This window comes from Hevea brasiliensis, chromosome 17 (assembly GCF_030052815.1).
Source record: "Hevea brasiliensis isolate MT/VB/25A 57/8 chromosome 17, ASM3005281v1, whole genome shotgun sequence".
NCBI classification, from domain to species: domain Eukaryota; kingdom Viridiplantae; phylum Streptophyta; class Magnoliopsida; order Malpighiales; family Euphorbiaceae; genus Hevea; species Hevea brasiliensis.
The window spans coordinates 7396545-7513400 of NC_079509.1; the positions used below are offsets into that span (position 1 = coordinate 7396545).

Consider the following 116856-nt stretch of genomic DNA (forward strand, 5'->3'; position numbering starts at 1 on the left):
TCTTACAAATAGCACAGGAGCGCCCCAGGGTGAAGTGCTCGGGCGTATGAAACCCTTGTCCAAAAGCTCCTGTAGTTGCTCCTTCAGCTCTTTCAATTCTGCTGGTGCCATCCTGTAAGGTGGCATTGATATGGGGTTTGTACCCGGCACAATATCAATGCAGAACTCTATTTCCCTTTCCGGTGGCAATCCTGGAAGCTCTTCAGGGAAGACATCCATGAATTCTCTGACAACAGGAACATTTTCCTTGCTGACGCCTTCTACAGATGTATCTCTCACCAATGCCAAATACCCTTGGCATCCACGCCTCAACATTTTTCTAGCACTAATTGCTGACACCAAGTTATATGGAGCCACGCTCCTGTCACCATCAAAGCTAAACTCTTCCACACCGGGTATGTGGAAATACACCTTTTTGTTCCTGCAGTCTAAGGTGGCATAATGAGTTGCCAACCAGTCCATTCCCAAAATTACATCAAAATCAATCACTGGTAGAGGAACCAAGTCTGCTGGGAGGATCTTTCCATCCACTACTACTGGGCTACCCGGAAAAATCATATCTACATCTATGTTGTCACTAAGTGGGGTAGCTACCGACAAAGGACATTCTAAGGTTGTAGGGTTTCTACCCAACCTCATGGAAAACACAGGGGAGACAAATGAGTGCGTAGCACCCGGATCTATCAAAACATGAGCCTCATAGGAACAGACCAGAAGAATACCTGCTACAACTGCATTTGAAGCTTGAGCATCCTGGTGGGTCAGGGTGAAAACCCGAGCTTGACCCCTACCCTGAGTGGCAGAACCCTGATACTGACTTCTATCTCCTGATCTACTTCCAAATCCACGTCCCCCTTGTCCTCAGCCTTGTTGGCCACTAAACTGACTGCCTGCTATGCTAGAAGCACCCGGATACAATTGGCGAGGAACATTTGCAACAGAACCCTGTGACCCCATCTGTGGATCACTGAACACGGGGCATTCCCTAGCAAAGTGACCTGGTTGGCCACACCTGAAGCATACTCCTGAACCCATCAAACAAGGTCCTGAATGTCCTCTTCCACACTGTGCACAAGGTGCCAAGGAGGATCCTGAACCAGACCCATAACTGCTATACCCCGAACTGTGACCACTGCTAGATCCGTACCCTGGTCTGAATCCTCGGGATTTGTGTCTAAAACCACTCTTCTTGTTCCTACTTCTTCCTCTGAAATTACTCTGGCCACCACTATCTGGAGCACCCATATGGGGAGCACCTAAAGATCCCTCTGCTCTGTTTTTCTTTGCTCTTCCGCTGTCATCTGCAGCATAGCTAATCTCTATCTGTCTGGCTCGATCAACTACCACATCAAACGACTGATCAGACATCATGGCCAGGTTTGCATACCTCCTGTCAAGCCCCTTTAGGAGCCTCTTCACCTTCATAGTTTCTGTAGCAACTGCTGTAGGGGCATACCTGCTCAACTCAAGAAATTCTGTAGCATATTCATCTACAGACCTGCCATTCTATCTTAAGGCCTCAAAGGCCCACTGCTTTTGATCTCTGAAGCTTTCTGGCACAAACCGATTGATGAACAGTTCCACAAACTGAGTCCACGATAAACCCTCCATCCGAGGTAACACGTAGTCCTTCATCCATTGTCTAGGCATAGGCCCCATGACATGCTGTATACACTCTATTAGTCTTCTATTAGTCAACTGCAATTCTGTTCCTGCTTGTCTGCAGGAATCCAAAAACCGATATGCATCGTCTGACACATCATAAGTACCAGGCACCAATTTCTTGAAATTGATGATCTGTTTGTAAGGTTCCACTCTTGGTGCGGTGGACTACTGCTGCTGTGGAGGGTGGACCATATACTGCGCCATCATATCAATGGTCCTCTGCAAACCAGCTAGAGTAGCTGCCATGGGGTCCATGGGACCCTTTGCCATAAAAGACTGATCCTGAACTGTTGGCAGCTTCTCTTCTACTTGAGCAGCTCTAGGCCTCCTACCCCGCCTCCTCGGGGCAGGCGCCTCATCTTGTGCTGACACCTCGTCAGGCACATCTGGTTCTCAGTGCGATGGCAGCCTCTCACCTTCTACGCATTTTCTGAAATTCAAAGACATTAGCCCACAAAATTCAAAATTACTCATTACACAGCTCTATAGACTCATATTTACACACAATATATGAAGCAGTAACTAGAAGCAAAGATGACAATGCAAGACGAATGTGGACCCTATTTTCCGCATGTGACTCCTATTAGACTCTTTCCAATATTTTAGACAAGCATTCCCTAAGAATCTGGAGCCTAAGCTCTGATACCACAATTGTCACGACCCAACCTATGGGCCGGACCGGCACTAGGACCTGGGCCAGCCTAAAGCCCCCGAGGCCCGTAGTAAGCCTAACTATTCATTAATCCAACTCTAAGGCCCATTTGGGCCCAATATCAAGAAATCAACAGGACGGAGTCCGGCCATAAAGTGGACCTTTCAACGGGGAGTTTTTGGCTCACCCGACCTGTAAACAAAATATATCATCAATTGGGGAGCTCAGCTCACCCTCCACATACTCATCAGCATAAAAATAAATGGGAGCTCAGCTCCCTCATCCAATCCATCAAACAGGCATATCATTATATGTTTACAGGTCCAACATGATAATAATATTACAGACCGAAATCAAATAAATACTTCTAACACATGCGGAAATTCTAGGAGTAAATAAAATTACACAAACATTGATAAATAACCTGCGAGGAAAGGAAGCAGGTTAACCTCAAAAATATCCTCCTGTGGCCTGGAGAAATATTGAACAGGAGTGAGCGTTCGACTCAGAGAGTAAAATATCAATTTTAACCATAATCTCTATAACTATCTAAAACTAATGCACCCTGTAGAGTGAAATGCAACATCAACAATATTTTCACATCATAACATCAAAAAGGTAATTTGGAGCACTCACACACCCAGTAGTATCAATCATAATATATGGGAGCTGATCCCCCTATACAGCTCTCTTAAATCCAACCTGGTGCCAGCGAAGAACTCAAGCTGGACTTTCGCTTAATAAACCAAATCGGGGGTCCCAGCGAAGAACTCAAGCCGTGAATACCCCCCGAAGGATCGGGTCCCAGCGAAGAACTCAAGCCGTGACTACCCGTCCTATCCATAGTCCACACCACATCACACGCACGCCAACGCACGCACACTGCTCCAAATTACCACAACAACATCCATGGCACTTTAACAGTTATCAATGCAACATAAATCGTGCCTAGAGTTTAACTACATAAATATATGCATATAAGTGATGCATGGGCATGCTTGAACATATAATAATAGTGAAATTACAATTAAATTTAATATTTTACTCACAGACTTGACAACGGTCACTGTGGCGGCTGGGCGGAGGAAGAAGGCTGTCCCGGCTCACCTGACAATTACATTACAATTTTTAATATAAATGACTCAATGCAATCAAGAAAAGACCAAATACGTCCTAAGTCGTGTCGAAAATCCGGCAGAGTCTCCCCTATACCTAGGACCTACCCAACCTGTAAAAGGGCTCAAAACACACTTCTATATTCACAATCCATATATCCACAACTCAATCGCATCACACAGCCCCTCCTGGGCCCATCAAATCAATCATTCATCACAATATGTAAAATTTCAATTTAGTCCTTATAATTGATCATTTTTGTAAAAATTGCCCAAACAAGCTCTAAAAATTTTAAAACTTTGCCCCGCGGTCCTTAGCAATATTACTAGGCTATTGCAAAAAGAATCATAATTTTCTGAGCTACCACGAATATTTTATGGATTTTTAACCCTATTTAAGCACTAGAAAATTACGAAAAAGCAAGGTTCGGGTTTACCTTTGTCGATTCTGACTTTGGGAACACACTCGGGACGTCTGACAATGGGGGGGTAGCCAAAACCTCGGTCTAATTCGGAGACTTTTCCGGTAACGGGTTTGTCTGTGTCACACCCTACCCCTCTGTAAGGCATAACATGATCCCGTAGTATACCTAATGAATTACCAACTCCATCTACTGATAACCCATTAAATATACTACAAGGGATTTTAAAAAACTTTTCTTACTTCTTTTACAGTGGTGAGCACTATTTACAGGTGTTAAAAACTTTTTTGATATGAAGTGATAGAACTAACACATTTGAATTATTTGGAATTTCTGTAAAAATTTTGGCAGAATGCCATCTGTATTTTGGATAAAACCGTTCTTCAGAAAACCTGTAAAAAGCACTTCAATTATTTTATGAATCTCAACTCCAACATTTTTCTCAATACAACATATTTCTCAACTCAAATCCACAGTGATTTTTCAAAAGCTGAGATATGGGAAATATAATACAAATTTTTACAAGTCAAAATAACTCATAATTATTTTACAACCTCAAGTTACAATTTGAATTTACAACTGCTCAAACCAAAACAATATGTACATACAGTGGTCATACATTACAGTACAAAATGCAAAAAGCGGTATACTCGTTATACCCGAAAAATCTCTCACTGGAGGTACTAGCAGCCTAGTCTGCTGCCCTATCTGTCTGTCTACCTGCATGACAATAAAAAGCTATCGCTGAGACAATGTCTCAGTGGTGCACAACATTTACCAAATACAACTTTAAATCACAACTCATAAACCATATAAATAGTGGATACGTAAAACCATAGTTAAATTCAAGACAATGAATGTCATAAGGAATTTAAACTCCAATTCACAATTTATCAAAATTCATAATAACACAATTTAGTCAAATAGTTTAAGAATACCGTATTGCCAATTCATACACAATTTGATCAAATAACTGAATAATATCATTTTGTAAATCAATAACACAATTCGATCAAATAACTGAATAATATCGTTTTGCAAATCAATAACATAATTCGATCAAGTAACTGAATAATATCGTTTTGCAAATCAATAACATAATTCGATCAAGTAACTGAATAATACAATGTTGCCAATCAATAACACAATTTAGGTCATGACACAAATTTTTCCATATATGCCGTGTTGTACACCACGACAAGACATACTCACCCCAATAATCGAAATCAATGAGGGAGGAAGCTAGCTATCTAATGAGTACTCATCCACACTCACCTCAGACTGATAAGTCAAAGAGGGAGGAACATAATCATACTCACCCCAGACTAATAAGTCAAAGAGGGAGGAATAATCACACTCACCCCATTAATGGAGGAGGAACATAGTATCGGTGTCATGCCAATTGTGAGTCAAAACAATTCCAAACATTTTATTCAAATGATCCGTAAGAATCCAATAAATTTCCAAAGTTATAATTTCATTCACAAAATGGCAACACAATTCGTAATTCACTTCAATTTCCACAAAAACCATTTACAGTGCTTTTCAATCAATAAGTATCCATCAATATCATTCAAACAATTTTTCACAGTTTCAAACCATTCACAATGTTTTTCAATCAATAAGTGTCCACCAAACACATTTCCACAATTTAAAACAATAATATACAAGTAGTCATAATTTATTTCAATTGAAAATAATTCAAAAGAAATAGTTGTTGTGCACAAACACAATTTAAAACAATAATATACAAATAGTCAATATTTATTTCAATTGAAAATTCAAGAGAAATAGTTGTTGTGCACAAACCTCGATATTTGTCTCTGGTTTTGACTCGGTAGTATTTCTTTCCCTTTTCTTTGAGTCCTTGTTAATCAAAAACACAATTTGAAGTGTTTCAGTGCTAATTTAATTTGCCTCTAACGATGGTGTTTAGTAAATAATGCCTCGAACTCAATTATTCACTTAATCACCTAATATACCACCCTCGTTGCGCTTTTAGGTAAATTAGGTTTTAGTGTCGTTAATATGTCACATTCGATAGGGTTTTAGGTTTGGTACGTTTTGCCAAACTCGTTTCCTTGTTTAGTGCATTTTAATGCAACTTCTTTGGATTTCGGGATCTGGTTTGACCTAGCCGGACGGCCTAGTTCCCTCGGTTTTGGGCTTCGGTCAAAACTACAAACTTGTAGATCTATGTCTTATTGCACGCGGGCAAAATTTTTAGGTCAATCCGAGTTAAGTAGACCAAGTTATGGTCATTACACTATTGCTGGTCAAATGGTATCAATTTAGGTCAATTTTTGGTCAATTTGGTCAACTCTGGTTCGGCCAGTTTTGGACCCGAACTTGTGCAAGCTTTTGACTTGCTTATGGTCATTTCTGGGCTTTGGTATCTTCATAAGACTTGTAGGTATGGGTCTTAACTATTCATGGTTAAAATTTCAGGTCAATTGGACCTGTTTTGAGTGAGTTATGGCCTAAACACTCACTGCTGCCCAAATGGTCAGTTTTAGGTCTCAAGTGTACCTAATCCGAATTGGTCATTTTCACATCACCTTGCAAGCAGAATTTTGGTATGTTCTCTCAATGAAAGTTGGCACATTTTGTGCCTAGTTTCACCTCCAATTGGTCTCATACCAATTGAGGTTACACATTTAAAGTTATAGGTCTATTTGCACACTGTCCTCTATGTGTCTTTCAAACCCCAATTCAAACACACATTTAACTTGCTCTACCTTAAATCCCCATACCCAATTCTGATGTTATACCATTCCATATTCATTTATCACTTCTTACTATGGTCAATTTGGACAGAATACAAACATTCTCAATACATCAATTACAACCCTAAACCACAAAGTCCAAATTTAGCAATATATGTACATAATTACACCTAATCATTACATATAATTTCCACTACTAATTTACATACACATTCATCAATTCTTCTATGTCAACATTCTGCCAATACTTCCATCAATACATACAATTATTCAAGGGTCCCCAAGCTGACGAAAACCTTCTTCAACATCAAAGTGCCCTACAATTTACCAATTCCCATCCAAGTGCATAAATCACCATATATATGTGAAATAATCCTCTAGGATATTAAATCACCATGATCAACATTATTTCTCATCAATTATATGCATAAATATCTCATCAAAAACGTGACTCCATGGCTGTCCAAAATGAAAACAACAATAACTCTTCAAACTCAAAATTTTCCTTCACAAAACCAACACCCATAACATGCACACAAAACTTAACAAAGCTATCTTCAAAATTATGGACTTACCTTATGCTTGGAGCTTGTTAAACCTTGCTTAAACTTCTCAAATTTAGTATCAAACTCTTCCTTGTGATGAGTAGACAAAGTTTCATGAAGGAACCCAAGTGAATGGAGTTGAAATGGAGGGATGGATCAAGCTTGCATGAAAATGTCCATGGAGTTTCCTCTCCCTTCATTCACGGCAACTTTGGTACAATGGAGAAGATGAAGTTTCTGCCTTGGATAATGGATGTACACCTGCCCCACTATGTCTTTAGTTTATTCCTTTAGTGGCCCACTCACATTATTTAACCATATTATAAGTTTAATGTTTTATTTACACCATTTCCACTCCATTTTTGGCTATTTATTTTAGGTACCACTAAACAAATTTTTCATTTCATTTTCTAAGTGTAATATTATTTATTTTTAATGGAAATTTAGGTCAAAAGACAATTCGGGATGTCAAATGACCATAATACCCCTGTTCGGGTGGCATTCCCGATTTTTCGGTAACACCGAGTTTTGTCCGTTTTTCGATTTCTCACTTTTCTTTGTACTAATTATTTAATTTTTCTTTGATCTTTCTAATGATATTTATTCTTCAATAAGGTTCTATTTAAGTCCAAAAAATGTTTTCCAGGGTTCCATGATCCGAGAGCTAGTCAACGGTCCACTCGTGACTTCCGGTCTGATCACCATCGCTAGGTTTCGGCTCACTTATTCGGTTACATTTCTTTGCTATGATTTTCCTTTGTTTTTCTTGTATTTTCTTTTTTGTATTTCATTATTTATGTCTCCTCTCTCATAACAAGGTGTGGTTCTAGGCATCCTAGCTGTCCTGGACAAAGACTGGTCACCAAAGCAATGACGCACTCTAGAACTTAGGGTGTTACAATTCTCCCCCTTAAATAAATTTCGTCCACGAAATTTTTACCCGATAACCATCTTACAATAGTCATACGTTTATTTCTCCTTTCTATATGATCGTAAGACTTTTAACAATCTAATACAATGTTTAATTTGTTTGGATAACACCAATCTCCTCTTACTATTATCTTTGTCTAATATTTTGGTTCACGTTGCTCCTTGAATGACCCTTGAGGTCATGTTAGAATCATTCATCAGTCATTGGTCCTCGACCATTCTAGTCCATAGTCTTCCTCACATTTGTAATATTTCTTTGTTACACATGAATCAAGCATTCAATTCTCTACTTTCATAACTCTTTTTATCTCACAATATTCTATAACTTACTTCCTTTTGTCTGAACTATAACCTTCGATATTTTAACTTTTGAGTTTTAGATCCCTAAGTAGGATTTTCAAACTTATTTCTAACAATTAAATTGTCATGGCATAACTATACCAAAGCAGGATGCCGTTGGCAACTATTCTTATCTAGGTGTACTATCGGGTAGTACGTAGCTCTACACAATAATCTCAAGTCGATCAGTGTCTGCGACTTCGTATAAACATCAAGAACATTGCATAGTTACTACGATACATCCCAATAGATCAAACTTTGTTATCTTTTATTCTTTTTGAATTCAACGATATTCGAATCTTATTCGATTACAATATCCATTAGCAATTTCTAACATAACCTCCTTGCCCTCATCTAGAGCAATTCCATTCTTGCATCTTACATTTACGTCCTCTTGCCTTACATTAAGTAGGCTCGCCAATTAGCTTATAATTTTATGGTGTGTCACAAATACTTTTCGATAAACTCTTCCAAAACTAATTTCACTTGTTATCACAATCCTTATCCTAAAGGACTAGTCACTAATGCATCAAAATTTATTTCGACCTCTGTACAATAATACAAGGAGATTTCCTCCGTTAGTGCATATTTATAATGTAATGTCTTGTATGTATCAAACATTTGAGCGATTGTAATTCTGACATAAAGATTTCAAATTCACAGTTCGAAATTCACTTTAAAACCATTGCTCTGATACCACTAAAACATGTCACACCCTACCCCTCTGTAAGGCATAACATGATCCCGTAGTATACCTAATGAATTACCAACTCCATCTACTGATAACCCATTAAATATACTACAAGGGATTTTAAAAAACTTTTCTTACTTCTTTTACGATGGTGAGCACTATTTACAGTGTTAAAAACTTTTTGATATGAAGTGATAGAACTAACACATTTGAATTATTTGGAATTTACGTAAAAATTTTGGCGAGAATGCCATCGTATTTTGGATAAAACCGTTCTTGAAAAACCTGTAAAAAGCACTTCAATTATTTTATGAATCTCAACTCCAACATTTTTCTCAATACAACATATTTCTCAACTCAAATCCACAGTGATTTTTCAAAAGCTGAGATATGGGAAATATAATACAAATTTTTACAAGTCAAAATAACTCATAATTATTTTACAACCTCAAGTTACAATTTGAATTTACAACTGCTCAAACCAAAACAATATGTACATACAGTGGTCATACATTCTGATTACAAAATGCAAAAAGCGGTATACTCGTTATACAGAAAAATCTCTCACTGGAGGTACTAGCGGCCTAGTCATCGCCTATCTCTGTCTACTGCGGCAATAAAAAGCTATCGCTGAGACAATGTCTCAGTGGTGCACAACATTTACCAAATACAACTTTAAATCACAACTCATAAACCATATAAATAGTGGATACGTAAAACCATAGTTAAATTCAAGACAATGAATGTCATAAGGAATTTAAACTCCAATTCACAATTTATCAAAATTCATAATAACACAATTTAGTCAAATAGTTTAAGAATACCGTATTGCCAATTCATACACAATTTGATCAAATAACTGAATAATATCATTTTGTAAATCAATAACACAATTCGATCAAATAACTGAATAATATCGTTTTGCAAATCAATAACATAATTCGATCAAGTAACTGAATAATATCGTTTTGCAAATCAATAACATAATTCGATCAAGTAACTGAATAATACAATGTTGCCAATCAATAACACAATTTAGGTCATGACACAAATTTTTCCATATATGCCGTGTTGTACACCACGACAAGACATACTCACCCCAATAATCGAAATCAATGAGGGAGGAAGCTAGCTATCTAATGAGTACTCATCCACACTCACCTCAGACTGATAAGTCAAAGAGGGAGGAACATAATCATACTCACCCCAGACTGATAAGTCAAAGAGGGAGGAATAATCACACTCACCCCATTAATGGAGGAGGAACATAGTATCAGTGTCATGCCAATTGTGAGTCAAAACAATTCCAAACATTTTATTCAAATGATCCGTAAGAATCCAATAAATTTCCAAAGTTATAATTTCATTCACAAAATGGCAACACAATTCGTAATTCACTTCAATTTCCACAAAAACCATTTACAGTGCTTTTCAATCAATAAGTATCCATCAATATCATTCAAACAATTTTTCACAGTTTCAAACCATTCACAATGTTTTTCAATCAATAAGTGTCCACCAAACACATTTCCACAATTTAAAACAATAATATACAAGTAGTCATAATTTATTTCAATTGAAAATAATTCAAAAGAAATAGTTGTTGTGCACAAACACAATTTAAAACAATAATATACAAATAGTCAATATTTATTTCAATTGAAAATTCAAGAGAAATAGTTGTTGTGCACAAACCTCGATATTTGTCTCTGGTTTTGACTCGTATTTCTTTCCCTTTTCTTTGAGTCCTTGTTAATCGAAAAACACAATTTGAAGTGTTTCAGTGCTAATTTAATTTGCCTCTAACGATGGTGTTTAGTAAATAATGCACTGAACTCAATTATTTACTTAATCACCTAATATACCGACCCTCGTTGCGTTTTAGGTAAATTAGGTTTTAGTGTCGTTAATATGTCACATTCGATAGGGTTTTAGGTTTGGTACGTTTTGCCAAACTCGTTTCCTTGTTTAGTGCATTTTAATGCAACTTCTTTGATTTCGGGATACTGGTTTGACCTAGCCGGACGGCCTAGTTCCTCGGTTTTGGGCTTGGTCAAAACTACAAACTTGTAGATCTATGTCTTATTGCACGGGGCAAAATTTTAGGTCAATCCGAGTTAAGTAGACCAAGTTATGGTCATTACACTATTGCTGGTCAAATGGTATCAATTTAGGTCAATTTTTGGTCAATTTGGTCAACTCTGGTTCGGCCAGTTTTGGACCCGAACTTGTGCAAGTTTTTTGACTTGCTTATGGTCATTTCTGGGCTTTGGTATCTTCATAAGACTTGTAGGTATGGGTCTTAACTATTCATGGTTAAAATTTCAGGTCAATTAGACCTGTTTTGAGTGAGTTATGGCCTAAACACTCACTGCTGCCCAAATGGTCAGTTTTTAGGTCTCAAGTGTACCTAATCCGAATTGGTCATTTTTCACATCACCTTGCAAGCAGAATTTTGGTATGTTCTCTCAATGAAAGTTGGCACATTTTGTGCCTAGTTTCACCTCAATTGGTCTCATACCAATTGAGGTTACACATTTAAAGTTATAGGTCTATTTGCACACTGTCCTCTATGTGTCTTTCAAACCCCAATTCAAACACACATTTAACTTGCTCTACCTTAAATCCCCATACCCAATTCTGATGTTATACCATTCCATATTCATTTATCACTTCTTACTATGGTCAATTTGGACAGAATACAAACATTCTCAATACATCAATTACAACCCTAAACCACAAAGTCCAAATTTAGCAATATATGTACATAATTACACCTAATCATTACATATAATTTCCACTACTAATTTACATACACATTCATCAATTCTTCTATGTCAACATTCTGCCAATACTTCCATCAATACATACAATTATTCAAGGGTCCCCAAGCTGCGAAAACCTTCTTCAACATCAAAGTGCCCTACAATTTACCAATTCCCATCCAAGTGCATAAATCACCATATATATGTGAAATAATCCTCTAGGATATTAAATCACCATGATCAACATTATTTCTCATCAATTATATGCATAAATATCTCATCAAAAACGTGACTCCATGGCTGTCCAAAATGAAAACAACAATAACTCTTCAAACTCAAAATTTTCCTTCACAAAACCAACACCCATAACATGCACACAAAACTTAACAAAGCTATCTTCAAAATTATAGACTTACCTTATGCTTGGAGCTTGTTAAACCTTGCTTAAACTTCTCAAATTTAGTATCAAACTCTTCCTTGTGATGAGTAGACAAAGTTTCATGAAGGAACCCAAGTGAATGGAGTTGAAATGGAGGGATGGATCAAGCTTGCATGAAAATGTCCATGGAGTTTCCTCTCCCTTCATTCACGGCAACTTTGGTACAATGGAGAAGATGAAGTTTCTGCCTTGGATAATGGATGTACACCTGCCCCACTATGTCTTTAGTTTATTCCTTTAGTGGCCCACTCACATTATTTAACCATATTATAAGTTTAATGTTTTATTTACACCATTTCCACTCCATTTTTGGCTATTTATTTTAGGTACCACTAAACAAATTTTTCATTTCATTTTCTAAGTGTAATATTATTTATTTTTAATGGAAATTTAGGTCAAAAGACAATTCGGGATGTCAAATGACCATAATACCCCTGTTCGGGTGGCATTCCCGATTTTTCGGTAACACCGAGTTTTGTCCGTTTTTCGATTTCTCACTTTTCTTTGTACTAATTATTTAATTTTTCTTTGATCTTTCTAATGATATTTATTCTTCAATAAGGTTCTATTTAAGTCCAAAAAATGTTTTCCAGGGTTCCCATGATCCAGGAGCTAGTCAACGGTCCACTCGTGACTTCGGTCTGATCACCCATCGCTAGGTTTCGGCTCACTTATTGTTACATTTCTTTGCTATGATTTTCCTTTGTTTTTCTTGTATTTTCTTTTTTGTATTTCATTATTTATGTCTCCTCTCTCATAACAAGGTGTGGTTCTAGGCATCCTAGCTGTCCTGACAAAGTCACCAGCAATGAGAATGCACTCACAGAACTTAGGGTGTTCTGATCGGCCCGAAATTTGCGGCAGATCAATCGCCGAATTTCCGCGAATTGAGGATACCTACACGAAGCCCACAACATGGGGGTTAGTACATAAATTTTTCAGAATTTTCTAAGCTCATTTAATGCTCGGAAAAACACTGCGAAGTTCTGTGGGACCCACCGAAAAACGGTGTCGAAAAAATTCGAAATTTATGTCGCCGCGAAGCTCTCTACGAGTGGAATGCTCTGGTACTCTCGGTTTTCTCGTGGAATTCACGGTTTGCGAGAAATCTAGCCCGAAAGTCAAAATGGGCTAAAATTTCCCGGGTAAAAATTGGACAAACCGCTCGATGGATTTCGGCGTTCTTGGTGTCTATGGAAAGCTCTCGACGAGTAGATAATTTTAGACATAAGACCCGGTCCAATTGGTGGCCGGATCGACCGGATTTTGGCCGGGAAGTCCAGGCGTAGCGTGCGCGCTGCACGTCCTTTCCGAGGCCGTTTTTCGGCGTTCCAGGCTGCGGCCGGCCGTGGGGGAGGGCTGAAGTGGGGCGCCGGCGAGGTGGGGAGGCAGGGGAGGCGACGGCGCGGCAAGGGGAGGAGGGAGGAGAGAGAAAAGAGAGAGAGAAGGGGAGGAGGTCGGACGCGCGCGGGAGGAAGAAAAAGGGGGGGGAGCCGGTCTGATTCGACCGGTCCGATCCGGTCCGGTTCGATTTGGCCGGTTTGATTTGAAATATAAAATTTTGAATTTTTACTCTGCCTCGGGACCGAAAACGAGGTCCAAAAATTCTGAAAAAATTCCAGAAAACTCAGAAAAATTCGTAGACTCCAAATATATTTTTAGTTTTGCCACGTGGTCTTTAAATAAATTTTTTAAAAATCATCAAAGTTTATATTTTCGAAAAATTGAACCCGATTTTTAAAATCCGAATAATCTCAAAAAAATTCCTAAAATTTAAATAAAATTAAAATACCAATAATTATCATAAAATAATAAATTTTGAAATTTTGGGGTGTTACATCCCACTTCCATTCTGGGATAGGGAGCTCTTGCAGCTTCCCTGACGGTCTCTAGTATTCAAACTTCACCTTCTGACAAGTCAAGTACTTGGACACGAAGTCTGCTATGTCTCTCTTCATGCCATTCCACCAATAGCTATCCTTCACATCACGGTACTTCTTGGTGGAGCCTAGGTGGACATTGTACAGTGTATAGTGTGCCTCTTGCATGATTTCACTTCTGAGATTATCCACATCGGGCATACATATCCTAGAACCTTGCATAAGGGCGCCATCATTGGCAAATCCAAACTCACCACCTTCACCTTGCTGTACTCTTTCTATGATCTTCATTAATTATTGGTCTCTATGCTGGGAAACTCTAACTCTGTCTCTGTCTCGCAAGTCTGGTCTCACTGAAAAATGAGCCAATAATACCCCCTCATTTAAAAGGTCTAGGATTAAACCTTGATCCATCAACTCATGTATTTCCTGAATCAACGGTCTTTTCTCTACTGAAATGTGCGCCAAACTGCCAGAAGATTTTCTGCTCAAAGCATCTGCTACTACATTGGCCTTCCCAGGGTGGTATTGGATGGTGCAATCATAGTCTTTCAGAAGCTCCATCCATCTCCTCTGTCTCAAGTTTAAGTCCCTCTGTTGGAAGATATACTTCAAACTCTTGTGGTCGGTGTATATCTCGCACACTTCACCATACAGGTAGTGTCTTCAGATTTTTAGTGCGAAGACTACAGCCGCCATTTCCAAATCATGGGTGGGGTAGTTCTGCTCATGCCTCTTCAGCTGTCTTGAAGCATAAGCCACTACTTTCCCATTCTGCATCAAAACACACCCTAGGCCAACTCTGGAGGCGTCACAGTACACTGTGTATCCTTCACCACTCATAGGTAGTGTCAACACAGGGGCGGTGGTTAGACACTCCTTAAGCTTCTGGAAGCTCTTCTCATAGTCATCTGTCCAAATAAATGGAACATTCTTCCGAGTTAACTTAGTTAGGGGAGCCGCTATCCTGGAAAAATCTTACACAAAACGCCTATAGTAGCCAGCTAGACCCAGAAAACTTCGCACCTCAGTGACTGTTGTAGGCCTAAGCTAATCGATTCTGACTTCAATTTTCTTGGGATCCACTTGAATGCCGTCACTAGAAACCACGTGTCCCAAGAATGAGATGCTTTCTAGCCAAAATTCACATTTTGAAAATTTGGCATATAGCTGGTGCTCCCTCAAAGTCTGCAACACCATTCTCAAGTGCCACACGTGTTCTTCCTCAGTCCGAGAGTATACCAAAATGTCATCTATGAATACGATGACAAAACGGTCCAAAAATGGCTTGAACACCCTGTTCATCAAGTCCATGAAGGCTGCTGGTGCATTAGTGAGTCCAAAAGACATCACCAAGAACTCATAATGACCATATCTTGTCCTGAATGCCGTTTTGGACACGTCCTCATTCCTGATTCTCAACTGATGGTAGCCTGATCGCAGGTCTATCTTGGAAAAGAATCTAGCCCCTTGGAGCTGATCAAACAAATCATCGATCCGAGGAAGTGGATACTTGTTCTTCACAGTCACCTTGTTCAGCTGTCTGTAGTCAATACACAACCTCAATGACCCATCTTTCTTTCTCACGAATAGAACAGAAGTGCCCCAAGGTGAAGTGCTCGGATGTATAAAACCCTTGTCCAAAAGCTCCTGTAGTTGCTCCTTTAGCTCTTTCAATTCTGCTGATGCCATCCTGTAAGGTGGCATTGATATGGGGTTTGTACCTAGAACAACATCAATGCAGAACTCTATTCCCCTTTCTGGTGGCAACCCTGGAAGCTCTTCAGGGAAGACATCCATGAATTCTCTGACAATAGGAACATTTTCCATGTTGACACCTTCTACAAATGTATCTCTCACCAATGCCAAATACCCTTGGCATCCACGCCTCAATATTTTTCTAGCACTAATTGCTGACACCAATTTATATGAAGCCACGCTCCTGTCACCATCAAAGCTAAACTCTTCCACACTAGGTATGTGAAAATACACCTTTTTGTTCCTGCAGTCTAAAGTGGCATAATGAGTTGCCAACCAATCCATCCCCAAGATTATATCGAAATCCATTACTGGTAGAGGAAGCAAGTCTGCTGGGAGGATCTTTCCATCCACTACTACTGGGCTACCCGAAAAAACCATATCTACATCTATGTTGTCACTAAGTGGGGTAATTACCGACAAAGGGCATACTAAAGTTGTAGGGTTTCTACCCAATCTCATGGCAAACACAGGGGAGACAAATGAGTGCGTAGCACTCGGATCTATTAAAACACGAGCCTCATAGGAACAGACCAGAAGAATACCTGCCACAACTGCATTTGAAGCCTGAGCATCCTGATGGGTCAGGGTGAAAACCCGAGCTTGACCCCTACCCTGAGTGGCAGAACCCTGATATTGACTTCTACATCCTGATCTACCTCCAAATCCACGTCCCCCTTGTCCTCGGCCCTGTTGGCCACTGAACTAACTGCCTGCCATCTTTGCCGAAGCACCGGATCTGGCGCGAGGAACATTTGCATGAGAACCACTGTGACCCCATCCGTGGCTCATCAACACGGGGCATTCCCTAGCAAAGTGACTGATTAGCCACACTGAAGCATACTCTGGACCCATCATACAAGGTCTGAATGTCCTCTTCCACCTTTGTGCACAAGGTGCCAAGGAGGATCTGAACAGGACCTAGGCGTGACCCTTCTTTGGATCCGTACCACAGTGCGAACCCTCGGGGTTTGTGTCTAAAACCACTCTTTTTGTTCCTATTTCTTCCTCTGTAAGTAGTTTGGCCACCACTATCCGTAGTACCCATGTGGGGAACACCTGAAGAACCCTCTGCTCTGTTTTTCTTTGCTCTTCCCCTGTCATCCACAGTATAGCTAATCTCTATCTGTCTGGCTCGATCAACTACCACATCAAAAGACTGATCTGACATCATGGCCAGGTTTGCATACCTCTTGTCAAGCCCCTTTAGGAATCTCTTCACCTTCATAGTTTCGTAGCTCTGCTGAGGGGCATACCGCTCGATTCGAAGTGCAGTAGCATATTCATCTGGACACGCCATTACGTCTTAAGGCCTCAAAGGCCCACTGCTTTTGGTCCCTGAAGCTTTCTGGCACAAACCAATTGATGAGCAGTTCCACAAACTGAGTCCACGACAAACCCTCCATCTGAGGTAATATGTAGTCATTCATCCATTGTCTAGGCATAGGCCCCATGACATGCTGCATACACTCTATTAGTCTTCTGTCAGTCAATTGCAATTACATTCTGCACATGCTGCGAGAATCCAAAAACTGATATGCATCATCTGACACATCATAAGTACCAGGCACCAACTTTTTGAAATTTATGATCTGTTTGTAAGGTTTTCCTCTTGGTGCGGTGGACTGCTGCTGCCGTGGAGGGTGGACCATATACTGTGCCATCATATCGATGGTTCTCTGCAACCCAGCTAGAGTAGCTGCCATGGGGTCCATGGGACCCTGTGCCATGAAAGACTGATCCTGAACTGTTGGCAGCTGCTCTTCTACTTGAGCAGCTCTAGGCCTCCTACCCCACCTCCTCGGGGCAGGCGCCTCATCCTGTGCTGACACCTCGTCAGCACATCCAGTTACAGTGCGATGCGGCTCTCACCTTCTACGCATTTTCCTGAAATTCAGCAGCATTAGCCCACAAAATTCAAAATTACTCATTACACAGCTCTATAGTCCCATATTTACACACAATATATGAAGCAGAAACTAAAAGCAAAGATGACAATGCAAGACGAATGTGGACCCTATTTTTCCGCATGTGACTCCTAGTAGACTCTTCCCAACACTTAGACAATTTTTCCCTATGAATCTGGAGCCTAAGCTCTGATACCACATTTGTCACGACCCAACCTATGGGCCGGACCGGCACTAGGACCTGGGCCAGCCTAAAGCCCCCGAGGCCCGTAGTAAGCATAACTATTCATTAACCCAACTCTAAGGCCCATTTGGGCCCAATTTCAAGAATTCAACCGGACAGAGTCCGGCCACAAAATGGACCTTTCAACGGGGAGTTTTTGACTCACCCGACCTGTAAACAAAATAAATACTCAATTTGGCAGCTCAGCTCACCCTCCACATACTCATATCAACATAAAAATAAATGGGAGCTCAGCTCCCTCATCCAGTCCATCAAACATGCATGTGATAATAATTTTACAGGTCCAAAATAACAATTTATATTACAGGCCCAAATCAATTAAATATTTCTAACACATGCGAAAATTCTAGAAATTTATAGAATTACACAAACATGAATAAATAACTTGCGAGGGAGAAAGCAGGTTAACCTAAAAAATATCCTCCTGTGGCCTGAAAAAAATATTGAACAGGAGTGAGCGTTCGACTCAGAGAGTAAAATATCAATTTTAACCATAATCTCTATAACTATCTGAAACTAATGCACCCTGTAGAGTGAAATGCAACATCAGCAATAAATTCACATCATAACAGCAAAAAGGTAATTTGAAGCACTCACATGCCCAGTAATATCAATCATAATATATGGGGTGATCCCTATCTGACTCTCTTAAATCCAACACAGTGCAGTGAAGAACTCAAGCCGGACTTTCGCTTAATAAACCAAATCGGGGTCCCAGCGAAGAACTCAAGCCTTGACTACCCCCGAAGGATCGGGTCCCAGCGAAGATCGCAAGCCGTGACTACCCGTCCTATCCATAGTACACACCACATCACACGCACGCCAACGCACACACACTGCTCCAAATTACCACAACAATATCCATGGCACTTTAACAGTTATGAATGTAACATAAAACGTGCCTAGAGTTTAACTACATAGATACATACATATAAGTGATGCATGGGCATGCTTAAACATATAATAATAGTGAAATTACAATTAAAATTAATATTTTACTCACAAACTTGACAGCGGTCACTGTGGCGGCTGGGCGGAGGAAGAAAGCTGTCCCGGCTCACCTGACAATTACATTACAATTATTTAACACAATTGACTCAATACAAATCATGAAAAGACCAAATACGTCCTAAGTCGTGCCGAAAATCTGGTAGAGTCTCCCCTATACCTAGGACCTACTCAACCTACAAAAGGGCTCAAAACACACTTCTATATTCGCAACTCATATATCCACAATTCAATCACATCACACAACCCCTCCTGGGCCCATCAAATCAGTCATCCATCACAATATGTAAAATTTCAATTTAGTCCTTATAATTGATCATTTTTACAAAAACTACCCAAACAAGCTCTAAAAATTCTAAAACTTTGCCCCGCGGTCCTTAGTAATATTACTAGGCTATTGCAAAAAGAATCATAATTTTTTGAGCTACCAAGAATATTTTATGGATTTTTAATCCTATTTAAGCACTAGAAAATTACGAAAAAGCAAGGTTCGGGTTTACCTTTGCCGATTCCGACTTCGGGAACACGCTCGGGATGTCTGACAAAGGTGGGGTAGCCAAAACCTCGATCCAGTTCGGAGACTTTTCCGGTAGCGAGTCTGTCTAGTCGGAAATTCACAAACCTGGACAACTGTCGAATTTCCGCGAATTGAGGATACCTACACGAAGCCCACAACACGGGGGTTAGTATAAAATTTTTACGGAATTTTCTAAGCTCATTTAATGCTCGAAAAAATATTGTGAAATTTCGTGAGATCCACCGAAAAATGGTGTCGAAAAATTTTGAAATTTATATCCCCGCGAAGCTCTAGACGAGTGGAGCGCTCTGGTACTCTCGGTTTTCTCGTGGGGTTTACAGTTTGTGAGAAATCTAGCCCAAAAGTCAAAATGGGCTAAAATTTCCCGGGCAAAAATTGGACAAACCGCTTAATGGATTTCGGTGTTCTTAGTATCTATGGAAAGATCTCGACGAGTAGATGGATTTAGACACAAGACCCGGTCCGATTGGTGGCCGGATAGGCCGAATTTCGGCCGGAAAGACGAAGCGCATCGCGTCTTTTTGGGTGCCGTTTTCCGGCGTTCTAGGCGGCGGCCGGTGGGCTGGGACGGCTGGGGATGGGCGCCGGCGAGCTGGGGTGGCAGGGGAGGCGGCGGCGCGGCAAGGGGAGGAGGGAGGAGAGAGAAAACGGTAGAGAAGGGGAGGGAGGTCGAGACGCGCGTGGGGAGGAGGAAGAAAAAGAAGAAGACTGGTCCGATTCGACCGGTCCGATCCGGTCCGGTTTGATTCGGCTGGTTCGATTTATGATACAAAATTTTAAATTTTTACTCTGCCTTGGGACCGAAAATGAGGTCCAAAAATTCCGAAAAAATTTCTAGAAAACTCAGAAAAATTTGTAGACTCCAAATATATTTTTAGTTTTGCCACGTGGTCTTTAAATAAATTTTTAAAAATAATCAAAGTTTATATTTTCTGAAAATCGAATCCGATTTTAAAATCTGAAAAAATATCAAATAATGTCTTAAAATTTAAATAAAATTAAAATATCAATAATACGCATAAAATAATAAAATTTAAAATTTTAGGGTGTTACATCTAAATTTTAAATTTTGAAATTTAATTATTCATAAATTTAAAAATATAATATAAAATTCATTAAATTTTAATATTTTAACACTAAAATTATTTTAATTTTCAATAGTCAATTTATTTAATTTAAAGTAGCGGTGATATTAATAATTCTCTCTCTTTTTTTGTGATAATGATAAAATTATATATGATTCTCTTCACGTATTGAACGAATATCAGCTGTATGGGATAATAAAATATTAAATACGTAGCAATTGATTAAAAAGACTTTACATTCGAAAACAAAAACAATTGTTAACATTATTATTATTTTAAATTATCCAAATCAATGTATTACTTAAAAATCAACAATTAAGATTATAAGAATTTTATTATACAAAACTTTAAAATCTAGTGAATTTTATGTTACATTTTTTAGTTTTAAAAATATATTTATTATAACTCTAAAATAAAATAATTATTAAAATTTATCTACAAATTTTTGAAAAAACAATCTAAATTTTAAAAATTTTAAAATGTTATTTTTATCATAAAATCATATGAAAGACCATTAGCTACTCAAAAGATTTATATGTTTTATCAGTATTATTTTTAAACAGAGAGATACAATATTATTTATGTTAATATTATCATTTAAAAGAATTTAAATAATTAATATTTTTGTTTACTAAAATATCAGCGAATGACACTAAAAATGTTGAGTGTAGATGAGCAAGCCACGCTCCTCTTCTCTTTTCTTTGCCGTCGGATCAAAATCAAATGGTGAAAAGTGCTACTAAAAAAAAAATATGTGCAAGTTCTCCAGCATCCGAATTGACTTCCATGTGTGCTACGGTAGCCGCAAAAACCAAAACGAGGTCTCTGGCTCTGTACGAGTCCACGCGTCACGTAAGCTTTAACTGTAACGTTCATTTTAGTTACGTTGCATGCAAAAAGACACCTCATGCTCATTTGACCATGATCCAAAAAAAGAGGTTTAAATTAAAAATTAATATTGTGTGGAATTAGACTGTCATTATTAACGATTATTTCGTATATGATTAGTTTGCTGGTCAACTTATATTTTTATAATTATATGATTAGTTAGTTATAATTTTAATAATAATTTATTTATATCCTTAGTTTATGTGTATTTTATTTATAAAAAAAATAATTGGATGAAAAAAAAAAATTGAGTATCTCTATGTAATCTTAATTGAGGGTTGTAAGTAAGTTGAGAGTGTTCAGAGCTGATATTTCAAATTTCATTTTAAATGCGGAGTGTGTATGTATATAGATTTATAAGAATGAAAATTTAAAATTATATGATTTTAATGGTGATTTATTCCTGTTATTGGCTCGTGTGTATTTTATCTATAGATAAAAAAAAATTTATATTTTCATAATTATATTATATTTTGAAGACTTATTAATAAAATAAATTTAAATATTTAGCATATTATTATTTTATTCAAAATTTTTAATTTTAGGTAGTTTAATTGTAATTTTAAAAATTAAAAAATTTTTATCTAAAATTCATAATTTTATTTTAAAATTTTAACTTCTACCACTATTGTTGAAGAAATTTCTAAAACCCAAAATTGAAGAAAGTGTATTTAAAACTTCTAATGTACGATTGTTGTGGTATATTTTTTGGTGATAAAAGTCAAAATTCACAAATTATATAATGGGTTTGGTATAAATTTTTTTCAAGTTATGGTTAAACATCTAAAATAAAAAAATTTTAAATAAAATGAATAATTAATAAATATAAAAATTTGGATTTATTTTGTAAATTAAGTTATTTTTAAATTATATGATAAATTTATAATAATAAATATATATATGAAAATTTCAAATTTAAATCTCTTATTTTTTAGTATAATTAACTTTAATTATAACTCAAAACGATATTCTATCGTTAAATATAATTCATCAGTAAGTTTAAATTTGTGAAATTTACCTTCTTTATAATAAAAATGATTAAAACATATAACTTAATATTTATTGTTCAAATTATTTAATAAGACTCCTCTTAAAAAAAATATAAAAGTGAGAAAAAAAAATCCCATATCTATCTTCTTTTTACAATAATATAAAAATATAATATTATCTGAAATAATTATATAATGAATTACAAATGCCAAGTTGAAATATCATAATAGCAAAGGGAATTTTCAGAGAAAAAAGAAAAACACTAATATCAAAAGCATATGGAAATTAACCACCTATCATTATCATATAAAATTTATTAATTATTATATTTGAGATATAGTGCATACATTATTTGTATTTCAAAAAATGATTACTCATAGCCTTGATATGCTTTGGGATTGTAATTACCAAAAAAAAAATGAAAAAATTGGATTAGACTAGCCTAAGTTGGTTGAGATTATTGAAGATGGATATCAAATCAATGATTTATTTGATATATTTATTATTAAAAAAATCGTTAAAAATCAATAAAAAATTAATTGTTAAAAATATTTTTATGAATATATAAATTTAAACTTAAATTTAATATATCTTTTGTTAGATTAATCAGAAATTCAAAATATCCCTCCATTCTGATCTAAATGTGTAAAGTAAATCCATAATTACCTTTTTTCTACTCTGAACCAGCATTTAGATGAAAGGAAGGAAAATGTGAAAGAGCAAAAATCGACTTGACACACACCCCAATCAAGATCTTGGTGGTAAATCAAACTTATCATTTTAACGTTCCTTTCCATTAATTACATGACTTCTGTCTGTAACAAATATTCGTGAATGCATAGACTTTGTTCCCCACATCAGCAGCGAAAATGAAGACATATAACATATATTAGCAATTATCGGCTCCATAAATCAAACACTTAACTAATACACATTCACTGCTATATTAAACAAATGCTCATAATTGCATTTCCACACGAACTCAAGTTTAAATTGTAATTCCACGTGCTAATGCTTATTGCTTGCATAATAACTATGCCTAACTGGCCGTTCATCCTCTCCCATCTCACCCAATTGACCAGAGGTCAAAACTCGGATAATTTCGGAACCAAAGCCTACTTGGCTACTTCACCACCGTGTCCGTGGCGCATTCTAGGAAGAATTAAGCTGCTCAGCTAATTTGTACCGCCAACTAGAGCAAATTGCTATCTTACGCCCATACGCACACCATGTTTTATGTTAGCCGCCCATTGGGGCATCGAACTTTCGTGCACCAACCGGACAGAGCAACTTTGTTATACAAATAATAAAAAAATGTTTTTATGGTAAAAAAATTAGAGAGGAAAATATAAAACATAATGCAATATATAAAACCTGAAGTTCAAGTACATTGAAGAATAGAGAGAAGGAAGAGAGAGAGAGAGAGAAAGCAAACAAAACAAAAAAACGAAACCAGAGTCATGGTTTCAACAAGAAGAAGTGGATCTTTCTCTGGAAACAATAATCTCAAGAGATCTTCGTCGTCGGAGGACAAGCCTCCTTCGCCAAAGCGTCCAAAGGTGAAAGAACAGGGGGAAAAATCTCAACTCAATTTTTCATTGTTTTTTTTTTTTTTGGTTTGTTTCAAAATGTTTGATTTCTGGAATCTTTGTGTTAAATTTTGTGATTTGTTCGAATCTCAGGGTGAAAATGGTGGGACTGCAGAGAAACCGATGCCGGCGGCGGAGAATTCAAAGGAATTCTGTCCCCCTGCCGCCGCGAATCCTGCAGAATGTGGGACTGGTGATGTTCCTATTGCTGGAGACGCTGCTGGAGAGGCTGTGAGTTCAGGGAAGGGTGAGGTGGCTCCGGCGGTGGCTGTGGTCACGCCGATCGCCGAGGGTAGGTGATTTGAAGTTGTCAAGAGTTCCGATATTCGTTTGTCTCTTCAATGTATGAGTTCTTTTGTGATTTTTTATCTCATTTGATGTATTCGTATTTGAAGGTTCTACACCGCTTGTAGTGGATAAGCCGAGGAGTTCTTTTTCGTCTTGGAGCTTGTATAAGCAGAATACAGCTTTTGAGACATCAACTCCGTGGTGTAAACTTTTGTCAGAGTCTGCACAGGTTCTCATCAGTAATTAGATTGTTAAATTCTGTAATTGACCTAAAGATTAATTAAATTGTTAATTTGAACAATTAAGTTGAAGTGAGTACTTGTTTGGATGACGAGTGAAAACGGTTTTCTTTTTTACGTTATACTTTTTATGATTTGACTAGAGTTATTTCATGTTAACATTTTCATAATTCTGCATGATTGATATGCAGAATCCGAATGTACTCATTTATCCATACAGTTACACTATTGGTTCAAACAAGAATTGCAATTTCCCGCTGAAGGATCAGAGTGGAATTCTGTGCAAGATCAAACACACGCAGGTATTAACTTCAAGATCTCATGATTATATTTTGTAGGATGAGGATCATGATTTCATCTTATAGGGCAAAGATAAATACTTCATGGGTAAATCACACACATGTCAGGTTGTTACGAACCATAAGGACTCCTCACTCCTCACTTATCAGATGCATTTTGGTGCAGTTGTTTATTTTATTAGTTCTTCTGGAGGTGAACTCCTCAATATGTACATGCAGTTTGAGTACTCACTGTTTGTGGACATGATCAGCGCGAGGGAAGTGCTGTAGCTGTTCTAGAAAGTACGGGAACCAAGGGATCAGTGCAAGTAAATGGTGTAGCAGTCAAGAAGAACACTGGTCGTACGCTCCACTCAGGAGATGAGGTGGTTTTTGGTTTTATGGGGAGCCATGCCTATGTATCCTTTCTTCTAGTTGGAGATAATTCATTTATCTGGTTTTCTTTTTCTGATGGATTTTTTTTTATTCCCCTAATGTTTTTTCCTTTTCCTTTTTTGTTTTCAATTCTGTATGATGACCATTTTTTTTCACCTTCTGTCAATTTCCTTAATCTCAGTGAACTTAGATTTTTCAGCAAGTCATAACTGATGTTGCTGTTAAGGGAGCAGAGGTCCAGAGCAGTATAGGAAAACTTTTGCAACTTGAAAGGAGGTCAGGAGATCCTTCAGCTGTTGCTGGGGCATCAATATTGGCATCTCTTTCAAGCCTGAGGCAAGATATACCGCGTTATAAGTCTCCAGATCAGAATACTGGTAAAATCCACCAAGGGACTGAGATGCCTGCCCATTCTGTTGTCCATGATGGTACAGAAGTAGAGCTTGACGGCTTGGAAATCAATTCAACTCCAAATGCAGGGAGTGATAAAGCTGCAGATATTGGAGCAGTTGGCAAGGATCTTCCGCATGATTGCAACCAGGACTCTGGCACAGAGGCAGGCAATGTAAAACTTTCTGGGGTGAATGATTTGATAAGGCCTTTCTTCAGGATGTTAGCTCAATCAACTAGTTGTAAACAAAAATTGAGCAAAAGTATCTGTAAACAGGTATTGGAAGAAAGGGACGATTGGGCAAGGGATTCGCAGCTGGCATCAACCTCTGGTGTGTCGTTGCGGTGTGCAGTATTCAAAGAAGACATTCATGCTGGAATTCTTGATGGGGAAAAAATAAAAGTTTCATTTGATGATTTTCCTTATTATTTAAGGTATGGTTTTGCTTTAACCATGTTTAATGTTCATTTTTGTATTATTGATGAATTTTTTTCCAGCATTGATTTGGAATGATTCTTTTCTTAGCTAGATATCCAGTTAAGGCTTCACATGATGACTTCTTCATTTTTCTTGTTGTTTCTATGTTTTATACATTTTAGGACTTTTTAGTGGCATAATGAAAGCAATATTCTAGGGAAATCTCTTTAGCTGCTGGAGAAGATTATTTTTTAGGACAAACTGTTTCTTTGGCCATCTTAACTGGGATTCTCTGAATGTTAAAATCAAGAGTTGAAAAATGAAAAAGATGCAGATTTCTTTCGGCTGGGCATGGTGTTTTGATTTGAGATTTCCTTCTACTCAGGGTCTAAAAAGTAATTTGCATTTTTTTTATTATTTTGGATATAGAAAATCCATGACTGCCGTTTTAACATGCAGTTTCATCTTTGGATTCTACATGGCATGATTGTTTATGTTCGGAGTATAGTGATTTATTAACTTCGATATTTTTTCTCTTCACTTGCAGTGAGAACACAAAAAATGTACTGATTGCAGCTTCATTTATACACCTGAGGCACAAAGAACATGTGAAGTATACTGCAGAACTGACCACCGTTAATCCACGGATTTTGCTTTCTGGTCCTGCAGGTGTTTTGATATTTTACTTCATCTCTGATTTTGTTTTTTTTTTCCCCATATGGATTAATTTCTGTGTGAGCTTAAATGCAAACTTGAAGTTCTTATCTGTCAATTTTGTTTGCAGGTTCCGAGATATATCAGGAGATGTTGGCAAAGGCCCTTGCTAACTACTTTGGTGCTAAATTACTCATATTTGATAGCCATTCTTTTCTGGGTGTAAGCTAAAAACTTCCTGGATTGACTGACAGCATTCTGTCATCTGTATGATGTAAACACTAATACTTAGTTGAATCTCCAATTATAAATATGTAGGGTCTGTCTTCAAAGGAAGCTGAGTTTTTGAAGGACGGATTTAATGCAGAAAAATCCTGTATCTGTGCTAAACAAAGTCCTATAGTCACAGACTCATCAAAAAGGGTGAATCCATCAGGTGCTGAAGCAGATACAACCAGCTTTTCAAATGCACCTTCTTCCTTTGGTCAGGAATCTCAGCCAAAGATGGATGTTGATGCTTTACCGCCTTCTTCTGGGGCATCTAGGAATCTTTTATTTAAACTAGGTAGGATTGGCCTTCCATATTCGGTCTTCCTATTTTGTTTTACCTTTTAGTTCTATTCAGTTCTCGTGGATTCTAATTTAGCAAGATAACTGCAAAATATGTTCTTCCAGGTGATAGAGTAAGATATATTTCTGGTGGCTTATATCCATCAGCATCTTCATCAAGGTACAAGTAGTGTCCACAATTCACTTTTTAAACTTCTAGTGTTTGTTTATGTGGTGTTAACTTGAGTGCTGTGATCTTTAGGTGGGTCAGTAACTTCTTTTTGATTAATTTATAATGAGTGCTGAAGCTCTGTATTTCTCATAAATCGTAAACTAAAAGCAGAAATAATTATTTGGCTTACATTATCTGGAATGGGCGTCATATTAACATAAACATGTCAGTTGCAGAATTCCACTTCATCTTGAAGGTAATATGCTTTTTTGAGAGTTTTTTTTTACCCCCTTCTTCTATTTTAATCAAATAGGAAGTTCATATGTCACTCACTTGCTAGTTGCGACTGAATTAAATATGTTCATGGTGATAGAAAGTGATGGGAAGAGGGGGATTTGCCTCTGCCTGGATAAACAAAAAGTGGACTATATTTATTTGTGAATACTTGAAATAATAGCCAGCAAAATGAGAGATGTATTTGAATATTATTTTGGATATGAGAAGCATCAAGCAGGGCTTCTAGTGTTGAAGTATTATTCACTTATCTAATTACTTATATTTTATGGTTTGCCAAATGTAGCCCACTGACAAAATTGAGAAGATAAATGATGATGAATTTATATGATTTTGTTTTTCAAGTCATTGAGTTTTAGTTATAAAGCTGGACTTCAAAACCTGCCAAATTGTGCTGATGCAAATGCTAATGTGAAACAAAACATAGAAAACATATTCCGGAGATATTTAGAGCCTACTGCTATTTCTTGAGCTGTCGCCTCATAAGGGGTGCACTTGAAAAATTTTCCATTTGCCTTCATCTTTGTCATTTTGGCCCCTTTGGCACTGCATATACTTACTCTGTTAATTCTTTGTTAATTTAATGTGTAGGGGTCCACCTAATGGAATTCGTGGAAAGGTTGTACTAGTTTTTGAGGATAATCCTTTATCAAAAATTGGGGTAAGGTTTGATAAACCTGTATCTGACGGGGTTGATCTTGGAGGTCTTTGTGAGGGAGGTCATGGATACTTTTGCAACGGTAATTTTGTACAGGGCTATGAGCATTTTCATATGCTTTGACCTGATCAGAAATTCCTTTACTTTTTCGCCCAAACTTTTCTTTTCTCCAACTGACTGAAGATATCTCTCACTTTCTTTATCTAGTTACTGATCTTCGTTTGGATAATGTGGAAGATTTAGACAAGTTACTAATCAATACATTGTTTGAGGTAGTGATACTCAAGTGTTGATAATCTGATTTATTCTGATTTGGCTTTGTGTTGTTTTTCCATTTCGCTGGCTGCTTATAAACCTCTCATTACATGTTTTATCAGGCTGTACACAATGAGAGCAGAAATTCGCCTTTCATTTTGTTCGTGAAAGATGCAGAGAAATCAATTGCAGGAAATCCAGATACATGTTCTACATTTAAAAGCAGGCTTGAAAAGCTTCCTGATAACGTGGTAGCAATTGCTTCACACACACAAACTGACAATCGCAAGGAAAAGGTAATTTTTTGTTCACAGATTAACCATGGGGGTGTTCTAAATATCTTTTAAGTTTTATTTACTGATGTACTTCTATGCTGAAGCACAAAAGCTTCAAATTTGAGGCATCTTTCTATTATTCTTCCTCACAGTTCAACTTTGAGAAAAATTGCAACAGATTGGAAAATTTGATGTGAATATGCATGTCCAAATTATTGTGTATGCATGTAACAGGAAGGCTTCTGTTAAATGTTGGGAGTTGCAAAACTGAAAATAATTTAAAGAAAAATTATTTAAATATGTGAACTAAAGATTCAGTGTGCTTTATTATTCATCCATGTAGCTTTAAGTATTCAAAAGGGAATTGCAGTGCTTTAAGTATTCAAAAGGGAATTGCAGTGCTTTGATGGGTGACTTCTGTAGGGAAAAATCGAGGTGTTCTAAAACAATTACCTTGTGGCACTATTGTTCAGAATCCCTTCTAATATACTTGCACATTGCCTAAGCATGAAATTTGAAGTCAAATGTGATATATCTTGAAAGTGGTATGTGGATTGACCAATTCACTGCATAAGTAGCATTAATAAAAAATGTGGTTCCTTCTTCCATTATCACTAAATTGTGGTGATACCTACATTTTGTGGTTATTTATAATTTCCAATTGAGCTTCCCCTTATGGTAGCGCAATGTTATATGTATATATGCTTGCACTGTCCTTTTTTTTTGGTGGGTTTTTGTTGTGGTGGGGCGGGGAGGAAATTCAAAAGAAAATAATAAAAGATTTGCCTACAAATTGAGGCCCCCTTCTCTCTCCCTCACTCTCTCTCTCTCTCTCTCTCTCTATATATATATATATATATATATAATATTGATTTTTTTTTTGTTTTTTGGGGGGTGGGGCGGCGGCGGGGGGGTGTTAGTGTTGCCCTAGACATTAAATTGAAAAGAAAACAATAAAAGAGTTATTTACCTTGCAAATTTTTTTCAGTGCAAATCTTAGATGCCTGCAAATCTATTCTGCGCTTTAAATTTCCTTTTATCTTCATTATAAAAATTTATGGTCTCACTACCTTAACAGAAACAATAAAAGAGTTATTTTCCCTTATTTTGCAAATAATTTTTGCAGTGCAAGTTAGATACAAATTGAGCCTCTATTCTACCCTTTAAATTTTCTTTTGGCTTCATTATAAAAGTATGCAGTCTCATTTTCAAACTTTTGTGATTAGTTTAACTAAATATTGTTTTCTTCTTGCAGTTGCATCCTGGAGGTCTTCTTTTCACAAAATTTGGTAGCAATCAAACTGCTCTTCTTGACTTGGCTTTTCCGGTAGTGATTCTCTCTCCCCCTTCTATTTATTTTTTTTGGTTTCCAGTTATTATAGACTTCTCTCTCTCTTTCTCTCTCTCTCTCTCTCCTCTGCAAAAATTGTTTTTGTAATCTCCTATTCATAGGAGATTTGCCTTAAAGTTTCTCTTTCTTTTCTCTTTACTTCTGATGGCACGTGGTAAAAAGATGGAAGTGGTGGTTCGCAAGTATTTCTTTATGTAAATCATTATTGTGATTTCATTTTTATCTTTAGGCCCAAATGCTCATTACTGTATATGTGTTAAATGTTAATGTACTGTATTCTTTACAGCAATTAGTTAAGCTAAATTATTTTATGTTTTTAGTAAAAGAATGAAAAAGGATTACTTCACCTACACAGATTTTTTCTCTTCTAGGAACTTGTTTTGCATTGCAGTTCTATAAATGTGAAAGTGTGTGTTACTAGAACACATTAAATTTTTGGCATTGACAAAAATTATGATGCAATGCAAATCAACTACACTTTTGTGCTTTTCTCAGCCATCCTAGAGCTCCTTTCAACTTTTAAATGGGGTTTTGAGGGCCTGTTAATTCCAATGTGCTTTAGGTTTTTCAGATGTGTTACAAAAGACAATGTATAAAAAAACTCTTCCCCCCCCCCAACCCCCAAACCACCCCAACCCAAAAAAAAAAAAAAAAAAAAACCATATGTGTGATCTGCACAGCGCTCACTTGTATGTATGTGTGTGTGTGTGTGTGTGTGTATACATCTGCATGTGCACATGGGTGCAATGCATACTGGTAACTGGCTGGTAATCAAGAATTAAGAAGTTATCACGTCACTGATGCATGTTCTAAACTTCTAATGTGTGATCTGTTGCAAATGGGTTTTCTCAGGATAGCTTTGGAAGGCTTCATGACAGAGGGAAAGAAGTGCCAAAGGCAACAAAAGTTCTGACTAAACTTTTCCCTAATAAAGTAGTTATTCACATGCCACAGGTCTGTATGATGGATACTGTACTATCAACTATTATATTGGTGCACAATGTACTATGGAAGTTTATAAATCATTGCAGGACGAGGTTCTTCTAGCATCTTGGAAGCATCAATTGGATCGAGATGTTGAAACCCTCAAAATGAAGGGGAATTTGAATCACCTGCGTGCTGTGAGAAATATTTCCTACACTATAAATTTTTCTTTGGCTTTGTTTTATTGGTTGTTATGGCTTATTTTATCTTTAATACATATAAGAAAGGCTGTTTTGTAATGTAATCCTTAGTTAACTGTCCATGTCTTATCAATTTGCCTCTGCTACTGAAACATTATGGTGACTGACTCACATTACTGGTCCTTAAAATAAAATCATCTTCAATGATGCATGGATGTTCAGCATGGACAATAAATGCATTAGAAATTTGCTCGTTCCAACTATCTTGGAAAGGGTAGATGGTCGCCTACCAACTACCAAGTCTGTGAACTTCATCATATTAATCAATTCTTTGCTGTTTCACATAAAATTAGTAGTTGTTGAGCTTGAGCAATACTAGAATAATTTTAATAGATGAAGTTATGATGTTTATGCTACTTTATGTTCTAGAATTGGTCTCTTCTGCTTAAAGTTGGTCTCACATCAGTCATCCTGAAAACCCATTGAATTTTGGGTTTATAGGTAGTTGAAATCCTTGTTGGTTGAACATTGAAGGCTTCTAGTTCTGTTGCAGAACTAGAATTTCAAGATTGTCGGGTCCAAGAGTAAGCTTGACAATGAAAAAAAAAAAACCTAAGATTTCAAGGGGTCAACAGTGAACTTCAAAATTTTAAGGGCCATATGAAAATTCTGGATTTAGGGTGGGACTATAAACCTATGTGTAAAATGTATGAGTAGAAATTGAAAATTTGGTGAGTTCGACACTGACATAGTTCTGTTTCCTGAAATAGAAAATAGGCCTTGATTGTGGAGGAATAGAAAAGGAAAAAAAAAATTAGGCTGTTAGCTGTCCTTGAAACATAAAATGAATAACATATTGTTCCTTTCTAAATCATTCTATTAGCTATTTATGGTGCATTTTAAATAAGGGTTAATAGGTTTTGAGGTTCATGCTGTGGTCAAAATTATGATTGATGTGTGGTTAAAATGTAGCATTCCTTGATGCAGTTGTTATTGTTTGTCCTCATATGACAGGTTCTGGGTCGGAGTGGGATGGAATGTGAAGGACTTGAGACATTATGCATTAAGGACCAGACACTGACAAATGAAAGTATGTTTTACTTCTACATATTTTGATGTTACACATTTCTGATGTTTGCTTCTACATATTTTGATGTTTTGCATTTCTGATCAACTTCTTTGTAAAAACTCATGTTTTGGCATGTGTTTCAGGTGCAGAGAAGGTGATTGGTTGGGCTCTAAGCCATCATCTAATGCAGAATCCTGAAGCTGAAGCTACAAGACTTGTTTTATCCAGTGAGAGGTAATTGATAGCTTAGCTTGTAGTTCTTTTTGGTGTTGTCATCTGAATCATTAGTTATCATATGGATTACACAGTTGTAATGCCATTGTGCGATTCTGGCAGCATCCAGTATGGGATTGGGATCCTGCAGGCCATCCAGAATGAATCTAAAAGTCTGAAGAAGTCTCTCAAGGTGATTTTCATGCATTCTTGCATGTCTCTTGAAAAGTTCATTTATGTGCACAAGTTCTTTAAAACAGTTAACCAACTTTTCTGGTATCCTCCTTTGAAGGGTATCATGTATACTTGATCTTCTAAGTGATTCTTTTGGCTACAATCAGGATGTTATAACAGAAAATGAGTTTGAGAAAAGGCTTTTGGCTGATGTTATTCCACCTAGTGACATTGGGGTTACGTTTGATGATATTGGAGCTCTTGAGAATGTCAAGGATACTTTGAAAGAGTTGGTGATGCTTCCTTTACAGAGGCCTGAGCTTTTCTGCAAGGGGCAATTAACCAAGGTTTCCACATTTCTTTTCATCCAGTAAAATAAGCTATTTCATTTGAAAGGATGAAGTCATTACTGCTAATACACTTGGTGAAAGAATTTGGTTGGGGGATGTAAAGACGGTTTATTTAACTATCAATCTTCTTTGTGCAGCCTTGCAAGGGTATACTTTTATTTGGACCTCCTGGAACTGGAAAGACTATGCTTGCAAAGGCTGTGGCAACAGAAGCTGGTGCAAATTTTATCAACATTTCAATGTCAAGCATCACATCTAAAGTTAAGATCGTTTTACATCTGATTTGATTTTTACATACTGGATTAATTTCCTGAAATTGAATTTGTTTTCTTCTCACTTGCAACAGTGGTTTGGTGAGGGTGAGAAGTATGTGAAAGCTGTCTTCTCCCTGGCCAGCAAAATTGTCCCTAGTGTTGTCTTTGTTGATGAGGCAAGATTCCTATAATCCTTTTATTAAGAATCACTTATTATAAGTTTTATGATCGAGCATCGACTCTCCAATCCACTGCAACCTTTTCTTTTTCCTTTTGATCTGTGTATAGGTTGACAGCATGTTGGGCAGGAGGGAAAATCCAGGGGAACATGAAGCCATGAGGAAGATGAAAAATGAGTTTATGGTAAATTGGGATGGGCTACGCACCAAAGATACAGAAAGAGTTCTTGTACTTGCAGCAACAAATAGGCCCTTTGATCTTGATGAGGCTGTCATTAGAAGGCTGCCACGAAGGTAGTTTTCTTTATTGATCATGGTCTAATATCTGAAGCTAATTTTGTGTCCCATATAATAATGCCTTTTTTTAATGCATGTTCTTCTAGATTGATGGTAAATCTGCCTGATGCTCCAAATAGAGCAAAGATACTGAAAGTTGTTTTGGCAAAGGAAGATTTGTCCCCTGATGTTGATTTTGATGCAATTGCAAGTATGACTGATGGATATTCTGGAAGTGACCTTAAGGTTTCTGTTGTCATTATTTTCTTTGATAAGTGGACATGCAATGGAATATTTTTATTTTCCCTTTTATTTGAGTTTCTAGATCAAAGTTAATGAGCAAATGCCCTTGCATATGTACTTTTTATGTTGCAGAACCTATGTGTAACTGCTGCGCATCACCCAATTAAAGAGATACTGGAAAAAGAAAAGAAGGTGCATGTTGTAATTTTTTTTCTTTGCTGTTAAAGAGCCCTTTTTTTAAAAAAAAAAGAAGAAGTGGCAACAATTACTTAAACATTGATAAGGTTATTGAAATTATGTTATGAATGTCGAATGTTGGTTTTTGTACTAACAGTCTCACCATTGTTTCTGGCAAGAGCGTTTGTCTTTAAATTATTTATGACATTCAACTTTTGTCTTGTCCTTTCAGCATACCTGGTTTCTTTCCACACCCCCCCCCCCCCCCCTCCCCCCCTCCTCTCCTTCCTTTTTCTTCTTTTTCAACCCCCAATCTTTTAGTTTTACTGGCTTTTAATGTGATGCCCACAGCCCACCAATAATTTGACCTTCTACGTATGTTCAAGTTGTGATGGTAGTTGAGTACAGCTCAGATACAATATTAGGACTGGATATCATGCTAGGATGTAAGGTTAAATGCTATCAGCCTATTGAAAATATGTCTTAGGTGTATGCAAGTACTTGGTTTTTGAGCTATTTTTCAGACGAGATTTTCTTTTTCTTCTCCATGGGCCCTTTCCTCCTCCAATGGCTCAAGGGAGGCTCGATTAGCAAGTTGTTCAGAGGTTGACACATAATGAACAACTGGATTATTTTCTATCATCTAATATGATATATTATGTTCAATTAATGACAGGAATGTGCTACAGCTCTAGCAGAAGGTAAACCTGCTCCAGCTTTAAGTGGCAGTGCTGATATCCGGCCTCTTAACATGGATGATTTCAAATATGCTCATGAACGGGTAAAGTGATGAACTTGGCATCTCCCCCGTCCTGACTTATTTAATCTTGTTATCTGTTTATCTTGTGTGTATACATTTATTTATTTTTAATTTTTTCTTATTTAAATAGGTATGTGCAAGTGTTTCATCCGAGTCTGTTAACATGACTGAGTTGTTACAATGGAATGAACTCTATGGCGAAGGCGGCTCTAGAAGAAAGAAGGCACTTAGCTATTTTATGTAAATTTTTTCCCTTTGTACAGAAGCTTCTTATTTCTGTTGATTCTCCCGTTCTCGTAAGGCCTGTTCCCAAGTAATTGCTGCTCTCACCCTGGGCTTGTTGGGGAGCCATTTTGTCTGTAAAATGAGGTATAGGTTTTCTAAGTTATATTTTATTATGCCGAGTTTGGGGATGGTTGGTATAAATGGCAGAAAGCTATTGTAATGTTCCCTATCTCCTTTCTGCTGCCATGAAGAGCGTTGTCCATCCTTTTGAATTTAAGTTATTAACATCTGAAATAGAAAAGAGAAGAGAAAAACTGATGACCCTGTGAATATATTATTTGCTTATTACTGTTATTCTTTATGGTGTTTCGTGATAATCAAACAATAAGCCAAGTATTAGGATATTATTGTCACTCCTCCCTTCTGTGAATGTGGCAAACCTGTAGTGTGCCCTGAAGAGGGAAGCATTGAAAAATGTAATGATTAACAAATGCCTTTTGTGATGATGTTCTTCTGTTGAAATAATGAATGAAGTTCCTGCTTTTGAGCTTTTCCTTCTTTGCATCCTAAATTTGGTATTGTTTCTTATTTTTGAGTCCCCCTGTGTTTGTCTGCTATGAGCCATCTTTTGAATTGTTATTTACTAATCGTTGTGGGGCTTCCACAGTTTTCGGTGGATAAACCAATTGTATGAACAATTTGGTGATTGCATGGGTAGTTTGTCAAATGATTTGATTTATGTAGAAGCAACTAAAAGTGTTTGTTTCATTTTGGTTTAATGCGTGGCTTTTGGTTGTTGTGCCTACTGCTCGGTGCTTTTTGATGGAAGTCTTTTAGTTTTAGCAAATGGAGATGGAAATTGCAGTTTAGGTGGGGATGGATTGGTCCAACTACTCATCGTAGAGTTCTACTGTTAAATATCCTTTTATACTAAATACGTGTTGCGTCTAGTTATTCAAATATAAAAGGGCGTAATTGATTTCTAGAAGTGTGTAAGAGCTCCATTGAGCACTGGTAAAAAGCAAGGGGTTAATTTTGTAGCTTTTGGCCTTTTATGTGTACTGCAGTTGTGGTTGAAAATATTTGTTTTACAAAACAAAAGCAAAATAATATTTACAAAAAATAAAATAAAATTTTAATATTGTTTCATTTTTTGCGATTAATATATCTCATAAAAACATATCTTCAAGAATCAATCAGTTATAAACTATTCACTCAAGGCAGATAATTCTCTCCAAATCGGGATAATGTCTTTTCTCTGAATCTTTATGTTTACGCATCTGCTAGTAAAAAGGGCAACTTTTGTCAAAATTACTCTTTTTCCATTGTACAAACAATATGTATACAATGAGCATATTACACCAACACGCTTTCTCTCTCCTTCACCAAAAATTATATCAAAAATATTGTTCCCTTTCCATGTATATATTTTAATAGCATAAAAGATAAGAACTTAACCCTACTGATTAATACTAAACAATCTTAAAAGATTTCTAATACAATTGAACTAAATTTCGTTTGGAATGTACAAACCAAAACCCAAAAAAATCAACTCTCTATTTGAAACTTCACCACATTGCTAGCATCTCCAAAGCCATTTATTTAATAAATCGCCAATATTGAAAATGATAATGACTTCAAGATTATCGCCCATTATAATACTGACTATTTCGAGATGCACCAAAGTTGCAAGTACAAAATATTGCTTATAGTAAAAAAAAAAAAAAAATAATAATAAAGAATACTTTAATAACCAAGTATCCTAAACAAACAAAAATGAATTTCAAAGCAAACTCAAAACTTTTAATCAAATAATTTGAATTTGTTATATTGGGAAAAAAAAAATTACATCTACAAGGTGCCTGTAGGCAATGTTCACTCACAAATTAATCACACTTTGCTTATCTGGAGGAGCGACACATTGCCACAAGGAACGATATGCTGGAATGTTGGCTGCCCCAATACCGAGGGCAATGAGGTTGCGTCCATGCTCCTGGGGAAATAGTATAGAGGTTAAAGATTAATTCAATGAACCAAGGTCATTTAGTTCCCACTTATAAGGCATGCAGCACGTGAAAGAGAGAAATGTAGCTTAGCTGGATATCAAGGAACAACTGCATGCATATCTTGTCAGTATCAGAAACACTCTGGTCTGAGACATCTAAGCTCGCTCCAGCTCGTCGTTGAGCACCCTGCCGTATTCTCTGGAGTGAAGATTCTGTTTTCCTAGCCCGGGTATGACAAAATAAGTACACCAAAATAAAGAATTTCAAGATAAAAAAATTCTGTGAAGTTAAAAGAATTTCATTTTGGATACAAACCACGCTGACAAGTTCAGCAGCTAATTCATAATAATGACCAGTTATTTCAGCTGCAGCACAAAGCAGTAATTCGTTCCTAGTTTCCTTGGTCAAATAAGTCATAGCTCGCTCCCCATCCAGAAAAGCCAGCAAGCATAAATAGTTCACCACAACATCTATAATACAACTATTGCACAAGAATTTCAGGAAGTCTAAATGCCATGATACTACACAGGTTATATCTGATGAAGCCAGAATAATAAACACAGTCCAGGCAGCAGTTATAAAACTATAGAGTGATGTGAATGCAAAAATACCAACATTAAGGTCTTGTTTAGTTCAAATGGCCTATTTCCTGAAAGTTCAAGTAACTTAATTAGGTTAAGGTAAGTAAGTTACTTGTTGGAAAGCGAAAAAAATGAGAGCCTTAACTTCCCAGGAAGTCCAAAATTATGGCCAACCAAACAAGTAAAATTCTAGCACTTCCTGGGAACTTGAAGATCCTGAACAAAGTTACTCCCAACTAAAAGACCAAATACTTTAGATAAAGGAGTCTATCATCATCAAGGTGAGTGAAAGTGAAGTGTTTAGACACCTTGCAAGATTAGATCCATAAATATCGCTACAAGGTAACTAACCTTCACCTCATTTCGTAAACAAGTTGCACATATAGTCATATAATGCCTAGCTACAGTATTGACTAGTGTGAACACATGTCAAGGAGCTAATTTACAAGGTGAGAAAATATATACCTTTAAAGGACGCAACACCCCTGACACATAGGGTGAGTGTCTGAGAGGAAGAGGCTTATTAGTCATCCTGTAAGTTGCAGTTATTCCCTTCACTTGTCTCAAGTCCTACATCATTTTCAAGTCAAAGCACTTGTGTGAATGAACTTCTATTCAAATGCTAGCGATTGAAAAAGATTGAAAGGCAGATAAAAACTAAGAATCCTAATCCTACAAATCATGAATTCAATCACTTTTGACAGAGCTTACCTCAACAGCCTTATCAACTAGCAACTCTATGATTGCGTTGATAGCAAGAGGTGCTAAATCATTTAATGACTTTCCACCTTGTAAAATGCTTTGTTTTACCAGATCAAGAATGTCAGGAGAACATGAAGATAGGCACTGAAGTACATGATCGAGGTAGCCACCACAAACCTCAGTGGCCAGGTAAGTTATGTCGTGAATAATCTGCAAATATTAAAGAAAAGATCCTATATGAACTTGCTAGTTAAGCATGACTATCCATGCACATGGCATATTGGCATTGATAAGGTCCAGTCAACAGTGCAAGTATGGTAGAATCATTACAAGATACATACATAAACAAAATCATCAGGCACAGCTGAAACAGCCCATTCATATCCAGAATGAGAGGCTGCATTACTGGTCTTCCAGCCAGCCAGTCCAGATGATAACCAATTTGAATATCTGTTGGGCATTCATTAATGGGCAATAGAGCACCAAGATCTTAGACATCCATTGATGTAAATTGATCATTGATACATAAAATGAAAACACTGTTATAAATTACTCATTTTACATTAAAAGTTTAAAACTGACCTTGCGAGAAGCTGTAAAGATAAGCGAAGGAACTTATCAGAGCATGAGAGGATATGAACATCTTCTCTCCAACAAGACCTCAAGCTCTCTAAAAGAGTGGCACTTTGCTTTAATGATAGGTCTTGCAAATTTCCATGACCAGAATGTGAATTCTGAACTAGGACAAGACTGGTTGCTGCAAGTGCAGAATCAAGAGCCCCTGCTATTTCCTGAAATCTGAGTTAAATGGACATATAAGAGCAAAAATTTTTATAATAAATAAAAAGCAACCATCTAAAGATTTGGATACATACCTTAAAGAGAAATAAACCCCTATATTCCACTGTTTCATGAACTCGGCATATACAACTTCTCCTCGAAATTTAGCAACTGAAGATCTGGATGGACAATAGCCTTGCATGACAATTGGATGTTATAACTATAATGAACAACATATACTCTCATAGTCATAACATTATATTCATTTTCTTAATGCATTAATAGCTACAAAATCAGCCATGCAAAATTATCAATCCTGAAGGTGCAATGTAATTGGTTTGGAGAGTTGGAGGGAGAGAAACAGAGACATAGACATCCCATAATACCTTCAAGCTGAGCCAAGAAATCTAAACTTGACTTGTAATTCATCAGAAATTCAGTTGGTCTTCCAGGGGAAAAAGCACCTGGCTTTCCCTTTTGAATTGCTGAGAGAACCTCCTTCAAAATTGAATTGGCTAAGAAGTCAAATACATGCAGACCCGAATTCTCTGAACCACAAAAACAGAAAAGAAAAAGAAAACGAGTACAGAAACAACTTAGTGCCACTTGAACATGGTAAGAACAAGGTTAGTATGTGTACAGACTTGCCTTTCCAGATAGAGACAATCAAAGGTAGTTTATTAATATTCGATTGATTATTTATAAGGTAAGAAGAACTAACTAGAAATACAAAGACACAAATAAGAGGAGGAAAGTTCGACATGAGTAACAAGTAATTAAGAAACCATGAAAGGGATATGTTATAAGACAGTAGTCCAACTCCAGATCCAAAATAAACGAATTTTTTAGTAACCCAAATAATTAAGAAATGGCTTTATTTAATGTAACAAGTTGTAATACCTGCAGAAGAAATTTCCAAAAGGAATTTGCAGTCTTTCTGAATGCATTGTTTAATTTGGTGATAATCATTTTCAAGTCCATCTCCAGACACCCCAGCAACCATTCCCGATGGTCCATGTGGAAAAATTTTGCATATTAGTGGAGCTACAATAGTTGTGCGAAAAATTTCTTCTGCACTCTTGGTATTATCAATAGCAGCATATGCACGTAAACAATCGTAAATTGCATTTTCATCTCAGTGTTCCAGCCCGTCTACAAAACAACGTCCCAAACTTGCATCCAACAAAAGGCTTGCACTTTGAATTCTCTTCTCCATGTTCACGATGAAAGAAAGGTTCTGTACTGGCATAACAGAGAAAAGAGATGAACACAAATGTATCATTACTGCAGAAAGCAATTTTGAGCTCATAACTTATTACATTCTGTATGACTGTACATAATCATATATAACAGTCTTCCCCATAATTTATATGAAAGTACTCTAAACATAGATATAAAGAGAAAGCAAAAAAGACCTGTGTATGAGCCATATAGAACTTTAGCCGATTCATCTCACTGGCAATTCTCTCCAGAAGCATGCTTTGAGTCTCTCTGAGATTTGTTCCACTCTCAACAGGTTGTAAGGAAGTGCCATTGCTCATAGCATTCTTTATAGTTGAACTCAAATCTCCATTTGACCAGTCAGCTGGCACACTTGGTAGCTCCTTTATAAGTTTCTCAACCTGCACTCATATATATATATATATATATAAAACCAATATTCTTATAGCAACACAATTTCATTTACAGCAACACAATTACATTTACGACAACAAAAAGGAAAAGGGAACAAGAGTTTAGTTCTATGTGTTATATTGAATCAAACTTGATCAATTCCATGGAACTAAAAATTATGCTGTCTACTTCATTGAATTGATTTTGATAGCTTGCCATCAATGAATATGAAGTTGAAACTGAAGTCGCAATCTATTAAAATTCCCACTGCTGAATTCAAAATATAGTATGCCACTTACTATCAACCACACAAAACACACACATGAATAGAGTCTTCAGCCACACAGTTAAGGGGAAAAACAATCAGAAATTTGACTATAGCACAAAAATCCCTAACAAGATTTCAAGTCTTATGCTACACATTGTACATGAAGCTAAAACCAGATCCATTGCTCCTACATTTCCACACCCTAACCTAAGATCTGAGCATCATCTCCTTTATTGGACTTCTACAGAAACCAAACACAAGAATTGAACTCGCCAGCCAATTCACAGCACAGAAATCTGTTTGTTATTCCAACATTGTGCACCTAAGCCAGTAATAAGCTCATAATAGTATAAACACCAAAATTAAGCCACCAATTCAACTTCCACAGACATGTAAATTTTGGTATACGATGCCAAAGCTACATGATTCTAAAGATCTAGTAGATTTGCGCATACAAAACGCACAATGCACATTTCATAAAAACTATAAGTTTCAAAACCAGGTTACGAAATCCAATTCTGATTCAAACGCACACCTTAGAGACAACGTGAAACGTATCCAACAACAGCTCCAAAACCTCTCTCGCCGCGGCCGCCTCCGATCTCTGCTGCAATCCATTCCTCAAAGCCACAAGTGACCCCTCCAAGCTTCCTCTAAATCCCTCGATCTTCTCCCGGAGCTCCAGTAGCGGGGCCCGCATGCGCACCACAGCAGCGTCCACATCGACAAGCTTGGTACTGAGATTGACGAAATCGGCATAATCCCGGTTTATGAGGTCAATGAGCTCGTGGCTGAGTGAGGCAAGGTGGGCCTGGAGCTCCGTGCGGAGAGTGTCGAAGGGAACGAAGGTGCGTAGCTCCGAGATGTAGGACTCAGTGTCCAAGGTTGGGGAGAGGAAGAGGTTAGGTTTGAACCAGAGAGGGTGGGTATCGAGTGAGTCCAAGAAGAGGTCATTAGCGGCCCTCGGCGGTGGAGTTGACATCGAATCCACCATTTGGACTTCGGTTGGTTTGTTTTGCGTTAGTTTACTGGGAAAACGTTGGAAGGAAACATCAGACCATTTGTATTGGTGGGATCTGTAACTGCAGTGAAACGACGTGTCGTTCTGACGTGACGCCGCTGCAAAGCTCGAAAATTTGGATTTTCTATTCTTTGTTTGTTAAAATCAAAATATGCATTGCTTAAAAAAAAAAAAAAAAACATTGTTTTAAAAGAAAAAAAAAATCAAAATATCCATTACTTTATCAATAATTACCCTTAAAAAGCAATCCAAATTTTAAGAAAAGAAAAATAAAATACCTAAAAAAATTTAAATTTAATAGGGAAGAAAATTATAGAGTGTGTGTAAATATAAGTTATATGAAATAAAAATAAAAATTTCATTAAAATTCATCAAGGTTTCAAAGGCCATTTATTTTCATCACTAATTTACGCGTGTGTTTTATTTCTGAAAAAAAAAAATTGTCCCATTTTACTTTTCCTCGTGTCTTTATGGAGCTCACTGCTCGCTCCTATATTTTCTTGTCATTCGAACCCCTAGGATTCTTGCTTAACAAATGGCAAGCGTAAGTGCCGAAGCAAACTCATGGTACGTACAGGTCTTTTACTGTTTCTTTTTTTTTTTTAATGACAGGCGGGCATAGAGGCCATAGGTAAATGTAAACCTGACGAAGTGTGAGATTTTTGGCTTCCGGTGAGACTAGAGAAGCTTTCGAAAAAGCATAGCCTGCTCTGGAGCTGCTACTGATTATATGGCACATAATCATAAGCGCCCTGTAAGCAGATATACATCAAACTTGGGAAGGAAACATCTCAATGCACATGCATTCCTTCCAGCTAGATAGATCCAAATAGAAAGATCAATTAGTTTGTTTATTTCTGTTTCCAACACAAACTCAAGGGTAGAGATGCATGCTGATTGACAAATTTGAAAGTTACAGAAATGTTCATTAGGTATGTCAAACCTAACTTGTTCTCAGGTGTAGGCAACAAGCAAGCAAGATTACAATCAAAACCTTCACCTGGTTCCTTTAATCCTTAATTAAGTGGATTCCCTTTCTTCTTTCCCTGGAGCTACGTCTTGGACTCAAACTTGGAAAGCAGCAGTGACTAGCAGTAGCTGCATTTTCATTTTTAAGACTGCGATTATGGTCCTGAGCTATTTTATCATCAAACTTTAATTCTTCTCTGGGGAGACTTGAAGTTTCCTTATTTGGAGATAAATGGAGGATTGCTTGCTTTGATTTTGATCTCTCATCTTCTATTCCTGGAGTAGTAGTGTCACTAGGAATATCTTTCAAATGGATGGAAGCAATTTCTTCACTCCAGCATTCGTCCTGAAGGAACTCAAATAATTTTGTGCGATTGTCTACTTGATCACTCCAGAAGGGATCTTGAAAGAGCTCAGCAAGTTTCTTTTTCTCTTCTATCTGTTTGGAATCACCTTCATCGTTTAATAGAGGACACCCACTGAAGCTGTCTCGGCGGCTTGAAGCATTACTACAAGATCTGCTGAAATCTGAAAGAAAATATCAGAAATGAAAGGCCCTTTAGCTGCATAAAAATGGGAGAGAACAGAAATTTTTGGTGATCTCACCTCCTTTGACGCTGAAGAAATCATCCTCGGTGTCTGAACCTGACCAGACTTTGCCATCTTCAGCAGTCATCCCCTGGCCAACTACAAAATCCAAGCATGATTTATGCATATAAACAGGTTTTACTAAATGATTGATGCAAATATGTAGCTGATGAGTGATGAGCTTTAAGAAATCGTACCAGAGTCATTGATATTTGTCTTAGAATCCATACTGTTTTGGGCAACTAAATTTTCTGAAGAAGACAGCAGAACCTTGCCCTCCTGTCTCCTAATTGGAGTTCTATTGACCGAAGCACAATCTCAATGCTTCAAAAATATTTTCTCGAGTAGTAGAACTCAAGACTAAGGAGGGACAGAAGAAGAAGAGAAATGAGCCTTGGCTAGCTTTGAAATTCTATGCTGATGAGCTGGGAAAGAAGAATATACCTGAAAAACAACAAACACAAGGAAACGGGAACAGAATGAGGGGTTCGGGGGGGAAATGCATTGGTTTTGCTGTATTACAGTTTCCATTTAATAGAGTGGTATGTCTGCTACTATTTGTCCTCAACGTATGCAGCTTTCCATTGATACAAAAATCAATGGTTTCTTGTTTTCCAATCATTTGTTAATATAATTAAACAGCAAAATTGAGTGAATTTCAAAAAAAATTGGAATCTACTGGGATAAAACGATTGTATTTTGCAAACAATCATTCTAACGACCCATTAAAGCAATTCAATATTAATTAATTAACATATTACAATATAAGAAAAGAAAGAAAGATTTCACTGCATCATGACCCTAAATTCTTCGAAGCTAAAATCATCTCCATTAAGATCTAACTGACTTATCATCACTTTACATTCATCCATAGACTTCGACTTACCAAGCCTTTTAAGCATTTTTTTTCTCAAGTTTTTGTTAGTGATAAACCCACAATTATCTACATCATACATTGCAAAAGCTTCATCTCCTCCGGCTTCCATTAGCCTTACAAGATCCTCCTATTCCAACAACTCATCTCCATCCGAGCCCAATAACCCAACTGCCATTTCTGCCTCTCTCATATCTCACCATAAACTTAAAAAATTATTCATTTTCTCTTGATCAAATTTCATAAAATCTCTTGTAAAACCAAATCTCCATCTTGGGGAGAATTAGATGGGGAAAATATGGCACCAATCTGTTTTACCCGAGGCAGTAAACGCAGTCGTTTCGATATGAACGATGGAGAAAAAGAAAAACCAATACAATCAAACTGAGCCTTCTTGGTATCCAAGACTTCAATCTTATTCTCTCACAGGCTCTTGATAACTTTGATCAAACTCTCATCAGCTCTCCATAGATTCTTGGTTTTACCGGATAATTAGTTGTTAACCAATAACCATAATTTAACATATTTTAAAAAAAATATCATTTTGCTGAAGAATATTTTTATTTAAATTTTATTACTCATAATTTGATTATTTACGTTATTTGTCCAACCTTTAAAATTTAAAAATTTCTAATTATTGTGCAATGATTTTTTTTCCCGAAATAGTAAAATAGTCCATAGAAAATGGATTTATACATCACATAGTATATATCAGAAATTTAGAAAGAATCATTCTTGGTGCTTAAATTCTTAATTCTATTTGACCAGCAGCCACATTTATTGCTGCATCACAACAAAATTTTTTTAATGCAACAAATAATAAGAAAAAAAGAACATACAAAATAACATCCTCTACACCAAAACATTCCAGTCACAATAATCAAATGATATCCATATATCAGATGACCATTTTACATGTGCCAATTTCATTTCTTGTTCATCACTGAATGTGTATCTAATTAAATAATTCAGTGGTGGCCCTACAGCTTCAAAATTAGCCATATTTCTTGTTTACGTACGAACCCTTATGCAGTGGCTGCGCCAATTGTGTACCAGACCCCAGTCATCCCTGTGGACAAGCAATGCTGTTGAAGGCTCTTCCAAACACTTGATGCAACCCTCTTCATGTGCTGATTGATTGTGTCACCCGAGTCATCATTTCGCTGACGTTGCCTCGAAGCCAGAGAAAATTTTATCCATGTCTTCAAAATAGGGCCATCCTTCCCGGCTTTTGTTGTCACTCGTGCTTTCCTGTTCATACTAGAGGTGATTGTCACAAAGCAACATGATAAAAAAGGTACAAATAGAGTCTTCAAATATCTCATCATACTGAACAGCCAGAGTTGGGAACAAATATACACACACATGTACACATTCAAACAATATTTTCACTTTGAAAAAAATTGAGGAAATTTAAAATGAAACCAAAATTCCAAAAATAAAAAAAAATAAAAAAAAAAAGAGGAGGAAGAACGAACCTCATATTTCTGAACTAGGGATGCCCACAAAGATTTGCATTGCCCAGGACTTCGATCAACTCCTTCAGCTATCAAGTTATTAGATAGCTCTTCCCAGAGAGCCATTCGCCCCTTTACAACATTAAATCTATCATGTAAATCCCCACGCATTTTTATCAGCTTTTTCACCTCCTCGGTTTTCCATTTGTTCCTTTTCACCTTCTTGGAAGGCTTTGATCGAGAACTTTGCATTGCCAAAGAGTCATCATCACTGCTCATATTACCATCTTCCTTGAGCTCATTTACATGTTCATGTTGTTGAACTGAATCGTCAGTGGGTGAAGATGATGAAATGAATGATTTCCAGAAATCATCTTCATCCTCAGAGCCAGAGGGAACTCCATCAGCCAAGTTGGAAGTTGTAGTAGTGGTCTCTTCATTGGGTGGTAGTCTCCCAACTTCAATATCATCAACTGTGTGATTACCATGCAGGAAAAAAGAGCACAATGTGTAAATGGTGCTTAATTCACATGCTTAAGTGAAGAAGGAAAAAAATTAAAAATAAAAATGAAAATCACTAGCAATGACATACTAGATTAAAGCATGGGTAATAACAACAATCTATATGCATGCTGAAATTATGCTTTCCAGAAAAAGCTTACTTTATACAATGGGTGGGAAGACAGAGCAAAATGCATTCAAATATGAGAAGAATTTCTCAATAAGACAAGTCATGAACCCAAACAAATATACAGATGCACACATTCTCCCAAATTCACAGGAGTATGGGCACCCACCAATATAAATATATATATATATATAGCAAGAGAGAGAGAGAGAGAGAGAACCTTCCATATTTTGTTGTGACGTGTAATCTAAATGCATATAGCCATTGCTTTCTGCTTGCATCTTGTTTGAGCGATTTCTTTTTGGATATCCATCAACCACTTTTTTCAATGCTGATATCCCAACACCAACATGAGAGCTACCAGATAGCCTTGTTTTGATCTCATCAGAGAGAACTCCATCTGGGTTTTCCATGGCAACGGCAATGACTTCAGGCCTTTTACCACTATACTTCCTTACCATCTTCCTCAAAACCTCAGATACCGTCTTTTCCATGTGAGATAAAGGGCAATTCACAGGACAGCTCGAAAGTGCAGCATGGGCAGCTTTATGGAGAGCATCTAAAAGCTTCCCTTTATCCAGCCACAAGCAGCGTGTCGTGATTCTTATTTTTCCTTTTATGGTATTTTCAATGAGACTCTCTGCATTTTGTGGCCGTAAAATTTCCATGCTATAACAGTGAAAAGTCAACATTAATACAATAACAAAGATAAGTGGGCTCATCTGTGGATCTAAATGTTCTACCTGACCACTATAATGCCGTCTGTTGCAATTCTTAGTCTCTCATCGATGCAAAGTTCGGTGGATGTGCCAAATGCTTTATCTCCATCACTATACATCAACTGCAATATAGACAAGACTGTAGTTAATAGAATATTTCTAAATTGGATTCTTGTAAATTGAAATCTTCAAGTATAAACAACCTGCAAGTTTTCTTTCCCAAGGGAAATAAAACCATTAGATATAACTCTTCTGTTCCTTAAGTGGGAAACTCCAAGCATCTCTCCATTTTTAATAACCTGAAAAATCATAAGTAATTTTTACCGATATCATAATTTGTAATTTCAAAGAATTTCAAATTATAACACCAAAACAAACTCACGTATAGTGTCATGCGCATAATAAACCACTTGTATGCATATCTAGTGTCATACATCAATACAATTAGATTGAGCAGTCTTCCCCTATTGTGGTGGAATCTTCAGCAAAAGGAAGGAGAAAGATGACCTGCTAAAGCCATTTAACTAAATACCCTGCCTAATGTGCACTATTCCCTCTGACGAGATTTCATGGGGAGAGACTATTGGGATTTGGCCCATTCTGGTATGCATGGAAGATTCCAGATCAATGTGATATTAGAAAAAAGAGTGTCAGCAATGCATATTCCAAAGTTGCAATCATAGCAGGTATTCTGCACATGTCAAATAACAGTCCCAGGTAATAGGCCTTGAATTGGATGCTCAATCAGTTGCTAGTATATATTCAACCAAGAGAGCAATACACACACTAAAGCTACCATATATGAGCAGATCATGACGAGTGTTGAAACTTGAAATGGCATGGACTGTAATTTAGTTAAAAAAACTACAAATATATCATATCATATCAAATTAAGATAATCGCTATCAACATGTCAATGAACCATGACTATGGGAAGTTGACTCACTGTAGTATGTCGAATGCCAGTTGATTTCCCAAGCGATTCATGCTCTTTCAAGAACAAGAGTTCTCCATGTATGGGAAGAAAATGTTGCGGCTTCACAATTCTAAGTATCTCCTCCTGAATAAATTAGATTAATATTTAGATAATTCTCATCAAACTACATAACCTTTGCCCAGTGATAGTCAATAAAATGATTTCGAAACCACCAAAGAGAGAAATATCAAGATGCAAATGGAGTTTATGAGTTAGTATGTGTGAAAAAGACATCAACAGACATGAAATCAGTGTAGTTTATTCACCAGATTTCTAAACAAGTGACTAATGTTGTGGCAATGACTTCTATGCAGTTCTCAACAAAATAAAGGCCAAATCTAGCAACACTCAGAAATAACCATGTCTAGTTATTAAAGCCAGGATCAAATTAAGATGTAATATGATGCCAAAAATTTTATATGAAATCTTGAGAAGAAGCATAAAAGAGCTTACCAGTTCTCCACGATATCCATGGCCAGATGTGTGCAACAGTTCATTCTTACCCATTACTATAGTTGACCCAATCTCTGATATACGGTTCAGCATTTTCATCACCCTAGATTCATTGCCAGGGATGACCTGAATGTGAAATATAAAACCACTAAAGATAACTAATTTCAAAGAATATCAGCAACAAACACTAAATATTTACCAAAATAACAACCATATTCCAAATGTCTGACTAAAAACTTGCAGAAGCAAGGAAATAGAAGAAACAAATGTTTCAACAAATCAGACAGCAATTGTCACCAAAAAAGTTGAAGGAACATAAATATTTAAGCCTAAAATGAAAAGTTTGACAAATTCAAACTGTTAAAATTCATTACAAAAATGGCCAACTAAGTGCATTTTTTTTTAATCCCAATAATGAAATTGAGGAGTAAGAACAAATATTGATCAATATCTTTGACCGTATTCCCATTTCACAGCTCTCTTGTAAGATTTTCATTGAACATCATACATTAAATTTGGCACTTCTAACACTTACAGCATAGTACGTACAATGTCGTAAGTGTACCATCAAGCAAAAACCTCGACCATAAGATTGAGCACACCTTGGTTTATTCCATATAAAGCAAGTGACCCAACAAAGTAGAAAACTATAAATCACATCCAGCAAGAAGGAAAACATGAAAGAGAGTATATGCTTAAATCAGTAGACGCTCCATTGAATGTATAAATTAATTTGTCAACACATGTCAAGTTATAATAAAATATAAAAAGAATGAATCCATTAGGAAAATTCTTTTATCAAAAATACAAAATAGATATCATGTTACCTTAGCTGAATACAGAATTACATCATCCTTGCTCAGTTTGAAGGAATGACTGCTGCCATATGATGCAAGATTCAACGCAGCACGTGGCTCTGCCTGACACAAAAGCATGCACAGTCATATGGCTGGTTAAATGGCACAATGATGAATAAAATCAGCTTACTTGAGATCCAGTTGTGACAATCAGCAGATCCTTTGGAGCATAGGCATCAATATCTTCGACTTTAACCTATATAATGTAAAGCAGAAGAGATCATGAGAACAAGATGAAAGGTAATGTAAACATAGCATTCTGGTGAACCATGATGGTTATTCACTGCCTCAGAAATAAACACCATACAAATAGTATATACAAGGAATGCTAAATGTCTGAGCCAAATGAACTTAAGGATCACTTTTTTATTTATTGAATATTGATCAAAAGCCTATGAAATATATCAATCTTTAGTAGACAGATCCAAAACAATAAGATTTTAAAAGAAACATTTCATGAGTCAATTATTAATTAATGCTGTATAGCACAATGCGTAGCACAATCAGCTAAATACTAGACACAATTAACAATAAACCAAGGAAATGAAGAGAAGAAATAAACCAAAAGCTTAAAATCTAAACAAGTAATAGAGAAACAGGCAATAAGGCAAGAAAATTCTGAAGTGTTAATACCAGAGTGGATGGATCAATTGGTGCCTTTCCATCCTTCCATGCTGCATCCAAATAAGTCCTTAAGGACATGCCGACAAACGCCTAACAAAATGATCACAATATCACAATTGCCACGGCATGTATTCTATATTCTTAAACCAAAGTGTGTTATGTTCTCAAAAATGGGGTTACAAATACACTAGAGAAAAGAACAAACCAGAGTGTACATACCAATTTTCTACCAGTCAAATCAGCAGCAGCTTTCACACTTCCAAGGCGGTGTATATTTGATGCAAATTGAGTAGTAATGACCCTTCCTTTAGCAGCTGAAATACGTCTTGTCAGTGCATCTGCCACCACACTTTCGCTAATTGTCCTTCCAGGTGACAGTACATTTGTTGAGTCACTCATCATCTGAACAGGGGTGTACATTAATTACATTTCACATTGCCTGTTCTTTACGAACAACTTTAATAAAAGAAATAAATTTATAATGCATCTATAATAAATAATGCTGATCAAAGAAGCATAAAAGCTATTTAAAATTAAAAATTAACAAATAAAGGGGAAAGAGAGTTTAAGAAGTAGGCACGTGAATAATCTCTCAAATGAATAACCAAAGAAAATAAAGTCACAGCATCAGATGCCAGACTTCAACTCAAAATTTCAAAAAATATATATATACATATATTCAAAATACGTAAAATGGTTTTCAATATCAAAAGAAATGACACTGTGTGCTTTGGCATTTTTTTCTCCACTGCAATGTTTTATTAGACTGTCAAGAATAGTCAGTTTTTCCCATGGTCATTATCTGTTATCAAGAAACAGATGTCACTATGTCAGTCAGTCAAGTAGACTATATATGAGACTGCTTTCATCCAATCTTTCAGCACAAAAACAGAGATCATATAAACCATGTGAATATGACAAGCTGATCACATGGTAAATAAATCCAGAAGGCTTACTAGTGTTACTCCTTCTTTTGAAAGTTCCTCTAATGCTTCACGATCAAAAACTTTCCCATCCAATGGTGATTCATCAATCTGCAAGTGCATACCTTCTTAAGTGGCTTTTGAAGTGAAATAGAAAAGAAGATGCATCAATCCATAAGCTTACCTTCCAGTCCCCAGTATGAAGAATTGTACCATCATCACAGCGAAGTACCAGTCCACAACAATCAGGAATAGAATGAGTCACCCTGATTGGCTCTACTTCAAAAGGCCCAGCTATGAATTTCTTCCTTGTTCTAAACACCTTAAGTCTAGAATAAACAAAAATCCCATTCTCCTTCAAACGCTTTTTGATCAACTGTTGAAAAAAATTAATAAGTATATAAAAAATCATCTTCAACCACATCAAAGAGAAGACCTTCCATTCAAGTGTTCATAAATTCAGAACAGTACTTGAACTTGCTTTGCTTACTTGGCTTTTTTTCTATTAAAAGAATACTTGGGTTAATATCAATATAATTGAAAAGTCAAATCAATATATGAGTTAGTTTCTTAGCACCTATTAGAAAAATCATAAAAGGAGCTAGACATGCTAGTTTGTGGATTGAGGAAGATTGCATAACAATGTATCACATATCTGTACATATTATTATATATGCTCAAGTTGACAAAATTAAGCGTCATAAGCATGCATGTAAAAGTAGCACCCATGTACCTCCATTGTAAAAGATGATGCATATATTGGAGTACGGGAATCCAGAGCTGGGATAACCTGCTTGGACAGTAAGAGGATCATTGTGAGTGTTGAATAAATAAATAAACAAAGAGCAAAATGCTTGAAATCAGATGAGAAGAAGTATTTAAAATAACCAAGCGTGATTGAGCTCAGATGAGAAGAAATATTTGAAATAATCATGCATGATTGAGCTCAATGATGTGGCCTAGAAGACTGAAAACTTCCAGAAAAATGATAAATCAACTAAAAACCTAACTATCAAATTTAAAAGCCAAGATAAATCTTGATTTGTGATTTCCCAGTTTCATCTCTCATCCTTGAACCAATTCTTCTCAATCACCAGTGTTTTAACAACACTTAGTGAGCCAGGGTTCCTCACCCAAAAAGGGAGGAGAGGAGCCCGGTTGGGGGGGGGGGGTGGGGGGGGAGAGAGAGGGGTGGTGGTTGGGAAGGATGTGGGGGAACCTCCACTTAGTCCAATTGTCAAATACCATTTCAAGAGAAATAAGTGCACGTTTGGTATGACGTAGTTTAATGTAATGTAATGAAATGAATTTTGTTTATTTTTCTGTTGAATTTTTGTTCGATTACATTCCATTATGCTCAATTACATCCTACCAAACACGCATTAACTGCGAAGGTGTGACATGGAAGCCATAGGGAACGTGCTCTGCATTAACTGCAAAAGTGTGACGTGGAAGCCATAGGGAACGTGCTCCACAATGAAGATAAGCAAATCCATCTACTAATGCAGCAATGCCACAACAAGCCAATAGCAAATTATCAATGCACCAAGCCAATCCCTTAAGAAGGCTGCAAATATGTGTTGAATACAATTATGTGCCCATGAAAACAGCCATCAGCAGGGACTGAACTTAATAACCCAACTAAAGTCTTGAACTTAATGTTCTCCATCAAAAATAAGATTAATTTTGAAGAATCAAATACTAGCCCCAAAAAACTATTTATATTTTGACAATTGCTGCTCCTTTCCAATCATGTTGATTTTCAACTACTTATACACCTTGGCCATCCCAAGTTGATGGCCCAAGCTGCCCCCAGCCATCAGCCAAGGTACTAGTACAGCTTCTTCTCTACCAAATAATAATTGTTGGCTCAACTTGCCAAATAATAATTGTTGGCTCAACTTGCCTCTCAAATTATCAATAACAGAATTTATGACTTATGAGACCACACCATGACAGAAACTAAAGAACAGGTGTTAACAACAGAAACAATAATTGAGTTAACAGACTTCATAGACAAGTATTTCATTTTGCAGTATCAAGTCAAAATGCAATTCGCAAGAAGTAGAAGGAAACTTTACCCAAGGCAACGCACCAATGTGATCTTCGTGTCCATGAGTTATAACAACAGCTTCAATTTTGTGGCTCCATCTTTTTATAAATGTCGTATCAGGTATAATTTTTTGGACTCCAAGCTCATCATAGCTGAAAAACAGGTTGTACAAATATTACAATGTCAGCAAATCAGATGACAGTAGTTTCAGCAACATGGCTATTAATCATGCATACAAAAGAAACAGCAATTTCCAGTGCTTTCACATAAGTGAATACCTCAAGGTGTGATTTGTGGAAGTATGAGTATTCACTAACACATTCTATTACACATATTTGATCCCCTATATAATTCATGCAAAAGCTAGAAAATTGTTAAATTATTGATGAAGGAAATGAAGCAGTAATGAAATGATTATCTACTTGGCAGATATGCATGCATTAAACATCAATATCAAAGAAACAAAAGATGAGTTAAAAACTTACTCAGGAAACATAACACCAGCATCAATTAGTATGTAGCGATCGTGATTCCCAACAAGCATGCAATTCATCCCAATCTCACCTAGGCCACCAATAGGAACAATACGGATTGGTGGGCCATTAGACCCTTCATAAAATTGTTCCATCTTACGTTGAACAGAATCCTCCATACTTTTCCCAGCCCCTTCCAATCTTCCTGATCTTTTACGTGGTGCTTTGGAACCATGACTGCCTAGAATGAGCCAAGATAGCACAACAATCATGAAAACTAAATTCCTAGTAGGAACTATTTTTATGATACTGGAAAGGCCAAAATGAAAAACTAAAAAAAAAAAAAAAAGAAAAGAGCAGATATTTGAAAAACAACAATGAGGCAAGAAACTCAAAGATGAGGATACAAGTCAGCAGAAAATCAATATCTTACCCAGTTAAAATGAGTTATTAATGCACCAAAATAATTGAAAATTTCAACACTTAAAACATAATGGTGTTAAGGGGTGCCTACGGCCTGTAGATTCTAATATAAAAATTCACTGGTGAACAAAAAGAAAAGATATATCAGAACATTCTGACTTGGGAGGTTTCTGACCTACAACTATACAGATTCAAGCTCAAGTCAACTTGTAGACAAGCTCATACATTAAGTTTAGATTGGTACACCTCTTTGTCCTCTCAACCTTCTTAAATGATTAAAAAACCCTATATATTTACGTTAATAGCTTCTAATGGGATTATGTTAGGCTATGCTCAGTTTCTATCTTAAACTTCCCATTGTTTGACACACACTAGAGCTAAACCTCCCCCAATATAACCCAACACAATAGGTTACGTTCCTTTCCTTTTCATTTTAGAAAGAACATATAGGATCAAAACAACCAATAAAATTAAGAATGCAACCAATTTTTTAGGACAGCTCCACCTATAACAGTTGAAGAGCCCGAATAAACAAGACCTTCCAATCCAAATCTTCCAAACATGAGACTTTCTAATATCTAGGTATTAACTATAAGCTCTATAGCATACTAAACAAGCTTGACAGAATAAACCACATGCTTAAAACCCCATAAATCTCTTTTCTAAGAAACCCATTACACGAAAGCCAGCACTCCACTTCTCCACTGACCTAAAAAAAACTGTTAGTCTTACTTCAAGTCAAGTTTTCCACTTTGTTCACGTACTAAAACAACATAAACTCTGGAGCTCCAAAATTTCACTTTCTTTTCTCAGACTATTCCTTCATTTTATTTTACACCAATCTTAAGGATGCAAATAAAAGAACAACTAAATGTAACAATTAAAGTCATATGCTCTGAAGCTTTAGTACTGCACGCACCTATTGATGTAGGAGAACCGTCAGAGCACGAAATGGAATACTTCCTCGGGCTCGGGCGGCGCCAAAGGCTATACGGGCACAGCGAGATAGTACTAAAGGCGGCCATATTTTGCAAGTCTTTGTGTCTACAAGCAGCAAAGCATGTAGACCCAAAGTATAAGGAATAGGATAGCCCCAAAACCCCTAACTGCATATGTTTAGAGTTGCAGAGATTAGAAACTGGGAATTGGATTTAGGAAGAAGGTTTAGGTTTAGGATTTACAAGAATGAGTGAGCTTCTTGGAGCGGGAAATCGAGCGAGTTAGTAAAGCCAAGGGCTTTTCACTATAAGGTTGAGAAATAAAATATCTTTCTTATCATTTCTCAGGACTATATCTCCGTGCTTCAGGAGGGTAATGATAGGAAGCTCGCACGTGCGTGCTCAAATTTCCACACGCGTGCTCCAAATTTTTTCACATTGACATTATTCTCCTGATAATTTTATGTTAAAATATTGTTTCACATATATCTACCCATATAAAACAGGCAACTAAGTTTTTCTTGCTATTCTTATATGGATTTTTTTTTCTTCAGTGTTGCCGGATAATATTTATTATATAGAGATTGTTATGTTTTATAATTATATAGTAATATTATTTTTTATGTTAAATAATTAATTATATTTTTTATTTAATTTTATTTTTATTTTTTTAAGTATTTTTATTATCAGTGTTACTTTAATTTTTATGAATAAATGATTAAAAATATTAAAAATATTTAATTAATATTTATTTAATTATTAAAATATTATAATTTTCTTATTTAATTTTTTTAAAATTTTTAATATTTTATTTAATTATAAAAATTTTAAAATTATACATTTTAAAATTAATAAAATAATTAAAAATTATATTATAAAAAGTAATCATATCGAGCACCCTTTACATATTTAATAAAGTTTGATTTATATTAGGGCTAAATTATTTTTTGGATTATAGATTGAGTTAAAGGCATTTTAGCCTTTTTTTTTTTACTAAATTTAATAAAAAAATTAATGATAATTTTAATAATAGAAATTAACTTATAAGTTTATTAAAATGTCAATGCTGAATTACTTGACATTAAAATTACGTGAATTAAGCAGTAAGTTTAATCAAATTTTAAAATTAAATTGTCTCTAAAATAAAATCTCAAAAATTAAATTATTTTCATATTAAAAATAAAATTAAGAGCATTTTAGTTATTTTAATTAGAATTAATGATAACTTAACTAAAATTTTAATTGTATGGACTTATTTATAGGTTTATTAAAATATCATAAACTAAATTATTTGATTTTAAAGTTATAGGGGATTAAGTTTTAAGTAAATCTTATAGATTAAATTATAGTTTATCCATAAATGATTAATATTAATCTTCTATTATTGTTTAGAAAAATTTTTAAATTATATATATATAATTTATTTAATTTTGTTGAATTTTCTCTATTTTTTATTAATTAGGTATTCAATTACCTTAAATTATAATTAAGTCATTAATTATTTAATTATGTATATATAAATTATAAATTATTTAATGATTATTTTATAATACTATAATAAGCCATCATTATTATTAAATAAATTATAATATATTAATATTAAAATATTTTTAAAATAATATTAATATTACTAAATAAAGATAATATTTCAATTATTATATTTCTTTAATATATTTATCATATATCAAATTATTTTATATTTTTAATCAATATTTATATTATATTATGAAATTTTTATTAAAAAATTTGAGATAAAATGTTTAGTTGGCAAAAAAATATTAAAAAAAAATTGATAATAAATTTAAAATATTATTTTATTTTTATACATTAAATTTAAAATTTATAGATTAAAAATATTTTTATATATTAAAATTATTTTAAGCTACATGGGATTCTTTAGTTTTTTTTTGGGTTGAGGTTGGGTGATAAAAAAGTATTTTTATTAAAAAATATTATTTTAGATATAATTAAAAAATAATTTAAAACAAATTATGTAATTACTTTAAATTTTATTATTAATTAAATTTATTTTTAAATCATTTTTAATTTAAAAATATATTTTTGTCAACAATCTTAAAAGTTAGAATAACACAAGAAATTCACAACTTTGATCTCACGTAATTAGTTTACCAATAAGAGCTGATTAACAAACATGAAAAATTATTAATTGGACAAAACATCAGTCATGAAAATTACTGCTGTAAATTTCAGGGCAAGCAAGCCTAAGCTGAAGCATCCATGATATGGAAATAGCCACTGGTCTCATATAAATTAGCAAGTTACAGTTAAATTTACAACATCAAGAGCAGGAAACTTCCACAGTGAGTTACAGTAATCAAGTTTCATTGGCATGTCCATGAAACCATGGCAGTCCTTGTTGAAGGCATTGTTTTGCATCGCGTTGTGGAACAATGGGTCCAAGAAAGATCCTCCACAAGTCAAGTATTATTGTTACCAACATTGCAGCACCCAGAGCATCGACAGCCACTCTTGGTAAGTCCCACAGGTCACCAGGTTTCTCATCGATCCTGTGTGCATCAGTGAATCCCAAAAGAAAGAGTCAGACTACCTCTTTACTCCAATCATTCCATTTTCCTTTTTTCAACTTGATGTTTTCTTATCATTGTGTTTTTTAAAGAAAGAAAAAAAAAATATCATGAACCATCCTTTTTAACACCAATAAATACAGTACAAAGGGACCATGTAACATCACTAACTGCACGAACACAACATTACAAATTTTACCATGAGCTGAAGCAGATTAAGCTGAGAATATCATTCCATAATTTCCACAAATTAACACATGTATGTAGTGTCAATAGTTATCATGCATATCCTACAATGCAACTGATATTAGCATACCGAAAGGCATTACAAGCTACAGAAATGACCAGATATTCAAAATTTCTTAGTAGGTTTACTTCTTACCTCAGAAACATTGGGAAGCTTACAATGAAGTAGATGGCATAAAACAAGGAACCAACTTTGTACATGGAAGCCCGGTCCACAAATTCATAGTAAGGAAACTGCACACATTCAAAACATAACGTTTGTCAATGCCTTAGATTGCGTTTGTTTTGTGGAAAATATTTTTCGCATTTTCCAGTGTTTAGAAAAATGAATCAATGGAAAAAAAATTTTTTTTCTCAAAAGGAAAATTAAGTCATGTTTAAGAAAATAACTTCTTCTTTTGAAAAGAATAAGCCATTTCATGGACTTTGACAATTTTATTAAAATGTAAAAACACTCATACAGGCATGGCATAAACACATATTATTCGTTAAACATAGCAACTAAACAATGGAAAACATTTTATTATAACACAATTGTCATGAAAAACATTTTCCACATATAATTTATTTTCCGTGATACAAATGATGCCTTAATTCACATGTTAGCAACAAGTTGCACAGTTAAGACTTCAAGAGTGGTAGTAATTTTACAGAAAACCAGAATTGTTATGAATTACACCAACTACAAAGACTGTGCATAGCATCGTATAAAATGAAATCTAAAAAAAATCCACACATCTAGTTAAGGATGGAAACCACCCCCTATCACCCAAAAGAGAAAAAAAAAAAGGAACATAACAAAATGAGGACAATGAGCACTAGGGTTAGCTTTCTATAAGCTCATGCCACAAATCAAGGAGCTTCATGACTATTAAGAGATAAAACTAAAGCCCCGGCGATATAAAACAGAGCATATTCTCTATTGGCCAATCTATATATTAGCCTGAAATGTGCTTCTTTTATGGTTAGATAAAAAAAAGTTCTAAATAATAACGTAGACTAAGAACCAAGTTAGCACATACATTAGAAATGGCTATAGTCTCCAGGTATGCTATAAAATATGCAAGAGCCAAAATCCATGCTGCCTCAGTAACCCACTGAAGTTTATCTGGTAAGTCAGCAATAGCATGCCGTAGTCTGCGAAGTGTCATATTTGAGGCGACATGGTAAAACAGGAAGCAAACATGTGTAAGAAGGAAAGTTGTGTGGGGTACCTATACAAAATAGTAGAACAAAATGAGCACACAGGATACAATGTAGATTAACAGTAGAGTTTCTTGCTTTATAGCTTACATCATTCATCTTCCATGATGGAAATGTATAAGAAGCTCCCAAAACTGTAAAGAAATAGTGTGTCCAAAAGTAATTTCCAACATAGCTGAAAATGATTATCCACAGGCTGGCCTGCCACAAGAATAAGTTCACAATTAAGGCAAATAGCCTTTCAATTTATTTATTTATTTATTTATTTTTGTCAATTCTCATATTTGGAATGAAAAAATTCATAGGAAAATTATGTTATAAGCAGCTAAGCCCAAGTATTAATTTTTATTTTTAAAGTTCACATTCACTAACCACTTGTTTGAAAACTAGACTTTTAGAGTAGTTCAATTCAATTGATTTCTTTTTTGTCAATTCTTGTATTTGGAATGAAAGAATTCAATTCTTTTTAATTTAAAAAAAAAATCATTTTAAAAGAAATAGAAAATCAAGCATTATTGTGTGAGAATTCAATTTTTTTTTTTCCTTGCAGATGATTTATTTCAAAGGAAGCCTAAAGGATAGTGAAATAGTTAAAAGATGAGAACTAACTTTGCTAAAATAGGCACAATTAAGGAAAATAAATATGTACCTACAAAGATCCCAGGAATCCCATCAACCATTTAAGCATTTCCCCTTACCAAAATTTTATGCAATTGTTAATGCCAGTACTCAACTACTCATTTGTGCTCTAAAACCTGTATCTTTACACAGTTATACATTTTGGCCTTTATGGTCACAAAGAATTAACCAGGTTAACTAAAGCAAAGAGTAGAGTTTGAATTCACACTACTATATAATCAACCCTGAAAAAATTCGTAGCATAATGGAAGAAAAATAGGATAAAAAATTAGTAACTGCCACAAACATCCTGGATGAAAAAGAAACATAGGATAATTAAAGAACTTCAATAGAAATTGACGAGAGCTAGGCATGCTTACAAGGTCATTTATAAGAAAAAGGTAATACTCACAATTCACAAATAATGAAAATGAAGGCACAATATGACTGAATAGTTAATAAATGGAAACCAAAATGATGCAAAATCAAAAATGAAGTTCCATAACTGCAAATGTAGAAATTAGAATGTTATACGGAAGAAAACGCTTGCCTTGACCCAATAACGGTCCTTCCACCTCAAGCCACTATCAGCCTGCAAAAACACTGAACGAGTAAGCAAAGAAAATAAAAATCTAAAAAGAAAATAAAAAAAGGAACTTTTTAGAATTGGATTGCAGAACTGTTCCCAAAGAAAAAGAAAACTAAATTATAAATTTACCTTTCCAACAAATATCATTGGTATCAAGAAAGAAGGAACTGCCGAAACCATAGCGAGAAGCAAATACTCCAATTCCGTAAAGCTCTGCCAGCAACAACAAAGATACTTTCAGAATGAAGGTTACGCAAGCCACTTCTTTTAGCGCGTGATCTATCGCGTTTGCGTGAGAATGTTAGCATGTAAGAGTGAGATGAAAAGTCCATTAGCAGCATAATTACTCTTTTTTTGTGAATTCCTTTTGCATAAATCCAGCTCAAATTAAACAGCAATGAAACCTGCATTGCTCTCTCAAATCAACTTTTCTAATAATTTTCTATGAACAAACATAGCTTACCTCGTAGAGTTTGTAGGGGACCACAATGCCCAGACAGAGAGTAAGCCAGAAAGGAGTATAGCAAAGAAAGAAAAGCTCGCCCCATCTCTTACTAGGGTTAGGAGACAGCCACATACTGGAACTATGGCAAGCCGATTTCGTACCTGTGGCATCATCACCACCAATTTCTTATCAGAAAGTGACAGAAATACGAAGTGCGAGAAATACGATCATGAGAAACCCTTTTCAGAGAAAACCAAAGCAAACAAAGAAACATAGGATTTACCGCCCATTGTTGGGATATTGATGCAAAGCGGAAATCTTTGGGATCTGGATAGCGAGTGCGTGGAGCTAAAGGAGAATCTGGGTATTATGCGGCTTCAGTACTTGTTAGTGAGATAGTGCACAGTCAGGGATGGAATCTACGATGAGACGGAAGAGTACTGTGTTCAAGTGTTCACTGATGAGTGACGGGTGACGACTGAGGAGCGATAACAATGCCGGATTGCCGGTGCTTCTGAGGTGGATCTGTTTGGATTTTGTCCTCATTGGAGCCACGTTGATATGCATTTTGGCTACTTTTGGTTAGCATAAAGTTATGCAATTTAATTATTAATATAATAAAATAATGTAATTATTTATAAATTTAAAAAATATAAATAATATAATATAAATATAATTTTTATTTTAATATTTAATTTATTTATAATATTAATAATAAATAATTAATAATAATTATAATGATAATGATAATTAAATAATAATAATAATGATGACAGTGGCGAAATAAAAATAGTGATGGTTATATTAATTAGGTAACCATGATAGTGATTCAGCGGTGATGATAACAGTAAAGGCATTAATAAAGTTGAGTGGTGATAAAGGTGATAGACAAATGACGAGAATAATGATAATGATTATGACAACAGGACAACAGGGTGGCAGCCATAATTTAAATGATGGTGTTATAAAAAATAAGTAAAAAATAAAAATAATTAATCATAATTATATTTATTATTATGTATTTATTATTTTAAATATAATAATTAATTATATTATATAATTATTATTTATATTAATTTTTTATTATTAAATAATATAATTAAATATACAATAAAATTATAATCATATTACAATTTTGATTACATTGTATCAAACATTATTTAATATGATAAAATTAAAATTTTATTAAAAAAATTGAACATAGGAAAAATAGTAAAAATAAATTTAATAATTATTAAATTAAATATTTATATTTAAATTTACATGTTTGTTGTATATATTAATTAATTTTATAGTTTTGATGTGAATATTTATTTAATAATTATTAAGTTTATTTTTTATATAAGATAAAACTTGTATAAAATAAAAGAAAGCCAAAACTCATGTTTCATCTTTTTTATGCCAAAAAGGAAAATCGTGTGAATTAAAAAAAAAAAAAAAAAGCTTAGTGATGAAAACAAATTATTTTATTTTAAAAAAATATTTTTATGCCGAGTTTTTTTAATTAAAAATAAAAAATTTCAAATCCAATGGCAAAGTTTTTATAAATGTTGCCAATTTATTTTGAATTTAATAAAATAGCATTATATTTTAATTAACTAAAACCTTTTTATATGGATGTTTTGCAATAAATTTTATGAGTTATCTTTGAAATTTATTTTAAAAGTGTGACAGAATTATTTCTAAATTTAAAACTATAATATAATATTTTTGAATTTTAAAATTTTATATGATAAACCCTTTTTAAATTTAGAAGTAACATGTTAATGTATATAATTTAGAGTGTTAATAATATAGATAATTATTATTATTTTTTTACAACAATTTTTTTTAATAAATTATTATTTATACAGTGCTACATTATCCAGTAATACTACTATTATTCCATGATTAATATATGGAGAAAATTATACCTGTAATACCATTATAAATTATCTACATAAAAGCGTTACATATGAATGAGCTATTAAAAGTCACAAAGACTGTGCAAAACTTTAAAATTTAAAAAGTTTTATATTATATTTTTAAATTTAAAAATAAATTTTATTATTTTTATTATATGGAATTTTTTATATCGTGGACCCATAGCATGCGCCCACAATTGGGCATACGTGATGTGTTGAGTAGTTGCATGCAATACACTTGCCTAACGAGCTGAACCTTCCTTTCCTGCTCAATCAATATAATTATGGGCGAAAGATACAATCTGCCCAACGACCTTTGTCTCTTTCACAAGCACACAATCCCTTTAAAGCCACTCTCTGCTCTGCATGCACAACTTCACCAACACACTCCATACATACGCACATGCGTCTTTCTGTTTCTGCGATACGGATAGAGAGAGAGATGGGAAACGGGGGAGAGGCTTTGGTGGCATGCAGTGATAGGAGTATGGGGACAGGGATAGCAATATGGGATATACGAACTGGAGATCCTCTCTTGCACATTCCGACTTGTGCTTCCCCACCTCATGGGTTATTGTGCTTGGGAAACCAGTTTCTTGTAGCTTCTCAGGTTAACAAGCATGGATCTGTTGGTGGTGGGGCTATATTCACCTGGCCCTTGAAAAAGGTAACAGTAATACCCTCAAACTTCCTTTGATTTAATTAATTCCTTGTATAATTTGATATTTGCTTTCGTATAATTTTGGTTAGTCAACGGAGTGCTCTATAATCTCTGCTGGGCTCTCGCCGAAGAATTGTTTCTATGATTATTCATCTGGAATTGAATCTTGGTAAATTGTTATTATGATTCTTTATTCATGCGGTACACGAAACAGAGAGTTGTTTTCACGATTATCAATCAGAGTACGCTTGATTCTTGCTTCTTGGTCGGGGCAAATTAAGTTTTTAGTGATTGATTTTAAAATGAAGCTTCTGCTTGTGTCAAATTTTGGAGATGATTACCCTGTTTGTTAACCGGAGAACACCAAAATTACCAAGCAACCTATCTGGAATTAGAATTTGTTGGCATAAAGTTCTGATTCGTTTTATCTTTTCAATTTTCAGTCACAATCACCACTTCGGAGCTACCCTATTGAAGCCATTGGGCCGATTTCTTGCACCATGGATGGAGTGTATCTTGCGGGCGGTGCTCCTTCGGGAAATGTTTATATTTGGGAGGTTAGTAGCCAAGTGCTTTCTTGGGTCGAATATCATCTTCATGTGATATTGGCTGGTTTAGATGTCAAAATATATATGCAAACAATAAGAACTTCAGTTTCAGATACTCATGATGATCTAAACATTATCCAAACAATGGTTTCTAATAAGATTCAGATGACATGTAGGTTGCTAATGGAAGACTGCTCAAAACATGGCGCGCACATCATAAGTCTTTGAAGTGCATGGCATTTTCCAATGATGACTCTGTTCTTATTTCAGGTTCAGATGATGGTATGATCTGCGTGTGGTCTATGGTTAGGTAAAAAAAGACTGAATCTTTCACCCTCAGCTCAGTTTAAGTTTTATCTGGTAAAGAAATATTTAAGAACCAACCAAACCCTGTGATTGAAATTTTCTTTTTATTACCAATAATATGGAAGTTTGCTGGATATGGAGAATTTGGAAAGCTCACCTTCGTTGTTACACTACTCATCCGAGCATAGGTCCTCCATAAGTGGTCTGTTAACAACATCCAGCGCAAACTCAACTTTTATATCAAGCTCTCTGGACGGTACCTGCAAGGTTAATAGACATGTTTACACTATATTCCCAAGCTATATCTTTATCATTAAAATTCTTACAAAAGTGGACATTCTTCCCCCTTTTTGTAGGCTTGGGACCTGGTTTCAGGTAGGCTTATACAAACTCAAGAACATCCACTGGGGATAACTGCGATCGTCCTTCATCCAGCAGAGCGATTTCTGCTTGGTGGAAGTATAGATGGAAGAATATTTGTTAGTGTGCTTAACATTGGACTAGTGGATGATCCTTTTGTTGTTGCAGAAGATCAACTGTTCGTGCTAGAAGGACACAAGTAATGTCTAATGTATGATGCATAAAGTTACTTGAAATCTGATTGAGAATGAACTCAAGTACATATACATTGTAGTGGAATTGTAAAAGTGGAAGAAGAAAATGTGAACCTGGATATGATTCTTTCAATCTGAGGTTACTGTATAAGTCCATATATCAGTTTTAGAAGTAATTAAGCATCCCACTCCTTTCCAGTTTTTGAAGTGTGCTGTTGCATTTTCTGATAGATTAAACATTACAAAAATGTCCGAATTTTGCTGGTGATCTACTTGCCCAAGTTACACTTTTACTTACCTTTCATAATTTGATGGATAGTATTACATTTTGCACCAAGCAGTGGAGCATGTTGATTATATTTTGGCCAAATAATAATATAACATATTAACAGAATTCCTGCTTCCATGCAGAGGATCGATAACGGCATTGGCCTTCAGTACATTAGGTCTTATATCAGCATCTGAGGATGGTACTGTCCGCCTCTGGGATGCTATTAGTTGGGTGACTATACGAAGATTTAACTACCAAAAAGGTAATTGTAATATTTCTTGACTATAAATTTCAAGGACTATCCATTCTTTTGTTATAATTATGCTGTGTTGATATGAAGAGAAGTGCCTTTGTTTTTAGAAATATATACATCTCAATACTTTGTTTAGCACTAGCGCAAGTTTAATTAACAGAAAGCAAGAGAATGTGAGAAATTTTTATCTTGATCATCTCTTACCAAAAATCTCGTGTGCATCTGAAGCAGGGGCAGTAACTAATCTTGCATTGATTCCGCATTCTTCACTGCTTACTTCATCAAACCATCAAAGAGTTCCCTATCAGATCCGTCTTTCTTTGCTGGAAAAGTGTCCTCAGCCAGAAGCGAACTCATCCAAGGGAACAGTCGCTCTCCTTCACTCGTGTTCTTCCCTGAAGGACCATCAAACCTCTTTGGATTTCAGAACCAATTCATTGAACCACCAAATATTTGAGATGGAGGTCTTTCTCTTTCTCTCTTCTCCCATAGGCTAGACAGACAATATGCATGCAAAGCTAAATGGCCTGTTATATGCATTCTTACACAAAAGGAAGATTAGAAGTTGCTAAATGCAGTTAGTTGATGCCTCAATTGTGATTGATGATTGAAAAATATTGCAGAAATTAAGCACAAATATATATTAGTTTATACTTTATTTCTCTGCATACTGCTATTTGCACAAGCAGGAATACATATAATCTAAATTTCCTGTTGGTATGTAAGCAGGAAGCACATACACCTGCAGCCCTGCAGATGAAGTTAGAAACAAGCATAGACAACCGGATGTGGGCTACAAGAATGACAAAACATGTCATGGAAATAAACAAGCATTTACAGTCTCGGCTGCTAGATTTGATGCAGAACCGATTGTTATGGAGTGCTGAAGATGATTCACCCACTGCAAGAAAGAGTAAGAAGCTTAAAATTGGAAGTCCATCACTCGAGGGAGAAAAGCTATAGCAATCCTCCAATTAGTTCCATGATTTTTATGCAGCTAAAGATAGAGCTATTTAAAAGAATTAATTTCACCATTTGTCTTTCAAAATTCCTATATAAATATAAAACATTTTCTAAACTTATTGCAGCTTTCTTCTAATCACATTGCATACTGCTTAACTGTTTTAAAAATTAATTAACAAAATATATTGTGAACATTAAAAAATAGTAACAAACTAATATCAAGTTTCATTTTGGTGGGGATTGCTTCATTTGTCCATATGCTCATAACATAATGAAAATAGCAATATCAAATCATAGTAACCAAACCCAAGAAAAAAAAAAACAAAGTAAAATTGTTCTCTAGGAAGATTTTTTTTTTTTTTTGTCAATGTTCTCTAGGAAGATTGGCGGATGTGATTTGCAATTATTTTATTGACAATTACTTATTTAATATCTTTACTGCTATTTGAAATTATAATTTAAGATAAATTATTAAACGTAAAGTAGTGAATTTTATCTTTTTAATTTGATGATATAATTATTTTTATGTGAATATTTGATACATTAATTTTTAATATATCAAATATATTTAATAATTTATTCAATTTTAAATGATAAATATATATATATTTTATAAAAAAAAAATTTATTAAAAAAATTAGATTTTTTTACTGATCACAAAATTAGAAATTGATGATAAGAAGTCAAGGATGCGTATGATAATAATTTAAAAAAAAAAAATCTAATTCCAACTGTGCCCTGCTCTGGCAATTCAAACTGACGTGGCTGCCAAAACGAATGACGTTGCAACTTTTCACACTATAATAATAGTAACATTTTTAGCCGACGCCAGCCACTGGATATAATTTTTCCAGCTACTGTCTGTTCTGTTGCGCACTGTCACTGCCCTTTCCCTCTAGGAAATCTCATTTGCCATGATCGCTCTGAGCCATCGAGTCTCGGCCGCTGCCGCCGTGCCGGTTGCGCCACTTTTATATCGTCTCCTCACTGTCTTCCGATTGTACACGACTGCTGGCGCAGCCCAACCGCAGCTCGACCCCGATTACTACTACTACAACGACAACAGCAACTACCGTGAGCGAAGCCGCAATCGGCTTGCCAAGGCTCCAATGGCCGACTCCGAAAGCTCGGTTCCGAGAAGAGGAGTGCACTGGGCGTTCATAGGATATCCGCGCATCAAGAAGCGCATGTACGTTGAGAGACTCTCTGAGCTCCTAGAAGTCCCCTACATTTCTATGGCTAGTCTCGTTCGTCAAGAACTGAACCCAGGCACCTCTCTCTACAAACAGGTCTTAATTTCATGTTTGATTTCTCTGTTTCTTGGAATTGTTTTTGGTATTCCCTTGTAGCGCTTGGAAATTTCGTAGGTATTAATTTTGAAACTATTCGCTAGGGTTCTCTTTGGATTGTTTTGTTGATGATCTTTGCCTGTAAAGAATCAAGCTCACCTTATTTTGTACTTTCAAGGAACCCAACTGATACCAAGGTTTTTCTGATCACTAAAATTGAGAAATGTTAGGCCACAGTAAACGACATTTTGTCAGTTGAACCTTTTATGTTGTGAAAATGATTGCAAATTAGAATGATGCTATTGTGTGGAAAATTGGCAATGCAGAGGTTAAAGTTTTATGTACTGTACTTGACAATGACAATTACTAGAAATGGCCCTGCTGAAGATTGATATACTCTATTTGGATAATCTTTGATTATTACAAGTGAATGAAGCTACTTATTTTAAAGGTTTCTCTTGTCCTAGCTGCTTCTTATCTACCACTATTGTTTATTCGACTTATATGGAAATATTGCTATAGGTCACTCACTCCTTGTCTTCAATTTAATTAGATTGCAAATGCTGTAAATCGTGGTAAACTTGTTCCAGAGGATATAATTTTTGGCTTGCTGTCTAAGAGGTTAGAAGATGGGTATTACAGAGGTGAAACTGGTTTTATTTTGGATGGAATTCCTCGTTCAAAGTTACAAGCTGTAAGTCTTTTTGGCAATTTCATGTACATGTCATCAATTGAATGCTCTTTATTCAAAGATGCCTAACAAGTGTCCTGTTCATGGAGATTTATTATGTTGTCCAAGAGGATATGTAGTAATCCTTATTGTGTCTTCTCTTCTTGCCTAGTTTTTGTGTTTAGTAGGGATGCTTTTTAATTACAAATCTGCTACTGCTAGAAATGCTAGATACTGATCTATCTGCGTTCTTTTCATTTTCTTTTAAATCTATGTAGGAGATTCTTGATGAACTTGCAAAGATTGATTTGGTTGTGAATTTTAAATGCACCGATGATTTCTTGATAAAGAACCAAGAAGGTAGTATTTCTGTTCTTTGTTATGAATTATGTGAACTGGACAATTCCTGTGGTACAAGTCCTGATATTACCTCACATCAGAGTCAACTGAAATATTCCACTATCATTGCAGAAGGTGCCTGGAAAGATAAGCTCCAAGCCTATATTGAGCAGGTGAACAGTAAACCTTTTGCTTGTGTCTTCTTAAGTTACAGCATTAACTTTCAATATATTTGCTAATTTCCAGCATGGTGTGGTTATGTCTTTTGCACATATTTTTTTCTCTCCTCTTTTTTGGTCCAGTCTTATCTTTGCACAGCCTTGCCCTTTTATTCCAGCTACCCCCAACTCTACAAGAAAAGATAATGTTAGACATTTTGCAACTTTTCATCAATGAATTGTGAGCGGCTGATTTAGACTTGCATGTTTGTTGTAATTGACACCTTTTATTTCTTTTCTACCAAATAATTTCCTTGTGTATGACGTTATCGTTGCTACCAACTACAATAAATGTGAAGAATGACTAATCTGTCTGCCTTGGTTCTTTTCTTTTTATCTTCCCCATAAGATCTCAGATCTAACTTCTGAACCAATATTGTCGTATGGATCAATGTGATAAATCAGAATGACTAGCTTTTATGTGGCATGGAAAGATGGAGCACAAAGTCAAAAACATCCTTTAGTCAGTGAAGTTTTTTTTGAATTTTTCTGTTTGTTTCCTCTGTTCATCTTGTATGGGCAGAAATTTTCAGGTGCACAAACTTCTGTATTATGGTCCATGCCCTTGCTTCCTTAAGTGGCTTGTATAATCCATTAAGACTTGGGAGAGAAATATATCGGCTAAATGAGTTAAAATTATGTTATTTATTTGATAGCAAGGAGGAGAGAAAGGAAATGTCAAGATCTCAATCAAGTTAGGTGCATTAAGGATAAAGAAGAAAAAGTGTTGTTGAAAGATGAGGACATTAAAAAAAGATGAAGAAATTATTTTAATGATCTCTTTAATAATAGTCAAAATGTTAATAGCGTGAATATAGACTATAGAACGATAGAAAAGAATGTGAATTATACTAGAAGGATTAGATCTTTAGAAGTAAAGGAAACACTTAAGAGAATGAAAGTGGATAAAGCCTGTGGACCCGATGGAATACCAATTGAAGTGTGGAAGTGTTTGGGAGATATGTGAGTGTCATGGTTAACTAAATTATTTAATAAGATTCTAAACTCAAAGAAAATGCCTGATGAATGGAGGAGTATTTTAGTACCTATTTTTAAAAAGAAGGGAGACATATAGAGTTGCTCGAACTATAGGGGAATTAAACTCATGAGCCATACTATGAAGTTGTGGGAGAGAGTTGTGGAGCATCGACTACGTCGTAATACTTCTATCTCTCTCAATCAATTTGGCTTCATGCCCGGTCGTTTAACTATGGAAGCGAACTTTCTCATTAGAAGCTTGATAGAGAAATATAGAGATGTGAAGAAAGATCTACACATGGTTTTTATTGATTTGGAGAAGTCTTATGATAGTGTTCCAAGAGATGTCCTACGGAGTGTGTTAGAACAAAAGAGGGTATCTATTAGGTACATACAAGTGTTGAAAGATATGTATGAAGGAGCAACTATTATTGTGCGCACAGTGGGAGGGGACACAAGAGATTTTTCGATCTCAATTGGACTACACCAAGGATCAGCTATAAGCCCTTACCTTTTTACATTAGTTTTAGATGAATTGACGAAACATATACAAGAGAGTATTCCTTGGTGCATGATGTTTGCGGATGATATTGTTCTGATAGATGAGACGCGAGAATGAGTCAATAGAAAGCTAGAGTTTTAGAGAAGTACTCTAGAGTCAAAGGGCTTTAAGTTAAGTAGAACAAAGACAGAATACATGCATTGCAAGTTCAGTGAAGGCCAAACTGGTGATAGGGAAGGAGTTAGTTTGGATGGAGTGATACTGTCCCAAAGTAATCACTTTAAATATCTTGGCTCAGTCCTTCAAGTGGATGGGGGATGTGAGGAGGATGTTAGTCATAGGATTAAAGCCGGATGGTTGAAGCAGAAACGTGCCACGGGAGTTTTATGTGATCGCAAGATTCCCAATTAGTTGAAAGGAAAATTTTATCGTACAACCATACGACCGGCTATATTATATGATAGTGAATGTTGGGCATTGAAGGAGTCGTATGCGTCTAAGATAAGAGTTGTAGAGATGAGAATGTGAAGGTGGATGAGTGGCCATACTAGACTAGATAAGGTCCGTAATGAGAGTATTAGAGAAAAGGTAGGAGTGGTACCAATTGAGATTAAGTTGAGAGAAGGGAGATTGAGGTGGTTTGGTCATGTGAAGTGTAGACATACGGAGACTTCAGTTAGACAAGTAGAGCACATTAGGTTAGAAGATAGAAAGAAAAAAAGGGGTAGACCTAAATTGACTTGGAGGAGAGTAGTACAACATGACCTAGAAGCATTACAAATTTCTGAGGATTTAACCCAAAATCGTTTAGAGTGGAGAAAGCGAATCCATATAGCCGACCCCAAATTTTTGGGATAAAGGTTTAGTTTAGTTGAGTTGAGTATTTGATAGCAGAACAATACGGTGAAACCTAATTAGACGTGAGAATGGGCACCTACCTTATGGAATAGGTTTTGGGGACAGCTGTAGGGAACGAGTAGGGGATCTACACCCATACCTTGTGTGGATGGGTTTCAGTGACACAAGGGAAAAAAAATGTTGAGGTACGTTTGATGCGACAACAATGAGCCAGACAGCATGACAGCCTGCCTGATTGCTGATAACTGCCACTTTAAACAGAGTTAGAAATCCTTATTCCATCATCATCATGCTTATGGAAAACAATTAGTTATAAAACATCGTTATATCAAAGTTTTATATTCTATGAACCCTATAATTATTTAGTTTTCAAAATATGTATGTCTTTGACTACAAGCATTTTGTTGTCTTGTGATTTTATATATATATATAAGGGCATGTTTTATGGATCCTTTTTTTGGGATCTGTTAAAAAAATTGTTTGCTTCTATTAAGTGGTTGTGCTATATAAGCAGAAAGAGGGATGGATTTTGATAATAACTTGTCATTTTTCTTCTCAGAGCAAACCACTAGAAGAATATTACAGGAAACAGAAAAATCTTCTTGACTTTCAAGTAGTTGGTGCACCTAGAGAGACTTGGCAAGGGCTTTTGGCTGCATTACGTCTAGAACATATAAATGCTGTAAATTGTTCGAAGAAACTGACTTCAGGGTATACCTTGCTCTAAACTCCCACCATTCCCTATAAGTGCAACTTTATTGCAAATACAAGTGATGTGAATAGCATTACTTACAGCAGGAAATATCTGTGGTGAATTTAGATAGCATATGTGCAATTGTCTTTTTCTTTTTTATATTGGCAACTGTAAACGATTTTGATGATGCAAGTGTGTGATATATGTGTTTTCTGATCTCACTTGTGTTCAATGGATTAAAAAGAGGGTGAGCGAGATGTGAATATTTCCTTTGTAATTAAGATAAAAAGTTAAGATATACCTGTGATATATGAGCTCAATTTAAGATTTTTTTTTTTTCAGTTAACCAATTAAAAGTTACAATTCATATCTCTCTGTTAATTTAGAACAAATACGGTATTTGGCTTTTAGCATTTTCGTCGCCAAAATTGAAAATTCATAGCCAAATAATTTCATAGGCCAACGCAAATTTGTTAATCATGTTATGTGAGAAATTTCAGTTCCATGTTTCAAAATATGTTTATGGCGATGAAAACAAGAAGCAATGTCTCCTCATTTATGATTTTGATATGAGATATCTAATTAATTTTATTTTTGCCAATCGTATATCTACACCAAGCACTTTTTAAAATTTAAATAATTTGTGACAATTTCTTTCATTGGCTCATACTTCATAATTTCATCATTGGATAAATGGCAGTAATAACGCATTGCTGGACTTTAATTGCTATTGTTACTTGTAGCAATGAAGAACACATAATGGCAATGCTACACTTCTAGAAACAGAAAGAAAAATGACAAAATATAAATATTACAAATTCTGCCCAAATTAAGGCACGCAAAGCTTCAACATTTGCTATAGCTGCAACCTCAATGAAAAAACAAATTCCCTTTTGGGGAATTGTAAGGATGGAATGGCATGCTTCTTGCGGGAGTTGAGAGTCCACAAATATATAATCCCTCAAATGATACATTATCAAATCTTTGAACCATCTGCTGTTGCTTGGATCTGAGCTGCATACTGCAAGTTCCAGAGGATGTCCTCGAAGGACGGACGGCTCCATGATTCAGAACAAATGCATTTGTTTGTTATTGAAAGCACAATTGATAAAGATTCTTGAGAGCAAGTTGCCAACACAATTGGGTTTATTAATTTCCTATGGCTATCTGGGCTGTTACAAGATGCCTGTAAAAGTGCAGTTTCTAGACATTAGGATTTCGCAGATTCTAAATCAACCACCTCAAATCAAGAAAAAATTGAAAATATGCAATTTAGTAGCTGAGGACATAAGAATGGCTTTGAATTCTGCTCATTAATGATTTTTCAGAAATTTTCTCGTACATTATAAATATAATCAGCTACAATTCAGAGTTTCAGTGCATACCAATGCATTCAGCAGCAGCTTATCTTTTCTGCCAGATACTGAGGGGCCAACAAGTGATTCAAGTAATATGAAGCCAAAGCTATAAACGTCATCCTCTACTCTTGTCATTTGCCTGAGACAAAGTACACGTATGGTTGAAAATCTATGGAGCGCATAGCCACAAACTAATTAGTCATTGTAAAAGTTCTACTTCTGCTGGATAAATTTAGAAATCTAGTTTACTTCTCAATGTCATAACTTAAGGGAAAAAGAAAAAATAAAAAGGATTTATTGTTCAATGATTTTGGACAATTAATCTTTGTCATGGATGAATTGTTTATGGTTACGTTGGTCCAGTCCATTCCACAATCACATCGGGAGATGTCTTGGTGGATCAAATCACAACATGGTTGCAGATAAAAGAAAATCCTTACCGTGATTCCAAGCCATCTCCACGTTCCTGCAAAGAAATAACCAGGTCATGAGCCTCTCAGAACCAAGGGCTTATTTTTAGTCTGACAATTTGATCTAAAAAAAAAAAAAAAGAAGCCTTACCCCACAATTTGCTATTTCTTCAGAGATAATAGAAAGTCCATAGTCACTCAATTTTGCAATCCCATGGTCACTGAGCAGGATATTATTTGTCTTCAATCGATTGTTAAAGAAACCAGGAATAACTCCTGTATGCAGAAAGTGCACAGCTTTTGCCACACCAATTAGCACTGTCAATCTCTCTGACCAATCAAGAACCTTGCCTGAACTGTTCTCTACACCAATATAATACTGCTATACTAAGAATATAATTCATGACTTCAAACTAAATATAACAAAAAGGACAAATATTAAAAAAAAAGAAGGAAAAACATCTAATTGATGGTTCAAAAAAAATGAAATGACATATGCTGGTTATTGTTTACCTAAGCTTGATCACCATTATGTATGGGTTCTCTCATTGTCTAAATTATCTACAAGTACTAAAAAAAAAATCATGATTCAACCACTTCCAAGAGAAAATGTTTCAGAAATTACCATAGAGGTAAGTTTGAAAATTCCCATTCGAAATGTATTCAAATATAAGGAAGACTTTGTTCACTCTGTAATCTTGTCCACCATTGTCAATGCAGTGCCCCAAGAGGCAAACCAAATGTGGGTGACGAAGCTTTGCAAGCAAATCCAACCTGAGTTTAAGATTTCGAAAAGAGTATTTCTTCGATGAAGGTAGGCACCTTATAGCAACTTGGGTCCCATTTTCTAATCTTCCTTTATAGAGCTGAGAAAACAATGCAGAGAAGGAAAAGTTCAAATGAACAAAAGTTATGATGCTGGAGGGGGCTCAGAATGAACTTTGAACCAAGCCTTGAATAAGACTAATAACCTAAACATCAGAATTGGAAAATGAAGCCAGTGTACATTGGGACTTTGGGAGAAATTTAGACAAACACAGGGACTGAAACAAGGGCATCAAGATTAGTCAACCATTTCTTTGCTTCCTTTTCTCATACATCTTATCCATTTAGTCTCCCATGATATGACAATAATATAAAGATTATGACTTGTGATAGTTAACAGATGAATAAGACCAAGATGCATTGCTACTGTGTTTCACTTTTCACTTGATAAGAAAAAATGTTAACAGAATTTTTGCAAGTTTTAGACAGTATGATGTGGCGCAACCGCGGGTCATTCAAGTAGTATAGAAAAAATACCATTCCTTCGAATAATTGTGTTATAAATTGAATTTTTGATATAAGAAATTTACTAATCTAACTAAATTTGGACTAACAGATAATTAAATGAGAAGATTGGGAATACAGTACCTTTCCATAAGAACCTTCACCCAAAATGGCAGAGTTATCAAAGTTTTTGGTGGCTTCCTTTAACTCTTCTAATGTAAATGACCTACACGCCGGGAGATCTTGTGTCACCAATTTTTCAGCTTGAGAAATAAATTCTGAAGAGCAAAGTAGAAAACAAACAGTCACCAAGCAAGATAAGAAATTCTCAAGAGTCAAGCCCACCAACTCGGGTAAATTTGTTTTTAGTGAAATTTTCAAACAAAAAGCAAAACTTCTGCACTTTCTTGTTACTAGATGACCTACTTGCCCCGGTGAGGATCTCAGACGAGAGCCCTGCCGCTGAGTTTTCTTGCACTACTTTGTGCAACAAATGCTGCTCTGACATTCCTCGCGGGCAATATCTTCTACACACAAGAAGAAAGCCCAAAGCCAGAAGCACCAGAACAAAAAGTATACCAGCGGCCACACCCACTACTATTCCTACATCTTTGCCTCCAGATTTTTTCTGTTTCACAGGCATGGCCATACAAGATGATGCCGCACGCTGATGACGTAAACCAATTGATAAGCAATTTCCACCAAACTTCACAACTCTATCATCTGATTCCGTTCTCAAACAATGAGGCAATCCACCAGTAAAACTATTATTGGATATATCAACAAACTGTAGTTTGCTGCCACAACTTAGCTGGTTTGGGAGCGAACCACTTAACATATTTGATGCCAAATTCAAGTAAGTGATGTTTGGCAATGCGAAAATTGAAGCAGGAGGTGTTCCACTTAGTTCATTGAATGACATATCAAGGCGTTGAAGCTGACTAAGCTGGCTATATTGATGTGGAATCTCTCCTGAAAAGGAGTTATTGCTAAGGAATACTGTGACCAATCCTTTAGGTATTGAAGGTAGTTTAGAATCTAAATTGTTCCCACTTACATCCAGCAAATGCAAGTTGCTTAAGGCATCAAGATTTGGCAACTTTCCAGATATCTCATTGCTAGACAAAACAAGATCAGTAAGAGTGGTAATTCTCTGTACTGAAGATGGAAATCGACCTTTCAATTGGTTATTCTTCAATCTTAGAATTTTAAGATTGGATAATGAATCAAACCAATTGGGGACTGTATCGTTGAAGAAATTGTCATCGAGTGTAAGAGTTTGAAGTTTCACCATTTTTGAAATCTTTGGTGGAACAGAACCAAATAGGTAATTTGAGCTTAAATCCAAATATTCAAGCGAAGACAACCGATGAATTTTGTCTGGAAGTGGACCCCAAATGCCCAGAGATACAAGACTGAGTACTCTCAAATTGGTTAGCCTTGCAAGAGTAACAACAAAAGAATCCATAGAGAAATTCTCTGATAAAGTTTGATTTGGAATTACCAAGCCAACAAAGTTATCAATCTTAGAAGGCTTGTCTCCTATAATTCTGAGCTCAGTGACAAAATTGTCCTGGCATGACACATTCGCTTGTGCGGATGAAGATATATAGCAAAAATCTATGCGATGATCATTCCAAATTTCTAGTTGATTTGGGAACTCCAAATGCTTCCTGAGTTGAAGAAGCACTTGTGTTTGTGAAGATTGTAATTGATGGGAACCCACAATCAGAGAACTCCATAAAAGACATGGCAGCAGCAACCAGCCGCAGTACCCCATGAACAAACTCCCTGCTTTTGTATACACACTTATTGATGGTGCTTTTGAATATCTGAAAACCGCGCATAAAAAGAAATTGTCACAAATTGAAAGGCAAATCAGTCCTAAATGGTGAAACAGAATTGAAGAAAAGAGTGACCGGTGTAGGATCAAAAGGAGTTGCTGCCAGTTGGGATTTATGATGATAAATTCTACATGACAAAACACAGTTATAGGGAGTCAGGGACAGAAAACTATACCTGAAGTGAAACTTCTCAGTTTAGAAACCGCCCATCAAGCAAAAGAAAGAAAATATAACGGTCTTGAGCTATAATTTTGATCAGCTGAAATTGAAAAGTTTGTTAAAGTTCTTTCCTTTTTTCTTCTTTCCCTTCTCAATAGAACAACAACCAGTGAATTAGTAGCATTAATGAAATTTACTTTTCGCTGGAAATCTTAGAATGGGATGGCGGGGTACCTGGAGTAGATGCAGCTAGCCCTTCCAGATCATGTTATCACCTAAGCTTTCTCCAACATTAATGGAAAGAGAGAGTTTTTGTCCATAGTACACTAACAGTTGGCAGTTGAAACTCTCTATTATGAACAGAGAAGGTAGTAGAGACTAGAGAGAGAGAGAGAGAGTAACTAGAAAAGTTAAAAGGAATCTGTCCACTGGCATTCTGTAATTTGCAGAAAGTTGTTGTGTTTAATGTGTCAGAGACAAGAAAAACTGGTGATAAAGCAATTTTTTAACTCCACTAGCCAATGTACAATCATGGTTACCTCAAATCGAAGGGCAGAATAGTAAAAACGATGCATATCCTTGGAACTTGTGATTGCTACTGTCCATATAGATACAGGCTGTCTCTACTCTAACCCATCTTTTCTCCACTCTAACCTATCAAATTCGTAAATGCCCATTTGCGCATGGGATTCTGTTCTGCAATATCTTTGCACTCGTTTAAGGGCAGAGGATAAGGATTTTTTTTTTTTTTTTTAATTTTTGTGATCCTGTTCAAGGAGCATCTCCCTGCAAATGCATTAGAGCTTTTGATGTCATTGTAGATTTGAATGTCCTGCTCAACTCAACCTAAAATGGCAAAAAGAAATCTTTATCAAACCAAAGAAAGATTCCAGAAGCTGGTGTCTACATTATTTGGGCTGGGCAAAAAGTGGTCTCCTTTCCGATTCAACATACTAAAACAGTAATTCTCCTGCACAAACAGTCAATACTGGGTCTGGGTGCTTGCATTTCCTTCAAACTTTGAAGAGAGAATTAATTCAATCCAGCCCATCATGGGACCTTTCATTGCTGCAGTACCAACAACCTTTTTATTCATCAAGCCTTTCATGATTGTATCATCACAACTAAAGATACGGTGATTAACTAACAATATGATTAGATGCCTTACTTTAGACACAGATTCGACCTTTATAGAAAGATGGCTGAAAGCTGAATATGAGAAAAAGAAAGGAGACAAGGCTCCATATAAATAAAAGAAAAAAGTATTTTAGTAGACCATGCCATGAGTAGACGATATATAGCCATTTGGGCCTTGCTACTTTGATACCATGTTAGGAAGTACAAATCCAGAAATTTAAATAGTAAATTGGCGAGCTATAGGCTGAATGGAGCTTAAAATTAGGCTTTCATTATTAAAATGATTTAAATCATTTTAATTTGATTTGCTAATATTTATATACTTTTTAATTCTTTTATATGGATTTGGTACTTATTTCCATAAGTAATATTTTAATAATATGAAATTCATATAAAATTCATTACATTAATAATAATTAGAATGTATTTATTATAAATGAAGAAAAATTTTTGATTTTTGGAGTATGTTGACCATGGACTAAGGTTAGGTTAATAATGTAAGGAGCATTTAAATCTGAATAAATGAGGAATGACAGCAGCTCTGAAATTCAATGTGGTCAGAACAAGGACACAAAAGGGGCGTGCTTACTTATTCATGCTTTTGATATTTACAGTAGTATATAAATAAATAAATAGGGAAAAAGGTAAAATTCACTTTTATAATATATTTATTTATTTCATTATATTCATCATATTTTATTCATTAATATCAAGTTTTCTACCTTCCATTAGCCATTTTTCTCCACCTGTTTTATAGTCATTAGTCGAAACTCCACACTAAAAACTATTAAACAGTGAATTCTCTAAAGCTAATTTTAAATTATGGTTGAAAATAGAATTTATTATTTTAGTTGCACATGTAATAAATTTTTATTATCATTATTATTAATTCAATTAATTTTTTTTTAAGTTGGTGCAATACAAATTTCCTTAAAAATTATATTTTTATATTTTATTTTACAATGAGTTTCATGAATTTCAATTGAGATATTTTAATATATAATCTAATTATACTTTTATCTACATGAATGAAAATGTCAATTAGTTTATAATATTTTAATAAAAAAATGATTAATTTTTATGATCTATAATATTTATTGTTTGTTATATATTTACAATAGAGTAATAAAGACTATTTAATTAATCAATTAATTTATATTGGTTATTAATAAAAATATAATTATAAAATTTTTATAGTCTAATTAATTATCCTACATCATCATCTGCCTTAGTGATCAACTCTTACTTCTAATATAAATAAAACGTATTTTAACTGCCTTTAAATATGAGGTAAGCATTGGTTTCAATAACGAGGATCAGAGCAGACTGTTTAAGAAAAATCCAACACCCAGATACGCAACTGAAGGAGGAGTTTTTGCCAACATTATGAGCACTTCACAATACTGATTGTTGTTTTCAAGTCAATGGTCTTGCTCATTCCTTTGCTTAATCATAACCATAGGCTTCAGGATTTTCCGGCCCTGCACAACTTAAACCTATATAATATTATGGTCTCTTCTTTTGAGATGTGAGTGCTGAGAAGCGCTTAGGCATAGCTTATCAATGAATGGCTTGCGAAGCTGAGTATTTGCTAGATGTTAGACAAGCTGATATGTGAAAGAGCAGAGAAAACAACAGTGTGTAGAATTATCAACCATTATCGACTGTTGTAATACACAGGAGGATCAGATTTATTTTATGAATGATGAAATTTCGTAAAAATAAAATCTATAAATGTTCCAGGTAGGGAGTAAAGAAGAAATAATCTATGCATATACATATAATCAGTTGGCAGGGTGACCTGGTAAAAATAAAAGGATGTTAAAGCGAATGTATCGGAGAAATGGCAATGGTTCTATTTATTCATCCAATTTATAAAGTCACTGCAACATTTGGACTGCTCAGACTTCGGGATAAATTTTAATAACTGTCCCTGAACTTATATGGTTGTAACACTACAGTCTTTCAACTTTAAAATATAACATAAAACCCCCTAAACTTTCCAATTTCGCACAGTAAAATCCCTCTGACTTTCAATTATTGATTTTACAGTTATAAACTGATGTGAACAGCTCCCACATGGTGTTTGTTAATATTTTTCTCTCCTCTCTTATGCAAAGTGTAAAATTATTCTCTCTACACATGAAAAATTATTCTATCTATAGAGAGGAGAATGATTCAATTTACACATGGCTGTGAAAAGAGAAATACTGACTAAACTCCATGCTAAAACTGTCCAGGTTAGCGTCAAAATGAAAAACCAATAATTATAAGTTAAAATGGATTTTACTGTGCAAAATATGAAAGTTGATGGAGTTTTATATTACATTTTTAGGTTGAGGGACTGTAATGTTACAACTAGATAAGTTCAAGGATGATTGTTAAAATTTATCACAGACTTCGACATTGCGAATAGCAATACATTAGGATGTCGACTTTGCCCTTGAAACTACAAGTTATGATTCTCGATATTCATGTTCTACCCCAGACTAACTTTTGAAGAAGAAAAATTTACAATTTGGTTCCTGGGTTTTGCCCTCTATGACACTTTAGTCCTTAAGTATTGGAAAATTAATTATTTAACCCCTGAATTTTGCATTATATTACACTTTAGTCTTTGAATTTTGAGAAATAAATTATTTAGTCCTTTAATTGTAATATATAGAATATTTTAGTCCTCATCCATTGATAGATAGACTAAATTGTTCTATATATTAAAGTTACAAGAACTAAAATGTGATAGAATGCAAAATCCAAGGACTACATTAATTTCTAAAAATTCATCGACTAAAGTGTAATCAAGGACTAAATAATTAAGTTTAACATAGGGAAAACCTCCGGACCAAAATGTAAATTTCCCTTTGAAGAAACTCAAATCAAGCAAACCACTTGACAACTTCCCAAAAGATGAGACTCCTATAGCTATTATATTATATCAATCTAAATACACAGTCTGAGAGTAGTTGACAGGTAAAAAATCAGCCAATCTAACTTGCATTTCCTTGTTAGACAAAAGAACTACTGCAATAAATAAATAAATAAAAATAAAAAGCACCACACTTTACAAGGACATTAAAGGTCCCTCTGAATTGAAAGAATCCAACAAATTAATTCCCAACGCTAAGAAAGCAAAAAGATGGCATCAAAAATTTGGAAAATGAATCTTCAGTAAAATCAAATAAATGCAAAAGAAAAATGTCTTGCACACCAGCTTAATGAAACAGAATAACACTAATAATCTATCATTTCCAAGTTAAAACTAACATGAAGATTCGACACACCTGAATAAACTTGAACGTTTTGATATATTGAAGAAAATAAGGCAAGAGAATGAAGTATCAATCTTCCAGCATCAAATACCGAAAGATTTCTCCTTTAATCAGTTTCCTAAAATTGCGATGCTTGAGCCAACAGGCTGCCATTCTGATTAATGTGAATTGTACGTATCTATGCCCATCATCAATTGGCTTCCACTGATGTGTGCACAACAAAGATAAACAGCCAGTCCTCCAATATGCTCAGGCTTCTGAATCATTCAAGGATTCACGGTCAAATTGCCATTAATGATGCCCCAGACGACCTTTAAATGAGCTCACACTTTCAGCTATTCATTACGGCTAATAATAGCCATCCCCAAATGGTAGATTGCCTTCCAATGATATAAACAGCCTGTCTTCCAAATCACAGTGGAGTATAAGCTAAGAACCATTTGATATCACCTAGTCATTTATTGGGATCCATGACCACTCACATTTTCAAATCTCTTGGAAAACCTTGAAATTCTATCCTGCCTTGATGCGCCTTAACAACTTCAGGAACAACATTCTGATACTTGGTCACAAATTTCTCCACAAACATCTTCTCCGTCATTCTAAGCATATAAATAAGGCTAACACCTTCCTTTATCAATTCCTTTGACATCAGAATGTGCAAAACAGAACACCTAGGTATAATCCTCTTCTCTATGCTAAGAAGTATAAGATTTGGATTCTTAGAAATCACTGAAGGCTTCATTTTCAATTTGTTCACAAAGAAATTCATCGATTTTCTTATTTTCTTCTCTGAAACAATCATAAACATGGGTTGCAACTTAAATGCGAGATTAATTTCCTCCTTTGACAAACCAAAACTTCCGTAGGCTTCTAACTTTTTCTCCCAGAGTCTTTTGTTTGTTGTCACCATGGTACGGACAGCTAATACAAATAGAACATTAGTAGGGCTAAAACCCAATTTCTTAACTTCATTAATAATCTCACTCAATCTATCAGTCTTTAGCAGCAATGATCTTGGATGAAACAAGAACATCTTCGATATTATGAACTCTGGCACCCCATGGTTTACCAACAGTGACATGTTTGGCTCGAGCATCTTTTCCGCATTAAATTCAAGAATCCGGTGGCATCCCCTTATTACTTTTTGGACAATCATATCATTTCCAACAACACGCCTAAGTACATTAATACAGGGTATAATTTGGTTTTCAAGACTCCTCTCCAAAATGTAAGGCTCTGCTGACAAAATGGTTGCAACATCAAGCTCTGAAAAACCCAAGGACTTGAAAAATTCGAACTTCGGCTTAAAAGTTTTATGTAACTTGAAAATATACAATGAGGGTCGCTTCATGGTCAAAGTCACTATCTGTTTTTTACTAAAACCATTCTCTCTAAAGAACTCAACCACTGTCTCTGCATCAACTTCAAGTACTCTTGGATCCTTGATGAGCATTTCGGCAAGATTAGTGCCAGAAAACCCCAAAGATTTAAACAAGTCTAAATTAGGCTTAAGGTTGTTGTCTAAATCAGCCAAAAGCAGTATTGGACGTTTAATGATTAAATTCTTGATGTGGATCTGAGTCAAACCATGAGCTCTGAGTAAGTTCAGGACTAGGTCAGGGTTCTCCGTGGACTCCAATTGTAGCTTTCTAGAGACTGAAATGGCTGCTTGTAAGGACAACCCACATGAGTTTTGGAGGTAAGAGATTGTGGGAGATTGTGGGAATGCAGAGTTTGAGAGGTTAGTGATGAGTTTGTGAGAAAATGTTGGGATCAAAAAGCCATTGCTAAATGTAAGTGGTGATGCTCTGTGCCTTGTTTGTGACAGTCTTACACAAAACAATCGAATCATTGGAATGGAATAAAAATAGTTGGATAAAAAAAAGAAGGGTACCTGTCTTTGTTCTTGATGATCTTGCTTTGAGCTATGGCTGGCTCCACTCTGTTGCCCCTTTCTGGGTATTGGCTTGGGTAAAAACCCTAAATGCGCACCCAAATGAAGCTATGAACTGCTACCATCTGGCTCAGAAAAGATCTATTTGGGCCGAAGCGCGGAAACTACAGGCCTTTGTGTTGGTGTCCGTCTCCCAAAGACCTGCCTGCATTAAACTAATAATTTTAATTTATATTTTTTACTTTTAATATATAAAAATAATATAGTATATTAAACTTTTTTATTAATTATTTAAATTTTATTTTTATTATTTTTATTTTTAAATTTTTTAATAAAATCTCATAATAAAAATAATTAAAATCTATCTATATATAATAAAAATATATATAATTAATATATTATAAATTAACTTATAATAATACCTATTTATTATAATATTAATAAAATAATTATATAATAATTTATAATTTATATATAATAAAAAATATTATTTATCAGCAATACAAAATGTCTCGTAGTAATATTATAAAAGAGAATATCACTTAACATTCTTTTAAAAATACTTTCTTATTTTATACAAATATATAAATTATAGTAATTTACTGCATAATCCTTAAATTTTATTATTGTTATGATTTTAATTCATATAATTTGAAAAATAAAATATTTAATTTATATAATTAATTTTTTATTAATATTTAAATATTTTCATTTAATTTAAATAAACATTTTATTATTCGAAATATTTTGTTAAGGTCAACATTATAAAATAATATTTTAATGAAATAAAATATTATAATTTTAAAAAATAATTTATTACAATATATTGTAAAAAAATTATAATTATATATATAAAGTGTAATATTTTTTAATCTAATATTCTTTTATAAAATGATTATTTGATAAAAAAATTATTTGCGTGAAATAAATTAGAAAAGTTTTGTAAAATTACTTTTTTATAAATAAAAAAAATATATAAAATATTACATAGTAATATTATAAAAGAGAATGTCACATGACATTCTTTTAAAAATACTTTTTAATTTTATATAAATATATATATATATTATAGTAATTTATTGCATAATTCTTAAATTTTATTATTATTATGATTTTAATTCATATAATTTGAAAAATAAAATATTTAATTCATATAATTAATTTTTTATTAATATTTAAATATTTTCATTTAATTTAAATAAACATTTTATTATTCGAAATATTTTGTTAAGGTCAACATTATAAAATAATATTTTAATGAAATAAAATATTATAATTTTAAAAAATAATTGATTACAATATATTGTAAAAAAATTATAATTATATATATAAAGAGTAATATTTTTTAATCTAATATTCTTTTTATAAAATGATTATTTGATAACAAAATTTATTTGCGTTAAACAAACTAGAAAAAATTTGTAAAATTACTTTTTCATAAATAAAATAAATATACAAAATATTGTGTTGTAATATTATAAAATAAAATATCACGTGACATTCTTTTGGAAATATTTTTTTATTTATACAAATATATAAATTATAGTAATTTACTGCATAACTCTTAAATTTTATTATTATTATTATTATTATTTTAATTCATATAATTTGAAAAATAAAATATTTAATTCGTATAATTAATTTTTTTATTAATATTTAAATAATTCCATTTAATTTAACTACAAATTTTATTACTCGAAATATTTTGTTAAGGTCAACATTATAAAATAATATTTTAATGTAATAAAATATTATAATTTTAAAAAATAATTGATTACAATATATTGTAAAAAAAACTATAATTATATATATAAAGTGTAATATTTTTTAATCTAATACTCTTTTATAACATGATTATTTGATAAAAAAAATTGTGTAAAATAAACTAGAAAATTTTTGTAAAATTACCTTTTCATAAATAAAATAAATATTTTAATTTATTATTTTTATAATATAATTACTTTATAAAATAAAATATTCATTTGTGTAAGAATTTTGAAATGAAATATATAAAATTTTAAAAAAATTTATATTATTTTCTATCTCTATATATATTCATACTTTCTTTACCATAGAAATTATCATAAGAGAAGAATAAAGAACTAAAAATTGAAATTCTTAGAAACAAGCGTGTAAAATTAGAAAAATAAATGGTTCTCAAATAAAAAATAATAATCAGAGATGATTAACAATTTAAATATATAATTTCAGTACTAATGCCTAAAAATTATTGATAATAACTCGAATAATATTAAAAAAATGATGATAATAGTTTTTTTTTTTTTTCCTTTCTTCATAAAAGCATTACTTCAAAGGTTACTAACTCTTAATGGAGTTAGATATGGATATTTTACTTATTTTGATCGATTAGAAATTTATAATTGTGTCTTTGAAATCGTTTATAGATATTAAAATTAATTTTTGGCTTAATATGGCAATTAACTGGAGCCTGCCTAACACTATATTATGTTAAGTGTGTTACTTTCTCAATATAATTATATTTTTTATAAATAAATATTAATGTAAGGAGAAAATATGTGTTATTTAAGATCATGACATATGTTCAAATTTACTATCGCAATCTTCATGACTATTATCATGACCTGATCCTATAGGCCGAACTGATACTAGAACTTAAGTAGATATAAAGTTCCTGAGACCCGTAATAAGCCTTATTATTCCAAAATCCCAAACCAAGGCCAAAAAACTGAGGCCTAACATGTAAATAAAATAAAAAATAAAATAAAATATTTTTATTCTGGTCAACCCAACCTGATGATCATAAAAAACTGAAGTCAGGAGAGCCCCGCTCAACCCTGATGCCATCATTTATAAATTGTTTAAATATCATACAAATCTTTATTTATTAACCTCAATAATTTAAATTAACACAATTCCTAACAGAATCCATACTACTGCTAACACATGCGGAGTTCTAAATTTCAAATTTATAAAAATAATTAAATAATTAAATAACTGATATTAAACATGCGAGTAAGAAAACATGTTACTCCAAAAAAGAACTCCTCATGTAGCCTGAAAAATAGGGTGGACAGGAGTGAGCGTTCGACTCATAGAGTAAGATATTTATTTTACATACAATTTCTATAACTATCTAATTCTAATGCATCCTTAAAAATGAAATGCATCGTTTTCATACAAGTCAAACAAATCATATTAAGTCACATCAAAGATAATCTAGAACACTCACGCACACATATATGGGGAGCTGATTCCCCTACCCAGCTCGCTTAATCCAATACCTGCCAGTGAGATTAATTCGAGTTGGACTTTCGCTTAATAATCTATATGCGGGGGCCAGTGAGATCAACTCAAAGCCGTGCCTACCCCGACTTATTTATAATAAGGATCGGCTCCCAGCGAGTCAAGTTCCAGCTGCATGTACCCGTCCTACCCATATCTATATACTCCATATACACTCTCACTCACACACACATCTCCAAATTATCAAACACAGCAACCAAGCAAATATCATCAAGTATAAATGTAAAATAAGGTATGCCTAATATTTAACTACATAAATATAATTATAAGTGATGCGTGAACATGCCAGAAATATAACAATATTAAAATTATAAAGAAAATAAATATATACTCACAACACTTATGCAAGCTACTATGGTGGCTGGGCGGGGGAAGAAGTGTAACGGTCGACTCTAACCACTAGAGGAATTATCCGCTTTGGCCATAAGCCTCACGGTTTTGTCCCATAGGTGGAATGGAGAACTTCCCAGGAGGTCACCCATCCTAGGATTTCTCTCAAGCGAGCACGCTTAACGCTGAAGTTCTTCCAATTCTCCAGGCCATTCCACCAAAAGGCGTCTCTAGTGCTTAGTTCTCCTATTTTATATATCATTACTTTTTAAACCCAAGACAATCTCCGCGCTTTGTCGATATGGGATTTGCCTAATGGACCTTTCTCCCCCCCTTTCGGGACTCAGCCTCTTCGCTGAGGTGTTCCCCACTATCGCCCAAGAGGACACGCGAGCGCTCTGATACCAATTGTAACGATCGGGCTCTAACCACTAGAGGAATTATCTGCTTTGGTGTGGGGCAAGGGGCGTGAGGCGAAATATCATCCATTAGAATTATATAAAATGCACCAGGTAATGCCCAGGAAAGATGGTAGAGTCACAATGGTCTCACTTAAGTACCACCTCCTTAGACAGCATTTCCTAGACATGCACTTCATACAATCATAATAGAATCAAACCACTGGTAAATACCGTCTTCCCATAACACTATCACAGTACTAAGGATTTATGCCATGAAGGCATAGATAGACAGGAGTCGCCACCCGGGTAATAACCGGGACATATTCAGTGTTTCTTCCGAGGGTCATGGATGGCAACTTACTCCTTGCAGAGTTTCCACAACCGTTATTACCATAGCCCAATGTCTAGGTTCGGGATAGTGGGTACGTAAGGGGAAGGTGTTAGGCACCCCTTACGCCTGGTCTAACCTCGTTAATTCGAGTGCTAGTCCTCTACTAATGTTTCTAGAAGTCTTGTTTATTATTCCTTTATTAAACTTTATCCTAAAAAATGCAATTCTAATCCTACACACGCAAGTAATTCACAAAAGGGTTGTTGTTTACATACAATTTTCATGCACAAGTAATTCCTATCTATGAGGTTGCTAATTATTTAAATGATATTTACCAGATGACTAAAATTAATTTATTATTGGGAATTTAATTTACAAACAAATTCAATTTCAAATAACCTTACGTTTCTATTTAACCTAATTAATTAATTTTCACCAAGTTACCCTAAGGATAATTGAACTAAGTTAATTATGTACATGTGTAATTTATTCTAATATCATATAAGGCCCAAACAATCACAACCTAATAAAGATTTCTAACATGCAAAATTATTTTACAATTATCAAATATTAAATTAAATTTATTTACATGCCAATGTTAGTTTAATTTACAAACAAGATTAATTTTAATTTACGAAGTATTTATTTAAATTAATTACATGCAAAAGTCAGTTAAATTAAAAACAAAATTAATTTTAATTTACCAAATAAAAGTTCTATTATTACTACAATTTCATGCCAATGGTTATTCGATAAGTTTAGAGTTACTTACCTGTTGGTAAATGCAGTTGCCATTAGGGCAAGCTACCCTTAAAAAAGGGTCTTCTCTTCTAGTATGGCAATGATATCCCTGGCTTACTCCCGTTTAGCTCCATATAAGCTCCGCGCAAATACCCTCTTTGGTACTTACCTTAGGGCTACTTACCAATTTTGTTTGTAATAAAAAATAAAGAAAATAAAGAAAAATAATAAAAGTACGAGAGACAGAAACTAAACATATGCAGAGTTGTGTATCCCCTCAAATTAAACATGATTACATGATCTATATGAACATATAAAATAAATTGAAGACAAAGAGCATAAAATTAAAAAATTGTGTAGCATAGATCTTGAAAAGAAAACAATAAAAACTGACCTTCCAGAAATCTTGTATGAAAATCTTCTTGAAGAAAAGAAAAAAAAAATAAGGAAGAACTCAAAGAATCCTAAATATCTTTAAATTTCTTATAGCTCTGAATTTTCTCTTCCTTTTTCCTCCCCATCATCCTTTTTCTTTTTTTTTTCTTTTTCCCTCTTTTTTTTTTTCTCAGTGGGGTATTTATAGGGTTTTGGGTGAGAGGTGTGATAGGGTTTGGAGTCCTAGCGTGATAAAGTTCAGATAACTTAAACAACTAAGATTGCAGAATTTGGGTGAAACTGAAATATGGATGAGGTGTTTCAACCAATGGGAAGACAAGGAAAAGGGAAGGCACCAATAGGGAGTGAGGAAGAGGTGTGGTAGGGTTTGAAGTCTTAGTGTGATAAGGTTCAGATAACTTAAATGACTAGGATTGATGAATTTGGATGAGACTGGAATATGGGTAAGGTGTTCCAACCAATAGAAAGAGAGGGAAAGGGGGTGACACCAATAGGGAGTGAGGAAGAGAGTGGGGCCAAGGAGGAGAGAGATATTTTGTTATTTTAATTTTTAGAAAATAATTAAATGGGTCCCATTTAAAATTCCTAACTAGGCTTTCTTAGGCCCATAGAGCCCAATTAAACTTAATTAGATCCATTTAAGAACTACCCATATTAAATTTAAACAAAACAAAATTTTATTTAAATTTAATTAAATTAATTTCTCCAAAACTTTATTATTATTTTTATTTTTCAAGATCATGCCACGGAATTAATAATTCAGTTCCATGCCTTCAATTATATCTTACAGTCATACAATTTTTCATCATCGGGTTTCCCACGGCCTCAATGCACATACTCATCACAAAATAAGGGTCTACATTTGGCCATAAGCCTCATAGTTTTGTCCCATAGGTGGAATAGAGAACTTCCCAGGAGGTCACTCATCTTAGGATTTCTCTCAAGCGAACACGCTTAACCTTGGAGTTCTTCCAACTCTCCAGGCCATTCCACCAAAAGGCACCTCTAGTGATTAGTTCTCCCATTTTATATATCATTACTTTTTAAACCTAAGACCATCTCCGTGTTTTGCCGATGTGGGATTTGCTTAAGGGACCTTTAAAAGTCCCTTAGGCAAATAAAGGTCCCTTAGGTAAATCTCACATCAGCAAAGCACGGGAGAGATCTTTGACTTAAATTGGGTGGTCTTGGAACACTGGTTAGCGCGCTTTTTAGTGTAAAAGCCCAAGGGACAAATCTGTGAGGCCTAGCATGGGCTGGGCCAAAGCAGACAATACTAGCTAGTGGGCCGAGCCATTACAATTGGCATCAGAGCACTCTGCGTGGCCTCTTGAGCGATGGTGAGGCAAACCTCAGCGAGGATGCTGAGTCCCAAAAGGGGGGAAGAAAGAACCCTTAGGCAAATCCCATATCGGCAAAGCACGTGAGAGATCTTGGACTTAAATTTGTTAGTAGTATGCCCTAGAGCATATTATTTTGTATGCATCTAGTACAAATTTTATTAATAAAAGGTAATTTTACTTTTCCGTTTACATAATATATTTATGTGTAATAGAAAAGGTCCATTGATATTTTGTTAAAATTTTTATTCTTAAGTTGTTAAGAATATGAGTGACTGTATTTTTAGCACAAAGTATCATAAATTGGTTCACAATCGATGATACTTCATACAGGACATGACTTATCCAGAAAGATTGTAATCATGTTTGTTCCTGAGGTATTTATATGAGATATAAATAAGATGGAGTGGTAAGTCTCATGCCACATAACAAATATGATAGGCACTTATACATGATAAGTAGGCTGAACCAGTAACGCATATGACAAGCATATGGAGTTTACTCTTGTCAATGTATTATCATATATCATATCAGTGCATATAATCTTTAGACCTGAGATAACACAGTTATCTTGTATATAGGTGGTTTGAGTTTGATACTGCTTTCATACTTGTACTGTGTATGGGTATATGGGCATGTGTTAGCTCATACTTGTTATATATAGAGATAGGTGTTGATCAAGATGCAATCTATTGCCCTAAGCAAATAGGGATAAAATCCTATGTTCATTTAATTGTTATTGATGTTTCAAGTTCCTGGCCAGGATAGACAGATTTAGTTAAAAAATAGTTTCTGAGAAGAAAATCTAATTAATCAATAACTGGAATTAAAAGATAACATAATATTTATAGCAAATGGGGTTTGACATTAACCATGACTCCAGCTTGAATTGGAATTTTGTAATAAAGAGATTCTAGTGCATGGTAACATATGATTATAGGTTCATTTAAGATATTTCTTGTTACTGATTGGGTGGCCATGGCACGTTATGCTAGGTGTCAACCATGGTCTACGAGATACCTAAAATGATTTAGAGAAATCATTCATGGTAAGAAAGAGTTCTGATGATATTAAGAGTTGATATCATATCTCATTGCCAATTAGTGATGAACCTAGTGAGTCACACACATACACAAGTTAATCACCAAGTTAAATGTGATTTAATTGATTAATTAAAGAGTTTAAATGATTAATTAAATAGGTTTGGTTTGCAATAAGATTGCAAAGTCCCTAGTGTCGACACCATATTTCGGCCGATCACCAAGGTCAAGGGACTTTAAAATTGACTCCCAGCCGATGTCCTTCGATCACAAATGACTTTTCCAAACACATCGATTGCTCGATCATGAAATAAACAGATCCCACACTTAGTTAATTGTTTTCTGATCTCCTGTCAGAAGGGTTCAAACCAATCTCAGGTCTCTGTACCATCCAGTCTTGCCTCCTGATCTCTCTTTATAAATTTTTTGGAAAGTCATTTAGCTAATGCTAGAATCGGGTTCCTCACTTGTATGTCCCAGATATTCTTTAAAATAAAGTTAAAGTTTCTGTCCGATTTAATGATGATTCTGATCTTAAGAATTCGAGTCAAGTCTTTCCAATTCTAATGTTCTAAAGTTATACCCGGTGTTTGGTCATGGCTTAGTCCGATCTCATGCTTACAATGTTTTCTGACCTCTTATGCTTAGGTTAATAGTTGCTTTTAAGTTTGATATTCTAATACGTTCAAACAATCAAGTACTCATACAATTGGGATGCTTTCCGATCTCATCAAGAGATTGAACAAAAAGAGAGAACTTCACTTCATTTCAAAATAAAAATTTACAAGTCATTCGGCTGGAGGGTCTCCCCCAGCCTGTTCTCTAAGTACATCATCATTTCTCTCATTCTCTCTCTCTCTCTCTGGATCCTCGTTGCTCTCATCTTCGGCCTCTGGGGTGAGCTCGTTCATCCAGGAAAAGTCCTCTTCAGGATACCGCTTCCTCAGCTCGGTCAGAAGGTCATTATGGGCGTTCACATAAGCCCCGGCCTCCTTTGTAGTACTCTCTTCTTCCTTGGCCTGAAGTTCCTCATCCTTGGCTCGGAGCTCTTCCTCCTTCGCCCGAAGGTCTTCAGCACAACAAGCGAGATCGGCAGATCGACTAGCTCGGGAATCTTCAAGTTCTCGTTCCACCTCTGCTATCCTCTCTTCATAAGGCTTCATCCACTCTTCCATTCTGGCGATGTAATCGTTAGTCGAGGAGAGCTGAGCTTGTGCAGCTGAGGCATTTTGGACCGCCTTAAGGATCTCCTTCTTTAAGGCGTGAGCTTTCTCTCTGAGTACGTGCTGATTTGCAATGGCCTCTAAGCCCAAACTCATTGTCTGAGCTAAGATATCATCCATGCTCTCCTCTGCCAACCGGTTCCAGTCTTCTTGGAAGCAGATGGAAGCTCCCATGACTTTGGCCAGGTCGGGATTCCCCCTTGTAGAGCGATTCCTTTCCAATGATTGGATCAGAAGTTGAGCGCCCTGGGAAAGTGTCTTGACCGTGGGACCGGAAGACTCCCCTTCTACATTGGAAGAGGTCGGAGGAGGAGGGGGAGGGGGAGGTGGAAGCTCGATTTGTTGAGGAGCAGGAGCAATAACCTCTACCTCAGGGATCGGTTGCTCCTGAGATAGGGGAGGAAAGCTCGGCACCTCTACTGATTCACAACGAGGGGTCTGAGCATCAGCAATGGTGGCCCCCTTCATCGCCCTCACTTTTCTGGAGACCTCCCTCTTTCGTTTGCGGCTCTCCTTAGAAGCATCGCCACCTGCCATACCTACACAAGGAAGAAGTCAGTGAGTTCGCTAAGATTCAGAGACCAGAGATATGGGTAGTACCAGGGCCGAGGTCAGAGAGCTGAAGCTCGTATTCTTCGTCAGTGATCAGCCACATCATCCGATACTTCAGTTCGGCCATCACCGCATCTAAGCAAGAGAATTTCTGAGTGGATGCCTGAGACTTCAACTCTTTCACCACGGCGTCTTCGTCCTTATTTAAGGTGATCTTTTTTGGGATCAGAGCGATGAGGTGTTGCCAACTCTGTGGGATACCCTCAAAGCCGTTCCGAATTTTGCTCCTCAAAATAAAGAATCGGTTCTTCCAATTCTTCAATGAAGAAGGGAGATTGGTAAAGAGAGAATAGTTAGGCTTAGCCTGAAAGAACCAGAACTCATCATCCTTACTTCAGGTGAGCCTATGTAGTTCAGCAAAGACTTTAGCAGTGGGTTCCAGTCCCTTAGCTCGGTAGAGGCCCCGGAAAGTTATCAGAGTCCACCAAGAGTTTGGATGCACTTGAGCTACCGAGACGTGGTGGAATTTTAGGACGGCCTTGTAAAATTCGTCCAAGGGAAAACGGAGCCAGGCCTTCAGTTGCTCTTCATACACCATGATGAGATTGCTCTCATCAAAGAAGTGGTCGGCTCGATGATCGCCATGGCATTTGATCAGTTCAAAGGAGTCAATCCTCAAATTGTACTCTTGGTTTATAGATTGGAGATCGATTTCTCTCAAGACTGAAGGCAACTCATCAATTGGCAAGTTGTCTCTCCTCAAAGATGCCCCTCGCCTTAGTCTGGCAGCCAGACCGGTTACCGGAATGAGGGCCGTGCTAGTTTGACCACCCGATCTAATTACGTCACCCTCTTCTGAGGTCCACGAAATGTGGACGGAAGATGGGCTCGCAACTCTCTGACCCTCGGCGCTGCTCATTTTCAAAGAAACAAAAGAAGTTTAACTAAGAAAAGGATCAAAACCCTTACCGGAATGTGATCGGTGCCAGAAATACTTGAAGAAACGAGAGAATGTTGAAATTGCTAGCAAAGTGCTGAAAGTGACATAAGGGAGCAACTGATTGACCCTCCCCATATTTATACCCATTTAAGCATTTAATGCTCACGAAATCCCAAGCGGTGCATCGGTTAGTGAAATCGACCCGCTTTCTTGACACATCGCGGGAAGGTTCCAAAAACACAATAGTAAAATCGAATAAAATGAGATCGGTTAGCTAGGGTTATCGGATTGTGCAAATTTTTAGAGCCGCAGATTGACTAATGATGATTTAATTAGAGATCAGATCAGATATGCACATCAGAGATCGGAAAAACAACCAATGCAATAATTAAATAATAACCTTCAAATAAAATTTCATTTCATTTCCAAAAGGTCAGATTACATTATTTGGACGATTTCAAGAGATCAGATTACATCATTAAGAGAACCTTTAAAGGTCAGATTATATCATTTGAGCGATCTCAAGAGATCAGATTACATCATTAAGAGAACCTTTAAAGGTCAGATTACATCATTTGGGTGATCTCTAAAGATCAGCACTACATCCTACATAGTAAGGACCTATGTCAAAGCCTAGTATTGTGGCTGAATCAAAAGATGTGTTTGATTAGAAAGCCAGCCATAGGCATTAGATAGATGTGCAGCTCAGATGGGGTGACTATGACTCTCATGATGGTGAGTGGAGTTATCGTCGATGTCATCGACCAGAACCGAGCTGCAGTCGGGACGCCCGATGTGGTGAGGAGCTAAATGAACTTCAAGAGGCGGTCACCGATATTAAGATTGAAATTAGCAGTACTCTTGCTCGAGATCGGCCCACCACTTATACTGGTGGACCGATTCGAGATCGAAATGATCGTCATTTTTTATCTTGATCGGTAAATTAGTCCGGTTCCTTCACTGTCATCAGATATTGTTCTCATGTTTCTCCGATTGCCGGGATCGTAAATTTTCAGTCGAGGAGCAAAGAAAACAGTCGAAAAAGATCAAAAGCAGTGACCATAGTCGGAATCATTACTGGAGAAGCTAGAATCAGAGAAATAGAGAGATTGAAGGAGAAGTGAAGTGTGAAGGGGCTTTCTCGCGGGTGCATATATATAGTGCCTAAGCATTTATTGCATATAGAAACCGAAGCGGATGCATCGGTAATCAAAGAATTAATTGCGTTGACCAAGGCAGGTCGGATGAAGAGGAAAATTCTAGAATGGGAGAGATCGGGAAGCGATGAGGGACCCGATATGAGAAGGATTGGAAAAGGGTCATAATAGAGAGATCGAAAGGAATAGAGATTAGAAAAGTGTCATAATGGAGAGATCGGAAGGAATAGAGATCGGAAAAGGGTCATAATAGAGAGATTGGAAGGAATAGAGAACGGAAAGCACAAAGAGGATAAAATGACTTCCAATAACTCTCTTCATAATCAGAGCCGAGTTAGTTAAAGTGTTGCAGGCGTGATCAAATCTTCACCGCACGCCTCATTTGCAAAATCGCCCACATTTGTTGACAGACGCCAAAAACAGTTATGGCAATCCTGTACATTTTAATCTCCACCATTGATCATACTTGTAAGGACGAATCCGGAACCCTTGGATCAAAAGCAGACGACAGGTCGGCGCTTTTCATTCCCAGCCCTCGGATCCATCTTGTAAGGCAAGATCCTGAGCCGTTGGATTAAGAAGAGAAAGGACGGATATTCTGAATAGGATCCTAGCCGTCCATTTTGTTTCTCTTTAATTCTCAGACATCGGATTATGTCCTTTGAATCCAGACCTTCCGTCTCCCCAGGAGAGATCCTGACCCTTCATTAGAAGCACCCGTTCCCTATAAATACCTACATGCAATACTGTAGAAGGGATAGACGAAAAAGGTGGTGGTGATTATAGTGGAAAGTCTCTGAAATTTAATTCAGTCTTGCTACTTTGCCATTCTAAGTTTGCATAAAATTCAGAAACTACAGAAACTAGTTTTCTTAAGTATCTCCATTGAAGGAGTTTTGGACCCTGAAATTCTTTATTTTCAGTCTGTTCATTACTCTGCGATACCATTTTTTTGTTCAGTTTCGTCTTCATCACCCTAATACCAGCATATTATTCTCCAAGCTTGATCTCATTCTGACCCGGTTACCATCGGTTCGGCTCAACCGCATTCTGATCTGGTCCTCGTTATTTCGAAGTAAGCATTAGTCCCTGGACCATCAGCTTGCAGCTTTACAATATTTGTGAGCCCAGAGTTAGTTCAATAGCCTTAACCTCCCACAGGTAAGTATCTAGACTGTCACTTCACCGAAAGCTCGCGTTTTATTTTCTCTGCTTTTATGCTTAAAATTTCCATTAAGTTCAGTTGCGCTAAAAATCCTAACGTAGATTATTCAGGCCGATAGTTATTTCTTGAGCTTACTCCTTCTATTCATTCTTAAACTTTATTTATTTCTTCTTAGTTTTCATTTCCTTCGAAAATAGGTGCTCTGGTTGTGGGCAAATTATAGGTAACTTAAAAAATATATTAGTAGAAGTATCTTAGCGTGAAAGCTTTCAAACAAGTAAAAATAAAAAAAAAGGTTGAATAGTATATCAGAGGAAAAAGTTATGAGGTTGGGCTACTAAACGAGCTCAGGAGGTAGCATAATAGAGTAGGAATCTAGATGAGATCAGATCCTAGACTAATAACCAAAACAGATCGGATATCGCCAGCCAAAGAGTTCTGACGAGATGATCGTATAGGAGATCGGCGAAAAGTTTGATCTTGTATCCATCCTCTAGTTATAAGGTATCAGTGGGTTAAGAAAAGCACTGTGCGGGTTTTTGGCGCCCTCGGGTGCTAGAATCCTTAGTCTAAAGTCCTCACGGTATGCGATCATAACAAACACCCTAAGAGATCGGGGGAGAGTTCTTACCTGATTCTCATTTAAATAAAACATGGAGATCGGAGGAGAGTTCTTATCCGAGATCCTTTATTTAAAACTTTAAACCGAACACTTTAAGAGATCAGGAGGAGAGTTCTTACCTGATTCTCATTTAAATAAAATATGGAGATCGGAGGAGAGTTCTTATCCTAGATCTTTTATTTAAGACTTTAAACCGAATACTTTAAGAGATCGGGGGAGAGTTCTTACCTGATTCTCATTCAAAATTTAAATAAGACACGGAGATCAAAGGAGAGTTCTTATCCGAGACCCTTTACTTTAAACTTTAAACCAAATATTTTAAGAGATCGGGGAGAGTTCTTACATGATTTTCGCTAAAATCTTAATAATGTACATGGAGTTTGGAGGAGAGTTCTTATCTGAAATCTCTTGCTTAAAACTAAAAAAAACATATCTAGAGATCGGTAGAAACTTCTTATCCGAGCTCTCTTAACAAAATCCAAATTGAAATAACACAACTTCAATATACAAGATAACTTTTCTCGACATCTATTCACTAAAGGGCCATCTCACGAACTCGTGTTCTTGGGTAACCCAAAATAAGTGAAATATCAAACACTCCTTTATTACGCACAAAGGATTAACATCATCCCTATCCCAACCCTCTAATTATCTTTTTAATTTATAAAGAGCATAACATTAAATCTGTTTACCCTCGTTGAGGGACGAGGCGGGGTGCCTAACACCTTCCCCGCCCGTATACGAACCCCGAACCTAGAATCTCTTTTTCTCTTTTGAAGTGGTTTCCTTTTAATTTATTTTCACAAAATGGTTTTCTTTAATTTTCCTCAAAATTAGAGTGGCGACTTCTCACTTTTCCCACTTCGGTGAAGAGCTTCATCCTGGCGACCGCAAAATACCTTGCGACACCTAGCATGGCTTGAAACCAAATCTAGGCTATTGGATGTATAATATAAGTTAAATTTATATTTTAAGTGTTTAAATATAAATTTAATTATGAGAAATTAATTAATGGAGATTAATTAATTAATTTATATTTGATATAAATTGATTAAAAGAGGAAAAATAATGATTTTGGATTGAGAACTCAAAATTACAACATAAGGGTAATTTGGTCATTTCATATGGTGACATATGGCACCATGAGATGGTGGCACATGGCATCATATAAGTTTGCCATTTGTCTTCCTATCATGCAAGATGATCAAAGTCAAGATTAAGTCTAGCTTTGACTGTCACGACCCAACCCATGGGCGGGACCGGCACTAGGACCTGGGCCAGCTTAAAGCCCCCGAGGCCCATAGTAAGCCTAACCATTCACTTAACCCAACTCTAAGGCCCATTTGGGCCCAATTTCAAGAAATCAACCGGACAGAGTCCGGCCATAAAATGGACCTACCAACGGGGAGTTTATGACTCACCCGACCTGTAAACACAGTAAATACTCAATTGGGGAGCTCAGCTCACCCTTCACATACTCATCAGCATAAAAATAAATGGGAGCTCAGCTCCCTCATCCAATCCATCAAACATGCATAGAATATTAAGTTTACAGGTCCACAATAATAATTTAGTTTACAGACCCAAATCAAATAAACATTTCTAACACATGCGAAAATTCTAAGATTTAACAAGTTTATACAAACATTAATAATCGACCTGCGAGGAAAGGAAGCAGGTTAACCTCAAAAATATCCTCCTGTGGCCTGGAAAAATATTGAACAGGAGTGAGCGTTCGACTCAGAGAGTAAAATATCAATTTTAACCATAATCTCTATAACTATCTAAAACTAATGCACCCTGTAGAGTGAAATGCAACATCAACAACATTTTCACATCATAACATCAAAAAGGTAATTTGGAGCACTCACGCACCCAGCAATATCAATCATATATATATGGGAGCTGATCCCCTATACAGCTCTCTTTATTCCAACTGTGCCAGCGAAGAACTCAGCTCGGACTTCCACTTAATAACCAAATCGGGGTCCCAGCGAAGAACTCAAGCCGTGTCTACCCCGAAGGACCGGGTCCCAGCGAAGATCTCAAGCCGTGTCTACCCGTCCTATCCATAGTCCACACCACATCACACGCACGCCAACGCACGCACACTGCTCCAAATTACCACAACAACATACATGGCACTTTCACAGTTATGAATGCAACATAAATCGTGCCTAAAGTTTATCTACATAGATATATGCATATAAGTGATGCATGGGCATGCTTGAACATATAATAATAGTGAAATTACAATTAAAATTAATATTTTACTCACAGACTTGACAACGGTCACTGTGGCGGCTGGGCGGAGGAAGAAGGCTGTCCCGGCTCACCTGACAATTACATTACAATTATTTAATACAAATGACTCAATACAATCAAGAAAAGATCAAATACGTCCTAAGTCGTGCCGAAAATTCGGCAGAGTCTCCCCTATACCTTGGACTTACCCAACCTGCAAAATGGCTCAAAACACACTTCTATATTCACAATCCATATATCCACAACTCAATCACATCACACAGCCCCTCCTGGGCCCATCAAATCAATCATTCATCACAATATGTAAAATTTCAATTTAGTCCTTATAATTGATCATTTTTGCAAAAATTGCCCAAACAAGCTCTAAAAATTCTAAAACTTTGCCCCGCGGTCCTTAGCAATATTACTAGGCTATTGCAAAAAGAATCATAATTTTCTGAGCTACCACAAATATTTTATGAATTTTTAATCCTATTTAAGCACTAGAAAATTATGAAAAAGCAAGGTTCGGGTTTACCTTTGTCGATTCCGACTTCGGGAACGCGCTCGGGACGTCTGACAATGGGGGGGTAGCCAAAACCTCGGTCCAATTCGGAGACTTTTCCAGTAACGGGTCTGTCTGGCCCGAAATTTGCAAACCCGGTCAACTGTCGAATTTCCGCGAATTGAGGATACCTACACGAAGCCCACAACACGGGGGTTAGTACATAAATTTTTCAGAATTTTCTAAGCTCATTTAATGCTCGGAAAAACACTGCGAAGTTTCATGGGACCCACCGAAAAACGGTGTCGGAAAAATTCGAAATTTATGTCGCCGCGAAGCTCTCGACGAGTGGAGCGCTCTGGTACTCTCGGTTTTCTCGTCGGATTCACGGTTTGCAAGAAATCTAGCCCGAAAGTCAAAATGGGCTAAAATCTCCCGGGCAAAAATTGGACAAACCGCTCGATGGATTTCGGCGTTCTTGGTGTCTATGGAAAGCTCTCGACGAGTAGATGATTTTAGACACAAGACTCGGTCCAATCGGTGGCCGGATCGGCCGGATTTTGGCCGGAAAGTCGAAACGTCGCGCGCGGGAGGGAGGGGAGTTCGCGCGCATTTTCCGGCCGTTTGGGGCGGCGGCCGGCCGGGGGAAGGAGGTGGACGGCGCGCCGATGAGCTGGGGTGGCAGGGGAGGTGGCTGGCCGGCGGGCTGGGGCGGGAGGAGAGAGAAAATGGGAGAAAGAGAGAAGGAGGAGGAGACGCGCGCGGGAGGAAGAAAAAGGGGAGGGAGCCGATCCGATTCGACCGGTCCGATCCGGTCCAGTTCGATTCGGCCGATTCGATTCGAAATATAAAATTTTGAATTTTTACTCTGCCTCGGGACCGAAAACGAGGTCCAAAATTTCCGAAAAAAATTTCAGAAAACTCTGAAAAATTCGTAGACTCCAAATATATTTTTAGTTTTGCCACGTGGTTTTTAAATTAATTTTTAAAAATCATCAAAGTTTATATTTTCGGAAAATCAAACTCGATTTTTAAAATCCGAAAAATCTCAAATAATTTCTTAAAATTTAAATAAAATTAAAATACCAAAAATACTCATAAAATAATAAAATTTAAAATTTTGGGGTGTTACATTCTTCCCCCCTTACAGAAAATTCGTCCTCGAATTTTTTACACAAGGCAGAATAAAGCACATGATTATACATTGAACAGATAAGGGTACTTGCTACGCATGTCCCGTTCTGACTCCCAGGTGCACTCTTCCACTGACTGGCTCCTCCACAAAACCTTAACCATAGGGATCTGTTTTGATCTTAGCTGTCTCACTTGGTAGTCCACTATGGCTACAGGTTGCTCCTCAAATGTCAAGTTCTCCTTTAGTTCTATTACATCCGGCTGTAGTACATGAGAAGGATCGGGAATGTATTTCCTGAGCATGGAGATGTGAAACACGGGATGAACGTGAGAAAGGTTGGGTGGTAGCTCCAACCGGTAGGCAACTGCTCCAACTCTATCCGTAACCTCAAAAGGTCCGATATACCGAGGTGCCAACTTGCCCTTCTTTCCAAATCTCATGACTCCCTTCATCGGAGAAACCTTCAGGAATACATAGTCGCCTACTGCAAACTCCACATCCCTCCGCTTTGGGTGCATAACTCTTACATCTCTTGAAAGTCGCTTTCAATCGTTCCCTGATTAAAGGAACTACCTCTGAAGTGTACTGCACTAGGTCTACATCATGCACCTTCGCTTCTCCCATTTCCGTCCAACACAGAGGAGACCTACACTTTCTTCCATATAGTGCCTCATAGGGTGCCATCCCTATGTTGGAATGGTAACTGTTGTTGTAGGCAAACTCCACCAAAGCTAGCTGATCATCCCATTGACCTCCAAAATCCAAGACACTCATGCGAAGCATGTCTTCCAGTGTTTGGATTGTCCTTTTGGACTGTCCGTGCATGCGAGGGTGGAAAGCCATCAAGTTCAACTGTGTGCCAAGTGCCTCCTGCAACTTTCTCCAAAACGGAGAAGTGAACTGGGGCCCTCTGTCAGATATTATGGAAGTCGGAACTCCATGCAATCTGACTATTTCTCGGATGTAGAGCCGGGCATATTGTGCCACAGAATATGTAGTCTTCACAGGCAAGAAGTGAGCTGATTTGGTTAAGCGGTCTACAATTATCCACAATTACCCATATGGAATTATATCCTCGCGTGGTACGAGGCAACCTAGTCACAAAATCCATAGTGCTCATTTCCCACTTCCATTTTGGGATAGGGAGCTCCTGCAGCTTCCTAGACGGTCTCTGGTGTTCAAACTTCACCTTCTGACAAGTCAAGCACTTGGACACAAAGTCTTCTATGTCTCTCTTCATGCCATTCCACCAATAGCTATTCTTCACATCATGGTACATTTTGGTGGAACCTGGGTGGACACTGTACAGTGTATAGTGTGTCTCTCGCATGATTTCATTTCTGAGATTGTCCACATCGGGCACACATATCCTAGAACCTTGCACTAAGGCGCCATCATTGGCAAACCCGAACTCATCACCTTCACCTTGCTGTACTCTTTCTATGATTTTCATCAATTGTTGGTCTCTGTGCTGGGAAACTCTAACTCTGTCTCTCAAGTCTGGCCTCACTGAAAAATGAGCCAGCAATACCCTCTCATCTGAAAGATCTAGGATTAAACCTTGATCCATCAACTCATGTACCTCCTGAATTAACGGTCTCTTCTCTGCTTAAATGTGCGCCAAACTGCTAGAAGATTTTCTGCTCAAAGCATCTGCTACTACATTGGCTTTCCCAGGGTGGTACTGGATGGTACAATCATAGTCTTTCAGAAGCTCCATCCATCTCCTCTGTCTCAAGTTTAAATCCCTCTGTTGAAAGATGTACTTCAAACTCTTGTGGTCGTTGTATATCTCGCACACTTCACCATATAGATAGTGTCTCCAGATTTTTAGTGCAAAGACTACAGCCGCCATTTCCAAATCATGGGTGGGGTAGTTCTGCTCATGCCTTTTCAGCTGTCTTGAAGCATAAGCCACTACTTTTCCATTCTGCATCAAAACACACCCTAGGCCAACTCTGGAGGCGTCACAGTACACGGTGTATCCTTCACCACTCTTAGGTAGTGTCAACACAGGGGCGGTGGTTAGACACTCCTTAAGCATCTGGAAACTCTTCTCACAGTCATCTGTCCAAATGAATGGAACATTCTTTCAGGTTAACTTAGTTAGGGGAGCTGCCATCCTGGAAAAATCCTGTACAAAACGCCTATAGTAACCAGCTACACTCAGAAAACTTCGCACCTCAGTGACTGTTGTAGGCCTAAGCCAATCAGTTACTGCTTCAATTTTCTTGGGATCCACTTGAATACCTTCACTAGAAACCACGTGTCCCAAGAATGAGATGCTTTCTAGCCAAAATTCACATTTCGAAAATTTGGCATATAGCTGGTGCTCCCTCAAAGTCTGCAACACCATTCTCAAGTGCCACACGTGTTCTTCCTCGGTCCGAGAGTATACCAAAATGTCATCTATGAATACGATGACAAAACGGTCCAAAAACGGCTGGAACACCCTATTCATCAAGTCCATGAAGGCTGCTGGTGCATTAGTGAGTCCAAAAGACATCACCAAGAACTCATAATGACCATATCTTGTCCTGAACGCCGTTTTGGACACGTCTTCATTCCTGATTCTCAACTGATGGTAGCCTGATCGCAGGTCTATCTTGGAAAAGAATCTAGCCCCTTGAAGCTGATCAAACAGATCGTCGATCCGAGGAAGTGGATACTTGTTCTTCACAGTCACCTTGTTCAGCTGTCTATAGTCAATGCACAACCTCAATGACCCATCCTTCTTTCTTACAAATAGCACAGGAGCGCCCCAGGGTGAAGTGCTCGGGCGTATGAAACCCTTGTCCAAAAGCTCCTGTAGTTGCTCCTTCAGCTCTTTCAATTCTGCTGGTGCCATCCTGTAAGGTGGCATGGATATGGGATTTGTACCCTGAACAACATTGTCGCAAGGTGTTTTGCGGTCGCCTGAACGAACCCTCACCGAAGTGGGAAAGAGTGAGGAGTCGCCACCTTAGTTTTGAGGGAAACTAAAGAAAACCATTTGTGAAAATAGATTGAAATGAAACCACTTCAAGACAGAGATTCTAGGTTCGGGGTCCGTAAACGGGTAGGGAAGGTGTTAGGCACCCCACCTCGTCCCTTAATAAGGGTAAGTAGATTTAACTTTGCATTAGTTAGGAGGGCTTGAAAATTCGGATCACCCAGATACATAAGTAAATGAGACAACCTTAGTGAGTTACTGTTGTATGTTAATTTTGTTTGAAAGGAATATTTTATTGAATTTTAATTTAAGGATCGGACAAGAACTCTTCTCCGAACTCTTTAATATTTATTAAAATTTTGAGTTGAGACCGGATAAGAACTCTCCTCCGATTTCTGTTAAATATTTTTTTAAAATTCTGAATTGAGACCGGATAAGAACTCTCCTCCGATACTCGTTAGATTAAAATTGAATTGAGACCGGATACGAACTCTCCTCCGATCTCTATTAAGTATTTATTAAAATTTTGATTTGAGACCGGATAAGAACTCTCCTCCGATCTCCTTTCTAAATGTTTATTAAATTTTTAGTTTTAGAACCGGATAAGAACTCTCCTCCGATCTCCATTAAGTATTTATTTTAAATTTTAGATTGAGAACCGGATAAGAACTCTCCTCCGATCTCTATTAAATTATTCGTTATAAAATTAAGTAAGGATCGGATAAGAACTCTCCTCCGATCTCTTTTAAATTATTTGTTAAAAATTTGTTTGAGGAACGGATGAAGACTCTCTTCCGACCTCTTCGAAATTTGGACACAGCCATACATCATAAGAGTCTAAGTTTAAGAGTTCTAATATTTAAAGGTGCCAAAGGTCGAAATAAGACTTTTTTTTTCTTTTAACTCGTTGGTACTTTGTAACTAAATAAGGGACGCCGGACTGAATTTTGCTGACGGGCTAAGGTCACTTTACCAGTATCCTATCTGTACCCTTTTCTTATCTGAGTTTTGATTTTTATTCCGCCTTATGGCATTATGCCGGATCGCCTCCCATGTCAGCCTAGTGATTCAATTTTGCTGTTTCCCTGACATGTTATTTAGACTCTCTTTTTTCAAAGAGACACATTAAACACAGTTACCTACATTTTGTCTAGCTGCTTCTACGTAACTCGGGGCTAGATGACTTGTGTTCAGAAATAATAAAGGTTAACAAAAGTGTGGGTTAGCCAGCACGGGAGTAAACTAGAGCATATCTTTCCTTTGTATTTTTTAGCGTGACATGAACTTAAAGAAAACAACAGGCACAAGAAAGAGAACGAAGGAAATACGTGAAACGAGAACTAGACTTAATAAAATGGCGATATTAACACTGACCTGTAGGGAGTCGAGTCTATTGAACTAACTACAGAATCGCAAAAAGTAGCAAGATTGCAGGTTGGCAGCCGGAGGACTACGGTTCACCTCGAAATGAAGTATTCTTTGTTAAAATGTAAACGGGTCAGAATAACCAAGCTTGAATGGAGTTGAGCTTAGACAATATGAATGGAAATAGAGGATAACAAAGACAGAAAGTGAGAGCCACAGGATAATGAACGAACTGAAAATGAAAAATTTCAGTATTCAAGAATCCCTTTTGCAAGAAAACACTTCAGAAAACTAGTTTCGAAAGTTTTTTCCTACGAAATCTCCAAAGAAAATAGCAGAGTAACAAACTGAATTAAGTTTCAGAGTTATTCTGCTATAGTAACTACCTCTTGTCTATATGTTTTTTTTTTCTTTGAACAGTTTTCAGGCAGGTATTTATAGGAATCGGGTGCTCCCCATGAAGGGTCAGGATCTATTTTGAGGGAGATGGAGGGTCAGGATTTCGAAGGACATGATCTGAGGCTCAGGAATTAAAGAGGATCAGAACGGACGGCTGAGATCCTCTTTAGAATATTTGTCATTTTCTTCTTCTAATCTGACGGTCCCAAATTCTCTTGTCCGGAGCGATCTGAGGTCTAAGAGCGAAAGACTCTGGTCTTGTCGTCTTCTCTCTTGATCCAAGGGTTCCGGGTTCGTCCTTACAAGTGAGATCAACGGTGGAGATTGGGATGTACAGGACTGTCATGACATACCCTGGCACCTGTCAGCATTGTGGCCGATTCTTAGGCGTGCGGCGGAGATCTCGTCTGCCACGCTTTAACTACCTCGGCTCTGATTCTGATGACGGTTATTTGGGATTTGTCTTATTCTTTTTGCCTTCCGATCCCTCCCACGCTCCTATTCCGATCTCTCATGCTGATCTCCCATCTTCCGATCTCTATTATTCCTATCCCTAGAGATCGCCCAAATGATGTAATCCGATCTTTTGGAAATAAAAGTCAATTATCATCTTATTATTATTGCATTGATTATTTTCCGATCTCTGATGTGTTTATCCGATCTGGTTCCTAACTAAACAACCCTTAACTGATCCGTAATTCGAAACATTTATCTTAATATGCCGATCTCTAATTAGCCATTCTCTTTATGGAATTCGGAGTGTTCGAGAGACGTGTCAGAACAGCTGGCCAATCTCGTTAATCGATGCATTGCCTGGGACATCGTGAGCATTAAATGCTCGGACGAGTATAAATAGGGGTAGGGGTTAGCCAATTGCTCTCTTATTCCATTTTCATTCTCTTGCTCACAACTTCAAAGTTCTCTCATTTTCTCAAGTTCTTCCAACGCCGATCAGACTCCGGTAAGGGCTTTGATCTTCTTTTTAGTTTAAATTCTTTATTTCCTTTGAAAATGAGCGGCGCCGAAGGTCAAAGAGCAACGAGCCCTCCTTCCATTCAGTTTTCGTGGTCGTCTGATGAAGAAGAGGTGGTCGGGCTAAGTGCACGACCAGAACCTCCTAGGGTCTCCGTTCCAGCTCGGGGGCGGATCGCACCATCAAGGCATGCACCTTCTTCAGGGAGGGAGAATATTCCTATGGACGAGCTGCCATCGATCTTGCAAGAATCCGATCTGCAATCGTTTAGCCAGGAGTACAATATTCGTCCTGATTCATACGAACTTATCCGGTGTCACGGCGATCATCGAGCCGATCACTTCTTTGAAGAGAATGACATGGTTATGGTATACGAGGAACAGTTAAAGGCCGGTCTTCGGTTCCCTCTGGACGACTTCTTCAAGGAGGTCCTAAAATATCATCGAGTGTGCATTGCCCAAGTTCACCCTAACTCGTAGCGGATCTTAGTAGCCTTCCGAGGCCTGTGCCGAGCTAAGGGAATCAGTCCTACGGCTATGGTGTTCGCCGAACTGCACAGGCTAACTCGCTGAAAGGACGATGAGCACTGGTTTTTTCAGGCGAAGCCTCATTGTGGGCTCTTTACCGATCTGCCCTCCTCCCTTAAGAATTGGAAGAACCGCTTCTTCATTCTGAGGAGCAAAAATCCGACCTGCTTTGAGGACTTCCCCTGCAGCTGGTGGCCCCAGGGGCCCTTGATTCCAAAGCGTATTACCCTGAACAAGGAGGAAAGCCTAATAGTGATGGAACTGAAGAATCAGGCGGCCACTCAGAAGTTCTCCTGTTTAGATGCGGTGACTGCCGAGCTGCACCATTGGACCATACAGCTGATCACCGGCCAAGATCGCGAACTTCCGCTCTCTGACCTCGGCATTGGTATTTTCTACATCTCAGATCTCAGGACCTTAGCGATCTCACTGACCTCTTCTTTGTGCAGGTATGGCGGGTGGTGAGGGTTCCAGGAAGCGGAAGAAAGAAAGAGAGATTTCCCAGAAAGTAAAAGAGATGAAGCGTTCGGCACTACTTCAAACACCCGGCCATGAACCTGGGGAGATACAAAGAGACCCGCCTCAACCTTCAGGACCGCCGATCGCAGAAGCTGTCCGATCTCCTCCTCGACGAGAAGAGCCGCCTCCACCTCCTCTAGTTGCTCCAAGCACAGAAGGGGGTCGTTCTAGACCTCCTGTGAGGCCCCCTTCTCGTGGCGCTCAAGTGCTGATCACTTCCCTGGAGAACAACCGGACTGTTTCGGAGAACCCCGATTTTGCCAAAGTCTTGGGGTCTTCCATCTGCCTTCGGGAGGATCGGGACAGACTGTCTCCGGACAATCTTGACGACATCCTGACCCGATCCATGAGTTTGAATGTAGAGTGCCTGGTGAACCAGCACGTAGTCTGGGAAAAGGCTCACCGCCTGGGTAAGGAGGTTGAGAATAAGAGTCAAGAGGTGGCATCCCTCCGATCCCAACTCTCATCTGCTCAGGATTACATATCTCAAATTGAGGGGCGCATGAAGTACTATGAGGATAAGCTGGCCGAACAGACTCATGTTCTGGCTGAAAGGGATCATGCTCTTAGAGAGGTCCAAGCGCTCTGAGCCAACGAAGCTGCTCAGGTCGCTCACCTTGCTGAGGAGCTTAAGGCAAAAGATGAAGAGATGGTGACAGGAATAGCCGGTGCTTATGTGAACGCTCACAAGGATCTCTTGGCCGAGCTCCAGAAGCGTTACCCAGAGAAGGACTTCTCTTGGATGGCCGACCTGGCTCCCGAAGGCGAGGAGGAAAGCGAAGAGGAGGCCGAGGGTGAGAGAGAAAATGAGGAAAATGTAGATCAGGCTGGGGGTGATCCCCCAGCCGAATGACTTGTACAAATGTTGGTATGGAATGAAATCGCTCTTTGTTCAATGATTGGATGTGATTGGAAAATCTCTGAATTGCCTAAGTATTTGATTGTCTGAGCATAGCAAAACACGAACTAAATGCAATTATTAATCTAAGCGTAAGAGATCGGAAAGCACAATAAGCATGAGATCGGTAGGGAAGAAATGCTGAACGGGACTTGATTAAAATTGAAAATTTGACTTAAACACTTAAGATCGGAATCCTCATTAAACCGGACCAAAACCTTAGCTCTTAAACTTTTGAAAGGGAGATCAGAAATAAAACTGGTAAGAAAAGATCTAGTGTCAGTTCATTTCGTTTATTAACAGAGATCAGGAATATACTTGACTGGTCCGGAGATTCGACAACGGGTCTTAGAGATCGATGAGCGATTTAATAGACTGGTAAGGCTTTGACTGATGTGAGGACTTAGGATTGATTCAATTCTTTGAAGAGGGATCGGAAATGTGATTAGCTGTCACAGGGAGACTTAGTACTGGGGGTCAGTTTTAAAGTTTTATTGATTTTGGGGATCGGCCAAAATATAGTGTCGACAGCTGCCCCTCTTTACATAATTTCTATTAAAGGGAAAATTTCCCGTGTAGGAATTATGTAAAGATTCAGACTCATATTTTGGACGATTAGGTGTTCGAAGTTAGGGAGCTAAAGCACACTTAAGTTGGTGACCTAAAAATTGGCAACAGAAGTTGAACTAAAATCAACTTGGATCAAAGAACTAGAGGTTGATAGCAGGAAATGTAAATTGCAGGTAATTAAAATCAACTTAGATCAAGGAACCAGAGGTTGATAAGAGGAAATTTAAATTGGCAGGAAATTAAAATTGCTGGAAATTAAAATCAACTTAGATCAAGGAACCAGAGGTTGATAGCAGGAAATTTAAATTGCAGGAAATTAAAATCAACTTAGATCAAGGAACCAGAGGTTGATAGCAGGAAATTTAAATTGCAGGAAATTAAAATCAACTTAGATCAAGGAACCAGAGGTTGATAGCAGGAAATTTAAATTGCAGGAAATTAAAATCAACTTAGATCAAGGAACCAGAGGTTGATAACAGGAAATTTAAATTGCAGGAAATTAAAATCAACTTAGATCAAGGAACCAGAGGTTGATAACAGGAAATTTAAATTGCAGGAAATTAAAATCAACTTAGATCAAGGAACCAGAGGTTGATAACAGGAAATTTAAATTGCAGGAAATTAAAATCAACTTAGATCAAGGAACCAGAGGTTGATAACAGGAAATGTAAATTGCACTTACAAAGCAAGCCTAATCCGGACACGAGAAGTTCTTCCCCAACGAAGTGTACTTAACAGAATCCCGAAGACCAATGATGAATGGAGGACGAGTTGCAAGACTTAACCTATGACCCCATTTCTTCAAATGCCCCTTTTCTGTTTTTTTTTTTCTTTCTCCCGAAAAGCGCCCTTGCGGGTTTTTACTTCGCCTTCGTCTATATGACTAGAAGTGCCCTTCCGGGTTTTCACCTCTAGTTTTTTTTTTTTTTTTTTTGGGTCATTCCCTGCAAATCTCATAGTAAAGTACGTGAGGTTATCAATTGTCAACTCTTAATCTTATGGCAAAAATTTTAACTGATTTAAATAGCGCATTAAATAACGAGATTGCAGAAAGATAAATATAAGGGAAAGATAGAAACATGGGGAATGAAGTGTGATTTTATTACGGTTTTAATAAAAACAAAGAAGAAGTTTCAAAGAAGAAGGGTACAAGGATAGCTCTCACATATTCCCTGTGGCTGATTTTGAAATCCCTTAACTGCCATTATTTCAAGTTCTCTGAAGCCTCATGCCGTGACAGTTTCCTCTTCATCCTGGTTTCATACCCCCCATTCCTTATTTCTCCCTTTTTGTTCTCGGGATGCCTTTTCGAGTTTTCACCCCTAGGTTTTTTTTTTTTTTTTTTTTTAGGTATAGTATTTCTTGACGGTGTCAGCATTCACAGGTCTCGGAAACTCTTCACCGTCCATGTGGGTCAAGATCAAGGCTCCTCCAGAAAATGTCTTTTTAACCACATAGGGTCCTCGTAGGTTGGTGACCATTTGCCCCGGGATCGCTTTTGATTCGCAAAGACTTTCTTGTAACTAGGTCCCCGGGTTGGAATTCGCGTGAGCGAACGCTTTTATCAAATGCTCTAGCCATCCTCATTTGGTATAACTGCCCATGACATGCTGCTGCTAACCTTTTCTCATCTAGCAAGTTTAACTGATCCAACCTTGACTGGATCCATTCTAACTCATCAATCCCTGATTCCTTCAGAATCCTTAGGGAAGGAATTTCAACTTCAATAGGTGATACTGCTTCCATCCCGAAAACTAGTGAGTATGGAGTTGCCCCGGTTGAGGTTCTTACAAGTCGGTATGCGTGGAGAGCGTAGGAAGCATATCATGCCAATCCCTATACGTGACCGTCATTTTCCGGATTATCCTCTTGAGGTTTTTGTTTGCAGCTTCCACCGCTCCATTCATCTGGGGACGGTATGGGGAGGAATTGAGGTGTCAGATTTTGTATTGATCACACAATTTCTGAATCCTTGGACCATTCAGATTCTTAGCGTTATCAGTGACGATTTCATTAGGGAGGCCATGCCGGCAGATGATATTGTTTCTGAGGAATTTGAGAAACGTGTTCTGCGTGATATGGGCGTATGACGTGGCTTCGACCCACTTAGAAAAATAGTCGATAGCTACTAGGATAAATCTGTGCCCATTGGATGCCTTAGGGTTGATGGGACCGATCACATCGATGCCCCACATTGCGAAAGGCCATGGTGAGGCGAGGTTGAACAATTTGTGAGGCGGCACACTTATCGGATCTGCATAGATTTGACACTTATGGCATTTTCGGAAATACTCGATGCAATCCTTTTCCATTGTAGTCCAAAAATATCCCCGTCGCATGATTTGCTTAGCCATCATGTGCCCATTGGCATGGGTTGCACAATTTTCCTCATGAGTCTCAAAAAGGATTTTCTTTGCCTCTTTTGCATCCACACATCTCAATAGTTCACCGTTGGACCCTCTCTTGTATAGGGTTTCACCACTGGGGAAGTATCCCAATGCTAATCTCCGAAGCATCCTCTTTTCGTTTTGGTTTGCCCCTGAGGGAATTCTGCAGTTCGCAGCAGAGACTGTGATGTCATGATACCAAGGTTTACTGTCGGGTTCTTCCTCAATCATGAAGCAATAAGCTGGCTCATTCCTTGCCTTAATCTTCAATATCTGAGCCATCTGCCCTTCTTCGATTTGAGCCATAACGGCTAGAGTAGCTAAAGCATCAGCAAATTGATTCTTGTCTCTACTAAGGTGAGTGAAAGAGATCTCTTCGAATTTCTTAATCAGCTCCAGTAAGTACTTACGATATGGGATTAGCTTGGGATCCTTAGTTTGCCATTCTCCTTGACTTGGTATATAATCGTGAGTCTCCATATACCTCCAACTTCCGATTTTCATTTTGATTGCAGTTGTAGACCCTCACACAAGCTTCATATTCGCGACGTTGTTGGTGCAATCAAATCTCAACTTAATGGCTATCGGAAGTGCTTTCCATCCGGGGATATCAATACACTCCAATTCCATTACTGGACAAATTGACAAATTGGCGAAATACATTTCCCATACATCGGCCGCCCTCTTCTTCGCAAATACTTCATTAATATGCTCATCGTGAACTCAAAATCCAGAGCTTCAAAATCCTGGATAGGATTTTCTGCTAGGAGGTCAACGATCACGCTACCTATCACTGCATTCCGGGTCAAATAGACTATGTCAAATTGTGAGAGAATGACCAGCCACTTGGCTATCCTACCTGGCACGAATGGGCTTTCAAATACATATTTGATAGGATCCATCCCGAGATGAGCCATGTCTTGTGATTCAAAGATGTAGTGCTTGAGGCGATTCTGTCTGTGCTAATGCGCAGCAAGTCTTTTCTAAGAAAGAGTATCTTGACTCACAATCATTGAACTTTTTGCTCAGGTAATAAATAGCCATTTCCTTTCGACCGGTATCATCATGTTGTCCCAAAACGCACCCCATCAAGTTCTGTTGGACCGCCATATACAGGATAAGAGGCCTCCCAGCCACGGGTGGAACCAATACTGGTGGGCTGGTCAAGTATTGCTTAATTTTCTCAAAAGCCTCCTGGCAAACTGAATCCCATTGGGTGGAATTATTCTTCCGGAGTAGTCTGAAAATAGGCTCAACTTTGGCAGTGAGATTAGAAATAAATCTCGAAATGTAGTTCAACTTTCCTAAAATCGCACCTCCCTTTTTGTTTTTGGGGATGGCATTTCTTGAATAGCTCGAACCTTGTCTGGATCAACCTCTATTCCCCTCTCGCTTACTATGAATCCCAACAACTTTCCCGATCTAACTCCGAATATGCATTTAGCAGGGTTCAGTTTCAGCTGATATTTTCTGAGTCTCTCGAATACCCTCCTCATCACCCGTACGTGGCTCTCCTTTCCCCTGGATTTAATGATCATATCATCCACATACACTTCCACCTCTTTATGCATCATATCGTGGAATAATATGACCATAGCGCGCTGATAGGTGGCACCAGCATTCTTCAGCCCGAAGGGCATGACCCGATAGCAAAATACTCCCCATTGAGTGATGAAAGCAGTCTTATCCTTGTCTTCCTCGTCCATCGGGATCTGATTATACCCAGATGCCCCATCAATGCATGAGCACCTGCCTAATCCCGCAGCATTGTCTACTAACACATCAATGTGGGGGAGAGGGAAATCATCTTTTAGACTTGCTTTATTAAGATCCCTGTAGTCAACGCACACCCTAACTCTCCCGTCCTTCTTCATTACCGGGACGACGTTAGCCACCCATTGGGGATATTTGACCACTTCAGAACCCACATCATCAAGCTTTCTTGACTTCATCGGAAACTTTGAGCAGTGTGTCGGGGTTCATTCTTCTTAACTACTGCTTTACCGGAATTGTCCCCGAAATTAGGGGAATTTTGTGCGTCACTATCTGGGGGTCCAAACCAACCATATCATCATAGCTCCAGGAAAATACGTCGAGGAATTCTTTAAGCAGACTGATCATATCTCCCAATTCTTCACTCTCCACTACCTTAAGTTCCATTTTTACTTCTTCTGTGCCTAAATTTATGGTGTGCGTTTCGTCTCCATAAGGCACTAGGGAGGGTTCATCCTTTTCATTGCTTTCTTCTGTAAGGTCTTCCTCAGAATCACTTGAAGTAATGGCAGTTATGGGGATTTCAAAATTAACCAGAGGAATTTCTGAGTCTATTGGATTATTAGGTGTTAATTGACGAATGGTCCTGAATGAATAAAAATAGAACGTATTATAAGGATGGAATTCAAAAGGAAAGAAGGAGAGAATTGGATTTAAAATGCGCTATTAATTCATTAACGTTCATGCCATAAGAAAAAGGTCCATTTACAGTATTACACTTGTCACCATGGGCAAAATGATCAAGTGTTGACAACCAAAGGTACTTTACTCGAAATTGAGTACAGGGATGTCTTCTGCCGTCGAGTTGTCTAGTTCCTGCCCCTCAGCTATTGGTGAGACCAGAGCCTTATACAAGGAATCCAGGTAGATGACATTGATGGATGGTTCATCAGGTGATTCTCCCACCTCTGCCGGATTTTCAATGACCGGTTTAGTGAAGACTTCTGTGATTCTCGGGACTACTTTCATCTTTCCCATTTTCTGATCGAATCTCTGATCCCGAAGTGTTTTCCTCATCCAGAATCGCCCATCCATAAGGGCATCTTCCTCATAACCCAAACCACAGCGACCTACCTTCTGGATAGCTGGTATAGGTTCAACGATTCCCTGTAATGTGGCGCCTAGGCCTTTGCCTTCTTCGTACCCACTCCTTGTCATTATCTTGGCTACCATAGCCATAGCCCCTCCATTTCCGGTTTCTTGTAACTCAAGGGCCCGGAAGGAGCTTTCCAACGACTCTCACCGCCCACATAAGGGAGTGATTGTGGCTTGGTGACTAGCAAGGCCTCCTCTTCTTTCACTGTGATGATTTTGCCGTCCATAATATATTTGATCTTTTGGTGCAAAGTTGAAGGAACGGCGTTCGCAGAATGGATCCAAGGCTTTCCCAACAACATAGTGTAGGCTGGCTCAATGTTCATCACCTGAAACGTGACGTTGAAAGTACATGCACCGACTTGGATTGGCAAGTCAATGTCTCTCAGCACTTTTCTCCTTGTGCCGTCGAAGGCTCTCACCACCATAGCACTCTGACGTATATCGATTGGTCAACCGCACCGCCAAGGTGGTATTAGGCAAGACATTAAGAGCGACTGTTATCAATAAGTACCTTGGCTACTATACAACCCTTACACTTCACTGTTACATGCAGAGCTTTAGTGTGCCTTAAACCCGCAGGGTCTATCTCGTCCTCCGAGAAAGTAACAAAACTGGATGCTTGGATTTGTCCCACTATCTTCTCAAACTGCCCCGGAGTAATGTCGGGGTTCACAAAGGCCTGATCCAGGATTCTCTGCAAGGCTTACCGGTGTACCTCTGAGCTCAAGATCAGTGACAGCAGTGAAATCCGTGCCGGCGTCTTCCTCAACTGCTCCACCACATCATACTCGATCTGTTTCATTATTTGGAGCAGCAGTTCCTCCTCTTCTTTATGCTCAGTAGGCTCTACTTCCTGTGTCTTCTCAACCTCCTCTTCAGCATTCTTCAATGACTCTCCCATCTTTACTTTCCCTTTTCTCTTTTCTTTTTCTTTGTTCTCGTAACACCTCCCACTTCGAGTTATGTACTCGACTTCTTGCTCAAGGGAGGAGGGTTTTGTGGTAGTGGCGGGTTGAGGATTAGTTCGGGGAGTAATATTGCTGGTAGGTCCGGCATAAGTCATCTGAAAGTGTTCATGAGGAGTGAAACATGGCTTAGGAGGTGCCAGGGGTGAAGCAAGGCTAGGAGCCGGTGTACTGCTTGACGCTCCTTGGGTGAAGACTTGGAAATTGTAGTTCTAAGGTATGGCATGGGTGTTGGTAATAGGGAGCTGAGATGGGGCTCGGATAACCGTTACTGGCGGCGAGGCTACTAGGGGTGAGAAGGTGATTCTGGGTTTAGAGGTAAAAGCCTTCTGGCTGTATCTAGTTGTGTTCACTCCCTCTTCCATCTTCGACCTTGTCTGGCATCTCAGAACCTTGAGAGACAACAAGTTCTGAACCTCTTGCCTAAATCCCTCATAGCCCATGACTCATGATCAATCGCCCCTCCATGATAAGGACACCTGCACCTTCTTCTAATCCCGTTACTGAGGGCAAAGGTAGCCTTCCTCATTGCCACAAAGAAAAATTTCTTTAAAGTAAGGAACCACTTGTCTACTTAGGTGTTGATCCTTCTCCATCGACTCTATCATATTTACACCACCGCCCGCATTATGGTTAGGCAAAGGTTTGAGGTAACATTGGGGAGGGAACCATTTCCCTCAATTTTTAGCCATCCATTCCGGATTAAAGCGTGCACTCTTCCTCTGAGTACTCCGCAGTTGTCAGTTGAGTGCCCTTGTGCCCCCCCATGATACTCACAATGGGCAGTGGCATCATACCACCTGGGGTATGGCGGTTGGATCGGGTCTAGGGGAACTGGTACAATTTGGTTTATACCGATAAGGTATCGGTATATTTCACTGAGAGGGAGGGGAAGAGGTGGATCAGGGTTTCTTGGGGGTCTTGGGTTGTTTTGTGGTGGTCTTGGTTGAGTAGGAGGAGGAGGTGGTCTTGGTTGGTAATTTGTAGGTGGGGGATATTGTGGGCGCGGGTGTGGATAATTAGGGAAAGGAGGTGGAATGTTTGCGACTGTTTGGCCATGAGGGGGAGGATATGGCCGATAATTGTTTTGAGGGAATGGGGAATAATTGTTTTGACGGGTGACAGAATGCACATCACCCTCCTTCTTCTTGCCAAAGCTGGCAGTCTTTTTCGCAGGGTTCTCAGCCAACTCCTGCAACCGTCCCATTCTTAGATTGGCCTCTATTCTTTCACCGGCCTGTATGATGTCAGAGAAGCTGTTGGAAGTGTTCCCAATCATCAAATTGAAATAGGGGGCTTTCAACGTCTCAATGAACAGAGAGCACAGCTCATTGTCGATCCATCGGAGGGTGTATCGCCGCCTTTTCTCTCCATCTCTGGGCATACTCCTTGAAGCTTTTCCTGTCCTTCTGCACCAGGTTTTGAAGATCCCTCCTTGTGGGGGCTACATCTCAGTTAAATTTGTACTGCTTTAGGAAGGCATCAGCTAAATCCTTCCAGGAGCGCAGCTTGCTCCTGTCCAACTGAATACACCACCTCAAAGCTGCCCCGGAGAGGCTCTCATGAAAGAAGTGGACCAGCAGTCTGTCATCCTCTGTCAGAGCAGACATCTTGGCGATATAGGTGGCCAAGTGAATGCGAGGATCTGAATTCCCTGTGTACTTGTCGAAATCAGGGACCT

The 116856-nt window shown here is 36.8% G+C and overlaps 8 protein-coding genes across 21 annotated transcripts; 3 read left to right on the plus strand and 5 right to left on the minus strand.

Moving 5' to 3' along the window:
• Positions 1–23965: 23965 nt before the first annotated feature.
• Positions 23966–35991, plus strand: LOC110665265 (uncharacterized). Of its 4 annotated transcripts, none has more exons than XM_021825298.2 (28): positions 23966–24146; positions 24270–24468; positions 24572–24693; positions 24895–25005; positions 25254–25400; positions 25568–25957; positions 26045–26202; positions 26733–26854; positions 26970–27061; positions 27158–27404; positions 27515–27569; positions 28446–28594; positions 28720–28784; positions 28890–29063; positions 30298–30369; positions 31246–31347; positions 31425–31514; positions 32532–32607; positions 32730–32820; positions 32923–32992; positions 33141–33320; positions 33461–33583; positions 33670–33753; positions 33866–34050; positions 34140–34278; positions 34408–34467; positions 35129–35233; positions 35343–35991. In XM_021825298.2, exons 1-28 carry the CDS (start codon positions 24048–24050, stop codon positions 35454–35456), a joined length of 3621 nt encoding a protein of 1206 aa, XP_021680990.2. In that variant the 5' UTR covers positions 23966–24047; the 3' UTR covers positions 35457–35991. The 4 variants fall into 4 exon arrangements, with proteins under 4 accessions (XP_021680990.2, XP_021680991.2, XP_021680992.2 ...); XM_021825299.2 differs by having other exon boundaries at positions 25568–25942; XM_021825300.2 differs by having other exon boundaries at positions 25568–25933.
• A 1065-nt stretch (positions 35992–37056) lies between these two features.
• On the minus strand, positions 37057–42502 carry LOC110665267 (conserved oligomeric Golgi complex subunit 2). The gene is given in 11 exon segments (XM_058139999.1): positions 37057–37430; positions 37510–37885; positions 38491–38594; positions 38736–38936; positions 39068–39176; positions 39309–39524; positions 39602–39701; positions 39893–40054; positions 40407–40743; positions 40922–41128; positions 41924–42502. Coding segments are annotated over 11 exon segments (2385 nt in total). The 5' UTR covers positions 42383–42502; the 3' UTR covers positions 37057–37316.
• Positions 42503–43263: 761 nt separating this feature from the next.
• LOC110665294 (uncharacterized) lies at positions 43264–44704 on the minus strand. Its single transcript, XM_058139998.1, has 3 exons — positions 44164–44704; positions 43985–44065; positions 43264–43906 (listed from the first exon to the last, which is right to left on the minus strand). The coding sequence occupies exons 1-3, from the start codon at positions 44192–44194 to the stop codon at positions 43419–43421; spliced, it is 600 nt and encodes a 199-aa protein (XP_057995981.1). The 5' UTR covers positions 44195–44704; the 3' UTR covers positions 43264–43418.
• A 972-nt stretch (positions 44705–45676) lies between these two features.
• On the minus strand, positions 45677–55709 carry LOC110665269 (ribonuclease J). Of its 3 annotated transcripts, none has more exons than XM_021825306.2 (17): positions 55346–55709; positions 54016–54244; positions 53559–53682; positions 52211–52267; positions 51662–51853; positions 51511–51588; positions 50774–50956; positions 50564–50644; positions 50061–50126; positions 49901–49993; positions 49074–49199; positions 48591–48704; positions 47848–47943; positions 47669–47766; positions 47146–47594; positions 46319–46770; positions 45677–46091 (listed from the first exon to the last, which is right to left on the minus strand). In XM_021825306.2, the coding sequence occupies exons 1-17, from the start codon at positions 55536–55538 to the stop codon at positions 45996–45998; spliced, it is 2727 nt and encodes a 908-aa protein (XP_021680998.2). In that variant the 5' UTR covers positions 55539–55709; the 3' UTR covers positions 45677–45995. The 3 variants fall into 3 exon arrangements, with proteins under 3 accessions (XP_021680998.2, XP_021680997.2, XP_021680999.2); XM_021825305.2 differs by having other exon boundaries at positions 45677–46100; XM_021825307.2 differs by lacking the exon at positions 55346–55709 and having other exon boundaries at positions 45677–46100; positions 53573–53682; positions 54016–54159.
• A 1897-nt stretch (positions 55710–57606) lies between these two features.
• Positions 57607–61573, minus strand: LOC110665271 (cycloeucalenol cycloisomerase). Its single transcript, XM_021825309.2, has 8 exons — positions 61295–61573; positions 61030–61172; positions 60696–60779; positions 60528–60569; positions 59450–59560; positions 59179–59370; positions 58293–58390; positions 57607–57892 (listed from the first exon to the last, which is right to left on the minus strand). The coding sequence occupies exons 1-8, from the start codon at positions 61299–61301 to the stop codon at positions 57700–57702; spliced, it is 870 nt and encodes a 289-aa protein (XP_021681001.2). The 5' UTR covers positions 61302–61573; the 3' UTR covers positions 57607–57699.
• Positions 61574–63218: 1645 nt separating this feature from the next.
• Positions 63219–66586, plus strand: LOC110665270 (protein ROOT INITIATION DEFECTIVE 3). The gene is made up of 8 exons (XM_021825308.2): positions 63219–63582; positions 64020–64133; positions 64301–64434; positions 64556–64697; positions 64787–64989; positions 65396–65517; positions 65740–65972; positions 66238–66586. The coding sequence occupies exons 1-8, from the start codon at positions 63319–63321 to the stop codon at positions 66469–66471; spliced, it is 1446 nt and encodes a 481-aa protein (XP_021681000.2). The 5' UTR covers positions 63219–63318; the 3' UTR covers positions 66472–66586.
• Positions 66587–67266: 680 nt separating this feature from the next.
• Positions 67267–72235, plus strand: LOC110665272 (probable adenylate kinase 7, mitochondrial). 6 transcript variants are annotated; one of them, XM_021825311.2, is made up of 5 exons: positions 67286–67760; positions 68314–68454; positions 68709–68790; positions 68905–68942; positions 71885–72235. In XM_021825311.2, the coding sequence occupies exons 1-5, from the start codon at positions 67386–67388 to the stop codon at positions 72050–72052; spliced, it is 804 nt and encodes a 267-aa protein (XP_021681003.2). In that variant the 5' UTR covers positions 67286–67385; the 3' UTR covers positions 72053–72235. The 6 variants fall into 6 exon arrangements, with proteins under 6 accessions (XP_057995960.1, XP_021681006.2, XP_057995958.1 ...); XM_021825315.2 differs by having other exon boundaries at positions 67287–67760; positions 68871–68942; positions 71885–72029; XM_021825310.2 differs by having other exon boundaries at positions 67289–67760; positions 68902–68942.
• A 478-nt stretch (positions 72236–72713) lies between these two features.
• Positions 72714–77696, minus strand: LOC110665273 (probable inactive leucine-rich repeat receptor-like protein kinase At3g03770). Of its 4 annotated transcripts, none has more exons than XM_058139973.1 (9): positions 77599–77696; positions 77076–77437; positions 75483–76888; positions 75201–75334; positions 74413–74653; positions 73939–74150; positions 73818–73843; positions 73405–73516; positions 72714–73205 (listed from the first exon to the last, which is right to left on the minus strand). In XM_058139973.1, exons 3-9 carry the CDS (start codon positions 76834–76836, stop codon positions 72996–72998), a joined length of 2289 nt encoding a protein of 762 aa, XP_057995956.1. In that variant the 5' UTR covers positions 76837–76888; positions 77076–77437; positions 77599–77696; the 3' UTR covers positions 72714–72995. The 4 variants fall into 4 exon arrangements, with proteins under 4 accessions (XP_057995956.1, XP_021681010.2, XP_057995957.1 ...); XM_021825318.2 differs by lacking the exon at positions 77599–77696 and having other exon boundaries at positions 77076–77159; positions 77294–77542; XM_058139974.1 differs by lacking the exon at positions 77599–77696 and having other exon boundaries at positions 77076–77206; positions 77294–77542.
• Between the last annotated feature and the right edge of the window lie 39160 nt (positions 77697–116856).

Excerpts from the sequence above, each read along its gene's own strand:
- LOC110665265 (XM_021825297.2), top strand. The coding sequence starts at position 24,048 with ATGGTTTCAACAAGAAGAAGTGGATCTTTCTCTGGAAACAATAATCTC. Across the intron at positions 24,694-24,894 it reads TTTTGTCAGAGTCTGCACAG|AATCCGAATGTACTCATTTA; the intron begins GTTCTCATCAGT and ends ATTGATATGCAG. Across the intron at positions 28,595-28,719 it reads TCATGGATACTTTTGCAACG|TTACTGATCTTCGTTTGGAT; the intron begins GTAATTTTGTAC and ends TTCTTTATCTAG.
- LOC110665294 (XM_058139998.1), bottom strand. The coding sequence starts at position 44,194 with ATGGATTCTAAGACAAATATCAATGACTCTG. Across the intron at positions 44,066-44,163 it reads GACAAATATCAATGACTCTG|TTGGCCAGGGGATGACTGCT; the intron begins GTACGATTTCTT and ends TGGATTTTGTAG. Across the intron at positions 43,907-43,984 it reads TTTCTTCAGCGTCAAAGGAG|ATTTCAGCAGATCTTGTAGT; the intron begins GTGAGATCACCA and ends ATTTTCTTTCAG.
- LOC110665269 (XM_021825305.2), bottom strand. The coding sequence starts at position 55,538 with ATGCAGTTAGGGGTTTTGGGGCTATCCTATTCCTTATACTTTGGGTCT. Across the intron at positions 50,957-51,510 it reads CAAAAGAAGGAGTAACACTA|ATGATGAGTGACTCAACAAA; the intron begins GTAAGCCTTCTG and ends ACCCCTGTTCAG. Across the intron at positions 46,101-46,318 it reads CCCTAGTTCAGAAATATGAG|TATGAACAGGAAAGCACGAG; the intron begins GTTCGTTCTTCC and ends AATCACCTCTAG.
- LOC110665271 (XM_021825309.2), bottom strand. Across the intron at positions 60,780-61,029 it reads TCCCCTACAAACTCTACGAG|AGCTTTACGGAATTGGAGTA; the intron begins GTAAGCTATGTT and ends TGTTGCTGGCAG. Across the intron at positions 57,893-58,292 it reads AGCTTCCCAATGTTTCTGAG|GATCGATGAGAAACCTGGTG; the intron begins GTAAGAAGTAAA and ends TGATGCACACAG.
- LOC110665270 (XM_021825308.2), top strand. The coding sequence starts at position 63,319 with ATGCGTCTTTCTGTTTCTGCGATACGGATAGAGAGAGAGATGGGAAAC. Across the intron at positions 64,134-64,300 it reads GAAATGTTTATATTTGGGAG|GTTGCTAATGGAAGACTGCT; the intron begins GTTAGTAGCCAA and ends GATGACATGTAG. Across the intron at positions 64,698-64,786 it reads CTCTGGACGGTACCTGCAAG|GCTTGGGACCTGGTTTCAGG; the intron begins GTTAATAGACAT and ends CCCTTTTTGTAG.
- LOC110665272 (XM_058139975.1), top strand. The coding sequence starts at position 67,386 with ATGATCGCTCTGAGCCATCGAGTCTCGGCCGCTGCCGCCGTGCCGGTT. Across the intron at positions 67,761-68,313 it reads GCACCTCTCTCTACAAACAG|ATTGCAAATGCTGTAAATCG; the intron begins GTCTTAATTTCA and ends CAATTTAATTAG. Across the intron at positions 68,455-68,708 it reads CTCGTTCAAAGTTACAAGCT|GAGATTCTTGATGAACTTGC; the intron begins GTAAGTCTTTTT and ends AAATCTATGTAG.
- LOC110665273 (XM_058139973.1), bottom strand. The coding sequence starts at position 76,836 with ATGGGGTACTGCGGCTGGTTGCTGCTGCCATGTCTTTTATGGAGTTCT. Across the intron at positions 74,654-75,200 it reads GTGAAGGTTCTTATGGAAAG|CTCTATAAAGGAAGATTAGA; the intron begins GTACTGTATTCC and ends TTGTTTTCTCAG. Across the intron at positions 73,844-73,938 it reads AAGAAATAGCAAATTGTGGG|GAACGTGGAGATGGCTTGGA; the intron begins GTAAGGCTTCTT and ends ATTTCTTTGCAG.